At 46.6% G+C, this 142,314-nt stretch overlaps 5 protein-coding genes and 1 long non-coding RNA gene across 7 annotated transcripts in view; 4 read left to right on the forward strand and 2 right to left on the reverse strand.

Annotated features, from left to right (window-relative positions):
- Positions 1-1,651: 1,651 nt before the first annotated feature.
- Positions 1,652-22,199, forward strand: LHX5 (LIM homeobox 5). Of its 2 annotated transcripts, none has more exons than XM_080986402.1 (5): positions 1,652-2,169; positions 5,175-5,398; positions 8,553-8,797; positions 13,858-14,023; positions 20,918-22,199. In XM_080986402.1, the coding sequence occupies exons 1-5, from the start codon at positions 1,997-1,999 to the stop codon at positions 21,274-21,276; spliced, it is 1,167 nt and encodes a 388-aa protein (XP_080842528.1). In that variant the 5' UTR covers positions 1,652-1,996; the 3' UTR covers positions 21,277-22,199. The 2 variants fall into 2 exon arrangements, with proteins under 2 accessions (XP_080842528.1, XP_080842527.1); XM_080986401.1 differs by having other exon boundaries at positions 1,656-2,169; positions 8,520-8,797.
- Positions 22,200-41,330: 19,131 nt separating this feature from the next.
- On the reverse strand, positions 41,331-64,779 carry SDSL (serine dehydratase like). Its single transcript, XM_080986455.1, has 8 exons — positions 64,606-64,779; positions 54,148-54,336; positions 52,995-53,034; positions 51,249-51,388; positions 50,146-50,234; positions 47,010-47,237; positions 44,945-45,069; positions 41,331-43,531 (listed from the first exon to the last, which is right to left on the reverse strand). Exons 2-8 carry the CDS (start codon positions 54,325-54,327, stop codon positions 43,338-43,340), a joined length of 996 nt encoding a protein of 331 aa, XP_080842581.1. The 5' UTR covers positions 54,328-54,336; positions 64,606-64,779; the 3' UTR covers positions 41,331-43,337.
- Positions 64,780-70,043: 5,264 nt separating this feature from the next.
- On the forward strand, positions 70,044-96,862 carry LOC308464808 (uncharacterized protein). The gene is made up of 17 exons (XM_080984397.1): positions 70,044-70,201; positions 72,526-72,857; positions 75,676-75,837; positions 78,891-78,930; positions 80,475-80,611; positions 80,723-80,814; positions 82,132-82,359; positions 83,318-83,442; positions 84,700-85,003; positions 85,930-86,002; positions 91,682-91,843; positions 92,861-92,900; positions 93,530-93,666; positions 93,811-93,902; positions 94,276-94,503; positions 95,127-95,251; positions 96,546-96,862. Exons 3-17 carry the CDS (start codon positions 75,685-75,687, stop codon positions 96,839-96,841), a joined length of 2,232 nt encoding a protein of 743 aa, XP_080840523.1. The 5' UTR covers positions 70,044-70,201; positions 72,526-72,857; positions 75,676-75,684; the 3' UTR covers positions 96,842-96,862.
- Positions 96,863-99,104: 2,242 nt separating this feature from the next.
- On the reverse strand, positions 99,105-123,826 carry PLBD2 (phospholipase B domain containing 2; the record flags this gene model as incomplete). Its single annotated transcript, XM_080986382.1, has 12 exons — positions 99,105-102,819; positions 104,891-105,053; positions 107,145-107,297; positions 109,221-109,292; positions 110,504-110,599; positions 111,752-111,912; positions 113,580-113,674; positions 115,217-115,431; positions 118,915-119,015; positions 120,673-120,831; positions 121,444-121,537; positions 123,612-123,826. The coding sequence occupies 12 exons, from the start codon at positions 123,824-123,826 to the stop codon at positions 102,652-102,654; spliced, it is 1,692 nt and encodes a 563-aa protein (XP_080842508.1). The 3' UTR covers positions 99,105-102,651.
- Positions 123,823-136,837, forward strand: LOC308466011. The gene is made up of 2 exons (XR_013980597.1): positions 123,823-124,053; positions 136,698-136,837. It is a non-coding gene; the product is annotated as an uncharacterized lncRNA (long non-coding RNA).
- SLC8B1 (solute carrier family 8 member B1) overlaps positions 136,133-142,314 on the forward strand; it is a 27,330-nt gene continuing 21,148 nt past the window's right edge. Inside the window, exons 1-3 of the mRNA XM_080986560.1 lie at positions 136,133-137,132; positions 138,983-139,135; positions 141,709-141,761. Of these exons, the coding sequence (XP_080842686.1) occupies positions 136,971-137,132; positions 138,983-139,135; positions 141,709-141,761 (368 nt within the window). The 5' untranslated portion in view covers positions 136,133-136,970. The remainder of the gene's footprint in view (positions 137,133-138,982; positions 139,136-141,708; positions 141,762-142,314) is intronic.

Genomic DNA, 142,314 nt, shown 5'->3' on the forward strand with positions numbered 1-142,314 from the left:
GAGGCTTGTCAAACCCTCCCATTTCTAGAGAGCAAGGAATGGTTTGGGGTGTGGGGGAGGAGAGAGAACCTTGTAAGTTAATCTCTCCTGTCCCCCCTATTGTCCGTGCACCTTGCATGACAAAAAGAAGGGGGGTGCCAAGCCCTCTCTCCAAATTCCTAGGCAACAGGCGCACGAGGCCAACGACCCCCTCCTCCTCCCCACTCCTGGATCATGCACTTCCAAAGTCTTCCTAGATCAGGAATTTTATTTTATTTTTTAAGGGAAGGGAACCTGCCAACTCACTCCCAAACCTTCCTAACTGGGCCATGTGGCGTTTCAATGACCCTTCCTCCCAAGTAAGCAACCCCCCCCCCCAGCCCCACCGATAGGCCTTGAGAGAATCGGGGCTTGGAGAAATCCAATCCACACAGGAGAAATTAAAGGGGAACACGAAAGATATCGCGGTGGATTCACTCTCCCTTTTTCACACTCCCCCAGCCTCCGAGTAGCAACATTAAGCATTCGAGTCTTGGTGAAAATTCTATTCGAACGCTCGTTTCTCGCGAAGATTATTTTATCCCTTTCATTTTCTGCCTCTGCAATTGCTTACTTGGACAATTTTCAAAACCCTGAATTGGAGGGCGGCGGCGTGCGGGGGAAGGGCGGACTAATTGGCAAAGTTTTATTGCTATAATTATTCACATTAGTATTATTCACTGGGAGGGGTAGATTCTAGGATTCCCAGTCCCTTTCCCGAGAAGATAAAGAAGGAGGGGGTCCCAAAAGGTTTTATTTTCCCTATTTATTAATATTACTATTATTAATGAGGGGGAGGGAGAAAGAGAGAAAAAGAAAAATTCAGGGGTTGCATGCCAGTTCTCCTCAGAGTAGACCCACTCGGAAGAATGGGCACAACGAACGCAAGTCCATTCATTTCAGCGGGTCTACTCTGAGCAGAACGTGGTAGGATGGGCATTCCGAGAATTACCGGTCCCTTTTCATTTTACTACCGGGGTGGATTCGTCATCAGTAATATAGTAAATATAATATAATAGTTTTACATACAGAGTCCCGAATAAGTGGCTCGATTTCACACAAACTTTACAGCCCAGATCCTCGCGCGCAACTGTTTCAGACAGGTAACGCCGCCTGCCCGCTCGCAGCCCAGCCCCCTCCCGAAAGGAAACCGCGAGGAAAACTATCTTTGGATGCCTTCCTTGCCCCCCACCTGACACCTTTTTAGAGATTTCTCGAGAGGGGGGCATAAAAGGGCGCCTTTTATTGCTAAAGCTGGCTTGTTTCTTTGGGGTGGGGGTCTCCCCAGGACCGATCTACCGATACACACACACACACGCGTCCTCCAGCCCCCCGTGGGCCCCGATCCGCGAGACCCCCTCCTCCCCAAGGCTCCTGAGGAGGCAAAATACTCACAGAGTACCCCGGCAAGCCAGGTGAAAATCTCGCCCCTCAACAATAGGGCTGCCTTCTTTTTCCCCCTCTGTGCCAAGCGCAAGGCTGGAGCCAATTTAGATATGCTATAAATTAAGAGGTTGCCATAGCCACCGGCTCGCCATTGGCCGCCGCCCACCCGACGTGGCGCCCGACGTCACCAAATCTGAATAAGGATGCGCGAATTACTAAAGCCGGGAGACAAAGCTGGGCGATGGGAACAGCATGAAAGTGGAGCAAAGTCCCGGGCAGCCACCCACACGCCGGCGGAGAGGACCGCGGAAGGGGAGGAAGCGCCGGGCCTGCTGGGCCTCGTCTCTCTCCGCCACCGCTGCCGTCGAGGCTCCCTGCCGGGCCGAGGATGCGTCGCTGCTGACCTGCCCGGACGGCGCCCTGCAGGCGGACCGAGGCGGAGAGAGGAGCTAGCGCGCTGCCCCGACGGCAAGTAGAGAGAGCGAGAGCGCACCGAGAAGCGCGCCGGAGAGGGAGCGCGCGGAGAGGCGAGGTGGGCTGGCAGCGGGGCGCGGCGCGGCGAGATCCCCACCACCCCCATCCGGCCGCGGCTATGATGGTTCACTGTGCCGGCTGCGAGCGGCCGATTTTGGACAGATTCTTGCTCAACGTCCTGGACCGGGCCTGGCACATCAAGTGCGTCCAGTGTTGCGATTGCAAATGCAACCTGACCGAGAAATGTTTCTCCCGGGAAGGCAAGCTCTACTGTAAGAACGACTTTTTCAGGTGAGGGGCGACGTCTCTCCATCTCCTTCCCCCACCCTTAAGCCTCCCCCCTCTCTTTTCTAACCCACCCCCCACCAACACCCCAATAGCCCCTCTTGGATGATGTGGGTTGTAGTCGTAACCCCACTTCCTTAGGGTCTGAGCCCCCACTAAATGGACTGCGACACCTCTGAGTTTAGAATTGCAGCCCCTGAAGTCCTTCCCCCCCCACCCCGGAAAATTGCCCACCATAGTCCATGGCCTTCAGGACTGCGGTTCTACTCTTGACTCTCCAAAAAGTGTTGCTAGCCAATGTGTAAATAGACACTAAGGGCCCTGACTCTGAACAACGCCCCCCACTCACACCCCACACAAAGGCCTGATCCCTCTATGGCCGTTTCCTTGGGGTTAAGCCAGGCATCGCCAAGCGTGCTCCTTAGGCATGCGCCCTTTACCCAGGAGTAAGTTCCATCGAAATGGAGGCTTGCTGCTGAACAAAGGGGCATAGGATCGGGCCATCCTAAATTCGGTTCCTAGGGAAGATAGTCCCATGGGAGGGGGGGGATGGGATTTACTACCGAGTAAGAGGAAGAGGCTTGCATCCTTTGATTTAGAAACTTAGCCCAAAGACAGAAGGGGGGGGGTCCTGCGATTTTTTATTTTGTTATTTTAAAGGTTTTTATATAGCTTGGTATTGGAAAATACTGACAAATGGGGGGGGGGGAGTAGCAAGGTCAAAACCTGCTCTCTCCACCAGCGATGCATTTATCCGAGAGGGCGCGAAATCAGGCTACCCGAATTACCCAGGAAAGACTGAAATAGAAAGGAATACTCCATATCCATTTTGACACAGGCAAGGAAAGCCTCCTTCCTTTAGAGAAAGGGTCGAAAGAAGATTTAGCCTACCATTATGTGCGCGCTTTCCGTAGGAAGAACACCAGCCCATCGAATTCACTAGGGCTTCCTTCCGAGTAAACTCAGGTCTGCTGTTTTGACGTCGAGGCTGCGCACCAAGGTGGGCTTAGGCGCGCCAAAGCCCATGAATTTCCCGGCGGCACGGTACAAATATTTGTCAGCATAACAGAGGCCCAGACGCTGGTCCTGAAGTTCTTGCGTCTGGAAGTCCAAACGCCCCCCTCCCCACCCCAGCAATACCAAATCGACGCAATCCCCTTCCCCTTGATTTTATATTTTCCTTGAAAATATAACCAGCACCCCCCCCCCTCCACCCCCTGTTAGTCTGAGCAACCGAGGTTTAAATATATGCAGTCCGACCCTACTCGGGAGTAAGTCCGATTGATTTCAACGGTCTCCTTCACAATTTACAGCTGTCTACGCAGAAGTTAAAGTCCTATTGATTTCAACCGGGCTTACTCCCAGGTAAGTGGGGCTGCAATTATAGCCTATATAAGCAAAGGATGACAGTTTCGGGGGGTATTTGGGGAGCGGTACCTGTTCGCCACCCCCACCTCCTAATATATACACATTTAGGCGAATCCATTTTTGTGGCTATTCATAGAGGCACATTATTTTTTCATCCAGAGGAAAGGGGTCCAAGTCCCCCCCCCCCAAGTATTATTGAACAATAATATTTTTCAAAGCCCCCTAGATCTTAAAAGCCAGTTGTTTTCAGGTGTTGTCCCCCACCCCGCCAAAAACCTTCGGAGAAGGAGGTGGAAATCTTCGCCTCCTTTGACTGTGGCCCACCCGCATTTCTCACTCCCCCCACCTCCCTTCCTTATTGTCTTCGGTAAAATGAAAATCAACAAATAAACCCTCATTTTGCAAATGCAAATCCATCCCAGCCTTTTGTTTTCGGGCATTAATTGGAGGTAAAGCGCCTATCTGTTTAGGGATGGAAATGGCAGGCGCGGCAAAGTGCGGTGCTGTAGGGCGAGAGAGGGGGAGCCGAAGTGACTTCAGCTCTGCGGGCATAGGGCCCCCCAAGGCAAACGCATATGAATGAATAGAGGCTAAGCTGGCTTTGCACATGTAAACGGGCCTGTAATGGCCATTCTGAATTCTTAGACTTTCCAGCCCCTTCCCTCCCCCACCCCCACTTTTTAAAAACTTTAAACCCCTTGAACGGTTTGTTGTTTTTTTTAAAAAAAAATTAATAGGGTGCAGATGAGGCGACCGCCATACAAACTAACCGCACCACAATGATTTATGGGTTGTAATGTTTTCACTAAATCAACGTCACCGTGGGCCATCCTGGGGAGAAAATGGTGCCAACCGGGGGAGCAGGTGATGACTTGGAGCCTTGTGCGCTCTATACCCCAAATTCGAGGTGTATGCGGGGGCAGACATACTGACACATCGATACAGAGACCTCGATTTTGGTTTTTTGGACCACATTTCAACAGGCGATTCTTACACGTTACACACACGCACGCCTAGCTACCCACACAACTCGCTGCAATAAGGAAAATTAAAAGCTTTTACACAGCTCTCGTTTCCCCTAACGCAGCGCGCTTTGCTTTTTGCGACGGCGAGGGGGTGGTTCCTAATGCCTAGATCTAAAGGACCCCAGTTTGGGTCTTTCTACTGTGGCCCCGATTCAGTCCAACGCACCACACACGCGGGGTGGGGGACGCACCCCAGGCTGCCAACAAACAATCAAAAAAGGACCTAGGGAGAGTGTTGCTACAGGCCTCAGGTAGATCAAGCACCCGGGACTGGATCCGACGGGGGTTCTCCTGCGCAAAGTCGGCCGAGATGGCCCAATTCCTCTGGACTGGAGGCCGGAAAGATTGCGTTGGTCGGATCCTGTTCCTTCCCCGTCGCCAAAACTTCTCCGGGGCTAGGTAATAAAATGACCCTTCTGTTCCCCTCCGTCCGCTCCGTCCCTAAATTATTTGGCAGCGTCTACCGGGAAGGTATAGAAGTTCCCAGCGCGCAAAAATACCATGGAGAGCGGCTCCCCGCTAAGACTCCTTTCCTTCCTTAGTGGGTCCTCATCCTCTCTTTCTCTGACCTCCCCCCTTTTCCTCACCCCACTCTTACGCTATCTCTTTTGTATCCAGGAGGTTTGGGACCAAGTGCGCCGGGTGCGCGCAAGGCATCTCCCCGTCGGACCTGGTGCGCAAAGCCCGGAGCAAAGTCTTTCACCTGAACTGTTTTACTTGCATGGTGTGTAACAAGCAGCTCTCGACGGGCGAGGAGCTTTACATCATCGACGAGAACAAATTCGTCTGCAAGGACGATTACTTGAGCTCGGCCAGCTTGAAAGAAGGCAGTCTCAACTCAGGTGAGCCGACGGAGCCGGCCCTACCCTAGGGCAGGGGGAAGGAGTCGCCTTTGGCAGCCGATATGGAGTGTCAGGAAAGAACAGCCTTTTGTTAGCTATTTGATTCGCGATTTCTCTCTGTGTGTGCGAGCGCGGGCGCGCGCCAGGGAGGAAGAGAAGCGCCTTAGTTCAGTGGTAGAGGATCTGCTTTGTGTGCAGAAGTCCGCGGGATCAGTCCCCGGCATCTCCGTATAGGGCTGGGGGAGATGCCATGTCTTAAAGCCTGGAAAGCTGTGGGTCGGTGCAGAGGCAATACATGGACCAATTTGTGTCTGATTCAGTATCAGACAGCTTCATAGGTTCCTTTGCTTTTTGCCCCAGCTGCCAAAGTAACTCGAACGGCCTGCAGTTGGATAGCGTGCATTTGCTGCTGGATAGGGGCGGTCTCCTATAACAACTGTACTGTTGCTCTTAGTGAGCGGTACTAGGGATTTTGCTGTTCCTGTTGTTATTATTTATTTTTTGCTGATTGATTGCTGATGTGTGGACACCTAGCCACACTCCTTTGGGAAGTAGGACTCATTGAACTGGGTGCGATTGATTTCCCAGTAAAGGCGCAGAGGCTTGCGCTGTAACGCAGGTCCCTGCCCCGAGTTGCTTGCAAACCTACGTTGGACGGAGAACGAGCAAAGGGAGCGGAGATGGATGGGTCAGAAGGGACAGATGAGGACAAGCGCAGCCAGCCCCCAGCCCAGACCTTCAGAATGATTCTGAGGACCTTCGACGTTGCATTTCTATCGCGCCTTTCTTCCGCCTATTGGAAGGTCCTTTTCTATATCCCACCAGGCGCCGCGCAGAAGGATTTCTGCGCGAGGCGGGTCTCTGCCTGGAGGAGCTTACAGTTTAACTTTAGACAAAGGGAAGCGGGGAAAGGAGGGAGACAAAAGAGGGACGAGGAGAGTGAAGGAAGGATTTCGCATGGGGAGGGAACAGAAGAATGAGCCGCGGCGGTGAAGACCGTGGTTCCAGTTCTTTCTGTTTGGGGAATTAACCCGTCGGTGCCGAAATGGATTGCACAGCATTGGGGGGGGGGTGTGCTAGCAACAAGGGAGAGTGAAGGAGAGAAGGAAGACCTTGTATTTGTCTACTCTTAAAGCTTTACCCACAAAAATATCGCTTGGAGGATCTGTCGAATTTGTCCCTTTCCTTCTCCGTCTTTGTTTTGTTTTCGTTTTGTTTTGTTTTTGTAAAAGAGGGGATTTGGAAGTCACCCTGTTTAGGAGTGCCTTCCCGCTTCCATCTGTGGGGGTATATGACCCTGGTTCCCTGCAGCAGCCGTCGAGGGGGAGGCATCTGGCGGTCCAATCCCTCCCCCCCCCCCCCGGAGACACGTTGCATTCGTTTGAATACAATAACTGCTTTTGCTGGATAGGATAGGACCAAAGACCCTCCAATCTCGCGTGTTTTTCTCCAGAGCGTCCAAGCAGGCGCCTCTAGGGAGACCTACGGACCAGTGGGGGTGTCTCCAACGCCTCCCAGAGCCTTTTTGCTTCCTTCCAGCGGTATCAATAAGCGCAAAGCAAATTTCAAAACGGCCTTCCTCTCTGTAGACGGGGCGGGCGTCGATTAATAGGGCCAGCAGGGGGAAGTTATTGGTGAGAGCGGGGCCTCCAAGAGGGGACTGGCTTAGCAAGCCAAACCTCACAGGAACGTAGGAAGCAGCCTTATATTGTCTACCCTGACTGGCAGCGGCTTTCTACCGATCTCAGCTGTATCGGGGGACCCCGGGAATTCAAGCAGCTAGCTCCCTTCTGCATGCAGAGCAAATGTTCTACCAGTGAGCAAGAATAAAATTAGAACTTTTAGAGCGGGGAGACAAGAAAAATCCTCTTGAAAGTAGGTTGAAAGCAAGTGTAGTGTATCGGTTACAGTTTTGGGCCTGGGAAATCAGGGTTCGAATTTTCGCTCGGCCATGAACCTTGCGTTCACTGCCTCTCAGACTAACCTACCTCGCAGAGCTGTTGTGGAGGGAGAACGATGTGTGCCACCTCGCTCCTTGCGGAAAGGTGGGATATAAATGCAAATAGCAGCAGCAGCAAATTAGAAGGCAACGTACTGAAGAGGTTGCTGGCGATGTTACTTTTTTGAAAAACAAGCCTCATTTTATTTCACAACTCCTGCAACTAGGACATGTTTCCCTTTGCTCATAAGTCAACTCCCCTTACCTCCAACAGAGCCGCCTTCCCAGAAACGCGCGTCTCCCATTAAGGTGTGTAGAGAGCACATAGTCTGGGATTCTTCCCCGCCCCAATGGTCCTGCAACACCCCTTCCAAAACCAGACCTGTCCATATCCCTCCCTCCTTCCATTTTTCTTCTTCTTCTTCTTCAGGATCGGGACCCAGGTGCTTTGGGTTGAGTTGGATCTAGGGGAGAAAATGGGGGAAAGGGATCAAGAGGACTGGGGGTGGAGCGCCGCTGGCCTCTGCTTTTCAGACGGCTTTATTTGTTTGTTTGATTCATTAATGAATCAATTAATTGATTGCATTTCCCTCCGCCTTTGGGATCCTCGGTGCTCCTCAGGGCAGCCTGTGTCCTCTTCCTCCTGTTTTTTCTTTTCACCTTCTGCGTGTTTCTTTCGAGGGAGCCCAACCAGAGATAGACAACTGCTTTTCTCTGAAAGCAGTACTTGGTGGCTGCTTCCTTAGTAAGATTGAATTGTCTGTGTCGCCCTCCTTTCCCAAAATGGCGCGCAAAGTTCTCCTCCCTGCTCTCACAGCAACCCTGCAAGGTCGGATAGGCCGAGAGGCAGTGATCTCCCTGTGAGCTTCATGGTTTGAGTGGGGATTTGAACCCTGGTCTCCCAGGTCCATGTCTGACCACTACACCACACTTCCACCTTCCTTTCCAGGCCTGTCTTCTCTACTATCCTAGGTCCAAACAGGATGAAATCTGATGTTGATTTTGCAGGAGGGGAGGGGTCTTTGCATACCTAAGCCCGGTGACTGATGAAGGCTGTCCTTCCAAGTGATCCCTTTGGGAAAGAGATAGACTGATACCCCTTTCCTTCTGTAAATCTGACCCGTGCAGCTGCTAGCCCTCTCTTCCCAAAGAGTGACGCCCACTCTCCCCTTTCCTTGTCAGTGTCCTCTTGTACCGACCGAAGTCTGTCTCCAGACATCCAGGACCCGATGCAGGACGACACAAAGGAGACCGACAACTCCACCTCCTCCGACAAAGAGACCACCAACAACGAGAATGAGGAGCAGAACTCGGGGACCAAGCGGAGGGGACCCCGGACCACCATCAAGGCTAAGCAGCTGGAGACCCTCAAAGCAGCTTTTGCTGCCACCCCGAAGCCCACCAGGCATATCCGGGAGCAGCTGGCCCAAGAAACGGGACTCAACATGAGAGTCATCCAGGTAAGAGGACCCGCGCCCGGTTGTTGAGTCCGAGCTCCGATGGGACTATCACCTTACCTGTTCTGCACTAGACCATAGAGGGGTTTGCTCATCTCTGTGCATTTTGGTGGCCCTTAGGGGATGACTGCTCTTTGGAATGCAGCGTTCTCTATATCCAGCCACGCACTCGTCTACCGAAAGGGGGTGATCTTCTACATGTTGCAGATTGCATCGTAGCTTGTCACAACTGACATCGGCAAAGGGTCTCCTGTGATGTGATGTCATCTGAGCTGCAGATGATGTCACACACTCACTCACTCACTCACATCACCCAGCAACAACCAGGAAAGTTGGAAGGAGCTACAGAAATCTTCAAACTTTTTGTCCTCCTTACCAGAAGGTGGCCATCATTTTACCTTCGTTCTTTATCCTGAAATGTTTTGGGAAACCTTCGTTTACTTAAGTGTGGAATATTAGAATACTTGTTTTTATGTATAGTGGAAATCCGGACGGGTAGTACTAAAGTATAGGGTTTTTGTTTTTGTTTTTGTTTGTTGCAGGTTATGTGACACTTCCCTCTCTCCTTTTGTAGAAAGGGCAAAACTTTCATGCTTCATCAAAAGGACATCGTACACCCCATTATTCCTATTGTCCCACCATGCTAGCTGCCTAGGAAAGCCCAACCTGAGGAACACTTTATGAGGAACTAAACCCTACCAAATTCATGAGATTTACTTCCCAGCAGACCTGGCTGAAAATCAGTTAAGGGAAAATGTATGCTCAAGTCCCTTTAAAATGAATGTGGATACCAGCCTATTCTGCCAACAAAGGTCCGTATAGTTAAAGCCATGGTTTTCCCAATAGTGATGTATGGAAGTGAGAGCTGGACCATAAAGAAGGCTGATCGCCGAAGAATTGATGCTTTTGAATTATGGTGCTGGAGGAGACTCTTGAGAGTCCCATGGACTGCAAGAAGATCAAACCTATCCATTCTTAAGGAAATCAGCCCTGAGTGCTCATTGGAAGGACAGATCCTGAAGCTGAGGCCCCAATACTTTGGCCACCTCATGAGAAGAGAAGACTCCCTGGAAAAGACCCTGATGTTGGGAAAGATGGAGGGCACAAGGAGAAGGGGACGACAGAGGACGAGATGGTTGGACAGTGTTCTCAAAGTTACGAACATGAGTTTGACCAAACAGTGGAAGACAGGAGTGCCTGGCGTGCTCTGGTCCATGGGGTCGCGAAGAGTCGGACACGACTAAACGACTAAACAACAACAACAAACCAGCCTATTCATGTTTACTTTGAAGTAATAAGTGCTACGAATGCTCAGTCAAGCTTCCTCATAAGGATGCATGCCTAGAATTGTAAAGCCCAGCCCTATCCATGTTTGCAGAGAAGCGTTTCCTAGTAATTTCAACGAGATTTACTTTTGGGTAAATGTGCAGAGAACTGCAGCCTTGGTCCTTAAAGTGCACAGACAGTACTTATGCCCGGCAAAGTTAAATCACTTGTTGTTGTTTAGTCCTTCAGTCGTGTCCGACTCTTTGTGACCCCATGGACCAGAGCACGCCAGGCACTCCTGTCTTCCACTGCCTCCCACTGTTTGGTCAAACTCACACTGGTAGCTTCGAGAACACTGTCCAGCCATCTCGTCCTCTGTCGTCCCCTTCTCCTTGTGCCCTCCATCTTTCCCAACATCAGGGTCTTTCCCAGGGAGTTTTCTCTTCTCATGAGGTGGCCAAAGTATTGGAGCCTCAGCTCAGTTAAATCACTAGTCCCCTTGATTTCAACAGGAAAATGAATCCCTCCGTTTGGTGCTCTCCCATTGAAATCATCACATAGACAGGTGCTTTATATACCTAGTTGGGCCTTTGGTGCAACTAGCTCAGTATCCTCACTGACTGGGCAGCAGCTCTCCAGGGTTTCAGGAAGGAGACATTCCCAGCCCAGACCTACCAGGACCTTCTGCCTGAGAAGCAGATGCTCCACCATAGAGCTATGGCCCTTCCCCCAGCAATGTACACTGCCCCCATGAGGTTGGAGGTTAGACTGCAATCCTGGGCACAATAATTATGAAGTTACCAGTAAGTCTTGCTGAAATCAGCAGGACTTCCTCTTGAGTAAACATGCATGGTTTTGAGCTGGTGTTAAGACAGCCATGATGTTGTTGTAAGTTTACTATTTATCTGTTCTGTCCAAGTAAGTCATACTCAGAGCAGACCCACTGAAACTATTGATTGATTGATTGATTGATTGGACTTGGATTAGTCATGCCCCTTTATTTCAATGGGTCTATGCTGAGTATGTCTCAGTTTAACACAACCCTGTTCTGCTGGAAATTGCAAGCAATCTAACGGAGGATTTGATAAGCCATTTTAAACAATGGGAAACATTATATAAATGCAATATTGCAATAATATAGAGGCAAGTGAAAGGATAGCAAATTAATATTACATGTTTTTTTGTTTTGATTTGTATTGTGCACAGAATTTGAAGGAACTCAAAATGGAACAGTGGTACCTGGTAGCATTCCTATGCAGGGCATTTCAGCAATTTTTATCACACTCCTGTATGATTGCCTTATGTTTTAAATTGGGATGGGGTGCAGGCCAAAATAACAATGAGTAGCTCTGGTGAGATTCAGGGACTCTTGCTTGACTTATAAAGCAGCCTCTCTTACAATGACTTGTTTCGACCCCGAGTTGTAAATTAAACATTAATGGAGCCACAGGGTCGTCAGTTGTATCAAGAGTAGACCCACTGAAAATTAATGGACATGGCTAATTTAAGTCTATCATTTTCAATGGATCTAGTCTAACTTAGCTGGATACAGCCCTCAAATCCATCAACTTGGCTCCAGTTATCAATACATTATGATGGCAATATGGATTAATGTCATGAATTTTAGAATATCATCACATAAGGTAGCTTATGAAAAGTGGGTTAAAAAAATTACTGACTAAAAAAATAGTACAATATGATCTCTACCTACTAATAAGTAAATCCTATTGAGTTCAGTGGGGCTTACTCCCAGATAAGTGGACAGAGGACTGGGAAAAAGTCATAAAATCATATAGGCATTAATAAAAAATATAGTCATCAGAATTTAGCCATAGAAATGTAGAGAGAGAGACCTCCAAGGTGGAAAAGATGGGTTGTAACTGTTGATAGTCCTACTCAAAGTAGACCTATGGAAATGTATGTATTCTGTGTAAGGCTTGCACTGGATCCAATCCTTTGATGTTTACCTCAATTCAGAGGCCAAGGCTGAAAATGAATAATCCAAAGACAGCCCCCCCCAGAGGGTTTTTCAAGGATTGTGGATTTGAAACATGGGATCAGTGTTCTTTTGCAACGATGCCATGTAGCACCCATCTGGGTGGTCCGGTAGCATCATGCCACATGGAGTCTACTGAAGCAAACCCTACTATTATTATTAGCAGTAGTTTTATATTTTATTTATATGCTGCCCATCTGGCTGGGTTTCCCCAGCCACTCTGGGCAGCTTACAGATCAGATTCCTCTAGTTCCCCCTGCCTTTTCCTCCTGTCCATGATGAATGAAACAGCCTGTGTAGGACTGAGTACAGTGGTACCTCAGGTTACATACGCTTCAGGTTACATACGCTTCAGGTTACAGACTCTGCTAACCCAGAAATAGTGCTTCAGGTTAAGAACTTTGCTTCAGGATGAGAACAGAAATCGGGCTCCAGCGGCACTGCAGCAGCAGGAGGCCCCATTAGTTAAAGTGGTGCTTCAGGTTAAGAACAGTTTCAGGTTAAGTACGGACCTCCGGAACGAATTAAGTACTTAACCTGAAGTACCACTGTATCTTGCAAGTGTGTGTTCTCTCTCTGGAGCAGTTTAATAGAGAATGACAGTGGAGCTTCCAAGTTCAGAGGCACTATACCTCTTAAGTTCAGCTGCTGAGGCCAAGGAAAAGAGAGAAGGGTGTTGCCTTCATGTTCTGCTTATCTGATTCTCAAAAGCACCTGCAAGGTCTAAATAGATGCAGGTCTAGATCAAAGATGGGGAAATGGTGGCCTTTTAGGTGGGACTCCAACACCCATCAGCCTCAGCCAGTATGACCGATGACTAAGCATTATGGGAATTGCAGTCCAACCTGACCTGGCAGCCCACAGATTCCCCCTCTCCAGTTCGAATGGACCTTTGATCCCATCTAACAGGAATAGTCTTATGGGTAACATAGGACAGAAGGGAATCCCATTCTGGTACTTTAAAGCACCAGGTTTTTTGAGAATACTGGAGCAAAACCAATACAAGCACCACCAAGAAGTATTAAAAATGCAGTGGGAAATCTCTAGGATATTCTAGTACAGGTCAACATGCTTTTTTTAAGGCGGGGAAAGTGATGAAACAGGAGATATTTTGGATTGTTTCCCCACATTCCTAATTGTACCATTTAGTGCACGCTACTCCTAGTAGTTGTTACTCCTAGTAGTTATTACTACAGACATTTTCTATGTAGTAGTAGTAGACTGATGCTTAATTAGGGCACAAAACAGCAGCAGCAGTCATAGCAGCAGAGCCATCATGCAACCTTTCACCCCACAAATTAGCGGGCCTACCCACCCTACTACCAGTCCATGGCAATATAACATCATTTATTAGCACAGTAATACATAGGGACTTTTCAGTATCCTAGAGTCACAGAACTGTAGAGTTACTTGGAAGTGACCCCAAGGGTCATCTAGACCAACCCCCTGCAATGCAGGAATCTCAACTATTTAGTCTTCATGGGCAGATCCTGAACCCCTCTCCTCCAAACCGGGTTTCCTCTTGATGGACCTACAAAGAAAACCCTTACGTTTTTCTGCAAGCAGGGGGAGGGGGTATCTTTTTGTCATTGAATGCCCTCCCCCACTTTCTCTTCCCCTCCCCGCTTCCCCATCTTCTCTTCCCTTTATGTATATTTTGAGTTTGATTGTGTGGTGTGCGTTTTTTTTTTATCCTAATTTCCTGCCTCTCCATCCGTCGGCCTTTCTTTTGGGTGTCTGTTCGGGTTCAGTCCGGCCGGAGGGCGTTACCGTGGCCTCTCTCCTTCTGTGCCCCCCGCAGGTTTGGTTCCAGAACCGACGGTCCAAGGAGCGACGGATGAAACAACTGAGCGCGCTGGGTGCCCGGAGACACGCTTTTTTCAGAAGTCCTCGACGCATGCGCCCTCTGGGAGGCCGCTTGGATGAATCCGAAATGCTAGGCTCCACCCCTTATACTTATTACGGAGGTAAGAAGGTCCCCCCACCCCCGATGGGGGGTGGGCGGAATCGTGGTGGGCGCTTTCCCTTCCTTTCATCCATTGACTTTTTTCTGAGTTTTGTCCCCAAAACATATTAGAATCCCAATCAAACAAGGATCACCATCCTAGAGGCATTTACCTAGGCATCCTTACCTGATGCAGATCCACATTAGTTACATTTAAAGCACATGACTTTTCCCAAAGGACCCTGGGAACTTTTTTCCCCCTCGGGGTACCGGAGACGGTAGGTCTGTGAGTGAGGAACTACAATTCCCATGGTTTCTTGAGTAGAAGTGCTGTGCTTTAAAAGGGGGTTGAATGTTGTGAGCACAGCCAGATTTTACTTCGGAGTAAATGTGCATTTAGGGACTAACTTGAAGTCAATACTCTCGCTGCTGAAATTCCGCCCCTTTTGGACATCCCATCAGCTCCTGAAGACGCGCCTCTCTAGACAAGCTAGCCTTGATCTCCTGGCCACAACCTCCTTGTTTAACCGTATTAATTGTTTCTTCAACCATGCTGTTTTAATGAATTTGTCCTCTTGTATATTGCGCTTATGGATGGTTTGATTAACTGGTTTCATTCATTGTGCGTTTTAACTGGGCGGATATAATTTATATCATTGGGTTTACATTTGTAAACCGCTTAGAAGCCATTTTCTGACAAGGAAGCTGTATATAAATACACATATAAATAATCACTAGAGCCCAATTTTCCCTTTCTGCGTATACTGTAATGTTTTATTGTTGCTATGGCCATTGGCTAATGCGAATAAAGTTTTATCTATCAGTCACTAGAGCAAATAACTTAGGGGCTACTTTGAGTAAAACCTGGACCAATCTTGGCTTTGGAGCCAGCCTCTTTAGAATCTGAACCTCCTGCTTCCTGAGGGAGAAAGAGTAAAATTTTCTTTCTTTCTTTCTTTCTTTCTTTCTTTCTTTCTTTCTTTCTTTCTTTCTCTTTCTTTCTTTCGTAGTTTTTCATCTACTTCCTCTCCCACACAGATTCTTCCTTTTCCACCTCTCCCTGTCTTCCGCTTTTCTTCCCCTTTCCTCCCTTAATCCCGCTCTTTTCCTGCCTTCGCTAAAATCACTGAAAATCCGAGGGTGTTCGGAAACCAGGGCCGCCGGTTGCTTGAATTTGCCCGCCCCCTCCCCCCAAAAACACACCCTTTCCCCTGCTTTTTGCTGTTCTTCTCCTCTTCGTTCCTCTTCCGCCATAGTTGCACCCCCCTTGTTGGTTCCTCCTCCCGTTGGTTCCTCTTCTTACCCTCCCCCTTGTTTCCCCTACCCCCGCCCCCCAGCTGGTTCCTAAGCCTAACCCTTTCCAACGGCTTCCCCGACATTTTTCAGGCCAGCCTCTCCCTCCGCCCCGTCGGTTTTCCTCGACGGGGAGGAGGCGTGGTCCCTGCATGGATCTCCTCCTCCTTCCCGCTGCCCCGCCCGAGAAAGGGGGCTTTGTGCGGGAGGGTCCGGCTGTGCCCGACCCCTTTGACGCCCCGCGCTCCCTCGCCCTGCGCTGCGACGAACAAAGCTCCAGCTGCCTCGCCTTTGTACTCTTTTCAGACGGCATTTGTTCCAATTACGGCCGAACCCCAGGCGCGTATGGAAGGCGGCCGCCGCCTCTGGCCAGGGCCCCGGACATTTGTCTTCCAGGCACCGCGTCCCCGTTTCCCCGCACCCCGTCACCTTCCAGCTCCCTGAAGGCGAAACAATCCCCCCAAAAGGAACCAAAGGCCGGGAGGGAAAATATTTATTTACTTCTTTGAGCAAGGTTCGCCTGGAGGGAACCTAGAAACCCCATTTTCCCGAGGATTCCGAGGTCTGTCTGGTTTCCTGCTCCTTATACCCAGTCTTTGGAGGTAGGGGGTGTTATTTGGCATTCTTCCTCCCCCTAGGGGTCGAGATCCCTTGCCCCCCCATAAAATATTTGAGAGGGCTGGGCCCTCCAAAGTTGACAGGCATTGCCGTTCAGATGGTGTTCAGATGGTGTTTCGTGATCGATTAGGCAGGGCGGGACTTGCCTGGGCCCCCCAATATTTTATTCAATTTGGTACCCGTGGAAGGGCTGTAGCTCCGTTGCAGAGCATCTTTCTGGCATGCAGAAGGCTCCAGGTTCAATCCCAAATGGTACCTCCAAATCCCTTGTCTAAAACCGTGGAGAGTCGCTGCCAGTCAGCGCAGGTAATGCTTGAGTTTAGCTAGTCGGACTCGGCATCAGGCCGTTTTTATGACTGTGTGCTCCTTCTCCCCTTAAGTCGCCAGGGGTAGTTTTCGGGTAGTGACGGGAATGATGCTAGGCTGGTTTGGGAAGTAAACTTACTTGAACACAGCGGGACTTATTTTCCTATAAGCACTGCAGAGGATTTTCTCGTGTGTTTTACGCGTCTCCTTAGCTCTAGTTGTTCCATGCGCGCGGGCGCGGGTGTTGTTAGGAAGAGGTATACACGAGTGTTATTAAACAATTAAGTAAATAATTAATTCAATGTACATTCTATGGAACTATCTTCTGGTGTCAGAAATTAAAAAAAGCATGCAAACTAATAAATAAAGCCACAATTTAAGCATCCGAGAGGAACGGGAACAGCCTGTACGTTGGATATTTAGCATGAGAAGTGAAGTCAAATAAGATATATTAAAATACACTGCTACAACGTGGTGCCCTGTGGGGGTTTCGGGCTGCCTGAAGAGAAACTCCTGTTCGCTGGCGAATTCTAGCTGTTCCCAGAAGTTTCTCCCTTTATTTCTGAGAGTGTATGTGTCAAATTATGTGCAGAAAATGCCCTCTTCTCATGGAAAAAAACGTGTCTGTGTGAGTGTGCGTAATATAAATGTATACTTCCGGGAAAAGGGCCTTTTTTTCTGTGGCAGCTCCTAAGCTGTGGAATGCCCTCCTCAGAGAGGTGCGTCTGGCGCCTTCACTACGCAGCTTTTTGCGGGAATGCTGAAGACCGTGGCCTTTGACACTTTAGTGTGTGCTTCCAGAACCCGCCCTGTTCTTGTGAATCCATGTTTTCAACTGTGTCTTTTATTTTGAATTTTAAATAGTTGCAACTGGCCCCGAGACCTGCCAGTGAAGGGCGAGTGATGAATTATTTTTAAAATTATTATTATGAAAAGCAATAATAATAATTAGAGCGGCAAGATAATGTAAGTAACCTCTTCACCTCTAGAGGATAAGCGTGCGGACTTGGCTCCGGCTGAACACCTTTGTTCTAGGCTTGTGTGGGCCTTCTCCCCCCCCCCTTTTTTTTTTTTTAAGGAATGGGTGTATCTTTAATCGAATTAACATCCTATCCGCCACCGGCGGAGGATGATGGGCGGGGAGGTGGGGTGAGGAAGGTGCAGGCCGGGAGAGAATTGATTAACTCCAGCCGGTTTAAAGCGACTGCTTCTGCCCTTCCTTCCTCCTAGTTTTCCGAAACTAAATTTGCAGCCCAATCCTAAACGCGTTTACTCTGCGTTGAAGTCCCACCGCATTTTAAGAAGTTTTTTTTCCTCCTCCCACCCGGGTTCCTGCTAGTAAAGATTAACTAATTTGAATGTGAAGCTCCAATTTCTGGAGATTTGAGATTTTTGTATTTTTTTAAAAAAAAATTATTACAAGCCCCTCTTTCCCTCCTGCGCGTATTTTCTTCAGGCTGGGAGCGTATGGAAGGGGTGTATAGAATCAGGCGCGCATCTGATAGCAGTCCATAAACAAACGAACGTTAAGGCGGCTCCGGGCTTTGATGTGTCTGCTACTTTCTCCAGGAACGTTCTGTTTGGAACGCTGTGACGTATCGAATAGAATTCGATGGGGGGGGGGGGGCGGACGTCCTTTGAGGATGCTGTTATACCGCTTGAGTGTGTCGTCGGGGGTGTTTGTTTCTGAAGCATAAAATCGGGAGAGGTTTGTGGGGCGTTTTAAACTGTTCCATGACAGTTTAGGCAGGCGGTAGTAGATAGTTGGAGGGTGGAGGCGCCTGTCTGATGCGTCAGGCCAAAAAAATCCAGTTTTTGGCTTCCCACATCCGCGGAACACGCCAGCCAAGCGCTTAGGCAAAAAAAACAAAACAAAAAGAGCTGGCTTTTCACCGTCCTCTTTCTGCCGTATTTATTTCGCGGTATACTGCCTCTGGGGATGGAGGTTTTATTTTTGAGCTCCGGCAGCTCATAGTCGTGGCATCCTCCATTAATTTGTCCCAATTATTAAGACAAAACTCACCAAAATTATTGTTTAGTTTATTATTGAATGCATTTACTTATTTCTTGTTTTTAAACCCCACACTTTATAAAGAATAATCGCCGTAGATTCACACTGTGTTGTTTTCGGTGACCCCAAACCGTCCACCCCCCCCCCCCGCCTCCGTGCGCGCGCACACCGATCCCACCCCACAGTAGCTGATCACAGACCCTCATCCTCATGCGGGAAATGGCACAACCGTCTTGCGCGCCATGGCTGCGATCCTACACCCACTCACTGGGGGGGGGGGGCGCTATTGAATTGAGTGGAACTTTTGAGTTTACCTGTACAGCATCGAGCTATAAGTGGGTTTCTGGCCTAAAGGCCGTGTCCATGCCTAGGTTTCTGTGGTAGAAGTTTATCCTTTGTATAAATGTCTCTGTGTATGTTTCTCTCCCTCCCTCTCTCTCTCTGTGTGTGTGTGTGCGCGCGCGCGCGCGCTCACTGATTTATAATTTGTGCTGTGAGCTGTTTTGGGGGCAGATCAATGTGAAAATGCAGCACCCGAGCAATAAATTTAGTAGCAGTATATTGTTGTTGTTGTACGTTGTTGTTATTACCATGTTATACTAATAATAAAATTATTAGTAGCATACCATTATTATTATTATTATTACAGCATGCTGTTGTTCTTGCTGTTGTTGATAATGCATGCAAATAAAATATCAGTTGTTATTGTACTACTACTACTACTACTACTAATAATAATATATTTCTATGCCACATTTCTACTATTTGCAATAATCGTGGTTGTTAATAAGCTTTGCACTTCTCCTGGGGTTATGTCCTGGCCTGTTTCATTTGGCCCACTGTGGATAATTTCAAGTTTGAATCCTGCCTGGCGTTTGACCATAGCTGTCAACTTTTCCCTTTTCTTGCGAGAAATCCTATTCGGAATAAGGGAATTTCCCTTTTTTTAAAAAAAGGGAAAAGTTGACAGCTATGCGTTTGACCCTTCTCGGGCCTTCCTGAGTGTCCTTCATTCTTTTACGACTGTCCTGGCCTCTGCAGACGTCTTTGTGAGCCTCCTTCTGCTTATTTGGGGGAGGTCAGGGGGTGTGGAGAAGAGAGGGTTTGCTTCTGAGCAAAACAGCCGCCCAACAATGCGCAGGCCTGCAGCTTTTCCTCTCCGAGGTGTTTCTCCGGAAAGGAGTCGAGCTGGATTCAGTGGCGGAGCTGATGCTTGAACTCGGTTGCGCGTAAAGCAAGACTAACATAAACGGCTCTTGCTTCCGGGAGATGTCAATGGCCAACTATGCTTGCGGAAGGGCTTTTGTCCCAGGTCCCATCCCCGATGACATCTCCGGGTTAGTGCTGGGGAATATTCCCTGCCCGGAACCCCGGAGAGGAGCCTCTGCCAGCCATTGCGCGCAGCACCGAGCGGCATGACGCGCAATGGTCTCAACTCCCCAAACTGGCAAGGCAAGGCAGTTCTGTGGGCGCGGCTGCCCACCTGCCCTGGTCGTCCAGGAGAGAAATGGCAGGAAGCCAGCGGTGTCTTCTTCTTCTTCCTAGCCCAGGGCTGGCAAATCCCGTTGGCATCGATATGTTGATGTATTGCTTTTTTGTTTGCTTGCTTATCCATCCCTCCACGGAGATTGCTCTTATCTCCCCACTCCTCAAGTTTATCCTCACAACAACCCTGTGAGGTAGGGTAGGTTGAGAAATAGTGATTTGCCACAGGGATTCATGGCTGAGTGGGGAGTTGAACCCGGACCTCCCCAACCTCGGTCCAGAGCTCTAACCATTGCACCACACCACATCTCCATCCATGGGATTTTTTAAATGGTTAACTGAGGGGAGGAAAGCTCATACCAATAGCAAACGTTTGTTGTTGTTGTTTAGTCGTTTAGTCGTGTCCGACTCTTCGTGACCCCATGGACCAGAGCACGCCAGGCACTCCTGTCTTCCACTGCCTCCCGCAGTTTGGTCAAACTCATGTTAGTAGCTTCGAGAACACTGTCCAACCATCTCGTCCTCTGTCGTCCCCTTCGCCTTGTGCCCTTCATCTTTCCCAACATCAGGGTCTTTTCCAGGGAGTCTTCTCTTCTCATGAGGTGGCCAAAGTATTGGGGCCTCAGCTTCAGGATCTGTCCTTCCAATGAGCACTCGGGGCTGATTTCATTAAGAATGGATAGGTTTGATCTTCTTGCAGTCCATGGGACTCTCAAGAGTCTCCTCCAGCACCATAATTCAAAAGCACCAATTCTTTGGCGATCAGCCTTCTTTATGGTCCAGCTCTCACTTCCATACATCACTAATACAGTGGTACCTCGGTTTACATACGCTTCAGGTTACATACGCTTCAGGTTACAGACTCCGCTAACCCAGAAATAGTGCTTCAGGTTAAGAACTTTGCTTCAGGATGAGAACAGAAATCGTGCTCCTACGGCGCGGCAGCAGCAGGAGGCCCCATTAGCTAAAGTAGTGCTTCAGGTTAAGAACAGTTTCAGGTTAAGAACGGACCTCCGGAACGAATTAAGTACTTAACCCGAGGTACCACTGTAACAAACTTAGTTGGTCTCTAAAGTGCTACTGGGAGGAATTTTTTGATTTTGAGGGGAGGAAGGTTTTTCTCCTTGTAGGATCTCGCCAGCCCGGTTTTAGATTCCCGTCTCACCTGCTCTCGCCCTCTCCTCTCTCCCCTCCCCTGCTCAGATTACCAAGGCGACTACTACGGCCCTGGGGGCAACTACGACTTCTTCCCGCACGGCCCCCCCTCGCAGGCGCAGTCCCCCGCCGATTCCAGCTACATCCCGACCTCGGGGGCCGGATCCACGCCACTCGGACCCCTGGAACCCCCTCTTCCCGGGCACCACGCTTCCGAGAACCAAAGGTATACGGATATGATCTCTCACCCCGACACGCCCAGCCCGGAGCCCGGGCTGCCCGGCTCGTTGCACCCCATCCCGGGCGAGGTCTTCAGCGGGGGTCCCAGCCCTCCTTTCTCCATGTCCAGCTACAGCGGGCCCCTCTCGCACCCCAACCAGGAGCTGAACGAGACGGCCGTGTGGTAGAGCCACCCCCTGGCGGAGGGCGCGCGCCTGACCTCACCGGACCGAAAGAAGAGTAGCCCCTTTTTTTGTCCAGCTCCGTCCGCTCCGTCGGGGCGAAAACTCCGTTTACCAAAAGCGCCACCACCGTGATGCCAAATCGCGCCTCGCCAGACCTCCTCTCCCCCCCACGCCCCTCGGGGGCCGCTCAAGGACCGCGCGCGGCCCGCTGTCTGGCCCCGGGTGGGCTCACAGTGGGGACGTTGGACACGGCTGGCGGGACCCCCAACAAACCAACCCACCCACCCACCCCGGTTGCAGCGCCCAGAGGTGGTTCGCCGTCTTTGTTCGAGGAACCTCTGGCAGCGAATCTCTGGAACTCGCCCATTCGTTGGACCAAAGCTGGACTCGCCTGTTTCACAGACTGGAGGATGTGAGAAAGAGGTTGGGGAGCAAAACGACCAACCCCTGTCCCCGCCCCGTCCAGGATTGCGTCTTGGGTTGTTGTTTTTTTTGGGTTGTTTTGGGTTTCTGTTTTTCCTAAATCCGAAAAAAAAGAGAGAACCAGTTTATTTTAATTAAAAGGTTTATTTTGTGCGTGTTCGATAGTGGCAGGAGAAGGGACTTTGGGAAAAGATCTCCGGATAGGAGGAATGTTTCATTGGTGACACGTCGCCCCCTCGTGGTAAGTGCTGGAACGACTTGCAGGACTTATTTAAATATGTTGAGAGGGATTTGGGGGAGGGTGGTTTTTTTTGTTGTTTTCTTAATTATTATTATTATTATTAATATTATTATATTATAATTATAATTATTTTGGCGGAAATATAACCACAACTACCAATAAAAGTTTTTTAAAAACCCAATTTTGGAATGTCGCTAGCAAACGCCAATCCAGTCTAAACCTTCCTCGGAGGCAACACACCTGTTTAAGAATGTATTATAGTTTTTTGCTCCTAGTTTCTTTATTTTGTATAAAGAAGAAACAAATAAAGTATGTTTTTGTGTTTATTGGTTATTTATTGTACCTTAGTCATCTGAAGTGTCAATTTGCAATTGAGGTAACAGCGTAAGTAGTACTGGAAAAGATTCTCATTCTACTGCTAATTATTTTATCATTTAATGCAGTTAAGAACAACAATAATAATTACAATTATTATTAATTGGAATAATTCTCATTATTGTTATTCAGTGCAAAAATGATTACGGTTAATTGCAATTAATTGGTGCTGCATTTCTCAGAGTAATCATGAAAAGATGAGGATCTGCCTCAAAGAGTAGGAGAGAAATGCCTTGTTTTTAACACATACACAGCAGCTTGGGAGTAAACCCCAGAGATCTAAAAGTTAAAGGGACTTACTTCTGAAGAAATGTTCACAGGAGTACGGTGCCTGATTACAAAGTACCATATTTTTTCGTCTATAAGACGCCCTCATGTTTAAGACGCCCCCTATTTTTGGGGACTCAGATTTAAGAAAATGGGGGGGGGGGGAGAGAGAGAGATGTATCTGTGTTTAAGACGCCCAGTAATTTTTGACATTATTTTTTAGGGGGGAAAAACTAGTCTTATACACAGAAAAATATGGTAGCTCTATCTAATCAAAAGGTCAGCAGTTCAAATCCCCACGAGAGGGTGAGCTTCTGTTGCTCTGTCCTAGCTCCTGCCAACCTAACAGTTTGAAAGCACGCCAGTGCAAGTAGAGAAATAGGTACTGCTGTGGCGGGAAGGTAAATGGCATTTCTGTGTGCTCTGGAACTCGTCACGGTGTCACATTGCACCAGAAGCAGTTTAGTCATACTGGCCACATGACCCAGAAAGCTGTCTGTGGACAAGCGCTGGCTCGCTTGGCCTGAAGTGGGATTAGTGCCGCAACCCATAGTCACCTTTGACTGGACTTAACCATCCAGGGGTCCTTGACCTTTACCTTCTAAGGGTGGATCTATGCACAGGAAAATAACCACTATAAATACGTCAGAAATTAGATCCTTATAACAAAAGAAAAAAAAACTATGGAAAACCGCGTAGAAAAATTTTCTGCTCTCTGGCTCCATCTGGTGTTGCATATTCATAACACATTCAAATCGGTGTTCCTGTACTAATGTAGCTGAGTCCCCGTGGTTTACCTCAATAAAGATTTCTTCCTCAAGGAAGAACGTCTGCTGTTGTGGAGTAGACAGGGAGACACCAGCAGGCTTGGGAAGAACACTGCAGTTTGCAAAAGCACAAAACGTATTTTTAAACAGACACACCCCGGGGAACAATTACCCCCAAACAGTCTGTTGCCTGACTGTCGGAGGGCGCAAGTTGGAAAACTAGGTGCATGGGAGTAATACAATGGAGTGTTCTGGGAAAGGGCAAAGATGGCCAGCTGGAACAGCAAACAGGAGCACTTGGTGCTGCAACATTCTGTTGCTGGATCCACTTCTTTATTTAAAATATAAATGATCCTGCCACATCAGGCCAGTGGCCCATCTTGTCCAGCATCCTGTTCTCCCAGTGACCAACCAGATGCCTGTTGGAAACCTCCAAGCAGGACCTGAGCACAAGAGGCCTCTCCCCTCCTGCGGTTCCAAACAACTGGTATTCAAGGTCCAGTTGTGACTGACTCTGGGGTTGCGGCGCTCATCTCGCTTTATTGGCCGAGGGAGCCGGCATACAGCTTCCGGGTCATGTGGCCAGCATGACTAAGCCACTTCTGGCAAACCAGAGCAGCACACGGAAACGCTGTTTACCTTCCCGTCGGAGTGGTACCTACTTATCTACTTGCACTTTGACGTGCTTTCGAACTGCTAGGTTGGCAGGAGCACGGACCGAGCAACAGGAGCTCACCCCGTCGTGGGGATTCGAACCGCTGACCTTCTGATCGGCAAGTCCTAGACTCTAAGGTTTAACCCACAGCGCCACCTGTGTCCCTTTTAGCACATGGTAGCAACTTTCAAATATTTAAAAACATCCCAGACAACATAGGCCAAAGGTGTATCTCATTCAGGGATGGAGAATCTGTGACTGGACTCCAACTCCCATCAGGCCCAGCCAGTGTGGGTTATGTTTGGGGGTGATGGGAGCTGTAGCTCGGCTACATTCGGAAGACCACGGCTTCCTCACCTCTGCTAGAAGAAATCCCAAAAGGTGTAGATTTTCTCTTTCCTGAATGACAAGATGACCTTGCTGAGATTTCTTCCTTGACCTCTCTTGCATCCAGTCATCCTAGGTTTTAAAAAAGCAAAACCAAACAGGAACAGGGGCATAGATCGCTGGTCCAAAAATTAGAAGTGGCCTCATTGCACAGGTTGTAGCTAAAGGCAGGCCTTGCGTCTGCAAAGGTTGATGGTGGCTGCCTGACATGTGGGGACTACAATAAAATATTGCAGCATGGAATACTCCCGTCTAAGGTCCCAGTTGAGTCAGCCATGACTTCCTATCCATTATCTTCCTCCCTGGTTTTCTGCCCCCCCAAAAAAAACCACACACACACACACACACACACACACACACACACACCAGTATTCCCTAAGTAGCAAGCATGTTCTGCTCCCATTGAGCTGATTTGAGAGTTTATTTTCCCCAGTTGGGGGGGGGGGGAGATATACTTCTGCAAAATTTGAAATCCCCCCTATACTCTCTTGATAACCTTCAACCTGTGTGTGGGTTTTAGTTACATAATGTGCATTTACATACTGTCCAACATTTCTCCCATGAAAATAGGGATATCTGTTTTAGCTACACAAGCAGTGGTGCACACAGCCCTGAAGAACAGTGATGAAAGGAATGGTGATAGATAAGATGCCAGGAAATGTGTTGTGCTGTCTTGAAGATCTGGGGCCGATTTACCGTGGCAGATGCTTTCATGGACCAGAGTCCATCTCGTCAGATCCTTGGTGTGTCCTCAGTCGGCTCAGATACACATGAGAAAGGGGGCAGTGTGTGTGTGTGTGTGTGTGTGTGTGTGTGTGTGTGTAAATTGGAAGGCCATTAAGGCTTCAGACCCAAGAGGTATACAGTCTGCAATGTTTCTATGCAAAAACACACAGGTATCCCAGATAAGTGCAATGGAAATAAATGACCTTCCTACTTTGGGTGTGTTAATTTAACCTTTTCAAGTGTGTGAGCGAAAGCCCTGCTCCTGAAGGAGTCCTAAACAGACAGCTTCAACCTTGCCAACAAATACTAGTTCGGTCGTTTCACGCCGGAGTCCCCCTTAACAGACAAGCTCCACATTTGTGAGGCTTTTGCTGTAAGGTACTTGTCTTAGCAAGAGGATAACAGCTGATCAGTGGCTACTGGCCATCATGGCTATGCTTCTGAATACCAGTTGCCAGAAACTGCAGGAGCAGAGGGGGTTCCTTTCTTCTTGGGTCCTGCTTGCTGGTTTCCCATGGGCATCTAGCAGGCTCTTCTGATATTCTTATGGTAGTCCCACTTTCTAGGAAGTGTCTCAGTCTCAGGAATGTACTCAAATGTAAGTCTCAACAGCTCATCCATATTTGAGAGTTAAAGGTAAAGGTAAAGGGACCCCTGACCGTTAGGTCCAGTCGTGGACGACTCTGGGGTTGTGACTCTCATCTCGCTTTATAGGCCGAGGGAGCCGACGTTTGTCCGCAGACAGTTTTTCTGGGTCATGTGGCCAGCATGACTAAGCCGCTTCTGGCAAAACCAGAGCAGCGCATGGAAATGCCGTTTACCTTCCCGCCGGAGCGGTACCTATTTATCTACTTGCACTTTGATGTGCTTTTGAACTGCTAGGTTGGCAGGAGCTGGGACCGAGCAACAGGAGCTCACCCTGTTGCAGGGATTCAAACTTCCAACCTGATTGGCAAGCCCTAGGCTCTGTGGTTTTGACCACAGCGCCACCCGTGTCCCTACAGCGCCACCTGTAGGGTGTTAATCCACTCCCCCACCCTTCAAATTAGGCCAGAGTCACTCACACGCATCCACATTTGATTCTGTATCTGAGAGCAACTTCGGTCCAATAGGCATTCCCCTATTGTTATTTGTCCCATATCTGTTGAGTCTGTCATGCCCATTAAGTACCGTCAGGGCATGTATGCATGTATGCAAATAATAACATGGTTAAAAATGAAACACCCTCCCTCCCATCATGAAGTGTGCAAAAGCACAAGTCGGGCAATTGTTAATTTGATTGTGCAGTCTTCTGGCTTTTGCACAAATCCACAGGATCAAATGTATCTTGTGTTTTTTATACTGTGGTTTTATGGTGTGGAGCACCCTGAGAGCACCCTGTATACAAATTAAATAAATTATAATAGTTGGTGCTTTTTTCTGGGTACACAGTATTGGCACCTGCCCAACCCTAAATGTTCAGAGTGTGGCACTTACTGCAACAACTTCATGATTGCAGTAACTTCATGGCATCTTTTTCTCCCTAAAAAAGCACTAATAATAATAATAATAATAATTTATTAAATTTGTATACTGCCCTATACCTGTAGCTCTCAGGGCAGCTTGAAGGATTCACCACCCAGCACAACTCATTACTTTCCCCCTCAAATACCAGCAAAAAAAAATTGTTAATGGGCAAAATGAGAAACATCCTGTACATTTTCTCTGTTTGTGTCATTTACACATCTTGCAGAATTCAGTTTTCTTGGAGCAGAATTTGAACTTCCAGGATGCAGAATGTTAAGAGACTTTTTAAAAGGCATCATGTATACTTAATAAAAAAATAACATTATTATTATTATTATTTTATTTTAAGAAGGCACTATGCATATACACCGCGGCGCTTATACCGTGAACCGTTACTGTGTCTTACAGCAGTGAGTTGCAAAGATGTGTGCGCTGGGGTGCAAATATGTGTCCTCTTTGTTCATTTCAGATGCAGTGTATTCTGTTCTTTGGCCAACCTTCAGTTTTTAATCTTACACAGCAATCAGCAAGTTACCAGCTCAGTGGTGATAATAGATGTTGTGACTGTCACTTCTCTTCCCCAGAAAGAGGATGGAGGAAAAGGAGGGCGGGAGAAAGAGAGACCAGCAATGGCAAAACCTAGGAGGACAAGTCGAGACTTGTATAACAGCTTGAAAAAAATGAAAGAGAAATGCAAGATGGTTGTTTTTAATTATGCTTTCCAAGGCTGACACAGGGCCTTTGAAACAAGAGGCCTGGTTAGCTCAGACATCCTTATGTAAGGGTGGAGGCTGGTCCACTGAAGCAAATATCTCCAGTTTTGCTCCCATCCTGTTTCCTGACGAGTTCTCTGTCTTGGCAAGACCAGGGCTAAGAAGGAGGAAGCTGGCACTCAATGCCAATCCACTAGGGAGAAAGTACATAGGAAGGCAGGCAGGTGGGGCTTGGCAGAGGCCAGAACATAGCTAATTCCACATCCTCCTTTCAGAGAGGCCAACCAGATACGGTGAATAGAATCATAGAATTCTAGGGACCCCAAGAGTCATCTAGTCCAGCCCCTGAAACACAGGAATTATAGCATTTCCACTTTGTGATCCCTAGCAACTGGTATTCAGAGACAAGCTTTTATTTTATTTATTTCATAAAAATTTATATAATGTTCTACTGTTAAAAAAAAGGAAGAAAAAGGAAGAAAAAACCCTCAAGACTAAAACAATGAAATTATAATTTTTAATGAAAACAAAACCCCAGTTAAAAACAGTTATTTAAAATTTTCAAAAGTAATTAAAATCAACAATAAGCTTAAAACTGGATAAAAACACATGCCAACGTTCTGTGTGTCTGGATAGCTTCCCTAAACAAACAAATGTTTTTGGCAAGTGAAGGTACTTGCATGGCGTCAATAGGCAGGGAGTTCCAAAGGATCAGTGCTGCCACACGGGGGGAAATCAATTTCTTACAAACCTGAAAGGGGGTATTACATGGCACCTGCAGCTGTGCCTGCTCTGCAGATCGAAGCAACTGAGAAGACATATACGGGGTTAGGTGATCTTGCAGGTAAACTGGTCCCGAGCTGTTAAGAGCTTTGTACAGTCATAGTAGCAAACTGGCTGCCTCTGTTGTCTCTGGTTCTTCCTGGAGTTAATATAGAGGCGTCATGACTAGCGGCAACCGGTAGCCTTATCTTCCATGACTTTGCCTGATCCCCATCAGAAGACCAAAGGCACCTAGTCAAGCATCCTGTTTTCACAGCGGCCAAGCAGACACCTCTTCTAGGAAACCCACAAGCATCACCTGCGTGTAATAGAACTCTCACCACTTATGATTCCCTCAGACAGGTAAGATAAGCTGGTGTCCATCACCATGTCTTCTTGCAGCACTGCATCTATAGTTAAACTATGTGCCTTCCTGTCAACACCCGGTTGGCTGCTGTGAGAGCAGGGTGCTGGGTGAGATGCTTGGTTCTCATCTAGGATGAGTGGAAGGTCCATAGCTCAGTGGCAGAACATCTGCTTTGAATGCACACGGAAACGCCGTTTACTTCCTGTCAGAGCGGTACCTATTTATCTACTTGCACTTTGAAGTGCTTTCAAACTGCTAGGAAAGGGCTCATGGGGAAGCATACAACAAAGGCACAAATTTTGGAAACCTCTGTCTTAGGTCTCAGCAGGGGTTGTGGCCCCACTAGGGTTGAGCCAATGTGTTTTTCTGGTTGAGGTGGAGCTCACAGTTGGCTCGCAGAAAATGGCTTTAAAGGAACATCGCTATTTCAGATCAGTAGGTAAAGGAAACAGAACCCATATCATTGTGCTGCCTGACTTCTCTTCGCATGAGGCCAGAGATATGACCTCTGCAAAACAACAACAACAACAACAACCCTGAAGTGGAGCCTGAGATGAATATTTGCTGTAAGGTATGGTAGATATCAGGGGACGCGGGTGGCACTGTGGGTTAAACCACAGAGCCTAGGACTTGCCGATCAGAAGGTTGGCAGTTCGAATCCCCGTGACGGGGTGAGCTCCCGTTGCTCGGTCCCTGCTCCTGCCAACCTAGCAGTTTGAAAGCATGTCAAAGTGCAAGTAGATAAATAGGTACCGCTCTGACAGGAAGTAAACGGCGTTTCCGTGTGCTGCTCTGGTTCGCCAGAAGCGGCTTAGTCATACTGGCCACATGACCCGGAAGCTGTATGCCGGCTCCCTCAGCCAGTAAAGCGAGATGAGCGCCGCAACCCCAGAGTCGGTCACGACTGGACCTAATGGTCAGGGGTCCCTTTACCTTTACGGTACATATCTATTAAGGAAATGGGGGATCTCAGCCCCAGGAGCTGGATCGGGCCCTTGAAACTCTCACCTGGCCACACCTTCTCTCGCCAGGCCACACCCCTTCACCAGTCCTGCTTCACAACCTCATTGAGTGCTATTTTTTGCCTGACTGGCCCAAGCCCACAGACAGTGAGATTCATGGCTGAGTGGAGGGATGTGAACCCTGGTCTCTCCCAGGCCTTAAATCAGTGCTCTAACCACTACACCACACCGCCTCTCCTGTTTTTAAATGTTAGAAGCTGCCTTGAATCCCAACTTGGGAGAAAGGCAGGATTTTAAATATATATCTCAAATAAATGACTACATAAATCCCCAGCTAGGTGTGGCAAGGAGAAATCCGGAATCAGAAACTGACGCAGGGGAGGAGAGAGGCCAAGAGGCAGAGTTAAGTCAGGCTGTTAAAGAAGTCAGGGTGTCTCCCCCTCCTGTTGCAACAAGCTCCTCTCTCCCCTGGTCTCCTAGGACTAGGGGAGGTATGAAGTGAGAGGAGCAAAGACAGGCATGCCGGCATAGTCTCAGATTGCTTGGGAAGGATCTGGGAGAGGAACAGATGTAGGCAGCTATGGGAAGGTGGGGACCTTCAGCCTCCGCAACTGCCTCATGGGGCAAGACCTCCCGAGAGAGTTGCTGGGCTCGATAGGCCTGGCACAACTGAGAGACCTTGTTTCTTCTAATAAAGAGTTAACTTCACTTCCTCTGTGTGATTTATTGCTGGCTTGCTCCTGACACTAGGGCTGAGAAAGATGATTTCCTTTAAATTCTGGACAGCTGCTGTCAGTCAGTGTAGGCAATACTGAGATATCAAGGCTCTGGCACTGTGTAATGCAGTTTCCTTTATTCCTGTGGCAGGGAAGCTTCTAGGAATGATGTGCTGATGTTCCTCCTTTTTTCCAGAGAGAAAAACAAGACCTAGGGTGGACAGCAGCCCCCAACTCATATTGAAAATGCATGACCATTCCAGAGCGCTAACCCCTCAGTTCCCTCTCTTGCAGTAAAAAGAAATAAACAGACCAAATTGCTTTTCCCTATGTGGATTATCGGACAACCAGTCTCCTGACTGGAATGTTAACTTCCCAACCCACTCTGTGGCATTGTAAACCACTGGGTTTATGAAAACCTGGCTGCTGTTTTGAATATTAACTCTGTCCCTATGAAAAACTGCTTTTTACTGGGCCTAAGCCATCAGTCTAGCTCAGTCAGCGCTGTCCAGTTTGAATGGAAGACAGCATGGTGTAGTGGCTAGAGCAGCCTTCTGCAACAGCTGTGATGGGCTGAACTGAGTTGTAGTCCAAAATATCTGGAGGACACTAGGCTATGAAAGGCTGGGTTCCAGCAGGAGTCACCAACCTTGATTCTGCTACTCCACCCCAAGAAAGTGAGAACAGGCCAATACACAAGCTCCACTTTTCTATGCGGTGTCTGTGTAAAAGTCAGATCCAGTAGAATTAATCAGGGTCTTGGAAAGCACATAGAGCTGAAAGAGGAAGTGGGAAAGAGCGGCACTCTTTCAACTTCCTTCTTCAGCTCAATGGACCTTTCAAGGGAAAAAAGGTTAACTACCCTGACCACCTCGCCACCAAATGGGCAGTGAGCAGGGAGGAGGACTGAAGGCTGTGTGGGCACCAAGGGAAGACCTCAAGTGCGCCTTGAGATTCACAAGTGCTGTGCTGGGAAACACCCTGAGATAGAATCATAGAATTGTAGAGTTGGAAGGGATCCTGAGGATCATTTAATCCAACTCCTTGCAATGCAGGAATATGCAGCCGTCCTATACAAGAATCGAACATGTATGAAGGACAGTATACAAATTTCATTAATAATAGTAATAATGACAATGCTGGCAAACCCTGGGTTGTGGTGTTGGTCGAAAACTGAGGAAACCAAGACTTGTTTATTGGGAAGCCACAGGTTCTGAAGACGTGTAGGCTAAACATATAGTTACCCTTGAGTAGTTCCATTTCAGGTTACAGGCAGAGAACTGAGGGTCTGCAGCACCTTCTTCCCTGTGCGATGGTTTAGTGGTATGGGGTCAGTGGGGGGTGTCAAATACCTGCTGCTATTTCTGCAGCAGGGTCCCTTTCTCCAGCATCTTAGAGCCGCCCAATAAGCAAAGAAGAGGGGGTTTTTAGCCACTGAGAAGAAATCTTCCCACCCTTTGTGCTGACTGGTGCCAATCAGGTTGAAAGGAGGTGAGTCAGCCATTGAGGATCGGCTCCTAGGGCCACTCTGGAGAAGGTACACTGGAAGAACACTGAGTCGTTCTGTATGCTCCAAAGCTAAGCATTTAGGAACACTGAAAAGCACAAGGTGCTTCGGTTTCAAGAGAATGGTGTGCAAGTTCTGTTTCGTACAATGGAACGTCATGGAAAACACAATTTAAGTCCCTCCAATATAAGATATTGGAGCACTCTGTATCATTTGCCCATGTACGCCTTCTCGGTAGTGGCGCCTGCCCTGTGGAATGCTCTCCCATCAGATGTCAAGGAAATAAACAACTATCTGACTTAGAAGACACCTGAAGGCAGCCCTGTTTAGGGAAGTTTTTAATGTTTAATCTTTTATCGCTATTATTATTATTATTATTATTATTCTGTTGGGAGCTGCCCAGAGTGGCTGGGGAAACCCAGTCAATGGGAGGGGTATAAATAAATTATTATTAATATTAATATTATTCCACACGTAGAAAATAGAAGATCTAGCTGAAAGGCAACACATCAATATCTGCACTGAACATTGCAATGCATCCCTTATTATTATTATATAATTATTATTGTATCATCTTAGAATATTGTAATATATTAGAAGCAGATGTTTGCTGTGACTATCATGAAGGCTGCACTTCTGAAATTGCTGCTACACCACTACCCCCACATCAAAAACTACCCTGCCGTTTGAAAGCTAGCAATTCAGGGGTTAAAATTCCTGTGCCTAGCTGTCCTCCTGACACCCTAGTTTTCCATATACAATGAGTTTTTGACACAGGGGTGGAGGGAGGAAATCAAACCTGGAATCTCGTCCCCATCCTCCTCCTGCATTCTGAAATGGTACAGTCCCAAAAGACTTTGTCACATGCATTCACCCGATCACGAAGATCTGTGCTCAGCCTGAGCTTTCCCCCCTTGGCAACTCTTTCCCTTTTCTAAGTCTGGTGTTGCTTTATTCTTTCGAAGGTGAAGGGGTGGCGGAAGGCGGAAAGTAATCAGTTTTGAGACTTAAGATAAAAAATGGTCCAGACTATGTTCGGCTGACTGCCTTATAATTAATGGAGTTCGAGTAATAGGGTTCAGCAGCCCCCAACACTTCTTGGGAGTGCCTTTTTCTTTTTTAGGAACTGGGGGTGGAATTGCCCAGAGTTTTGATTTATGAGATTCCATCTTCCTGAAAACATCTCCTGGGGTGGTTTGGCCACTGCAATTCATCAAGAACCAAAGAAAAAGAAAAGGAAAAACCCAAAGAGGCAGGCGGAAAATGTCCCTGGATGGGACTTTGCCGTTCTCCCAAGATCACCCATAGAAAGGCTATTGTCAGCACATGGAGACTGCCACCTGTGCCTTTGGCTTTCTTGGGAGGGGATTGGCTGGCCCATCGATCCTTTCTTGGTTCACAATACGGGATGCTAACTTCTTCCCCACTGGAGCAGGCCCGTAGCTTTTAAGGGTGCTCCTGGGTCCTAGCTCAGAGCAGATCCTTCTCCTTTCAGGCTGAGGCTGAGGCAATATCTCCTGCATGTTCCTTGCAGCCACGTTCATCGTCTCGGATTGACCACTGCAATGCACTTCAAGTAGGGCTGCCCTTGGAGACTGCTTGGAAGCTGCCGCCAGTATGGAATGAAGGAAGAACATACAGGGCAAGGTTATATTTCACCACAAAAGGAGTGACTTGCGCTGGTTGGCAGTTTGCTTCCAGGCCCAATTCAAGGTGGTGGTTTTAGTCTTTAAAGTGGGGAGGGGGGTTCATTTGTGGGTAATTTGACAAGGGCCACCCATTGGTGGTTGGCCCAAAATGGGCAGGGAACCCTCTTTACCTCTCTCTGATACTCGTTCTCCCTCCTTGCCATTTGCATGACATTAAGACAAAGGCCTGCATGCGCCCATAGGTTGACCACACCTGCTTTATAACCTCAGAGACCACCTCTAACTTTATTTAGCATCTTCCCCCTGGTTTGGCACATCTAATTATCAATTAGTGTTTATTATTGCCTTTATATCTCACCTCTCCTCCAAGGACACGGCCTTCACCTGCTAGCGTTGCCATATTTCAAAAAGTGAACATCAGGACACGAAAGTTGTTGAGCATTCTTTTCTTTTTTTTTCTTTTTGGGGGGGCCAAAGTTGTTGAGATGTGTTTTTTGGGGGGGTAAAGTTGTTGAGGGACACGGGTGGCGCTGTGGGTTAAACCACAGAGCCTAGGACTTGCCGATCAGAAGGTCAGCGGTTCGAATCCCCGCGACGGGGTGAGCTCCCGTTGCTTGGTCCCTGCTCCTGCCAACCTAGCAGTTCGAAAGCACGTCAAAGTGCAAGTAGATAAATAGGTACCGCTCTGGCGGGAAGGTAAACAGTGTTTCCGTGCGCTGCTCTGGTTCGCCAGAAGTGGCTTAGTCATGCTGGCCACATGACCCAGAAGCTGTACGCTGGCTCCCTCGGCCATTAAAGCGAGTTGAGCGCCGCAACCCCAGAGTCGGCCACGGCTGGACCTAATGGTCAGGGGTCCCTTTACCTTTTAAAGTTGTTGAGCTTTTCTAGTTTTGCCCAAAGTTGTTGAGATTTCTTTGCAAACCCCCCCCCCCCAATTTTTTGCCATTTTTTATATATTTTAGGAATATCGGGGAAAAGCAACACGGCCAACATGGCTTGCCATACACCTGGATTTTCCAGGACATTTTTTCCCCATTTCTGACCAGACACTACTTCCAGGGTAGGTCAGGCTGACAAGCCATGACACACAGTGAACTCCATGGCCAAGTGGTGATTTGAACCCTGGTCTCCCTGGTCCTAGTTCAACATGGTAACCATAACAGCACCACTGATACTCACACTATCTGCAGACCACACCTTTCCCCTAGCCACGCCCCCTCTCCCCAGGCCACTCCTCATTCAGCCAGTCCCTGACATCCAAGACAAAAATACTGTGCAAATATAACATTTACATTTGTTGCTCCACCTACTTTTGCCTCTGGCCTCACCCACTGCTGGCATGTGGTCCATGGAAGGTTGTCCCAGAAGGAATGTGACTCTTGGGCTGAAGAAGGTTCCTTACCTGTGGTTTGGTTTTTTTTTATTGTGAATAATAATAAGAATAAGAATAATAATAAGAATAATAATTTATTTGTACCCTGCCCATCTGGCTGGGTTTCCCCAGCCACTCTGGGTGGCTTCCACAGAGACCAAAAATACACTAAAATGTCACACATTAAAAACTTCCCTGAATAGGGCTGCCTTGAGATGTCTTCTGAATGTCAGGTACTTGTTTATCGCTTTGACATCTGATGGGAGGGCGTTCCACAGGGCGGGCGCCACTACTGAGAAGGCCCTCTGCCTGGTTCCCTGTAGCTTTGCTTCTCGCAATGAGGGAACCGCCAGAAGGCCCTCGGCGCTGGACCTCAGCGTCCGGGCAGAACGATGGGGGTGGAGACACTCCTTCAGGTATACTGGGCCGAGGCCGTTTAGGGCTTTAAATTGTGCTTGGAAACGTACTGGGAGCCAATGTAGGTCTTTCAAGACTGGTGTTATGTGGTCTTGGCGGCTGCCCCCAGTCACCAGTCTAGCTGCCGCATTCTGGATTAGTTGTAGTTTCCGGGTCACCTTCAAAGGTAGCCCCACGTAGAGTGCATTGCAGTAGTTCAGTAGTGCAGTAGTCTTGAGCACTAGAAGGCGGACTACAATACTGTGTTTCAAACCCAATGTTTACAATTAGCTGCCAGCCCATCACCACACAGCTCTAAACAGGGAGTATAGGCCTGGCAAAAGGAAGATTTCTTGCTTTCCATTGCTCTTCTAAGCAGGCGTGTGGATTTGGAGTGCTTCCCTTACGACCCAGCGCCGAACGCAACAGCCGGCGGCGGCGGAGGACGGGCCGTAATTAAAAGTAATTATGACAATAATGCATGAAGACAGTAGCAAAGAAACAAGCCCGAGAAGGCGCGCTTGCTAATTAAAGCGCAGAGTTGCAGTCAAAACAATCTGACTGTGGATAAATATTGATGGGGATAAACAATAATAATATTCGCACCAGTGCATGAGCCAGGGGCTGGCAGAACCGCTGGGACAGCGCATCAATTTAAATAAATAGAAATAAATGTAAATAGAAATTTCATTAAGTAAATAGGAAGGCGGGCTCATTTGGAAAGCACTGCATGGACCACCTCCGCTACTGTTGTCTCCTGAGTTTTCTTCAACTCAGTTCCCTCAACCCACCCATCCAAATTCTCCCTGGCAGAGAATTTGGTCCTTTTGCCCCTTGATCTTTGACATCACCAAGAGCCATCCTTTTTATCTGCATCTGGTAGCAGATCCATTGTTGCTGTTTACATAATATTCACCTAGGGCTGTGTACCGGCACTCTGGCTGAATCCCAGATCCCGAACTGAAATGGGCCAATTTGGTTTGACTTGGAGCAGGTTGAAGCAGACCTAAATTGCCGTGGGTTGGCTCGGAGCTACCTGGGGGCAATATGGGGCTGGCAAAACAGTGGGCAGAAGAGAGCAGGGGAGAAGGAGATGCAGGCAGGAAGCCTGTGTGAGTCTCCTGTTTCTCTCCACCTCCCACCCACAGGTTTTATTAGAATTTTAAACCTTAATTAAAGACTGTGCAAGGCTCCCGATTCAGTTTGGGGCTCTGATTTAGGTCAGGGTTACCCTGGATCATCCTGGATCAGAGGGCGGTGGATCAGGGCTTGAACTGGATTGGGGGAGCAGTAGGCAAAACGAAACAACAAAATTCAAACTTCCCTGAATTTTGAAATCCAGTTCTCTAACAAAGTACAGTGGTACCTCGGGTTAAGTACTTAATTCATTCCAGAGGTCCGTTCTTAACCTGAAACTGTTCTTAACCTGAAGACCACTTTAGTTAATGGGGCCTCCTGTTGCTGCCGTGCCGCCAGAGCACGATTTCTGTTCTCATCCCAAAGCAAAGTTCTTAACCCAAGGTACTATTTCTGGGTTAGCGGAGTCTGTAACCTGAAGCGTCTGTAACCTGAAGGGTATGTAACCCGAGGTACCACTGTAATGTGTACAAAATTGCATACACTGTAACTAGGGCAATGGTTCTCTCTCTCTTTTTTCTATCTCTCTGGCTCTCACTTTCAGAACAAAAGTTTGCTTGCGCCACACCAATTTTTTATTTTTTATTATAAGCAATATATTGGAAAACCAAAAGAAACAACAACTAGCAGCGCTGGCTTTATAACACAGAACACAACTACCGTATTTTTCGCTCTATAACACGTACCCGACCATAACACGTGCGTAGTTTTTAGAGGAGGAAAATCCGTAGGCATGCCACCCGTAGGCACTCTCTCCATAACACGCACAGACATTTCCCCTTACTTTCTAGGAGGAAAAAAGTGAGTGTTATGGTGCAAAAAATACAGTACTTTATAATATACTCATGGGACTTCCGGAATGTATACAACAACAAAGAACAGGAATCGTTCCCAAAATGTAATTATAAGCAAACACATGTACCTTAAGTATCTATAAAAACTCAATGGGAGGCGTGAATTTGCTTTTCCCAGATAATCTCATTTATATTAGGTCTAACTGGAGACAGACACACTCTCATCTCCTCATTAACACAAGAAGCCTTTCTCTTTTCTGCTCTTTCATATTTGTCAGAGCTTAAAATCCCTTTTGACAACAATATGTCATGGAAAACTGCAGGAGAATAGCCAACGCTCTTGAAGAGAGGCATGGATACTGTTTCTGGTTGTGTGTGTGTGTGTGTGTGTGTGTGTACACACACACACACACACACACACACACACACACACACACACCATATTTTTTCGTGTATAACACGCCCCCGTGTATAAGACACCTCCTATTTTGGGGGATTCAGATTTAAGAAAATGGGGGGAGATTGCCCAGAGTTGTTGAGCTTTTTTGGGGGGGGGGGGTTGCCGAAAAATGCTCACACACATGACCAGTGCTGTCACTCGCACATGTCCCAAAACCAGCCTGTCATCTGTCCCCTCGCCGGCAGAAGCCACCAATCACCCGGCCACCTGACGCAGCGACAGCCAATCAACACCAGCCCTTGCCGCCGCAAACAATAACACGGCCAATAGCCACTGACAATCTCCGGCTTGCAGCAGCAACCAATCCCACGTCCTCCCTATGTCCTATCCATGTATAAGACGACCCCCAATTTTTAACTTAATTTTTAAAATAAAAAATCCTCGTCTAATACACGGCAAAGTATGGTGTGTGTGTGTGTGTACTATAGTATACTGCACTGAAATGTTTATATGTTTCTTTCACTGTCCTTGAATCTTCCAGCTACACTTGCTCTCCTCTCCTGCCACACCAGTGTAGCGCATCACTCCTTTGAGAACAAAGTGTGCACATGGATGCAAATATTAGGGAAAACAGACATTTTAGCTATTGCTGAAGACGCACCCCTTTGACACGTGAAATGTATATTTTTGGTCCCATCTTATTTCTGTCATTGTAAGTTGCTTTAAACACACACATATAAACGCACATTGCTCTTCACCCTTACAGACCCTCCAAGTGTCCCTATTTTCCAGGGACGTCCCTGGTTTACAGAAGCCGTCCCGATTTCTGATTTGATCCTGGAATGTCCCACTTTTCCTTAGGATGTCCCTATTTTCATTGGAGAAATGTTGGAGGGTATGGAGTTATCCAACCCCCAGGCCGTCTGAAGGCAATCCTGTATAGGGACAGGTTTTTTTAATGTTTAATGTATTCTTATGTTTTAATGTACAGTGGTACCTTGGGTTATGAACTTAATTCATTCTGGAGGTCTGTTCTTAACCCAAAACCGTTCTTAAGCAGAGGCGCGTTTTTGCTAATGGGGCCTCCCGCTGCTGCCACACGGCCGGCGCACAATTTCCGTTCTCATCCTGAGGCAAAGTTTGCAACCCAGAGCAACTACTTCCAGGTTAGTGGAGTTTGTAACCCGAAGCGCTTGTAACCCGAGGTACCACTGTATGTTGGAAGCTGCCCAGAGCGGCTGGGGCAACCCAGTCAGAGGGGTGGGGTATAAACAGTAAATTATCATTATGGAATGGGACGTCCCTATTTTCATTAGAGAAATGCTGAACTCAGCACTTGAGAGGGTCTGTAAGGGAAGGACGGGGTCTTTCAGATATTAGGGACCTGAGTGGTTTGGGGCTTTAAACACTAACAATGTGAGCACCTTGAACTAGGGCTGCATCTAGACACATCAAAGAAGCGTGTTGCAAACTTTGTATGAGAAATCAGGTTGGCAAAAACGGAACTCCACAGCGCCATCTGGTGTCACAGTGTTATAATGCATATACAATGCATATAAAGTGTTTTTTCTTTGCCAATGTAGCTGAAGCCTGGGGCTGGGAACAAACTGGCAGCTGTGTTTTAATCATTTTGTAATTATTGTTGTAATTACTGGGACCTTGGGGTGAAGAGTGAGTTGTTGCTGTTGCGGCTGTTATCCTTGTTGTCATTATTTTAGGGGGCCTTGCAAAAAAAAAGTGCATATTTGGCAACATTACACATACAAACACAACTATCAGGAGAAATTTGCACTAAAAACTTGATGTATTTCCACGAGGCCTTTTTAAAAAAATAAAAATAAAATAAATAAATTTGCAACCTAAGGTGCAAATGCGGAGAACTGAATTTAAGGCTGGGGGAAATAAGAGGCGGAGAGAAATCGAAACGGACTGATTGACCCCTGGATGCGGCACGTTCTTTCTCCCTTGTTGCGCGCAAACACACACACACGCACTTTGTGTGCTTTTCCCTGCTAGCCTGTGTGAAAATGACATCTGCCTGGCCAAGCGTGGCGCAACGAGGAACAACACCCGCCCGCCACCCCACGGGCTCTCCACCGAATGCGACAGGACGCAGCTGCTGCGCGGAGATCAGTTTCACACCCCTACACAATGGAGGGCTTGCAAACAGGTGAGAGTGAGCAAGCTGTGATTCATCCAGGGGAGGCAAAGATCCAGAAGGCAAGGAGGGGCGGGGGAAGAGGAGCCGACCGAGCTTTCCTTGGAACAATGGGGAGCCCTGATGCTTCAACCCGAGAGGCTCTTCAGGGTTTCCTAATAAGAGGCACCTTATAGGCTCAGCAAAATTGTGCAGGTGTTAAACCACAGAGCCTAGGACTTGCTGATCAGAAGGTCGGCGGTTCAAATCCCCGCAACGGGGTGAGCTCCCGTTGCTCGGTCCCTGCTCCTGCCAACCTAGCAGTTCGAAAGCACATCTAAGCGCAAGTAGATAAATAGGTACCGCTCCGGCGGGAAGGTAAAAGGCGTTTCCGTGCGCTGCTCTGGTTCTCCAGAAGCGGCTTAGTCATGCTGGCCACATGACCCGGAAGCTGTACGCCGGCTCCCTCAGCCAATAAAGCGAGATGAGCGCCGCAACCCCAGAGTCGGTCACGACTGGACCTAATGGTCAGGGGTCCCTTTACCTTTACCTTTAGGGGTGAATTCCTCCCATGAAAGACAGCAAGGGAAAGAATTAATCAACACAGAAACAGAGGGAGATGGCTTTTCCTGAGTTGCTCCATCTGGCTCAGTGCTGTCTACACTGACTGGCAGAGTCAGTTTCAGGCAAGGAGTCTCAGTTCTACCTGGAGAAGCCGGGAATGGGAATTTCTGCATGCAAAGTAGAGAAGCTCCAACACTAAGCTTCCTTTGGAAGCTGCCTTATACTGAGCCAGGCCACTGATTCATCTAGCTCAGTATTGTCTACTCTGACCGGCAGGAGCTCTCCAGGTTTTTCAGACAGGAGATGCTGCGGATTGAATTTGGGAATTTCTGCATGCAAAGCGGATGCTCTGCCAATGTGCTGCAGCCCGTCCCTTAAGGGAAGCCATTGAAATAGGAAGCTAGCATAGAATCACAGAACTGTAGAGTTGGAAGGGACCCTGCGCATCGTCTAGTCCAACCCTTGCAACACAGGACTATGTAGCTGCCCCATACGAGGATCAAACATGTAACCTTGGCATTTTCAAGCAGAAAGCTAGCGCAGCTGCCTGGATGAAAATCCCCCTCTCTCTAATGTGTTGCAGCAGAGAAAGTAGTGCTAAGGGATGGCCTTAAGATGTTTTGCTGCCTGAGGCACACAATACAGAAATTCACTGGACCGGAAGCTGACTCGGACTCCAGCACTGGCAATGGGAGATCATCATCCACCTCTATGCCTGAGGGCAGCAGGTTAACTTAGGGGGTGCAAGGCACACACAATGGAAGAGAATGGGCAAGGGGTTGAGGAGGAACGGACGACTGCAGTCCCCTGCCCACCAGGATATGCTGCCTGAGGCTACTGCCTCACTTTGCCTAATAGTTGAGCCGGCCCTGATAAGGATAGTGGTAGTAGCAGTTTGGGTTATTGGGTTGTTATTTTTATTTTGATTATATATTTTGTGCTTTCATATTTTGATTTTGTTCTGTGAACTGTTCTGAGACCTCCAGGTATAGGGTGGTATATAAATTCTAACAACAACAGCAGCAGCAACAACAACAACAATTTGCAGGGAGCTTTGGCAAGGGGGGGCACAGACTAATCTCCCCACCCTGCCAGACTCATGCAGTCTGAAGCGATCCAGAACCCCAGTGCTTCATTTTGCTGCATGTGGAAAGTGGACCTATACCCTGTTCAAACCATGCAAAAAGAAATTTTTACACCCCTGCCCCCCAAAAAAGGTCACATGCAGGACAGATTAGAAGTAGCTGGCTTTTATTTGCAGCAATGGTTTCTACAACATCTGGTCACCTTCTTCATCCTCACCCCAACCCTGCGAGGTAAGTCACTGGAATCATATACTTATGAAATAATTGTCAAGATGGAAGGGAGCCCTGCGGTGAGCTGGTCCACACACACACCAGCGCAATGCAGGGTCTGTGATGCAAAAAGCCACAACAGCAACTCTAACAGATTGCTTCCCAGCCTCTTGAGCATGGATAGGCAAACTAAGGCCAGGGGGACGGATCTGGCCCAATCACCTTCTAAATCCAGCCCGCAGACGGTCCAGGAATCAGCATGTTTTTACATGAGCAGAATGTGTCCTTTTATTTCAAATGCATCTCTGGGTTATTTGTGGAGCCTGCCTGGTGTTTTTACATGAGTAGAATGTGTGTTTTTATTTAAAATGCATGTCTGGGTTATTTGTGAGGCATAGGAATCTGTCCCCCCCCCCAAATATAGTCTGGCCCCCAATAAGGTCTGAGGGACAGTGGACCGGCCCCCTGCTGAAAAAGTTTGCTGACCCCTGCTCTTGAGGCAGGCTGTTATCCTGCTGCACAGTTCCTACTGTTAAAGAAGCCCTCCCCCAACGTTTAGCCAATATCTGCCATTTTGAGTCATTCGTGGGTGTCCTTGGGAAGATTTATGGTGGGGTAAGTAGTGGGGGACTTACAAAACTGAAAGAGGGGAGCTGACTGATTTCTCACCTACACAGAGAATTGAAAAGAATGGTGCTTGTACATTTTGCCTCTCAGGAGCCTGCACTAAAGGTAAAGGTAAAAGGTAAAGGACCCCAGGACAGTTAAGTCCACTCAAAGGCGACTATGGGGTTGCAGCCATAGCTGTCAACTTTCAGATTTGAAAATAAGGGATCAGCAGCCTTGAAAATAAGGGATCAGCAGCCCCACCTTTCCTGGGGACAGTCTACGGGATATCTAACAATCCGGGATAACAGCGGGAAGCAGCGAAAAACGGCGCTGGAATAAGGGAATTTCCCACCAAAAAAAGGGAAGGTTGACATCTATGGTTGCGGCACTCATCTCGCTTCAGGCCAAGGCAGCCGGCTTTTGTCCACAGACAGTTTTCCAGGTCATGCGGCCAGCATGACTAAACTGCTACTGGCACACGGAGGACTGTGACGAGTGCCAGAGCGCACGGAAACGCCGTTTATCTTCCCGCCACAGAGGTACCTATTTATCTACTTGCACTTTGATGTGCTTTCGAACTGCTAGGTTGGCAGGAGCTGAGACAGAGCAATGGGAGCTCACCCCATCGCAGGGATTCAAACCACCGACCTTCCTATCAGCAAGCCCAAGAGGCTTGTCTGCACTATACATATAATGGCAGGACCATACTGCTTTAAACAGTCAGGGCTTCCCCACCCCTAAAGGATAATGGGAACTGTAGTTTGTTAAGGATGCCAAGAATTGTGAGAAGACTTCTATTGCTTTGTGTGGTTGTACAAACAAATCCTGCTTCACAGGGAACTCTAGGGATTGTAGCTCTGGGAGAGGGAAGACCACCACCCAATATACTTGGCATGGGTGGAAAATGCATTTGGTTGGACAGTGTTCTCAAAGCTACCAGCATGAGTTTGACCAAGCTGCAGGAGGCAGTGGAAGACAGGAGTGCCTGGCGTGCTCTGGTCCAGGGGGTCACGAAAAGTTGGACACGACTAAACAACTAAACAACAACAATGCCTTTTGCCTGCCTGCCTGCCTGGATGTAGGACAGAGTGTGTGTGTGTGTGTGTGTGTGTGTGTGTGTAGAAAATAGCTCCCTGTGCAAAGGGAAAGTTTGCATCCCTTGCTCTCCCCGATTTTGACTCTGCCACCACCACTGCCACGTGGCCCCTGGGAGGCTACCCAGAAGGAAAGGTGGCCCTCAGGCTGGAAAAGCTTCCCTACCCCTGCTCTAAGCGCACTAAAAAAATATCCTGGCCAGCAATATGTTCATCTGCCAGCATGTCAAGACCTGCCCTCCTTCACTCCATCCCCAGCTTGTTCTTCAAGGCCCGGAGCTCCTTGGTGTGGATGGCACTCCCACCGCAGACAATAACGACAATGGAGTCCAGTTGCCGGCTCAGCCGCCCCTCTTCCTGAAGCTGCTGGAGGTAGCCTGAGTACAGGAACGCCAGGGTGGCAGCACAGGCAGGCTCCACCAACATGCGCTCGTCATCTGGAAAGGGGTGAGAAATAAGGGAGCAAGTGAAAATGATGTATCGTTGGTATTTAACTCCCAGTAAATCAGCAAAAAATGGATAAAACAAGGTCAAATGTATGCTGGTAGAGTAAGGAAAAAGAAGGCACCTTTCAGCATACGTGTGGAAATGTAAGAATTTTTGGAAATGATATACAGTGGTACCTCGGGATGTGAACGGGATCCGTTCCAGAGCCCCGTTCGAATCGCGAATGGAACACAAGACAGCGCGTCACATTTCGCCGCTTCCGCACATGCGCGTAACGTCATTTTGAGTGTCTGCACATGCGTGAGTGGCCAAACCTAAAAGTAACACGCTCTGTTACTTCCGGGTTGCCGCGGAGCGCAACTTGAACGCACTCAACCCGAAGCACATTCAACTTGAGGTATGACTGTATAATGGGTTGGGAAAAATGTTTAAAATAACCTTTTCTATAAAAAAAAAACCCCTGAAGGAATACTAGGTGCCAAAATCCCACGGGAGTAGAAAAGACTATTTATGTATGTGACCACAGCTGCGTGGATGTTATTGGCCCAGAGATGGAAAGAAGATAAACTCCCTTCCAGAGAAGAATAGCAGATGAAGTTAATGGAGTATGCTGAAATGGCTAAAATGACCGGAAGAATCAGAAACCAGGAAGACCAAAATTTTAATAAGGAATGGGAAAAATTTTTCTTAAAAACCATCATAAACTGTTAAAATCGTTAGTAGGATTGGAATGACACTTGTAGTTTAATGGTGAATTTTGGACACAATGGAGAGGTAAAAAATTTGGATTATCATAAAAGATGCAGGAGGAAATGATTAACAATAGGACTCACAAAGGGGAGGAAGGAAGTCCAGAAGATTCCTTGGAATCTTGTTTCTGTGTTGTATGTGACTGTAAAATTTTAATCTGAAAAACCAAATAAATAGCAGAAGCAGCTCCTGACCAGCTGTCCTGATCCCAAATCCCAGAAGGATCTGTTAGTTGGTTTTATTTATTGTTCTATCCACTAATTCTATTCTGAATAATGCCTTTTCGTAGGGAAAAGTTGGGGGCACTGGGGATGAGTTTATGAAAGCAAAGGGACAGTGGCCCGAAAAGGTTTGGGAACCTATGAATTATCTCTATGATCTCTACTGACAGATTGTCTGATGCGGTATAAAACGAGAGCTCCTACAAGCCACTAGAGGGAGCTGTCTGCCTACCAGTTGCCTGCCTTCACCACAGCTCTATGCTTCCAGTGTTTCAGGGTTAGCATTGCATTAAATGTGGAGCGTGCAAGTGTGGTCAGTGATTTAAAAATAAAATAAAGTTAATATGAATTGTCTGGGGTGGCAACTTTCATCAGAACCACGGGGGGGGGGGGGGGGAGGAATCACTGTCTGCAACACCCTTGAAAACTCACCCAGGAACTGCTCGATGGCTTTCACCGCTTCCACATCATCTAGCACATGAGAGATGATGCAACACTCGCGGGCACAATCCAGAGCCCTCTGTGCCACTGTCTTGGCCCCCAGGCACATGGCCACACTGCAGAATGGACAGTAAAGAGCAAGGTAAGTTTGCACCCTTGCCCAGGGAAGGCGGGAGGGTAGGAGTCATGAGTTAGTCGGGGGGGGGGGGAGAGACTCTATGAATGAAAGTGGGCATGCAATATGTACTTTCCCTTGTTTATTTGTTTGTACGTATTGTATCACAAAGAAACTTTAATAAAAACTACCCAGACCCTGAGATCATCTTCTGAAGCCCATCCTCATGTGCCGCCTCCATGAGAGGTCCAGAGTGTGGCAACACGAGAATGGGGCCTTTTCTGCAGTGGCTACCCCTTTGTGGAATGCTCTCCCCAGGGAAGTCTGCCTGGCACCTTCATTATACAACTTTAGGTGCCTTCCAGGCAAAAATGTTCCCCTTTGGTTGATTAGCATCCAATGTCCTTTAAAAATGTGTTAGTGAGGGGTTATTGGGTTGTTTTTGATTCTGTTTTGATTATGTGTTTTTTGTTTTTATATTGTGATTTTACGTTGTAACCATCCTGAGACCTACAGGTATGAGTGGTATACAAATCATTGCCATCACCACCATCATCATCATCAACTGTGATGTGATAGACCAGCTCCACTGGGACTCCGATCCCCTCAGCTGCCAGCTGAGGGCAGGCATTCCATCAGGCTGCCTCAGTGGGAGAGGTGGGAAGTGGGGCTCATCCTATCAGCTTCACTAAAAGACCAGCTGCATCGGGTACCTCCTGCCCCTGAACTGCACCAGCTGCTCATTATAACAGGGGTCAGCAAACTTTTTCAGCAGGGGGCCGGTCCACTGTCCCTCAGACCATGTGGTGGGCCAGATTATATTTTGAAAAAATAATAATGAATGAATTCCTATGCCCCACAAATAACCCAGAGATGCATTTTAAATAAAAGCACACCAGGCAGGCCCCACAAATAACCCAGAGATGCACTTTAAATAAAAGGACACATTCTACTCATGTAAAAACACGCTGATTCCTGGACCATCCATGGGCTATATTGAGAAGGCGATTGGGCCGGATCCGTCCCCCGGGCCTTACTTTGCCTACGCATGCATTATAACAACTGCTCAAGAATTGTTGCCCAAGTTTGATTCCAGCCCCCTCTCCACACACCCTGCTCCTTTCCCCTTGTGTGACGTGGGTTGTTGTTGTTTTAATTGTAAGCTTGTGGGCAGAGAGAGCTGTCTCATTTTAACTGATTGTCATACAGCTCAGTTGGTAGAGCACAAGACTCTTAAACTCAGGATCATGGATTCGAGCCCCACATTGGGCAAAAGATTCCTGCATTGCAGGGGGTTGGACTAGATGACCCATGTGGTCCCTTCCAACTTTACAGCTCTGTGATTCTACATTCTGGGAGACTTTTTGGCTGAAAAGTTGGGTATGGAGGCTAGAAACAAACAAACAACCCTTTTCCAGGATGGAACTCTAGACAGTATTAACAAGGGTTTCCAGGAGGTCTCCACTGAGGCACTGAAGAGACCCAGGTCCTTATTGGAACCAGCTCTACATTTTGTACCACAGCTAGAAAAATAGGAGGAGGAAGATTAGCTTAGATAGCTCAGTTGGTTAGAGCATGGTGCTGAGAATGCAAAGGTTTCAGGTTCGATCCCTGTACAGGACAGCTGCATATTCCTGCATTGCAGGGGGCTAGACTAGATGATCCTCAGGGACCCTTCCAACTCTCTGATTCTATGAAGTGAGGCAGGGAAGTCCCTTTAATGGCAAACTCAGGTGGGGAGTGCTAACAGGTGAACCCAAATCAGGGACCCCGGGGGACAAGAAGGAAGCACCAGCATGCTCAGGATAACCCTGAAGTTTTCAGGTTCCAAACTCTATTTTTTTTAAGGGAGGAGAAGAAAGAAGGAGAACATTTCGTCTCAACACCGACACTCTTTCCTTCAAGCTGGGGTTGCTGCCATCTCCAATGCACACAACTCACCTGGTTATGTCAGGCAGAGTGACGAGCCGTCCTGCTTTGAGGGCTGCGTTGTAGCTGTCAGCACCTCTTGTCTCCACGGCGATGACGGGCACATCCTGCCAGCCCACCTCTTGCAGACCAGACACCACCCCACACAGCAGCCCACCTCCGCCCACGGCGAGCACAATAGCTCCTGGCTTGGAATCCAGGGAGTCCCTCAGCTCCTTGATAATAGTGCTATGGCCCTTCCTGTGTGGAGAAGAGACATATTTGAGAGACTGGCATTTGTGGGAAGGATGCTCTGAGCCACGGATGGCCCAAGACATTTTGCTGCTGGAGGCAAGCAGAAGAGGGCGCCGTGCAGGCAGAAGCTGACTAGACTGGTAGCTAAATCTTACTTGGCGATGGGACAGCCTAAGAACATAAGAGGAGCCTACTGGATGAGGCCAATGACCCATCTTGTCCAGCATCCTGTTCTCAGAGTGGCCAACTAGATGTCCCTCGTACCTACGGGACCGCCTCTCCTGGTATGCCCCACAGAGAGCCTCAAGGTCCATAAATAGCAACACCCTAGTGGTCCCGGGCCCTAAGGAAGTTAGATTGGCTTCAACCAGAGCCAGGGCCATTCAACTCTGGCTCCGGCCTGGTGGAACGCTCTGCCTCATGAGACCAGGGCCCTGCAGGATCTGATTTCTTTCCGCAGGGCCTGTAAGACAGAGTTGCTCCGCCTGGCCTTTGGCTTGGAGCCAGTTTTATTCCCTCCCTCTCTTTCTTTTTTCCTTTCCTTCCCCTCCTGCGATGAGGCTACATTTTAATATTTTAATGTCTCAATATTTTAATGTTGTATTTTAATTTTGTTTTTAAGTTGTAATCATTCAACTTGTTTTTATTATTGCTTGTAAGCCGCTCTGAGCCCGGCCTTGGCTGGGGAGGGCGGGGTATAAATAAAAAGTATTATTATTATTATTATTATTATTATTATTATTATTATTATTAGAATCTCACAAGACAGGTTTGAGCACAAGAATACTCTCCTCTCCTGTGGTTTCAAGCAACTGATATTCAGAAGCATTACTTTCTCTGACAGTAGAGACAAAGCATACCACCATCACTAACACCCATTTATAGCCTTCTCCATTAACTGGTCCAATCCTCTTTTAAAGCCATCCAAGTTGGTGGCCATCACTACTTCTGAGTGAGCCAGCTCCATAGCTTAACTATGCTCTACATAAAGAAGTACTGTCCTGAATCTTTCAACATCCAGTTTAATTGGATGTCCAGGAGTTCTAGTGTTATGAGTCAGGCAGAAAAATTCTCTATCCACTTCCTATCTTCTAACATGTTGTATCTTACTTGCCTTTCCTTCAAACTAAAAAGTCCTAAAGGCTTCATGGGGAACTTGCCGCATCTCTGAGGACAGAAACGTATTTAAGGGAGTGCAGTGGAATCCACATGGCACACACAGTTCCATCCTCTGACACCTTGTCACTGCTCCCTGTCCCCCAGTATCTACCGCCCGAGGCAGGTTATAAAAATCTTCCTGGTGTTCCAGGACAGTGCTGAGACAACTTGTATCTTGTACCTCAGCTTAAGGATCGCTATCCATGGTCCTGAAACTCACCCCTAGGTCCCTCTCCAAGGTGCTGATCACAACAAAATATAGCATTTAGGGGAAATAAAGAATGAATGAGCTCAAACAGCAAGGACATAAAGCACGACCCTTTCTACCCGTTTGTTCCTCATTTGTTTTGGAACCAATAGAAATTGGACCAACTGGGTCCCAGCAGTAGGTGGAAAGGGCACAACTCTATGTCCCCAACAAGGACTCTTGAGTAAGATGGGTGTGGAGAGCCCCATCTACTTGACAGAGAGCCCAGTACACAACAACCCCTTATGGATTCTAAGGTGGAAATTCTGCAAAACACATTATCGGTGAGGTCAGTTTCAGGTACACAAGAGTGCATCCTAAATACAAAACGGGTAAGAACCAGTTTAGGAGGAACCTATCTGACAGAGTGCAAATCAAGTCCAAATAAGGGACAAGGAGGGCTCTTCACACAAAGCAAAAAACTTGGGTTGCGCAAGTGTTTTTAAGGACTATGGTTGGATGAAGAGATTAGGACAGGGGTCAGCAAACTTTTTCAGCAGTGGGCCCTGTCCCTCAGACCTTGTGGGGGGCCGGACTATATTTTGATAAAAAATATGAATGAATTCCTATGCCCCACAAATAACCCAGAGAGGCATTTTAAATAAAAGGACACATTCTACTCATGTAAAAACACGCTGATTCCCGGACCGTCCGCAGGCCGGATTTAGAAGGTGATTGGGCTGGATCCGGCCCCTGGGCCTTAGTTTGCCTACCCATGGATTATGAGGTGCCAGGGTGGCAGAAGGGGATTGGCTAGAGAATAAACAGCCAATATGATGTATTTATTCCTAAGTAGAGTGTGTGCTAATGGGACTGCTCTCACAGACTCCTTTGGACTCTGTCCAGAAATGTGTTACAGTGGTTCCTTGGTTCTCAAACACCTTGGAACTCAACAACTTGAAACCCAAAAACTGGAAACCCGGAAGTATGTGTTCTGGTTTGCGAACCGTTTTCGGAAGCCAAGCATGCTCCTTTTTGAGTGATATGCTTCTGATTTGAGTGCCACACTTCCATTTTGAGTGCCACATTTCTGTTTTGAGTGCCACACTTCCATTTTGAGTGTTACACTGAGGTCTGTTTTTGCTATTTATTTTGCATTTTTGTTTTTGTGGCTCTTTTTGTTTTGTTTTTGTGACTGTGTGGAACCCAGTTGAGCTACTGATTGATTGATTGATTGATTGATTGTGTGACTGCAGTACATTGTTTATTGCTTTCATTTTATGGATCAATGGTCTCATTAGATAGTAAAATTCACATTTAATTGCTGTTTTAGGGGTTGTTTTTAAAACTCTGGAACGGATTAATCCATTTTGCATTACTTTCTACAGGAAAGCGTGCTTGGTTTTGGAAAGCTTTGGTTTTGGAACGGACTTCCGGAACAGATTATGTTTGAGAAGCAAGGGACCACTGTACTGAATAAAGTCTGACAAATTAGGAATCTGGCGTGAGCCTCTGTATTGGGCCCACAAAGGGGATTTTGTCCCAAAATGTACTTCCCAAGGACCTTACCACACCAATGGGTGGTCAAAAGGGTGGATCTTGACCCAGCCGTCAGCTTCAGCAAGCCTCTTGGCTCTTTCTTCAGTATCGTCCCACACCTGCCGGAACAAGAAACAGGAAGACCTCCACTGAAATGAGAGGAGACCTTGACTTGGCCACAGTGATCCATGCAACAGTCACCTCCAAGATTGACTACTGTAATTCGCTCTACACGGGACTGCCCTTGAAGCTGTCCCAGAAACTCCAGTGGGTGCAGAATGCTGCAGCAAGGCTCCTCACGGGGTCTCTGCCATGGGAGCATATTCACCCAGTGCTTTTCCAACTGCACTGGCTCCCGGTGGAGTACAGGGTCAGATTTAAGGTGCTGGTTTTGACATTTAAAGCCCTTCACGGCCTAGGACCCTCGTACCTACAGGACCGCCTCTCCCGGTATGCCCCACGGAGAGCCTCAAGGTCCATAAATAGCAACACCCTAGTGGTTCCGTGCCCTAAGGAAGTTAGATTAGCTTCAACCAGAGCCAGGGCCTTTTCAACTCTGGCTCCGGCCTGGTGGAATGCTCTGCCTCATGAGACCAGGGTCTTGCAAGATCTGATTTCTTTCCGCAGAGCCTGTTAGACAGAGTTGTTCTGCCTGGCCTTTGGCTTGGAGCCAATTTGATTCCCTCCCCCTCTTTCTTTTTTCTTTTCCTTTCTCCTCCTGCGATGAGGCTACATTTTAATATTTCAATATTTTAATGTTGTATTTTAATTTTGTTTTTAAATTGTATTCATTCAACTTGTTTTTATTATTGCTTGTTAGCCGCCCTGAGCCCAGCCTTGGCTGGGGAGGGCGGGGTATAAATAAGAATTATTATTATTATTATTATTATTATTATTATTATTATTATTATCCAATTCAGCACCAGCTCTGGGGATGAGGGGACCCATGGCAATTGTCCTGGAGGGCTTCTTCCTTCACTGGGCCCCCCTGCCACCCAGGTTAGGCATCAGGGATGGGCCCTCCCAGTGTGCTTGGGCACTGGCAACTGCCCAAGTGTGCCCGGCGGTGGCACCAGGTCTGCTCCAGCCTTACCCGTGATTCAGAAGCATTCGGCACATGTTCCTCCACTCACCTTCCCAAAGATCTCCACCTCTGCACCAAACTTCTTTAGTTTATTCACCGTCGACAGTGGAGTACTTCCATGGACGATGATGGTGGCAGGTATGCCAAGTTTTTGAGAAGCATATGCTGCAGCAAGTCCAGCGTTGCCACCTGCGAGGAATGAGTGGCAGCAGGGAAGAGGAAAACATTTCCACCAGAGTTGAAGTACAGTTTTGGTGCAACACAGGGCACCTTCAATATTGGCCACAGGAGAGCGGCCTATGTTGTACCTGAGGACCCCAGACCAGCTTAGGGGGCATGTGGCACACGCACTGCTGCCCACTCCTCACCCCTCATTATGCCAAGGGAGGATATGACCCCATTTTACACTAAGATACCTCTTTTCTTTTTTTTGGACAAAGTAATAATCATAAATAAATAAGAATAAAAATGTGCACCCCGCCACCGAGACCATGCCATTGTAACTATCCAACCTCACAAAATTTCAACACAACTTGCAATGGTTTGACCCTTTCCATTTTAACAGTACAAATTCTACAAACACCTTCCATCTCTCCTCAAAATCATTTCTCCTGCATATTCCCCATCTTACCTTAATGGCACATGTTAATTTATCATTAATAGCTATACCCCACACCTCTTTATACCATTCTTCTGTTTTATATTCTGCTTGCCCCTTCGAGTTCCTAGCTATCATAATTCGTGCAGCTGTCAATAAATTTGTGAATAAGTCCTTCATAGCCTGAGAACCTTCCACCCCATCGTAAATTGATAATAATGCTACCTCTGGACTTTCGGTCCAGCTTTAACCCAGTGATTTCTGCTATAAGATATCTCTTTGAATAGTGATGGCTTCCTTCAAAGAATTATGGGAACTGTAGTTTTTAAAGAATTGATATGAGACCCCTATTCCTCGCACAGAGCTGCAATTCCCAGAGTTCTCTGGGAAGAGGGATTGGCTGTTAAACCACTTTGGGAATTGTAGCTCTGGGTGGGGAATATGGGCCTCCTAACAACTCTCAGCACACTTAACAAACTACAGTTCCCAGGATTCTTTGGGGGAAGCCATGACTGCTTAATGTGAGGTGATACTGCCTTAAATGTATAGTGCAGATGGGTCAGGGCAATTGGGAGGAATAGCCAGGGGGCTGCCACCATCACCATCACCACCACATCTGCATCTGCCACCTGAGTTTGGAGTCATCTCGTTTTGCCTAATGGCAGGGCAGGCCCTCTGAATACACCGTATAAACTGAATCAAGGTCAAGAGGAGTAACTAAGTCACACACAGTGCGTTGTTTTGGGCTTTCCTGACAATTACAAGAGAAACATTGGAAGTTGAAAGAAGGACCGTGGACTATGCAGAATTAGATAAATTAACAGGAAGAATTCGAAACCGGCAGGACCAGAGATTCACAGAAGACTGGTGTAAATTTACGGACTATTTGAAAAGTAACTGTGATGATCAGATTACGTTTGTAGGTTTGCAAGAAGTTTTGTGAGGTGAATTATTTGAATTATTGCAACAATGGATAAAGAGAATTGTTAGTTAAGATAATTAAAGGCAATATGAATTTAAGAAATGATAAGAATGGTGGATCATCAGAGGTGCTGATGGAAGTCCAAAAAGATTGTATAAGATGTGAAGTTTTGTTGTATTATGATAATTAATATGTTAAAATTAATAAAAATTATTATTAAAAAAAGGAAGTTGAAAGAAGGACCAAAAGGCACATGGATATGGATATTTACTTACCTGATGAACAAACCAGGTGTTGGCAGCCCTTTTTAGCAACCTGAAATGAACAGGAGAGGGAGTTCAGTCTGAGAGAGGGAAAGGTGTGAGAATTCATTGATCTGGAGGAGAATTCCATATGGAAACTTGGAGAGCATTATTAGAAGCACAGGAAGCTCTCTATTTAGATGAAATGACAGCAGCGATTCCTGCACTGCAGAGGGTTGGACTAGATGACCCTTGGGTCCCTTACAGCTCCACAGTTTCTATGATTCTAGGGCTGAGCCCAGTTTCTCCTCCTGGGTGACTTAAACAACCTTCCTCTGGTTTCTTTTTCCCCCTTTCCCCCTTTTTTTTCTTCCCCTGGTTTCTGAATGTTGCCATTTCTGAGCCAAAAATGTGTCCTTTTATTTTATTTTGGCATGTTCTATTTGTGTCATGCAGATAGGACATTGTGTTACTGTGATAATATACATCAGGTTGGAAGATAAGCTTGCAAATGAGCACAGTGTGCTGCGTGTTACTAAGCCCTGTAACAGTGTTGCCTGAGCAGATATGGGTCAGAGTTTGTTATCCTGGGCCATTGCAGGGTTGGATCCCCATATTTGTGACTCTCTTACGTAGTTTATTATTTATTTCTGCACTTATTTAGTACCTTTTTATCCCAAATTTCCTCCAAGGAGTCCATGTGGTTCTCTACCTGCCAGCACACACTCTCCCCTTTTATCCTGTTTAGGGAAGCTTTTAATGTTTGATGCATTATTTTATTTTAATATTTTGTTGGAAGCCACCCAGAGTGGCTGGGGAAGCCCAGCCAGATGGGCGGGGTATAAATTTATTATTATTATTATTATTATTATTATTATTATTATCATTATCATTATCATTATCATTATCATTATCATTATCATTATCATCATCATCATCATCATCATCATCACAACAACCCGGGAAGGATAGGTTAGGCTGAGTTGTTCACCCAGTGAGCTTCATGGCTGAGTGAAAATTTGAACCCTGGTCTCCCAGCTTGTAGCCAAAAACTCTAACCACTACACCACATTGCCTTGTTGGTTGATTTTTTAAAAGATCAGCTGTTTTGTGTTGGGGAGCTGCCCATAATCAAAGGTGCTGTTCTTCTGCAAAGGAACTTCCAGGGTACTTGGCAGACACTCACCTGTTGGCAAAAGTAGCCAATGCCCCGGATTTTGAAGGAACCCGCGGGTTGGACATTCTCCATCTTCATATAGACTTTGGTGCCCGCAGCTTCGGAAAGGGCGATGCTCTCCAGGACAGGCGTCACAACGTGGAATGGTTTTCCATCCCTGCCACCAAAATGGTCCCCTGTTGCTGTCATGGAGATTGCCTAAAACACAGAAGTGGAGAGATGGAGGTTAGCTGGAATGCTTGGTGATGGAAATAAAAGACCTAGTGCATTGGCTCCCGGTACGTTTCCGAGCACAATTCAAAATGTTGGTGCTGACCTTTAAAGCCCTAAACGGCCTCGGCCCAGTATATCTGAAGGAGCATCTCCACCCCCATTGTTCAGCCTGGACACTGAGGTCCAGCTCCAAGGGCCTTCTGGCGGTTCCTTCACTGCGAGAAGCGAAGTTACAGGGAACCAGCCAGAGGGCCTTCATGGTGGTGGCACCCGCCCTGTGGAACGCCCATCAGATGTCAAGGAAATAAACAACTATCCGACTTTTAGAAGACATCTGAAGGCAGCCCTGTTTAGGGAAGTTTTTAATGCTTTATGTTTTATCATGTTTTTAATTTTACCGTGTTTTTAATAGTCTGTTCGGAGCCGCCCAGAGTAGCTGGGGAAACCCAGCCAGATGGGCAGAGTATACCGTATTTTTCGCTCTATAGGATGCACCCAACCATAGGACGCACCTAGTTTTAGAGGGGAGAACAAGGGGGGGAAATTCTCTCCCTCTCTGCGCAGCGCCCCTTCAGCGAAGCGGCAGGAGAAACGAAGCCCCTTCCCTTTCTCCTCCCGCTTTGCTGAAGGGGCGCTGCACAGAGAGGGAAAGCTGCGCAGCGCCTCGCCAGCGAAGCGAAGCCAGGAGAGCAAGAGGGATCGGTGCGCACTGACCCCTCTTGCTCTCCTGGCTTCAGCAAAAGCAACGCGAAGCCTCTGGAGCACGGCAGGAGCGCTTCCACTGTGCTTTGGAGGCTTTGTGTTGCTTTCGCTGAAACCATGGAGCCTGCATTTGCTCCATAAGATGCACACACATTTCCCCTTAAATTTTGGAGGGGGAAAAGTGCGTCTTATAGAGCGAAAAATACGGTAAATAATAAATTGTTGTTGTTGTTTGCCAAGCACAGTTGACTGCGTGACGATCTCCACCAAGGGAGAGCATACCACACCATTGGTGAATTGGACTCCTTGTTGAAACTGCTCTGGCCTTCAAACATAAGATCAAAGGAAGATCCCTCCTGGATCAGGCCAGTGCCCACCTAGTCCAGCATTCTGTTCTCACAGTGGCCACCCAGATGCCTCTTGGGAAGCCTGCAAGCAAGACCTGAGCACAAGAGCCCTCTGTCCTTCTGTGGCTTCTGACAACTGATATTCAGAAGTGTTACTGCCTGCAGCTGTGGAGGCAGAGCAAAACCATAGCAGCCGGGCTAAGAACTGTGAACAGATCTGCAAGCTCTTATCAAGGTCTGGTCTTTACACACTGAGAGAGTCACAGCTGTGTCAGCCTGTGCAACGAACAACCCAAGAAGAAATCCTGGGAAGTCAATGGCCTGGTTCAGTATAAGACACCTTCTGATTGTCCTAGCCAGAATTCCAATGCACTCCTTCCCAATACTGATTTATTTGTTTTAAAAACTGAATTTAAATTAATTAAAACAACCAAACAATGCCTGTTATTTGCAAATTCAAAAGATCTAGATTACTAAAGGCAGGAAAGTAACCAAGGTCACATCTATGCAATACATTTAAAGCACTCTTTAACAGTCATGGTTCCCCACCACCACCCAAGAATTCTGGGAACTGTAGCTTGTTACGGGTGCTGACCCCGCAGACCTTACAGTTCCCAAGACCTGCAACAAACTACAGTTCCCAGGATTCTCTGTGACTGTTAAAGTAGCCTAATAGTGCTTTAAATATATGGCATAGATCATGTGTCCTTAGATAGCAATGAAAGTAGCGGTGGCAATAAATCTTTCCCAAAAGACTTCTGGGACTCCAGAGGTATTAAATTGCCACTTTGTCTAACGCTAAATGTTATAAAAGGCTCCCAGGTTGCCATAAGGTTCTCATATCCTGCACCTCCTCCAAGCACTTTGCTGCAAAAGCTTCTCAGCTGCTGCAATGAACAGCTTTTGCCCAACAGCCTTCCATTGTCAACGAAGATGAAAGACCATGATGGGAAAGTTCCCAGGTTCAATCCTGAGCATCTCCAGGAGAGACCCCCTTCCTGAAACCTTGAAGAACCACTGCCAGTCCGTGCAGACAATACTGAGCTATCTGGACCAATGGTCAGGATCTGCACAGGACAGCTTCCCGTGTTCCGGCGCTCTGCAAGCACACCATCTGATGCAAATTTGGAAGGGGCCACCAATTTGGACAGCTTTAAAAGAGGATGCTGGTGGCACTGTGGTCTAAACCACAGAGCCTAAGGCTTGCCGATCAGAAGGTCGCCGGTTCGAATCCCCACGACGGGGTGAGCTCCCGTTGTTCGCTCCCTGCTCCTGCCCACCTAGCAGTTTGAAAGCACATCAAGTGCAAGTAGATAAATACAGTGGTACTTCAGGTTAAGAACTTAATTTGTTCCTGAGGTCTGTTCTTAACCTGAAACTGTTCTTAACCTGAGGTACCACTTTAGCTAATGGGGCCTCCCACTGCCACTGCGCCACTCCCACGTGATTTCTATTCTCATCCTGAAGCAAAGTTCTTAACCCGAGGTACTATTTCTGGGTTAGTGGACTCTGTAACCTGAAGTGTCTGTAACCCGAGGTATCACTGAAGCGTCTGTAACCCGAGGTAGGTACCACCCCAGCGGAAAGGTCAACGGCGTTTCCGTGCGCTGCTCTGGTTCGCCAGAACCGGCTTAGTCATGCTGGCCACATGACCCGGAAGCTGTACGCTGGCTCCCTCAGCCAATAAAGCGAGATGAGTGCCGCAACTCCAGAGTCGTCCGCAAAGGACCTAACGGTCAGGGGTCCCTTTACCTTTACCTTAAAAGAGGATTAAACAAATGCATGGAGGACAAGGCTATTGACGGCTACTAGTCAAAGTGGCTCTGTTCTGCCTCCATGGTCAGAGGCAGCAATGCTTCTGTTTTGTTTTGTTTTTAATAATATTTATTGGAGTTTACAATAAAAATAAATGTAACAGGCAATATAACAAATATCTTAACATACTTTCACATTTTTTTTTTGGACTTCCTCACATCTCCCGCTCCCACTTTCATCATTATAACTTTTTACCAGCAAATTGTTATCTTATTTGTATTCTTATATCCCTTCTATATATTCATAATCTTATATTTCTCAAAAAGAGTTATATTTTCTCAATCTCACTTATTTTCTTAAATCCTCTAAGTTAGTGGTGCTCAAATATTTATGATCTAGCATCCTGCTTAGCATTCACTCAAGTTGCAATGTTTTTGTAAATAGTTCTTAAATTTCTTCCAATCCTCCTCCATCTTCTCTTCTCCCAGGTCGCGAATTCTGCCAGTCATCTCAGCTAGTTCCATGTAGTCTATCAGTTGCATCTGCCATTCTTCCAGTGTGGGTAGATCTTGAGCTTTCCAGTGCTTTGCAAGTAGTATCCTTGCTGCTGTTGTTGCATACATAAAAAATGTCCGGTCCTTCTTTACCACCCCTTGGCCGACAATACCCAAAAGAAAGGCCTCTGGTTTCTTTGTGAAGGTATACTTAAATACGTTTTTCAGTTCATTATAAATCATTTCCCAGAACGCCTTCACTTTAGGGCAGGTCCACCAGAGGTGGAAGAATGTTCCTTCACTCTCTTTACATTTCCAACACTTATTATCAGACAGGTGTAAATTTTTGCAAGTTTGACTGGGGTCATATACCATCTATATATCATTTTCATTACATTTTCTTTCAAAGCATTGCATGCAGTAAAGTTCAATCCAGTACTCCACAACCTTTCCCAGTCCTCAAACATAATATTATACCCAATGTCCTGTGCCCACCTTATCATAGCCGATTTAACCATTTCATCTTGTGTATTCCATTTTAACAGCAAGTTATACATCCTTGAAAGTACCTTAGTCTTTGGTTCTAACAATTCTGTTTCTAGTTTCGATTTCTCCACCTGGAACCCTAGTTTCTTGTCATTTTTAAAAACTTCTTTAATCTGAGCGTAATGTAACCAGTCTCGCACTTTATCCTTCATTTTCTCCAAACTCTGCAATTTCCAATTGTCTCCATCTTTTTCTAATATTTCCCAATATTTAGGCCATTTAGCCTCCATATTGGGTCTTTTTCGGGCCTTAGCTTCCAAAGGTGAAAGCCACCTTGGAGTTTTATTTTCCAGCAAGTCTTTATATTTTGTCCAGACATTAAACAGTGATTTTCTGACAATATGGTTCTTAAAGGCCTTATTTGCTTTAACCTTGTCATACCATAAGTATGCATGCCATCCAAAAGCATTGTTAAACCCTTCCAAATCCAACACGTCAGTGTCTTCAAGAAGTAGCCAGTCTTTTAGCCAGCAGAACGCTGCGGCCTCGTAATACAACTTTAAATCTGGCAGGGCAAAGCCCCCTCTTTCTTTCGAATCGGTTAAAATCTTAAACTTAATTCTGGGCTTTTTGCCCTGCCAGACAAATTTAGAAATGTCTCTCTGCCACTTCTGAAAGCACTCCGTTCTGTCCAATACCTGAAGTGTTTGGAACAAAAACAACATCTTTGGCAATACATTCATCTTGATAGCAGCAATTCGGCCTAGCAAAGAAAGTTTCAATTTTGACCAACTGTCTAAGTCTCTCTTAATTTCTGCCCAGCATTTTTCGTAATTATCCTTAAATAGACTTAGATTTTTTGCTGTTATGTTTACCCCTAGGTATTTTACTTTTTTAACCACATTAAGTTCTGTCTCTTTCTGAAACCGTTCTGACTCTGTATCTGTCAAGTTTTTCCCCAAAACTTTAGTTTTCTGTTTATTTAATTTAAATCCAGCCACCCGACCAAAGTCATTAATCAGTTGTAATACTCTTTTCGTACTAGACTCTGGCTCCTGCAGGGTCAAAACCAGGTCATCTGCAAAAGCTTTTAGTTTATACTGTTTCTGTCCGACCTGGATTCCTTCCACCAACCGGTCCCCTCTGATCATATTCAATAGCACTTCCAGAACCGAAATAAATAACAAAGGGGAGATAGGGCAGCCTTGTTGTGTTCCTTTTTCAATTTTAAACTCCTCTGTAACCACATTATTAACTATCAGTTTAGCTTTCTGCTCTGAATATATCGCCTCAATCCCATTCTCAAAACCCCGTCCCACTCCCATTTCTTTTAAGTTTCCCATCATAAATTTCCAGGAGATGTTGTCAAAGGCCTTCTCCGCGTCTATAAAAATTAAAACTGCTTTTGTGTTTATATCTGTTTGCAAAAGTTCCAAAATGTCAATAATATTCCTTGTATTAGCAAACAAATGTCTACCTGGGAGAAAGCCTGCCTGGTCCTTATGGATTACTTCATTTAAAACTTTTTTAAGTCTACTTGCCAAAATGTCTGCAAATATTTTGTAATCCACATTTAAAAGAGAGATGGGACGATAGTTCTTAAGTTGTGTCTTTTCAGCTTCCGTCTTTGGTATTAATGTGATAAACGCTTCCTTCCACGACTCCGGTGCCCTCTTCCCCTCCATAATTTCATTGCTGACCTCCATCAAAGGTTGTATCAAGTAATCTTTTAATGTCTTGTAGTACTTGGAGGTCAGCCCATCTGGTCCTGGAGATTTGCCCAATTGCATGTTCTGAATGGCTTGTTCAATCTCTTGTCGTGTTATTTTACAGTTCAGGACTGTCCTATTTTCTTGTGACAATTTTGATAATCCATTTTTTGCCAAAAATTGTTTAATCTCAGCCTCGTCTTGCGGCCCTTGGGTGTATAATTTTTTAAAGTATCTCTGGAAACACTTTCTAATGTCCACAGGATTCTGGATGTTTTTTCCTTCAATCTCTAAATTTGTAACCGTATTTAATCTTTGTCTTCTCTTCAACTGCCAAGCTAGCAGTTTTCCACATTTGTTCGCCGACTCAAACGTTTTTTGTTTCATTAATTTAACCTTCCACTCTATTTCCTGATTTATCAATTTAGAATATTGTGTTTGATAAAGTTTAATTTCTCTCAGAGTTGGCTGTGACTTCGGATTTAATCTTAACTTCTTCTCTAATTCTTTTATTTTGTCCAGAATCTTGTCTTTTTTCTCATTTTGTGTCCTTTTCTTTACAGCATTCTGTTGTATCAAGAATCCCCTCATTACAGCTTTACTTGCGTCCCAGACGATTCTTTTTTCCACCGTAGCATTCATATTTATCTCAAAATAGTCCTTCAAAGCTTTTTGGGCCTTCTTGGTAATTTCCTGGTCTCTAAACAAATTGTCATTCATCTTCCATCTAAAAGAGCCGGTTGGTAGTAGTGTCATATCCATCTTTACTGCATTATGGTCGGAACAGGTCTTTGGGCAGATTTCCACTTTTCTGGCCTTAGGTGCCAGGCCTCTAGATATCCATATTTGGTCGATTCTTGTCCAGGTCAGTTGAGCTTCAGAAAAGAATGTTCCCTCTCTTCCTAGTGGGTTCTTTGTCCTCCAGATGTCAATCAAATCCATATTGTCTGTCATTTCAAAAAAAGTTTTAGGTAGTCTGCCGTCTTTTGTGACATTTTGACTTTGTGACTTGTCCATGTTAGTTGATACGACCCCATTCATGTCTCCCATCATTATGATGTTGTTATAGTCCAGATAATCCAGCATAGTCTCATGCAACTTCTTGTAAAATTCCGATTTCCCTTCGTTAGGTGCATAAATTCCTAATATCAAAAGTTTCTTTCCTTGGTGTTGTATCTCAATTGCCAAAATTCTTCCATGTTCATCTTTAAATAAGAATTTGGGTGACAGGCTCTCTTTCGCATATATCACCACGCCTCTCTTCTTCACTCTGTCCGAAGATATAAATTCCTGGCCCAGTCTTTTATTTATTAACACTTTTCTGTGGAGCCTTGTCACATGTGTTTCCTGTAAGCAAATAATGTCCAATTGTTCTTTTTTTAATATATGAAATATTTTCTTCCTTTTTTCCGGAATGTTACAGCCATTTATATTCCAGCTCAACAGTTGCAGAGACATCCTGAATAGATCTGATTATTTTTCAAGGGGTGGTGTCTTATTCACAGGATCTTCAGGTTCCACAAGTGCCGGTACTGCCGGTGCTCCAGGCCCAGAGGGTAATTCAATTCCTTTTTGGAGGTCCTCTCCGTATGTAGACAGAAATTTGTCTCTCTCTTCCGGTGTTCTAATTTTGACCTTCTTCCCTCTAAAGGTAAAGGATATTCCTTGGGGAAATTCCCACCTAAAAGCAATTGCGTTGCTCCTTAGTAATTTAGCAAGTTCAGAATAGGCGGCTCTAAGGTCCAATAGTTGTCTCGGGATATCTTTGTAGATTTCAATTCTTCTGTCCAAAATGTCCAGTGACTTTCCGTAGTGTAGGCCCAAAATCTTGTCCCTTTCCTCCTTTGATCTCAATGTTATCAGGCAGTCTCTGGGCCTCTCCTTTTTTATAAATCTTCCAAGCCTGAAAGCTGACACAATTTTAAAATCCTTTTCCTCTAAATTCCAAAACTTGGAGAATTCTTTAGTTAAAAACTCAGCTAAGTTACCTTCTTCTGCTTCTTGTAGCGACCTAATCCTTAGATTATTCTCACGATTTCGCAGTTCTATCATAGAAAGATAAATCTGATGTTCCCCTACTTGTTTGGTGAGTGGTCTTACCTCTTGTTCTAAGTTTTCTAATTTTTGTCTAGTATCCTCAGCCAATTTCCGATTTTCTGCTGTGGCCTCCGTCAGCTGTCCAATTGCCTGTGTATTCTGTGTCACTTGTCCAGTTAATTTATTTAGGCATTCTGTATTTTGATCAATCTTAGCTGTTTGCTCATCTGCTTTCTTATCCAAAGCTTCCAATTTTTCATAAATTTTCTCTAAAATAGAAGCAGATGATCCTGAGGCCATATCTTCCAATTGTAACTGCTCTATTTCTCCCTCTTTTGCCTGTGGCAGAGCGGCTTCTTCTACTTCTGAAGGCAGAGTAGGTACAGATGATCTACGTATCTGCGAGGCTGAGGTTAGGGTTGTCAAAGTTGTTTGTCTAGCTCTTCCTCTTCTTCTTGTGCCACTCATTCCAACGTTATCTATCAGTCAAGGTCACACTGAGTTATTCCCATGGGAATAGAGAGGCCCAGAGAGAGCAAGCAGCCGGGAAATAGAAAGTAAATGTAAAGTCACTGTTTTAAATCTCCAATCCTCTAGAGGGAGCTTAAAATGTCTTTCAGAGTCTGATTTAATGTCCAAGAACCTTCAAATACAAGTATTTAGCAGAGTTGATATTAATAGTCACTTTGTTTCAAACAGTGCTTACTGGTCTCCAAAAGATGTTTCAAATTAGCAGATCCAAATACCCTCAGATTGTTGCAAGTTGTGATACACAGTAGCCAAGTCTGCAAAACTGACAGCTCAGTCTCTCAAAGAGCTCAGGCAGCTCCGGACCCTGGGTTTCACCTTTCAATTGTAATCCAATAAAGGAAGGATAAGTCAAATGCAAATTAGTAATTCCAAGTCATAAACTTAAAGTCTTTACTTTATATAGCAGGTTCAGTGGGTGCTCAGATCAATAAGGTTAAAAGTTCTTTTTTCAGCCTCCACTCCTCCAGCTCTTTGCTTTTTAAAGTTCAATGGCAGCGGAAGACGGACTTCCTGTTTCCACGTCTCTCCGCTTTCAGCCAAGTTCAATCTTTTAGTTTCAGCTTTTAGTCTCAAATTTAGAGTATTTTAGTCTTTACTCACGAATAGGTTGTTGTTTTCATCCGGATCCAAAATTTGCAGGAAAAGGGATCAGCGCTCACCGGCAGCAGCAGCGCGGCTTCGCTCCGCAGATTGCGAAACGGCTCACAGCGCCGCAACCCCCCTCCACGTTCCGGAGCCCCTTACGGGGTTCCTTTAACGCTAAGAGGGTTGCTTCTGGCGCCCACCGAGCCTCAGGACCACAGGCTCTTACTGCCTGTGGGTTTCCGACTTGGGTCTCCGCTTCGCCGTAGCGGACGACCCTTTTCTGCGGAGCCTCCTCCTCGCTAGTGGAAGAGGACCGCCATTGCCGTTCGCGCCGCCCCCGGAAGTTCCAGAGGCAGCAATGCTTCTGAATGCCAGTTGCTGGAAGCCACAGGAGGGAAGAGTGCTCTTGTACTCAGGTGCTGCTTACAGGTTTCCCACAGGCGTCTGTTTGGCCACTGTGAGAACAGGATGCTGGACTAGATGAGCCATTGGCCTGATCCAGCAGGCCCTTCTTACATTCTCAAGTAAATGCTATAATTTAATAATACAGTGGTACCTCAGGTTAAGAACTTAATTTGTTCCGGAGGTCCGTTCTTAACCCGAAACTGTTCTTAACCTGAGGTACTACTTTAGTTAATGGGGCCTCCACTGCCACCGTGCGATTTCTGTTCTCATCCTGAAACAAAGTTCTTAACCTGAAGCACTATTTCAGGGTTAGTGGAGTCTGTAACCTGAAGCGTCTGTAACCTGAAGCGTCTGTAACCCGAGGTACCACTGTACATCATGCCATAGTGGGGAAGACTTGTGACCAGATAGATGCCCCATGTGTCTGAGTGATGAGTCTGTTGGCCTGGTGGGGCTAACTATTGATGGAAGACATCAAGCTGGTCTACCCTGGCTGATCTCCCTCCTAAGGGTTCTCTACTTTTAAACCAGCCTTGGACCACAGTCCTTCTAACAAAAGACTCTTGCAAGTAGAGGACAGGCCTCTAAAAAGCCAGACACGCCACCACCTAATGTTAGACTCATACTGCGTACAAGCCATACGTTTCAAGCACATTACTTGCCCCTCCAAAGCATCCTGGGAACCGTAGCTCGCCCCAAACAGAGCTACAATTTCCCCCAAGGCCCCAAGAAACTATAGCTCCCAAGATTCTTGGGGGAAGTCATGTACTTTAAAATTTACGGTTCATACGCAGCCTGGCATCCTCACCTGGCATCCTGGACATAGCTGTCAACTTTCCCCTTTTTTAAAGGGAAATTCCCTTATTCCAAATAGGATTCCTCGCAAGAAAAGGGAAAAGTTGACAGCTATGATCCTGGACCTTGGGGAACATAATTCCTTCCACAGCATTTAGTATCTGCCTGGCACTCCCTTTTCAAGCCAAACAACATTTCCCTGCAAATCTTTTGTTTTCCCACTAAGGAAATGAGTTCTCCACTTCTCTAAAATCAGCTGTTTTAAAATTCTGGCCACATAAGTGCACAAATAACAGGAAGCACAGGCTATTCTTCCCTCACCCACTGCCCACCTAGGAAATTCAGCCCATGAGGATCCCCTGTCCCCACATCCATCCCAAGTGGCCACGTCCACCACTGAAGAGGTACCTCACAATCTGGACTCCCCAGGAAACAATGAGCTTCTCTCCCCCGTTCCAGAGGAGTTTCTCTCTCGCAGAAAGTTCCTGCCACCCTCAGCTGTGCGAGCAAAGTTTATTTGGAGGAGGGAACCGGTAAGAGGGCCAAGGGGCAGTGCTCAAGGAACCTTAGCAACCGGCTCTCGTCAGTCCTGAGTTGCAAAGTTGCAGAGTTGCAAAGTTGCTCCTCAGAAGGCTGGGAATGATGACTGTTAGGATCGAGAGGGTGGGGGGAGAGCTTTATTGACACCCCCAGCTTTCTTCAAAAGAGGGCAACATTGAACATCGCCATCTCTTGCTTGGCCTTCAAGAATTTGCACTTATTTCATTTCATTTATCACACTTGCCACTGTGAGTCTTGATCCCAGCCCCTTTGTAAAGCACTTTGAGCCTTGGAATCTGAGCAGATCTGGGGCTAGTGAGAGCCTTTTTAATATTTAACATACATACACACCTACAATGGCTCAGTCCATCCACAGAAACTGCAAGTCATCCATTTGAAGTCACAGGAATCATTAATAAGAATATTTTCTGAGGTGGGGGAGTGCTGTTTAGTTAATAAGAACATGCAGTGATACATGATATCAGTGATTTTGTGTGTGTGTGTGTGTGTGTGTGTGTGTGTGTGTATACACATGAGATATCAGTGATATAGTGATATTAGGGACATGGGTGGCACTGTGGTCTAAATCACTGAGCTTCTTGGGCATGCCAGTCAGAAGGTTGGTGGTTTGAATCCCTGCGATGGGGTGAGCTCCCGTTGCTCTGTCCCAGCTCCTGCCAACCTAACAGTTCATAAGCATGCCAGTGCAACTAGATAAATAGGTACCACTGTGGCGGGAAAGTAAACAGCGTTTTCGTGCGCTCTGGCTTCCGCCATGGCATTCTGTTGCACCAGAAGTGGTTTAGTCAGATGGGCAGGGTAGAAATAAAATATTATTATTATTATTATTATTATTATTATTATTATTATTATTACTATTTAGTCCTGCTGGCCACATGACCCAGAAAGCTGTCTGTGGACAAATGCCAGCTCCCTCAGCCTGAAGCGAGATGAGCGCCGCAACCCCATAGTCGCCTTTGATTGGACTTAACAGTCCAGGGGTCCTTTACCTTTTACCTTTACCTGCTGTGATACAAGTGTTAGTTGCACCCTGCTTGGACTACTGTGATGTGCTCTGGGTGAGGCTACTTTTGAAAAATGGGACTTCCAAGTGCCGTGTAGGGCTTGCAGATGCTTTAAAATGCTCAAGGTGCCTTCAGAGGCTTTGAAGTTCCTGAGGTTTCAGTTTTATTGCCCATCAGTTGATAGAGCCAGCTCCTGCTAGTGCACAGCCAGGAGTGCACTTTAAGGCTCCTGCCTCTCTCCTGGCCCCACGCCTGACATCACCTATGACAAGCAGGTGGGCATGATCTGGGCCAGAGGATCCCCATCCCTGCTCTGAACAAATGCATCCATCTAGCAAATGTGCATGAAGAGAAGAAAGTGAGCTATCAGCCTGAGCCTGAGACATTTGGCAAGGGTTTTACACACACACACACACACACACACACACACACACACACGGGTCAGCCAAGTGGCAGGCTGTTGTGTAATGTCACGTTCCGCTCTGATTGCCCATGTGATGCACTCTCTTAGGCAATCCATCCAAAAGCAATTATGCGGCTTTTGGACTTGTCCGTGTTGCCGTCTCATTAAGCCTTTTCAAAGGGAAAGAACCGGGAGAAATCTTTCCCGGAATCACAGGCACAGGGCTCGATCATTTGCATTCTGTTTCTGGACTTAGTACAGTAGCAATATTGATTATGCGTCTCCCTCCCTCTCTCTCTCTCTCTCTCTCTCTCTCTCTCTCTCTCTCTCTGCTTGTCTCCCGGGTCTTAGATGAGGCAGCTATGGAGTGGAGGGAAGCAAGCTCAAAGAGGTCAGCTCAGTCATGAGAAGGGGCTCAGAAAAGGGGAGCCCAAACGATCAGGGGGTGCAAAGACCCTCCACATGAGGAAAGGTAGCAGCATTTGGGACTTTCTACCTAACTTTTAGAAGACATCTGAAGGCAGCCCTGTTTAGGGAAGCTTTTAATGTTTAATAGGTTGTTGTATTTAATGTTCTGTTGGAAGCTGCCCAGAGTGGCTGGGGAAACCCAGCCAGATGGGTGGGGTATAAATAATAAATTATTATTATTATTATTATTATTATTATTATTATTATTATTTAGAGAAAAGGCGGGGAAGAGGTGGCACGATGTTGTTGTTGTTTAGTCGTTTAGTCGTGTCCGACTCTTCATGACCCCATGGAGCAGAGCACGCCAGGCACTCCTGTCTTCCACTGCCTCCTGCAGTTTGGTCAAACTCATGCTGGTAGCTTTGAGAACACTGTCCAACCATCTCGTCCTCTCTCGTCCCCTTCTCCTTGTGCCCTCCATCTTTCCCAACATCAGGGTCTTTTCCAGGCAGTCTTCTCTTCTCATGAGGTGGCCAAAATATTGGAGCCTCAGCTTCACGATCTGTCCTTCCAGTGAGTACTCAGGGCTGATTTCCTTCAGAATGGATACGTTTGGTCTTCTTGCAGTCCACGGGACTCTCAAGAGTCTCCTCCAGCACCAGAATTCAATTCTTTGGCGATCAGCTTTCTTTATGGTCCAGCTCTCACTTCCATACATCACTACTGGGAAAACCATAGCTTTAACTATACGGACCTTTGTTGGCAAGGTGATGTCTCTGCTTTTTAAGATGCTGTCTAGGTCTGTCATTGCTTTTCTCCCAAGAAGCAGGTGTCTTTTAATTTTGTGGCTGCTGTCACCATCTGCAGTGATCATGTGGCACGATAGTAGTGCTTAAAATGAGGCATGGTGCAGAGAAATTGGATAGAGGAAGGTTGTTATCCCACAGGACTAGAACTTGTGGGTGTCCAATGAAGTCGAACGTTGGAAGAATCAGGACAGATAAAAGACAGGCCTCCGGCACATAGTTAGACTATGAAACACTTTCCCACAGGAGGCAGGAATGGCCACTAATGTGAGTGGCTTTAAAAGAGGATTGGACAAATCCATGGAGGAGGGGGCTATTGAGGGCTACAAGCTATGATGGCTGTGCTCTGCCTCCATGGTCAGAGGCAGCAATGCTTCTGAATAACAGTCGCTGGAAACCTCAAGAGGAGGGGAGAGAGCTCTTGGGCTCAGGCACTGCTCCGGCAAGTTTCCCACAGGCATTTGGTTGGTCACTGTGAGAACAGGATGCTGGACTAGATGGGCCACTGGCCTAATCAAGCAGGGTCTTAATATGTTCAAAAGAGGACCTCAAGGGCCAACAAGCCCCAGCCTTCTAATGACAAATAGGGACAACACAAAGGACGCTCATAATTACTTTTGGCCGCTTTTTGGCCATTGCAGGGAACTCTCTTGCATTCTGAGGACAATGTGGAGGGAATGACCCTGCTTCTAAGGGCAATGAAGTCTTTGCTCCAGTGTTGCCAAGTGGAAGAAAGGGTGCCCATTGGCATCAGCGGTCCATCCTCTTTCTTGCGCCAGGCCCTGTTGGGACTCCTCCCACCGTGTGGCATCATGTGCCCCAGGTGCGTGATGCCACACTCACACTCCAGGCCCCCTCAGTGTTGGGCAGAACCCGGTGCTCCTGCTGGTGCTGGAGGTGTGGCCTCAGGAGAATCCCGAGAGCCACATTTCACTCTTGGGTCTGAGGTTCCCCACCGCTGACATGGGGGGGGGGACCCCCAATGTCAAGTATAAAATTTGGATGCACTCATAGTCCTGGGCCTCACTGCTGGATGAAGAACTCAAACTCAGATCTCTGTTTCTACCAGATTCTTTAATGCATAGATCTGAGCAACACAAGGTGAATTGCACCAGTAGCTGAGATGTTGATTCAACATGCTACACACACAAACCTCTTCTTTTTGAAGAGAGGGGCAGGCACAAGCTTCCGTGCTGCGAATGGCAGGCATTTCTGCTCTGGGCAGGAAAATGTGCACTTCTCTGGGAGTGAGCTAGGCCTGTGAGGTTTGTGGGACTGGCCTCAGGGTGGTCAGCAGTGGCCCTTTAGGAGGAACCTGTCTAGAAGTGTCCACCATCTCTGAACCTTCCCCAGGTTCCAGCCTGTGACTCTCCCAACCGCTGGCCACCTCTTCCAACTCTGACATTTCCTAAGGCCTCAATTCCACCCCCTCATCTTGCAGGGACCCTCCTGCAAGGTGTCTAATGCCAGCTTCCTGATCTCTTCCTCCTCCTCACCCCCCACACCTCAGAATCTGCCCACCCCCTCCATGTCATCTCCACAGAACTCGTAATACCCATTATCCTGAGATGCTCAATTGTGTCCAGTGTTTGTGGGGGCAGGAAACCTTCATTGTATCAGTGCTCTTTGTTCCCTTGTGCTTGACCTGGAAGCTGCTGTCGGTACAGAATGCTGCAGTGTGATTGCTGATAAGAGACCCTCTCAGAGTAGAACATTTGTGCTCAGAGGTTACCAATTTGCTCCCTGGCCAAGTTCAAGGTGTTACCTTCTGCATGCATAATGCCCTAGGTTTAATCCCCAGCAACATCTCCCAGTAGGGTTCAGTAGGGTTGGGAATGTTCCCTGTCTGAATCCACTGAAAGCAGCTGCCAATCAGAATAATAATAATAATAATAATAATAATAATAATAATAATAGAAGAAGAGTTTGGATTTGATATCCCGCTTTATCACTACCCGAAGGCTAACATTCTCCTTTCCCTTCCTCCTCCACAACAAACACTCTGTGAGGTGAATGGGGCTGAGAGACTTCAAAGTGTGACTAGCTCAAGGTCACCCAGCAGCTGCATGTGGAGGAGCAGAGACGCAAACCCGGTTCACCAGATTATGAGTCTACTGCTCTTAACCACTACACCACACTGTAATTTATTACTTCTACCCCACCCATCTGGCTAGACCTTCCCAGCCACTCTGGGCGGCTTCCAACAGGATATTAAAAACACAATAAAACATCAAACATTAAAAAGTTCCCTAAACAGGGATGCCTGCAGATGTCATCTCAAAGTCTTATAGATGTTTATTTTATTGACATCTGATGGGACGGTGTTCCACAGGGAGGGCGCCACTACTGGGAAGGCCCTCTGCCTGGTTCGCTGTAACCTCACTTCTCGCAGTTAGGGAACCACCAGAAGGCCCTCAGAGCTGGACCTCAGTGTCCGAGTTAGATGATTGGGGTGGAGACAATACTGAGCAAAATGGACCAATGGTCTGATTCAGAATAGGAGAGCTTCCAATATTCCTATGAAAACTGGCTTAGAGGGGTCAAGGGGCTCCCTGGGTTGCTGATCTGGCTCCCCTGTGTGTGCCTGGCTCTGTTGTCTTGGTATCAGTGGATGTCACAATCCCTGGAGTTTGACCTTTCACCTCCAGCCAACCAGAAGTCAGGGGATTCTGGAATCTCCTTTGCAGTAACAGACACCTGAATCCCAGAGACACTGGGAGTCTCTAGGGGCTCCTGCCTTATTCTCCTAGATGCACTAAGAACAACCTGTGGGTGATCGTACAGTCCGTTTAGACCTCCAAGGGGACACTGCCCCGTCTCAGGTAATTCAAGTTTACAGCCTTTGCTGATCAACCTAAAGAAAGCCTCCTGGACTTTAGAAATGAATGTCCTAAATTTGGGACAACCACCACTACCGAACACGACAAGCACCCCCAAGTTTACAGCCTTGCCAACACCCAGCAGCTGGCTGTTCCATGGTTCCATGAGGGCTGTGCATAGATGTGATTCCACTGGATTATGGAAACCCTATGAAAATCCAGTGTTTTCTGAGAATCTGTGCTTTTCGTTTTAGTTTTAAGGTTTCAGATCTCAAGGAGATGCACAATCATAGACTTGCAGAATTGGAAGGAGAGACCACAAGGGTCATCTAGTCCAACAACCCTCAATGCAGGAATATTTTGCTCAACGTGGGACTCGAACCCACAACACTGAGAGCTCTTTGACAGTGGGGCGGGCGACCTCAGAAGGTGGTGGAACCTCTTTCACTGGAAGCTTTTAAGCAGATGTTGTATGGCCATCTCTCGGGGATTCTTTTGCCGTGATTGGGGGTTGGACTAGATGCCTCTGGAGTCCCTTCCAACTCTACAGTTATTTGATCCGATGTCTGACTAATTAAGCACCATGGTTAGCTGAACTAGAGAAGTTGTTCCGTGGCCATAGAACAAATGGGTGGGCCTTCTTTCCCTCATCTCCAGCACCTAGTTGCTTGGTGGAAGTGTGAGAGAGTGGAATTGGAAGCAGGCTGGAAGCTGGAGACAAAGACCTGCTCGCTCTGTGCTGGATCCAAACTTGTAATGAACATAGACACAAGATCTGTTGGGGTATTAATGTTGTGAGCCACCTGCCCCACCCCACCCCCCACAACATCTTATGCTCAGGTTGTATATAAGTGAAATTAGAACCATATTTCCTAAATATACCTCGGTCTCTGCTGACCTTCATTCTAAGCAAACGTAACTCTGAGCATGAGCTGGAATCTCTCACTGCTTGGAGATCTCACTGCTTGGAGATATCTCATAACAGCCAAGTGTTGTTTCATAGGGGAAGCACCAAAACCAAGGAAAACAGGTGACCCAGCCAGTCAGTGGATGGAGCATGAACAGAAGAAGAGGCTTTTGGGGAGAGGGGGTCATGCTATACCCTGTGAACGAAGAGACCATTCTCCCTGGGGACTGGAACAGAAACCACACTTGGTTTATGGATGGGGATGGGGAGTCACAGAGAAAAGGCTGCAGCTCAGTGGGGAAGCATCTTCATTACATGCAGGGGGGTCCCAGGTTCAATCCTCAGCATCTTCTGTCTAAAACCGTGGGGAGCTCCTGCTGGTCAGAGTAGACAATACTGAACTAGGTGGATCAGTGGCTTGGCTCCGTATAAGGCAGCTTCCAAAGGAAGGGCCATAGCTTAGTGGTGGAGCAACTGCTTTGCATGTAGAAGCTCCCATCCCCGGCATCTCCAGGTAGAACTGAGACTCCCTGCCTGAAGCCTCTGCCAGTCAGTGTAGACAGCACTGAGCCGGATGGACCAACTCAGGAAAAGCCATCTGCCTGTGTTTCTGTGTTCGTGAATTCTCTCTCTTGCTCCCTTTCATAGTTCACTCTCCCTGCAGAAGCTGCAGTCCTTCATTCTGCTGATCCTACAAAATGCCCCTTCTTAGGAGACTGGAACGTCCCCCTCCCCCGAATCCTGGGAATTGTAGTTGACCCCCTCATAGAGCTACCATCGCCAGCAGCCTTTACAAACTACAGTGGTACCTCGGGTTACAGACGCTTCAGGTTACAGACTCCGCTAACCCAGAAATAGTACCTCGGATTAAGAACTTTGCTTCAGGATGAGAACAGAAATCGTGCTCCAGCGGCACGGCAGCAGCAGGAGGCCCCATTAGCTAAAGAGTGGTGCTTCAGGTTAAGAACAGTTTCAGGTTAAGAACGGACCTCCGGAACGAATTAAGTACTTAACCTGAAGTACCACTGTTCAGTGCCCAGGATTCTTTGGGTGTGAGGGAATTTGCTTGCAACGCCTGGTGTGTACACAGCTATCTGCTGGGGTCAATGTGTTTCCCTGCGCCTCACTCCTAACGCTGCCTCATCGTCATTCCAGACCCAGCCTGCCAACCTGGTTTGAACCAGTTCTGGACCATTTGAGTGAAGGGGCCCTTTGTCTGAAGCAGCCACCCCAGACTGTCCCCCCAGCCCCTCCTTCCTCCACCAGCTAGCCTTGTCTGTCTCTCATTTGCTCCTCTTCTTTTGGTATTGGAGTGACTGAAATAGGCTTTCCCCCTTTTGCAACAAATCACACACACCCCTTCCCCGTTTCCCCTCTGGCTGACATCCTTTTAAGCATTGATTCTGCTCCTTTCCCTTAGGTCAGATCTCTGGTTGGAGGAGAGGAAGGGAGATGACCTCAGAGGCGAGGGCAGTGGTTATGGGGAGTGCACCACGCCTCCCATAAGTGGCCAGCACCAAGCCAAGACCACCGGCTTATAAAGTGGGGCCAAGAGAAACCAACATTCCCCCAATGAGACTAGAGTCGTGAAGATAAGCACAGCACCCAGGCAGCCCACCCCCAGGAGAAGGAGGAGAGCCCCCCTCTGAGTCCACCAGCGGCTTCCTCCAAAACACCATCGCAAGCACCCAGCTCTGCCGTCCGACCACTTTGCAAGCCAAGCTCCAAAGCCTCTTCTAAGACCCTCGACAAGTAAGTGCGTCTCATTGTCTGCCTGGAGGTCTGCTAGACAATGTGCATCATGATGTAATGCACACCTTTAGCCTTCAGATAAGCAAGGTATAGGCCATTTGCACTGCAAATTTGGATCCTTGGGAGAGTTGGATAATTGAGGTTCAGGTAAAGATGGAAAATTTGCTTGCAGGGAGAGTCTGTTTGTTTATACACTGCCCTATACTCAGAGATCTTAGCAGTGCTGTAGACAGGAATGTTAAAGCACTGCCTTGGGTTGATTTGGAGCACAATGGGGCGCTAGGGAAAGATGGTTATCCAGTGGAGAGTCAGTGTGGCATAGTGGTTCGAGTGTCTGACTAGGATCTTGGAGACCAGGGTTCAAATCCCGACTTGGCCATGAAGCTCACTGGGTGATCTGGGGCCAGTCCCTGCCTCTCAGCCAAATCTACCTCACAGGGTTGTTGTGGGGAAGGGATGAGGAAAGGGAGCACCATGTACACTGCATCCCTTGAGTTCCTTGGAGAAAAAAATTGGGGTATAAATGCAATAAATTAAAAAAGGTTCCATGTAGGGATGGGAGGGGGACAAATTCAATTCATCCAAAGGCAAACGTATCTAATTCATTCTTTTTGAAACAATATGCCAGCCGAAAGGCAGCCACCCATGGAAATTCGTCACTTCTCTGAATATTGTGATGCGTCTCCAAATGCACATGCTAAAGTGTGACTATTATTAATGCACGTATTAGAGGAACAATATGCAAAATGCATTAGATTAGGGGAGATTTCTCTGCTGAAAAAGATATATGCACATGAAGTAAAATGGTATACAAATATTTAGATGAGGAGAAAATTAGCACTAAAATGCTGATGAATTTAAAAAGGACTTTTAAAAAAAATGCAAAGTGTGGAGAGCTGAACTGATTACTGGAAAAATGAGAAACCAGGAGGAACAGATTTGCCCGTCCCTAGTTCCAGGTTCAGTCTCTTATCATCTCTGGTTAAAAGGGTCAAGTGATGGGAAAGACCACCTGATGCTGCCAGTCAGAGTGGACACTACTGAGTCAAGAGGAGCAAATCCTCTGACCTGATATAAGGCAACACCCTCTGCCCAGGGCTGTCTTCTCAAGCTTAGAATAACTTCCCAGGATTTCAACCAGACATGTTTCTCAGCCTGGCTATGTAGGTCCGTTTCTGAACTACAGGAGGCAGCTGGGAACTTCCAACGATGACTTCAAGCTATGAGAACGGAAGTACCCCTGGGCCGTGTGCTGAAGTTGCCTTGAATTCTTCTCCGTCATGGTCGGGATCCTGTGGCCAAATTGCAACCCGGAAAACCGACACACACAGAGCACCCAGAGAGCTGCATGTGTCTGTAGCCTTTCAAATGTGAAAGACAAACAAAATCCACTGTCTGGCAGGGAGGGAAGGAAGGGGCTGATCACAGCTCCCCACTCTCCCCAAGCCTGAACAGCTGTGAAGGGTACAATGTCAGCTTTCTTTAAAGAGGTATGCATGTGTGCAAACCCAGCTGTTAAGACAGGAAGCTTCAGGCACATCACCCATTAATATAGTATATGGGTAGGAGGTGATATGTATCCCCACTACCACTACCCTAAATGAGCTTGGCAGGGACCCCAGAAGGAGAGATGGGCACTGCCAAGGTGAAAGTAAGCAGAACGGGTAGGGAGAAGGGTGCGAAAAAGCAATTCACTAGCAGCAGGCTGAGAGTTCAGCTGTCGTCTGCAGGGTTGTACACACTTTCTTTAAATTAAAAGTAAAACCCTATGAAAATTTTGGATGGATTCTGAGATGTATCTAAATTATGCAAATTGATGATATGCACAATGTCCCTTTTGCCATAATCTTCCTCATTCCTGCCCTTAAAAAAAAAGATTTTATTAAAGATTTTTCATAAGGTGATAAAATAAAGCAGCAGCATTACTGTACTCAGATGTTCAAACATATAGCCACAAGGCCCAGGAACCTGCTTGTTCTCTTTTTTAAAAAAAACAATGAAACTTCAGTTTCTAAATTCGCAGCACTAAGAGCCAATCACAAAGAGGGGGCAAGGAGTTAAGCAGTGAAGCTTCATTGCAGTTGCAGGACAGCTTACACCATGGGTAGGCAAACTAAGGCCTGTGGGACGGATCAGGCCCAATTGCCTTCTGGATCTGGCCCACGGAGGGTCCAGGAATTGCCGCGTGGATCGTCAGTGCGTGTGTGTTCTTTCCCTCTCCCTCACACGGCGGTGCCGGCGGCGCCTCCTCCCTCCCTCCTCCTGGCTTCTCCCCGCCCTGCCTAGAGGAGGAAGGGAGCTGAGCTTTGTTGGTGCCAGCAGCAACAGTGCTCGAGGGCCACCATTTTAAGAGCCCCTTCGCATGCCGCTCATCGTCCCCCCGCCGCCGCCAACCCCTGCTGCTTGCAAGACACAGGTAAGCAGCCACCAGGGCTCGTGGTGCTCTTGTATCATTTTTTCCCCCTCCAAAATATAGTCCGGGCCCCCGCAAGGTCTGAGGGACAGTGGACTGGCTCCCTGCTGAAAAGGTTTGCTGACCCCTGGAGCCTTACCCCATCAGCAAGCTTGACTTGCCTGCACTTTCGAGAAAAAATTCTAGCATAAGGACTAGAAACTTGATTGATTTAAATAGAATGAGACTTGAGATTCTAAGATCACAGCACTCACAACCTTGGCCATTTGTGACTGTTATCAATGGACTTCAACTACATAGCCATGAAAAAAGTGTCAAAATGAAGTCTGGAGGAAGTAAAACAGTATTTTTTTCCTTATTCTTCCACTGTGCTTATTCTGTACCTAATCCCCATTCTACCCTCAGCTTTCCACAATGGCCTCCTCCAAGCCCTTCCACGTGGTCACTCCGCTGCGGGTCAGCCCCCACCTCTCCAAATTGGCTGGTACCAAGGTCTACCTGAAGCTCGAAAACTCCCAACCCACCGGCTCCTTTAAGATACGAGGCATAGGGAACTACTGCAAAGCGGTAAGGAAAGGAGAAGGCTATATGGGGAAGGCTCATAGCTCAGTGGCAGAGCAGCTGCCTTGAGTGCAGAAGGTCCCAGGTTCAATCCCCAGCCTATCTAGGTGGGGCTGGCGGCAACCCCTGCCTAAAACCCTAGAGAGCTGCTGCCAGTCAGTGCAGAGAAAACACTGTAGACAGTGTAGACAACAAGCCAGTTGTCTGACTTACTAGATGGTCCATTCCCACATAAGACGAAAAAGAATGGCAAAAGTTATCACTGATTTTCTCTATTGCCCTAGGATTGGCTGTAGCTCAGGTTAAGGCAGCTTTCTGTGTTCCTATGATGGGAACCCTTCTGGTGGGAAGTGGTATTGCACATAACAGATATTGTTTAATCAGCTTAGGGAACTCACCGCCACAAGCTTGAAGCCTCCTCCTCAGTCTGGCTGGTGCTGTCTTTTTATTTATTTATTTAATTTATTTCTAATTTTTCATTTAGAGCAAATAAACATTTCGGCAATAATTTAACATTTCAAACCCCAACTTCCCTCCCCCTCTTCCTGCAGTTCCATAAATTTATTTTCATCTTTACCTGCACATCCCAATTATCTTAAGTTATTCTTTTCTTCATCTATTTTCATATATGCTTTAGAAACTGCGAGGGGTTTTTTTACGGTAATCCTTCTAATGTCTTAATCTGTTTACAATTTGTTTGTAAAAAATTTGATAAACCATTTCTATTCCTTAATAAAAAGTTTGTGGTCTTGATTTCTTATTCTTCTTGTAAGTTTTGCCATTTCTGCATAGTCCATTCATTTCTATAGCCATTCTTCTCTCGCCAGGACTTCTTTCCATTTTTGGGCAAATACTGTTCTTGCAGCTGTTGTTGCATACATAAATAATTTTCTATATTATTTAGGTAACTCTGATCCCATAATCCCTAAAAGAAAAGATTCTGGGTTGTTGTTTTTTACAAATGTTACCTTAAACATCTTTTTCATTTCATTATATATCATTTCCCAGTAAGTTTTAACCTTACTGCATGACCACCACATATGAGAAAAGGTACCTTCTTTCACCTTACATTTCTAACATTCAATTTTGATTTATACATTTTTGCCAATCTGCTAGGTGTTAAGTACCATCTGTATAACATTTTCATATAATTTTCTCTTAAAGCATAACATGCTGTAAATTTTATATCTGTAAATTTTATATCTATATTCCACAATCGCTCCATTTCTATGTTATGACCAATATCTACTGCCCAATGTATCATTTAAGATTTCACTTGTTCATCTTTTGTCTCCCATTCCAATAACATCTTATGCATTTGAGACATCGCTTTAACATTACAGTCTCTTTCTCTAACTGAGATACTTGTCCCCCAAATGCTCATTTCATATTTTTTTGAAGACTTCATTCAAATGATGATATTGTATCCATGTTGTTACCATTCCTTACTTTCTTTTAATTTGAATTCTCCACCTTCCTCTCTTAACGAATTTCTATAAATTACCCAATTTTCCACCATCTCCTTCTTCACCACTACGGCTTCCAGTGGCGAAAGCCAAAGTGGTGTTTTTGACTCAAATACATTTTTATATTTGTCCCATACTCTACACAAATTTTTCCTAATTATATGATTTGTAAATCCTTTATATACTTTCACCTTTTCATACCACAAATACATGTGCCAGCCAAAATATATTATCATGACCTCCCAAGTCTAAAATATGTGGATTCTTCAGTGACAACCATTCCTTCAACCAGCACAGACAGGAAGCTTCATAATATGATCTCATACCTGGCAGGGAAAAACCTCCTCTCTCTTTCACATCTATCAGTATTTTATATTTTATTCTCGGTTTTTTCCCCTGGCAAGATATATTTAGAAATATATATTTTGACATTTATTGTAACAATCTGTCTTGCTGATCACCAGTATTGATTAAAACAAAAACAACATCCTTGGTAATACATTCATTTTTATGGTTGACACTCTTTTATGGTTGACAATGAAAGTTTCGTTCTACCCCATATTTGAAAATTTCTTTTCATATCCTCCCAGTTTTAAAATAATTATCTTTGTACAAATTTATATTTTTTGCTCTTAACCATACACCTAGGTATTTAATCCCCGCCCCAATCCTTAGGCCAGATAAATCTTGTATTGTGTTCTTTCTCTCATCATTCATAGTTTTTACCAGGAGTTCGATTTTATCTTTGTTAATTTTAAGATCTGCTACTTCTCTATATTGTTAATCTCTTCTAGTGCTTTTGGAATTATCTCTATTGGTTCTTCTACAGATATCACCGCATCCTCTGCAAATGTTTTTAATTTATATTGTCTTTGTCCCACCCTTATTCCTTTAATTTCTTGGTTACCTCTTATTCCTTGCGCCAAAACTTCTAAAACTAATATAAACGATAAAGGTGGCAGTGGGCAGCCTTGTCTAGTTCCTTTGTTTATTTTGCAGTTCCCCATTAACACATTATTTACTATCAATTTTGCTGACTGCTCTATATATATTGCCTTACCTCCTTTTATAAAAATGTCTCCATAGCTCATATATTCCAACATAAAGTCCCAGGAGACATTATCAAATGCTTTCTCTGCATCTAAAAACATTAAGGCTGCTTGCTTTTCATTTCATTTCTAAACATTCAAAACATCAATTATATTCAAGCAGCTGCCATCTTTGTTTGGGGGAAAGGCTCCTTCTGGGAAGAATCAAATTGGGCACTAAACATGCATGATTCACCCTCCATCAACTGCCTGACTTAAATGGGGGCTTTAAAAGCTGAGATCTTCACGAAGAACTAACAGATTTATAGCATGCTTGGGGGGAACTTAGGGACCTTGTCAGTGTTGGAAGCAGGATGTTGGACTAGATGGGCCTTTGCTCTGATCTAGCAGAGTCCTTTGGGCATTCTGTAAAGGTTCATTATGAGGTCAGGAGGGCAGAATCTGGTCCAGACCTGCCTGGAAAGAACCGTGGGTGGTGGGGTTGTTTTTGCTGTGGGGTTAAGATGACTTCTGTTCACACATTCATCTTCTTTTGCTTTCACAGATGGCTGAAAAAGGCAGCAAGGAGTTTGTCTCCGCCTCAGGTAATGTAGTTTTCTGTAGACAATGTCAGGGTTCTGCAAGCTAGCTCCAAGTTGGAGAATGGCTAGACGAGACGAGGAATGGAGGACAACTGCAATTGAGTTTGCATATAAAGGGGAATCTCCAAAATTCACTTTCACTTTCCAAAATAATACGAGAACAAAACCAGAGCCGCCCTCTGGCATTTGCACTTTTCTGAATTTTGCTACGCAGTTCTTAAGGAATGGGCATAAAAATGCATGTCTGTGTGTGAGAGAGTGAAAACAACATAGGCAAAAATGCATTAGGCAAAAGTGCTTTGCAAAAAAAAATATGAAGCCACAATGGCTGTACTCTAGCTCCACAGTTAGAGGCAGTAATGTGCCTGAATTCCAGTTACTGGAAACCTCAGGTGGGAAGAGGGCTCAATTGCCTGTGCCCTGCTTGTGGGTTTCCCTTTGAGGCATCTAATTGGCCACTGTGAGAACACGATGCTGGACTGGAAGGGCTACTAGCCTGATTCAGCAGGCTCGTCTTATGTGTACATTAGGGGGGGAAATCACACTAAAAGGCTGGTGAATTTTTGCAAGGATTTCAAAAAATGTTTCCACAAGCCAACATGGAAATGCAAAGAACTGAACCCAAGTTTGGAAAAATGAGAGAAACCGAAAGGGACCAATTCGCCCAACCCTACTGTGCCTATACAGATGCCAACAACAGCCTTGGGGACCAAACTACTGGCAGTCTAAATGCAAAAGTGGTGCAGGGAATTATTGGGTTGTTCTTATTTTTATTATGTATTTTGTGTTTTTAGATTATGATTTTATATTGTGAACTGCCCTGAGACCTCTGGGTATAGGGCAGTATAAAAAATTAATTAACAACAACAACAGTATGGTGGCTTAGAGGCTGAGCTGCAAATCAGAAAGTCCCCAGTTCGGATTTCACTTCTCCCACAAACTCGATGACCTTAGGCAGGACACCCTAGATTATATCCAGAAGTAGTCATACTCCATGGGACGTGGGTGGCGCTATGGGTTAAACGACTGAGCCTAGGACTGACTGATCAGAAGGTCGGTGGTTCGAATCCCCGCAACGGGGTGAGCTCCTGTTGCTCGGTCCCTGCTCCTGCCAACCTAGCAGTTCGAAAGCACGTCAAAGTGCAAGTAGATAAATAGGTACCGCTCCGGCGGGAAGGTAAACGGCGTTTCCGTGCGCTGCTCTGGTTCACCAGAAGCAGCTTAGTCATGCTGGCCACATGACCCGGAAGCTGTACGCCAGCTCCCTCGGCCAATAAAGTGAGATGAGCGCTGCAACCCCAGGACAGTCACGACTGGACCTAATGGTCAGGGGTCCCTTTACCTTTAGTTATACTCCAAGGAAACCCATTGAACTTAATGGACATGACCGACTTCATATTATTATAAATGCAGTTGCTCTGGGTCTCTATATTTCTGGTTTTTTTGCTCAAACACACATAAGGTGTTGTACGCCTTGGGTGGCTGAGGAATGGGGACAACCCTCATGAGGTCTAGCATCATGTGGTGTCAAATGGGCTTTCTTCCAGCGGGGAATGCCGGCCTCGCAACTGCCTACTGCGCCAAACTGTTGGAGATCCCGGCTACCATCTACGTGCCCCAATCCACGCCAGCTTTCACTGTGGAGCGCATGAAAGACGAGGGAGCCACGGTGTGCTTTGGGCAGGTATGTCTGGGAGGTTATCACAGGAGAAAAAAATGTTGGAAGCCTTAAGCAAACCCAACACCAAATATTTCTTAGAATCCTAGTCTAATAACATGACTTCCTTTCCTCTAGACGCTGGACGAATGCAAGAACACAGCCCAGGAGATGGTAAAGAAAAACTCTGATTGGACCTTTGTGCCTCCCTTTGGTGACCCTCTCATCAGGTATGTGATATATGAGTGAGAGCTAGTGGACATCTGTTTTGGAAGATTCGGGATGGATGAAAAAAAAGACTTGTTCACACTGTGCTTAAATTATGGAACACCCTCCCTCAGGAAGCAGCAATGGCTGCCAGCATAGATGTCTTAAAAAGGGGATTAGACTTACATATACAGTGGTACCTCAGTTTTCAAATACCTCCATAGTCGAACGTTTCAGAACTCAAAAGCTGAAAACCCAGAAGCAAATGCCTTGGTTTTTGAATGCACCTCGGAAGTCAAACAAGAAACATGGCTTGCATTTTGAGTTTTCCGTATTGAGGCTTCTGCTTTCAGTTTTTGGTTTTTGAACGTTTCGGAACTTGAACGGACTTCCAGAATGGATTACGTTCTAGAACCAAGGTACCACTGGACACTATATAGTTTTGTTACCTTAATTCAATTTTACTGTCATTTCGTTGTTATTGTTTTCCTCTGCTTTCTTTTGTGTTTATTTTTTTTAAAAAAGACCTAATTTTCTTCTCTTTTTCATTCGAATTCACTTCAGAACTATCAATAAAATATCAATATGAAACAGTAGAAAATAAAAAAGGGATCAGGCAAATCCACAGAGGAGGAGCCTATCAGTGGCTACTATGCACTCTTCTTCTACGGCCAGAGGCATTAATGCAGGAAACCACAGGAGGGAAGAGTTGCTGTTGAGCTCATGTCCCGCTTGTGGGTTTTTCACAGGCATTTGGTTGGCGCTGTGAGAACAAGATGCTGGACTAAATGGGCCATTGGCTTGATCCAGCAAGCTCTTCTCATCTTATATTCTTTACCCTGACCTTTGACACTTGATATGTACTGTATTGGCCTGAATATAAGCTGCACCTTTAAAATTGGAGGCGGGGGAAGGAAAAATACCTGAATATAAGCCACTCCCTTCCTCCTGCTCCTGGCTGCATACCGTAAGGTCGCAAATATAAACCACACTTTTTGGGGTTGGAATTTGGGGGGAAAGTGAGGCTTATATTCAGACCAATACGGTATATTTTCAGGACCCACCTTAGATTTTTGTTGTTGTAATTCAAAGATTTAAACATTGTTTTTAATGTGCTTTATATTGTTGTAACCTGCCCAGAGACCTTAGGGTGAAGGGCAGGTAATAAACTAAAATAATAATAATCTTTTAAATAAGAGACACACATCTTTTGTAAATAAGAGGAATATTAAGAAGGGGGTGAGAGGAGATAGCGCCCTCTCAGCGCCCTCACCCCCCAACTCTCTCTTTCCCACCCCTGACATTTGGTTTTGATATTCTGGGTCCCCTCTGCTTTGCAGTGAAGGGCACAAGACCATGGTCGCAGAGATGAAGGAGCAGATGGAGTCCAAACCTGGAGTGATAGTTCTCTCTGTCGGAGGGGGCGGCATGCTCTGTGGGGTGATCCAGGGCCTCCGCGAGGCGGGCTGGGACGACGTACCCATCATCGCCATGGAGACCTGGGGAGCTCACAGCTTCCATGCTGCCTTGAAACAGGGGGAGCTGGTGACACTTCCCAAAATTACCAGGTGAGCACATGGCACATTTGGTGGCACTGTGGGTTAAACCACAGAGCCTAGGGCTTGCCGATCAGAAGGTTGGCGGTTCGAATCCCCACAGCTGGGTGAGCTCCCTTTGCTAGGTCCCTGCTCCTGCCAACCTAGCAGTGCAAGTAGATAAATAGGTAACACTCTGGCAGGAAGGTAAATGGCATTTCCATGCGCTGCTCTGGTTCGCCAGAAGTGGCTTAGTCATGCTGGCCACATGACCTGGAAGCTGTATGCCGGCTCCCTCGGCCATTAAAGCGAGATGAGCATCACAACCCCAGAGTTGTCCGTGACTGGACCTAAAGGTCAGGGGTCCCTTTACCTTTTAGGAGGGTAAAAGACTACCCCTTACCTCAGGGCAGGAGCCACTACTGGTAGTGTGACAGCTGATGTGGGCTGGTGCCCATTGGGTCTGGTAGGGCGGAAGACAGGGAGCCCAACAGTAGGGGGCGCCAGAGCCAATGACAGGCAGAGCCAACCTTCTCCTAGTTTTGTCCCCATCCTCTTCCCTGTGGAGTTCTATAAGCAGCAACGCTGAGACGGAGGAGGAGGCTGATACTCCCTGGGTTGGTTAAAGCAAGCAAGCGAGGGCTGACTGAGGCCAGAGCAAATGACCAATGTAATACTGGGAGCTAGTGCAGTGGCTAGAGTGTCAGACTTGGACCTGGGGCAGCAGAGTTCAAATCCCCACTTGACCTGGAAGCACACTGGGTGAGGCCAGTCGCTGGCTGTCAGCCTAACATGCCTCACAGGATTGTTTGGGGGATTCAGTGATAATAGGTGATGATGATGATGATGGTGATGATGATGATGATGATGATGATGATGATAGATAAATAAAAATAATATAGCCTCATTGTCATTACACATTGTTCACCTGAGCCAAATCCAACCAACAAAATCCAGCCCACTGATCTTCCTTTTCCTGTTCTGGGTCCAGCATTGCTACCACGCTTGGGGCAGCTACTGTGGCAGAGGAAGCTTTGAAGCTGGCTCAGGAACACTGCGTCATATCACAGGTCGTTACTGACCCGGAGGCAGTGGCAGGCATTCCAAGGTTTTTGGGTATGTATTCGCAGGACATTCATCCTGTATTAATGCACAGCGAACTTGTTCTCCAAGTCTGGATAGTCAGTGCAGTTGAGTCTGTGATCTATATGAATTGTCTGCTGAATTTGTCTGTTCTGCCTTATACAACAGTGTTTTTGATATGATGGCATTTGTTGACATGTTTGCTAAGGTTTAATGCTGCTGCAAGATTAACCCGGGTGTTGGGAGAAGCGGAATGCAAATAATTAAATTGAATCAAATCCATATGTATCCGGAATTATCCATTCACAAGTGGGGAGGCACCAGCAGGTTTAGACGAATCCCTAGGTTCTCAGAAATACAACATTCTTTAATGTGCGGGGCAGGGGGAGATTAGGAGTAACTCCAAAAAACTGCCCACTTAGGACTGAACATGCTCAGTGGGCCTGGAATGTTGGTGGGGTACCTCACAGAACTACAATTCCCAGAATTCCCTTGAAAGAAAGGTTGTTTGTTAAACCACTCTAGGAACTGGGAGGGGAAAAGGGCCTCCTAACAACCTTCATCACCCTCAACCAACTACAGCTCCCAGGATTCTTTGGGGGAATCAGAGAATTGTAGAGTTGGAAGGGATTGCGAGGATCATCTAGTCCCACCCCAATCAATGCAGGAATCAAGCATGGGGTTCAAACCCATGACCCTGAGATTAAGAGTCTCATACTCTATCAATGGAGCTATCCCAAGTCATGACTGTTTAAATGGAACATAGAAATCTAAGAAGAGGCTGCTGGATCAGGCCAAAGGCCCATCTAGTCCAGCATCCTGTTCTCACAGTGGCCAACCAGATGCTCCAATGGGAAACCAGCAAGCTGATCCCAAGCCCAAGAGCAGTCTCCTCTTCTGTGGCTCCCAGCAACTGGTATTCAGAAGCATTGCTTCCTCTGACCGAGGAGGCAGAGAATAGTCATTGTGGCAAGTAGTCATTGATTTGTTCAGTCCTCTTATTTGTCCAATCCTCTTTTGAGGATCAAGTGGTATATTGCACTTCAAACACATGGTGTGAATTATTTCTACTACTGATTATTTGTGCCCTAATGGTGAGAAGGAGAAATAGCTCAGTTGCTTAGAGCATGGTGCTGATAATGCCAAGGTTGCAGGTTCGATTCCCGTAAGGGACAGCTGCATATTCTTGCATTACAGGGGGTTGGACCAGAAGATCCTCAGGGTCCCTTCCAGCTCTAGGATGCTATGATTCAACATCCAGGGAACTTAAATGACCCTTTTTGCCTGCAGACGCGGAGAAGATCCTGGTGGAGCCAGCGTGCGGGGCGACCTTGGCAGTCATCTACAGCGGGCTGATCAAAACGCTGCAAAAGGAGTGCAAACTCCCCCGCAATCTGGAGTCCATGGTCATCATTGTGTGCGGTGGCAACAACATCACCCTGGAGGAACTGGATCGCCTCAAGGATGACCTGTGCATGAACCATAGAATGAAAGAATATGTGGAGTGCAAGGTTGCCCTGGCAAAATGGAACCATGCAAGCAACTCGGGGACATTCACAGCTTCGCTCCAAAAATCCTTGGGGGCATGTGGTCATTAAAACTCACGGCTGCTTCACCCACCCTCCTCTCCCTGAGCTTTGTGTCACCCCCAGGTGGGAGCAGAGGAGTGGGCGGATGGGAAAACTGGGTTGTGTAGGCCCTGGTGCCTCAGGATTTGGTTGGATCACACGCAAATATCTGAGAGTGCTAGATCCCAGGGCTGGTGGGATTGCCAGGGGAAGGTGGGAGGGCTTTGGGTTTCTGTGCAGCTGCCCATTCTGGCCAGTCACTGAACTTTGAGGCCGTGTATGTTTGCTTTTACACTCAAGCGGCAGACAATTTTTATGAAATAAATGTGGTAAAATAAATAAACGATCTGGAGTGCCCCAGACCCAAGGGATAGCTCAGTTGGTAGAGCATGACTCTTAACCTCAGGGACCATCAGTTTGTGACCCACACTGGGCAAAAAGATTCCTGCATTACAGTGGGTTGGAGTTGATGATCCTCGTGGTCCCTTCCAACTCTATGATTCTATGATCGATGATCTAGGTTGGCAAAAGGGCCATAGCTCAGGGGTATATCTGCTCTGCATGCAGAAGGTCCCAAGTTTAATCCCTAGTGCCATCTCCCAGTAGGATTGGGAATGTTCCCTGCTTGAATCCCTGGAGAGCTGCTGCCAATCAGTGTAGACAATACTGAGCAAAATGGACCAATGGTCTGATTCAGTATAGGACAGCTTCCAATATTCCTATGAAAGCTGGTTTAGAGGGGTCAAGGGACTCCCTAGGTTGCTTATCAGGCTCCCCTGTGTGTGCCTGGCTCTGTTGCCTTGGTATCAGTGGATGTCACAATCCCTGGAGTTTGACCTTTCCCCTCCAGCCAACCAGAAGCAAGGGGATTCTGGAATCTACTTTGCAGTAACAGACACCTGAAGCCCAGAGACACTGGGAGTCTCTAGGGGCTCCTGCCTTATTCTCCTAGATGCACTAAGAACAGCCTCTGGGTGATTGTACTGTCGGTTCAGACCTCCAAGGGAACACTGCCCCCCTCCCAGGTAATTCAAACTTCAACCTAAAGAAAGCCTCTTGGACTTTAGCAACGAGTTTCCTAAACTTGGGACCACCCCCACCGAATACCACAAAGGAGAAGCCCCACCAATTCATTAAGTGACCCAAGCCTTGGAAACAGTCAGCTGGCTGTTTGATGATTTCTCCAGGACTGTGCATAGATTATGGAAACTCTATGAAAATCCGGCTTTCTGAGAATCTGTGCTGTTTGTTTTAAGTTCCCAGACCTCAAGGAGGTGCAAAATATGCATATGTCTGGCTGACACCTGCTGAAATTCCAGCAGCTAGAACGTCTTGGGCTTAGTGTACTATGCTCAATGAGCTGATTCACTGGGAAAGGGAGGAGGGATACAATACAAGATTTTGTTTCAGATCCCACCTTGTGTTTGTACACTGTTCCCTGGCCCCACCTCCCAGCATGGGACTTAAGAATGTAAGAAAAGTCCTGCTGGATCAGGCTTGTGGCCCATCTAGTCCAGCATCCTGTTCTCACACTAGCCAGCCAGATGTCCACAAGAAACCTATTGGCGTATGGCATGTGCCAAATGTGTACAGCTCCCCAAGCGTGTAGGTTCGTGGCAGTGCAGTTTTGCACCAGAAGAAATTTAGTTAGACTCCCAACTCTTCAGTCAGCTCAGTCCTTTACTGACAGGTCCAAAGCATTAAGGCAGTTTCACTATATACAGGCTTCCATTAGATCCCTTGTAGAAGGTGCAGGCTTCAAATGCAAAGCAAGTACAACTCACAGCATACAAACAGCACAGAGTCCAGCATCAATCTGGCAGAGCTTCCTTGCAGCGAAGCAGAGAGGCAATGTGCAGCCCCCTCTTAATATATCCAAAAATGACCACACCCTTGGCCAGTTGCCAGGTCACAGTGACCTACTTGGCTGGTTGCCAGGTCGCAGTCACCTTCAAACACTAATCACAAGACCTGCAGGTACAAGATAAGGGAGGCACATGCACCAGATTTTCCTTAACAGCAATTAAAGGAACCTCAACACCCCTTCTTAATTCTAAGAAAAAACATGCATCAGAGCATGTGTGAAGTGTTTATACAGTATGCTTCACTAATCCCAACTTTTCAACTATTTCTTTGTGTCTTTTGAAGCTATTGGGTTTTCTCATTACATCAGCAATGTTCTGGCTTGACTCACAATATACAAGTTTCGTTAATCCTTGTTCTACATTGTCCCTAACATGTCTATATTTGATACCTACATGTTTTGTCCTAGACTTGAATTGTTAAGGTCCTGCCATGGAAATGCAGGCCCGATTGTCCTCCATAAACTGTCACAGGTAGCTTGGATTCTACATTCATATCAGTAAGAACCTGCATGAAATAGGGACGCTCGTTGCTCAATTCAGACAGAGCAGCATATTCTGCTTCGGATTTAGACACAGAAACCAACCCCCGTTTCCAGGATTTCCAAACCACCAAAGACCATCCAAATTCTACTACTATTCCAGTAGTAGACCTTCTTGTCTGTACATCATTTCCAAAGTCTGAGTCACAGTAACACGTTAGCTCCTCTGTCCCAGAGGATGACTGTTTTAAACAGTAGTCCTGTGTTGCTTTTAAATAGCGCACTCTGCTGTGGTTGGCTTTGAAACTAACCTGCTAAGAACACCCACAGTGTTGCTTACATCTGGTCTGGACCTATTGTGAACTGTACAACAAACTGCCAATGGCAGAGTGGCATAGCTCCTTGTGTTCAAGCTCCACATTACTCTCTGTTTTTTGAAAGTATGTCACCATAGGAGTTTGAACGCCTTTACAATTCTTCATACCAAAACATTCAAACAGTTGTATAATTTTCTTTTTCTGGCTTAGTAGAAAAACTCCCATCACTTACTCTGTACTTCAACTCCCAGGTAACTCTTTATAGTAGCTCCTTTGAAATGGAACTCTTGCCCCAGCTGCTGGGCAAACTCCTGAATTTATTTGTTTGTTTGTACCAAATGAGGAAAACAACTTTTATAAGAGGCTTGAAGAAATCCTATTTGAATATATGAGTGAAAAGATCATTTTTATGGGAGATATGGACGGTGTAGCTTCCCTGGAATGGGATAGGACTATAAGAAAGAAGATGTGATACAAAAGAAGGGAAGCTACCCAAGCCTTTTTTTCAGATGACAGAAAATTTCAGTTTAGTTGATATATGGAGAGAAAAACACCCACTGGATACACAATTTACATTTTATTCACCCACAAATAATTTGGTGAGCTGAATGGACTCTGTATGGACCTTTAGAGATTTGTACATTAAGGTAAAGAAGGTAGCAATAAAAAGGAAAGAAAAGGAATTGATAAATTCCCGTAGAAAAGAGATAGTTAAACAGGATATTAAATTATTGCAAGCACAGTTTTTAATGATAATAAATCAAGAAATAGAGTGGTCAATTAAAGATTTAAAACATAAACAATTTGAGCAAGCTAATAAAACCAGGGAAAGTATTAGCATGGCAAATTAAAAAAGGCAAGAGAAAGCCTACATAAATACAATTAACATAGGAGGTAGAATTGTGGAAAGAAATAAGAGATCAATTCATGAGGTTTTAAAAAATATATATAAGCCACCTCTTTTAACCCTGCATTTAAATATGCTGTCACAATATGCTGCAAGGGTTAAAAGCATTCTCATACTTAATCTAAACCCCTTCTCTGCATGAATCCTTTTGCAACAAAGCCTTGCTTTAAACTTTACTTCACCAGATGCTAGGGTTTTTCTTTTATGGACCCAAAGGTACCCCTCAGATTTCTCCCCTTCAGGCAAATCAACAAGTGAGAAAAACTTGTGATCAGCTAGAGATTGCATTTCTTGTTCCACTGCAGCAAACCACAGCTCCTTCTGTTGTGGCGGCAGCTGCAGGATTTCCTCAAAAGTCTGAGGTTCATAATTTACGTTGCAAAACTTAACCTGCCCCACAGAGTATTCTTCTTCAGAATATCTTAAGAGGTGGGACTTCCTGGGTAGCCCCTTCTGATCATCTTAGTCAGGGGTCAGCAAACTTTTTCAGCAGGGGGCCGGTCCACTGTCCCTCAGACCTTGTGGTGGGCCAGACTATATTTTGGAAAAAAATATATGAACGAATTCCTATGCCCCACAAATAACCCAGAGACGCATTTTAAATAAAAGCACATATTCTACTCATGTAAAAACACCAGACAGGCCCCACAAATAACCCAGAGATGCATTTTAAATAAAAGGACACATTCTGCTCATGTAAAAACATGCAGATTCCCGGACTGTCCGTGGGCCGGATTTAGAAGGTGATTGGGCCGGATCCAGCGCCCGGGCCTTAGTTTGCCTACCCATTGTCTTAGTTATGTAACTGCCTGTCCCTCTGTTCCTCCCCTTCAGCTTTGGCAGAAAGAGTCTCCTGTTTCACAGGTCTTTGCAGTTGGTTGCTGTGGCAACGGCTGGGCCTGTGGTTCTGGGACTGGCTCAATGAGAGGCAAAACTACTTCAGAATTCGCATGGATTCTGGACCAGTTATTTCGCTCTGAGAACACAGCACTGCAGCTCAGGACCACTTTTCCATTGCCAAGAGAAAACCCGGAACTTTTACAGTCCGGCTGATAACCCACAAAAATCAGTTTCACTCTTTCTCTGTGCCTTGGGGATATTAACCCAGGCATAGCTGCCAAAAGTTCTCAAATGGGAGATGCTAGGCTTTCTACCATGGAGGAGATAGGAGTATTATTTACCACAGCCTATTTTGAATATAGCATGCTGCCAGCATGGCCTCCCCACCCCCACCCCCCTGAATTTTACAGGCATCATGAAGCAACAAATCTTTCATTGTCTGCAAAGTCCTACCTTCACAAACTACAGTTCCCAGGATTCTTTGGGTGTGAGGGAATTTGCTTTCAACGCCAGGTGTGTACACAGCTATCTGCTGGGGTCAATGTGTTTCCCTGCCCCTCACTCCCAGGGCCAGATTTAGGTTTGATGAGGTCCTAAACTACTAAAGGCAATGGGGCCCTTTATATGTCCAGCTGTCCTTTGTCAACAACAAATTGCCGCTGTTTTTTGTGTTGAATATATGCTGTATGGTAATTTATGGACCTAATAGGTATCTAAAGCCATTTGCACATGTTGCCATGCAACCGGTCCATGCAGAATGTAGGCACCCTATATATAGAAATGAGCAAACCAGTGACATTTTAGGGAGCAGCATAGCAGGCAGGGCCCATGACTTACATCATAGGAGCCTATACAACATGCAACACTGTTGCTGTATGTAGGTTTTATTTTATTTGTTTTTTATCTTATATTTTGGAAATACACATCCAGCTTTTTTTCCTTTAAAATTTTTTGAGGCCCCCAAGAGAGTGGGGCCCTAAGCTATAGCTTGTTTAGCTTATATGTAAATTTGACACTGCTCACTCCTAACACTGCCTCATCGTCATTCCAGACCCAGCCTGCCAACCTGGTTTGAGCCTGCTTTGGACCATTTGAGTGAAGGGGCCCTTTGTCTGAAGAAGCCACCCCAGACTGTCCCCCCAGCCCCTCCTTCCTCCACCAGCTAGCCTTGACTGTCCCTCGTTTGCTCCATCAGAGCGACTGAAATATGTCCCCCCCCCCCACACACTATTCCCCATTTCCCCTCTGGTTGACATCCTTTTAAGCATTGATTCTGCTCCTTTCCCTTAGGTCGGATCTCTGGTTGGAGGAGAGGAAGGGAGATGACCTCAGAGGCGAGGGCAGTGGTTATGGGGAGTGCACCACGCCTCCCATAAGTGGCCAGCACCAAGCCAAGACCACCGGCTTATAAAGTGGGGCCAAGAGAAACCAACGTTCCCCCAATGAGACCAGAGTCGTGAAGATAAGCACAGCACCCAGGCAGCCCACCCCCAGGAGAAGGAGGAGAGCCCCCCTCTGAGTCCACCAGCAGCTTCCTCCAAAACACCATCACAAGCACCCGGCTCTGCCGTCCAACCACTTTGCAAGCCAAGCTCCAAAGCCTCTTCTAAGACCCTCGACAAGTAAGTGCGTCTCATCGTCTGGCTGGAGGTCTGCTAGACAATGTGCATCATGATGTAATGCACACCTTTCGCCGTCAGATAAGCAAGGTATAGGCCGCTTGCACTGCAAATTTGGATCCCTGGGAGAGTTGGATAATTGAGGTTCAGGTAAAGACAGAAAATTCGCTTGCAGGGAGAGTCTGGTTTTTAATGCAATAAAATAAAGAAACTTTATTAACGTTAATAAAGGATTACTGTACTCACATTTTCAAACATATGTTTTTAGCCATGAGGCCCAGGAACCTGCTTGTTTTCTTTTTTAAAAAAAATAATGAAACTTCAGTTTCTAAATTTACACACTAGCAGCCAATTACAAAGAGGGACAAGGAATTAAGCAGTGAAGCCTTATTGCTGTCGCAGGACAGCTTACTGCATCAGCAACCATGACTGCCTGCACTTTTGAGAATGTATATGTAGCATGAGGACTAGAAACCTGATTGATTTAAATAGAATGAGACTTGAGATTCTAAGATCTCAGCACTCGCAGCCTTGGCTGTTTGTGATTGTATCAATGGACTTCAACTACATAGCCATGAAAAAAGAGTCAAAACAAAGTTTTGAGGAAGCAAAACAGTCTTTCCCCCCTTATTCTTCCACTGTGCTTATTCTGTACCTAATCCCCATTCTACCCTCAGCTTTCCACAATGGCCTCCTCCAAGCCCTTCCATGTGGTCACTCCGCTGCGGATCAGCCCCCACCTCTCCAAATTGGCTGGTACCAAGGTCTACCTGAAGCTCGAAAATACCCAACCCACTTGCTCCTTTAAGATACGAGGCATAGGGAACTTCTGCAAATCGGTAAGAACGGAGAAAGCTATATGGGGAAGGCTCATAGCTCAGTGGCAGAGCAGCTGCCTTGAGTGCAGAAGGTCCCAGGTTCAATCCCCAGCCTGTCCAGGTGGGGCTGGCGGCAACCCCTGCCTAAAACCCCAGAGAGCTGCTGCCAGTCAGTGTAGGGAACACTGAGCCTCTTGTCGGCTCACTATAAGGTACATTCCCATTTAAGACAAGAAAGAATGGTGAAGGTTGCTGCTGGTTTTCTCTACTGCCCTAGGATAGGCTGTAGCTCAGGTTAAGGCAGCTTGCGGTGTTCATATGATGGGACCTTTCTGGTGGGAAGTGATATTGCACATAATGGATATTGTTTAATCAGTTTAGGGAACGAGCTTGAAGCAAGCTGCTCCTCAGTCTGGCAGGTGCCATCTTTGTTTGGGGGAAAGGCTCCTTCTGGGAAGAACTGAATCAGGCAGTGAGCAGGCACGAAGTATTCAACAGAAGTATAGTGTCCAGATCAAGGGAAGCAATAGTACCACTCTAGTCTGTCTTGGTCAGACCACACCTGGAATACTGTGTCCAGTTCTGGGCGCCACAATTTAAGAAGGATGTTGACAAGCTGAAATGTGTGCAGAGGAGGGTGACTAGGATGATCAAAGGTCTAGGAGCCTTATGAGGAATGGTTGAAGGAGCTATGTATGTTTAGCCTAGAAAAGAGGAGATATGATAATCATCTTCAAATAACTAAAAGGGCTGTCACATGGAAGATGGAGCAAGATTGCTCTCTCCTGCTCTGGAAGGTAGGGCTCAAACCTCAACAGCTTCAAGTTACATGAAAGCAGATTCCAACCAAACATATGAAAAAAACTTCCTTACAGTAAGAGCTATTCTTTGGGCATTCTGCAAAGGTTTCGTTATGAGGTCAAGAGGACAGAATCTGGTCCAGACCTGCCTGGAAAGAACCATGGGTGGTGGGGGTTTTTTTTGCTGTGGGGTTAAGATGACTTCTGTTCACACATTCCTATTCTTCTGCTTTCACAGTGGGCCGAAAAACGCTGCCAGCAGTTTGTCTGTGCCTCAGGTAATGTGGTTTTCTGTGGACACTGTCAGGGTTCCAGGGGTGGGGAGGATCCTGCTTGTGGAAGTTTCCCTTTGGGGCATCTGGTTGGCCACTGTGAGAACAGGATGCTGGGCTGGAAGGACTACTAGCCTGATTCAGCAGGCTTGTCTCATGTTCTTATGTGTACATTGGGGGGGGGGTGAATTACACCAAAATGCTGGTGATTTTTGCTAGGATTTGGAAAAATGTTTCCACAAGCCAACATGGAAATAGAGACAGCTGAATTTAAGTTTGGAAAAATGAGAGAAATTGAAGTAGTGCAGGGAATCATTGGGTTTTTTCTTATTTTTATTATGTATTTTGTATTTTTAGATTGTGATTTTATATTGTGAACTGCCCTGAGACATGTGGGCATAGGGCAATATACAAATTTAATTAACAGCAAGAACAACAGTATGGTGGCTTAGAGGCTGAGCTGCAAATCAGAAAGTCCCCAGTTCAGATTTCACCTCTCCCACAAACTAGATGACTTTAGGCAGGACACCCTAGATTATATCCAGAAGTCTTGTATGCCTTGGGTTTGGCCTGGGAGGGAAGGCAACCATCATAAGTTCTAGCATCATAGTGGTGTCAAATGGGCTTTCTTCCAGCGGGAAATGCCGGTCTTGCCGCTGCCTACTCTGCAAAACAGTTGGGGATCCCGGCTATCATCTTTGTGCCCCAATCCACACCAGCTATAACTATGGAGCGCATGGAAGATGAGGGAGCCACGGTATGCATGCAACAGGTAAGTTTGGAAGGAAGATCAGCCTTAACCCTTTCCCTGGCTTATCACAGAAGAACAAAAGTTGGAAGCCTTTAAAAATCACCACCATCATCAAATAAATATTTCTTAGAATCCTTGCCTAATAACAAACTTCCTTTCCTCTAGACACTGGAGGAATGCCAAAACATAGCCAAGGAAATGGCAAAGGGAAGCTCTAACTCGACCTACGTGCCTCCGTTTGATGACCCTCTCATCTGGTATGTGATGTAATTTCTCCTTCGGTGGAGAAATTCAGTTCAGTTCGAAACAGTACCAGATTAGCCATTTTGAAGCAATACCTGAACTGAAGTGCGGCCATTTTGGCCACCTGGTGGCCATTTTATTTTCCCCCACAATGCCCCGGAATTTCAGCTGGGGCCTGGTATGCAGGAAGCAGGGAATATGTCAGGGATTTCCTGCCAAAATGGACTTCTGCAAAGGAAAAAACCAGACCAGATTTCTCCCCCTCCCCACAAATAAAAATGATGAGAAGTTTTGAATGCGCTCTTCTCTCAGTGCCCCCACCCCCAACTCTCTCTTTCCCACCCCTGACATTTGGTTTTGATGTTCTGGGTCCCCTCTGCTTTGCAGGGAAGGGCACAAGACCATGGTCACAGAGATGAAGGAGCAGATGGAGTCCACACCTGGAGCAATAATTCTCTCTGTTGGAGGGGGCGGCATGCTCTGTGGGGTGATCCAGGGCCTCCGCGAGGTGGGCTGGGACAAGGTACCCATCATCGCCATGGAGACCCGCGGAGCCCACAGTCTGAATGCTTCCTTGGAAGAAAAGAAGCTGGTGACACTGCCTGAAATTACCAGGTGAGCTCACGGCACATTTGGTGGGGGACTAGGAGGGTAAAAGACTACCGCTTACCTCAGGGCAGAAGCCACTACTGGTAGTGTGACAGCTGATGTGGGCTGGTACCCATTGGGTCTGGTAGGGCGGAAGACAGGGAGCCCAACAGTAGGGGGCGCCAGAGCCAATGACAGGCAGAGCTAACCTTCTCCTAGTTTTGTCCCCATCCTCCTCCTTGTGGAGTGCTATAAGCAGCAACACTGAGACGAAGGAGGAGGTGGCAGATAGCCAGGCAAGTGAGGGCTGATGGAGGGCAGAAGAAACAAACAATACAATACAATACAATACTGGGAGACAGTGCAGTGGTTATAGTGTCAGACAGCAGGATTCAAATCCCCACTTGATCATGAAGCTCAGTGGCTGAGACCAGTCACTGGCTGCCAGCCTAACCTACCTCACAGGGTTGTTATGGGGATTCAAGGAGGAAAGGGAAAACCACATGCACCACCTTGAGGGGAAGAATAGAGGGGTATAAATGCAACAGATAAATAAAATGGCCTCATTGTCATTACACATTGTTCGCCTGAGCCAAATCCAACAAGCAAAATCCAGCCCACTGATCTTCCTTTTCCTGTTCTGGGTCCAGCATTGCTACCACGCTTGGGGCAGCTACTGTGGCAGAGGAAGCTTTGAAGCTGGCGCAAGAGCACCCCGTCATATCACAGGTTGTCGACGACTCTGACGCAGTGGCAGCCGTCGGGAAGTTTCTGGGTATGTATTCGCAAGACAGCCATCCTGTATTAATGCACTAATTGTGAACTCGTTCTCCATGTCTGGATAGTCAGTGCAATTATATGGTGAACTAGAGTTCCCATCTTCTCTGACCATCGGCCATACTGGCTGGGGCTGATGGGTGCTGGAGTCAAATAAACTCTACAAGGCGCCACACTGGCTCTTGCTGCTCCAAGTGCTATTATGACTTTGTGCAGAACTGTATTGCAGGGGATTGCACGAGATGAGCCTTTGTGTCCCTTCCAACTGTACAATACCAGTAGTCATTGATTTGTCCAATCCTCTTATTTGTTCAATCCTCTTTTGAGGATCAAGTGGTATATTGCACTTCAAATGCATGGCATGAATTACTTCTACTACTGATTACGTGGGTGGCACTGTAGTCTAAACCTAGGGCTTGCCGATCGGAAGTTGGGCGGTTCGAATCCCCGCATGGGTGAGTTCCCATTGCTCGGTCCCTGCTCCTGCCAACCTAGCAGTTTGAAAATGCAAGTAGATAATTAGGTACTGCTCCGGTAGGAAGGCAAATGGCGTTTCCGTGCGCTGCTCGGGTTTCGCCAAAAGTGGCTTAGTCATGCTGGCCACATGACCTGGAAAAACTGTCTGGGGACAAAATGTCTCCCTTGGCCAGTAAAGCAAGATGAGCGCCACAACCCCAGAATCGTTCACGACTGGACTTAACTGTCAGGGGTCCTTTACCTTTTCTTTCTTTTTTTTCTACTGATTAAAAGGTAAAGGGACCCCTGGCCATTAGGTCCAGTCGTAGCCGACTCTGGGGTTGCGGCGCTCATCTCGCTTTATTGGCCGAGGGAGCCAGCGTACAGCTTCCGGGTCATGTGGCCAGCATGACTAAGCCGCTTCTGGCAAACCAGAGCCGCGCACGGAAACGCCATTTACCTTCCCGCCGGAGCGGTACCTATTTATCTACTTGCACTTTGACGTGCTTTCAAACTGCTTGGTTGGCAGGAGCAGGGACCGAGCAACGGGAGCTCACCCCGTCGCAGGGATTCGAACTGCCGACCTTCTGATCAACAAGTCCTAGGCTCTGTGGTTTAAACCACAGATTACTCATGCCTTAATGGCAAGGAGAAACAGCACAGTTGGTTAGAGCATGGTGGTGATAACGCCAATGTTGCAGGTTTGATCCCTGTATTGGATAGCTGCATATTCCTGCATTACAAAGGATTGGACCGTATGATCCTCAGGGTCCCTTCCAGCTCTAGGATGCTATGATTCAACTTCTAGAAAACTTAAACGACCCTTTTGCCTGCAGACGAGGAGAGGATGCTGGTGGAGCCGGCGTGCGGGGCGTCCTTGGCAGCCGTCTACTGCGAGCTGACCAAAACGCTGCAAAAGGATGGTAAACTCCCAAACGAGCTGGAATCCATAGTCATCATTGTGTGCGGTGGCAACAACATCACCATGGAGGAACTGGATTGCTTGAAGGAGCAGCTGTCCTCGGATAACGGTGATCTCGTGGAGTGCGAGCTTGCCATGGCAACATGGAACAATCCATGCAACATTTTCGCGGCTTCGCTCCAAAAATCCATGGGGGCGTGTGCTCATTAAAACTCACGGCTGCCTCACCCACCCTGCTCTCCCAGAGCTCTGTGTCACCCCCCAGGTGGGAGCAGAGGAGTTGGGTGGACAGGAAAACTGGGTTGCAATATACCTTGGTGCCTCAGGATTTGGTTGGATCGCCAGCAGATACCCGAGAGTACTAGATCCCAGGAGGGATCGCTAGATTTGCAGGAGGTGGTTTGGGTTTCTGTGCAGCTGCCCCTCATGGCAAGTCGCTGAACTGCACATTTTGGCCTCTACATGGGCGGTATGGGATGCCCAGGCTGTGTGTGGGCTGGCTCCTGAATGGGAAAGAGTGCCATGGAATCATAGAACTGTAGAGTTGGAAGACCAGGTAATCTAGTCAAACCACCTGCGGTGCAGGAATCTTTTGCCCGATGTGGGGCTCCAAGCCACAACCCTGAGATTAAGAGTCTCATGATCTGTCAATTGAGCTAAGGGCATAGAAAAGAGGGCTTCCTGTGCAATGCAGTTTTGAGAAGTGCTGTCTTCCTCAGCTCTAAGTTTATTGCAGCATCTTTTGCTCCTGAATTCCACCACCTGGTTTGACCTTCAGCCCTGACCTCTGGCTTATTCCTGCCTCCCAGTTTGACCTTTGTCCTTGATGCTACCTCCTAGCTTCTTTCCACAATGACTTCTGGCTTCCTCCTGTCTTGCCCTCATGTACCTTTCAACCCTAACTTCTGGCTTGCCTTTCAGCTTGCTCTACAGTCTTTCTAGAAAGCCAATTCAGGTGGCTTCTAGACAGGCAACAATGTTCAGCTGTGGGGATCTTTTACATCTTTTTCTTTCAACGATTTATATCTTACAGGATTTATTATTTGAACTGTTATTCTCTGGGAGTGCTGTTCTAGAACAGCTGATGTAGTTTTAACCAGTAAACCACCTTGGAGAACTTCTTATCCAGTAAGGTGGCATATAATTTTTTTAAAAAATAGTAATAACAATAAGCTTATGTGGGTGTTTTTTAAAATGGTAAACAGCTGCTTCAAAGAGGGTGATGAATTTCAGTAGAAAGGGATTAGCCCTCTTGTCCCTTACCATAGACCTGACAAATATCACCCCCCCCCCGACCCCGCAGCAACAGATTATCTCCATAAAGAAGGCATGTCCAAAGTCCGTTTCGGGGGCTTAATCTGGCCTACCAGTCAATTTAATCCGGCCCCTGTGGTGGTTCATTTCCTGAGGTAAAATCCTTTAAAAAAGCTCAACAACTTCAATCCTTAGGTTAACAACTTTGGTCGGCCCTTCACTTCATCAAATCTGGCCCTCTTTGAAAAAAGTTTGGACAGCAATAATCCAGAGATTGGGAGGGTGCGCATGGCTCTTGCTGACCTGGAATTCTTCGCAGCACCACTTCAGCCTTTCCAACTTCAAAACACTCTCCTAGGAAACCAGGACTGAAGTCAGTTCCCCAGTCAGTGTCAGGCTGCCGAGGAACCAACCCCCGCGGCTGGTTGTCACGAATGGACAAGGAAAAGTTGTTACCAACTGCTTTTTATTCAATATTCACAGAGGCTTGGGAATGCAGCCTCTTGGAATAATGGTGTTGCCCTGAGTGAGTCTCCACCCCCTCCCTTTCTCCTCTTCATGTGTCATCACTATGCTTGCTGAAAAGTGCCCTCTGCCTCTGAGCCGTCTGCTCTCCTACTTTTAATGTCCGCCGGGTTCAGGGAGAGGTGAGGTCTGGAGTGTTTTCTAAAGACACTTGAGTCCATCAGCTGTCCCCCCCCCTCTGGTGCTGCTTCTTCCTACTCTCCTATTATTTCCCAGCTTTCCCTCTCATCTGCCTCCGAGCTGTGATCTCCCTCAAACCAGTTGTGATTCTAAATTGTCGTCTTCTTCTCTGGAAGGGTCAGGCTGGGGAGGCGGTCTCCACCCTTCCTCCCTGACAGTCAGGGTTGTATTGATGGGACAATGAAACAATACTACGAGATCCCAGCTCATGGAAACAAAAAGCTCTGATCCCGAGAATCTTAAAATTGCACAGCCAACTTCCTCTAGATTGGTGCACCTGTTTCTGCCAGCATAACCTGAGATGACACTGGCCTGAAGGTGTGTGAGTGATGGAAACAGGTAAAATGTGTGAGCAAAAGAGGGAAGCAAGGGTGTGTGGGAGAGAGAAGTGTGTGTGCATGTGTGTGTGTGATAGAGGGGATGTGACTGTATACACCTAAGTGGTGATTTCAAACAATTCCCGCCTTGTTTCCTCTGGGAAAATATCAAAGACCTTGAAGCAGAACATGGGATGTCAAGTTAGTGTTGATATTTATTAAAACCAAAAATAAATCATAACAATAACTTTTGATCATACAAGGCAAGACCGAATTCCCTTCATATAGCTGACCAATACACTCATATACCCTGATCCACAGGGACAGAGTTTATGCTACCAACAGACGGATTCATATCCTTTTTGGCTCAAGTATAAGGGGAAAAGGAGGAAAGACGTCCCTTGCAACTCCTAAGCATTGAAGGCAAATTGCTGTTTTGGGTTTTCCTTTGCATTTTTCATGCTTTTAATTAGAATATAAAGCCCACATTGGCTCAAGGAGGGGGTGGGCAAGCTTTGTTTAAATAGACACCCCTCCCCCCCCCTTTCTAAACCACCAACTGGAGACTAGTGCAAAAGACAGAGACTGGGAAAAAATAAATTTGAGCCCTGGAAGTTTTTTGAGAGCATCCACACAGAACTGAGCTTACAGTCCTTCCACACAAAAACTCCTGGTTGCTCCAAGCTTTCTTCAACTGAGCAATATATTTAAGGGAAGGAAGGAGTTGTTTGGTTGTTGCTATGGTTAAGCAACTGGAGAGGTGGAAATCCCTCAGTAGTTCCAGATCCACTTTCTTCTGCTCATCCTTGAGCTGGAACAAGTAAGCTCTACGTCAGCACTTTCTGCTCCCATGTTGCACTGTGCGCTGAAAAGCCTGCCCCCCCCCCCCGATGCCCGTGCATAGAAAATACCAACTCTATGCTTTATACATAGGGAGGTCTCTGTACCCATAGACTGCATTCACACAACGGGGGATTCTATTTTTCTGACATTCCCCTAAATGTTAATTCCTGCATTATTGTTCAGCTTCCACATGACATCAAAACCACTTCCGGAGTGGTTTATACCATTTCCCCAACATTCCCATAACTGACAATTTCCATGTTATACCTTGAGCTTTCACATGACCTAGAAGCCACTTCCTAGAATATATAGCACAAGTTTTCTTCCAGGGGAGAAAAATAAATCCATCTGCAGATTAACATGAAAACGAGCTCCAAACTTGTGCTATATTTCACTACAATTCTGGAAGCTCAAATAGAATGCGGAAATTAACAGGGAAGTGTCCGGAAAACGGAACCAAAACTGCAGTGTGAATGCAGCCAGTTGGAAACAGCCAAGAGGCAGATTATTTATCAGACTTAGAATGCCTGTTAATCGCCTACAGATATTTGGGTTGCAGGGGGAATTTGTGGCTACTTGATGATGATAGGAAAGGCACTTTGCGCATGCTTGGCAGAATTTGCTTCAGTTCTGCAACAAGGTTGAGGCACATGTGCCTCTCTGGAAGTTGCTGGACTCCCAGCTCTTATCAGCGCCAGCCAGCATGGACAATGGCCAGGGTTAATAGGGAGCTGCAAATCAACAAGATCTTGGAGGATCCCTGCTCTGCAATGAAGCCCAAGGATTTGATAGAGGAAGCAGCAAAACAAACAATTAGAAAACAATTCCTGTCATGTCAAGCGGTTCCTTTTAAGGCAGGCAGCCAAGTACCTCGCTTTCACACATGCACATAAACGCAGGACAGAAATAGCAATATGAAGAAGGGCAGGATCACATCATTTCAACGGCCTATGCAGCCAAGATCTACAGCAAGAAGCAAGCAGCTCTTTCCGTACAAAGGGCTGTATTCCCTCCTGGGCAATCTTCCGGGGGCCAGATGCCAGCGTTGGGCAGGGACAGAGGCAAGAGTGATCAGGGCACAGAGTGTAGATTTTGCCCCTGGACAGTGGGCTGGTTTCTACATGCACTCAGATATACCCCTCTGTATCCAGGCAAACAAAAAAGGGGTATTATCAGACACTAAGGGCACATTCTGGCCAGGCAAAAACACAAAAGGAGGGCTGGCGAGGGGTGTGTCCTGGGGACAGCTTAGGGGACATTAGGAGAGGTCCAGGGGCTACATTCAGGGCCCCCGTGGTGGCTTGAGGTTCTCCACCCTGACTTTCAACCATGTGTATGTATACACAACGATCAGAGAGAAATGGCAATATGAAAATTGGGAAGTCGTTCAGCATGGGAGAGAGATGCTTAACCCAGGAAGAGCATCCATATAAATAGGTAACAGACTATATAAATAGGAAATGGCTTAGATTTTGCCCAGGTCTTCCCAGAACGATCCTGGAAATCTGAGCCTCTTGTGCGTGTGCCAGGGATCACAGGCTTTGTACTGAATCACACCATTGGTCCATCTAGCTCATACGGTCTATGCTGACTGGAAGAAACTATTCATGGGTTTAGATGGAGGCTTTTCCTAGTCCTGCTTGGGAGATGCCAGGAAGTGAACCTGAGGCCTTCTGCACACAAAGCACATGCTTCATCCGTGTCCCCCTTCCTGTTGTGGGAACACAGGAAATGGCATTACACTGAGTCACTCCATTGCTCCATCTAGCTCAGTATTGTCTGCACTGATTGGAAGCGGCTCCCTAGGGCTTCAGCCTGTTTACTGCCAGCCCTACCTGGAGAGACCATTGGGGATTGAAGCTGGACCCTTCTACATGCTATACCACTAAGCTACAACTCTTCCCTGTTATGTCCATCTCTGCATGGGAGATTTCGGCGTTCTCTGGGGAAGCCATGCCGGTTGGAGTTAAGTGTGCAGATTTCAGGCACCTACACCTTTGGTATACGACCCGCAAAGGAAGGAAAATCCCCAGGAGTCAGGGCTGCGCATCTTCCCTCTATAAAGCTCTTGAGAGCTCAAGACTCACATTTGAGCGTAATAACATCAGCAGCTGTGACCTCAAGATTCCCTCCCTATTATCTTAGCCACACACTCAAGTCCTGGACTGCGGTGTATCTTGTGCTAAAACGAGATAAATATTCTGTAGCACGGAGAACAGAATCTTGCAACCAGCGCTGGTTATGATACAAGCTGTTTCACCTTAATCCGCGCAGCTGATGCTGTAATTTTGAGTAATTTTTGAAAGTTCTTATAGAAATCGCAAGGAATTATGCACGGCGTAATTAATAGAGGAGTAGGAGATGGGAGAATGCCCCCCTTTTACTTTTTGAGAAACCCCCTTATCTCTTGTTTTTTGGCTGTTCTAGGGGGAAGTGTGATTTGGCTAAAACTGGGGGGGGGGGGAGTACAGTTCAGCAGGTGAGGCTTGTGGATTTCACACACCCCTCCCGCTTCTCCCCCCACCCCCAATAATTCACTTTACTCCTGACCACCAGCAATCTTAATTCAGCCACCATCTGGCTTAATGTGCTGGAAGCAGGCATTTGGCTGGACTCTTTCAAGGCTTATTGTTGCGTCCATAAGGACTAGAAACTTTGAAAAGCAAACAAGCAAACTAACAGAAAGTTGGGATTTGCAGGCAGCCAAATCCAGCGCTCCCCCCCTCCCGGTGTCTCCGTGGAATCGAATAACCCCGATTGTATCCATCATTATCAAGCACCTTTGCCCTTTTGAGAATAAAAAGCGGCACGCTCACCCACAAAGCCCCACAGCACCAGCTGGGGTCTTGTCGAGCATGATAGGAAAAGTTTGAGACACACACACACAGAGCCCGTGAGGCATCAGCCCCAGCGGACCTGGATGGGCGAGAATTTCCAGAGGTCAGGATGGCCCATATGTATCAGATTGCGATAGGGAGAGGTGGTCCATTGGAAAGGAGGTAGGTTGTCCCAGGTTGGCCCGCTGGTGGCAATGAAACTGTAGTTCTTGGCCATCTCAAAGGAAGTGACCTGGCAAAAGGAAGAAGGTGAGGTAGAGTCACAGACACTATGACCTGTGCTAGCGTTTTCCAAAATTGCTGCTTCTGACCACTTGAAAACCAAATCTGACAGGATGGTTCCTCAGATGAAGGAGAAGGATTCTGTCTACGTTTTGATACAATCCGACGCCATCTTGAATCAAAATGACGGACCTGAACCTTTCAGAACTCTACTGATTTTAACCAAAGTGTACATGATGGCTCCTGAAATCAAGGAGCAGCTCTTCGTTTATGATTGGGTATAATTGGATGCCATTTTGAATCAAGATGGTGGCCCGAACCTTTCAAAACTCCCCTGATTTCAACTGCATATGTGAAAACTACCCTGGGTTTTTTGTTGTTGTTTTTCCTTGGAATTCCGAAGCAACCCTGGGCATTAGACTGCTAGTAAATTATATTTTACATGTGTTTCTACAATTATAGCCTTGTGTGCTGAGGGCTAACAGACAGAAAATGACAGAAAATCAGGATTCATGGTTTATTCTTATTGTGAACATGAGCAGACATTATTTTTTCCGTGCTGTTACATTTGCAATGGAAATATCTATCAAAGAATAGCTGTTTAAAACTGGCTCCCCTGCAATTACCTTGGGGTGCCCCCAAACCATTTGGCCCTAACTATGACACTTTAACCTCAGTTGTCTTAGCAACTGAGCCTTCAGTGGGGACTGTTGACATTCTTTTCCCATCTGTGTCCCTGGAACATCTCAGGGAGATGCTCGGCTTCACCCTGGTGTTAACTCAAAACACAGACATAGCAAAACATCCCGAAAGACCACTTGTGCCAATTTCCGGGTCAGATAGGGAAGGAATGCAGCGTAGGAGTCATAAAAATGCAGGCACACAAAATCAAGCCCAATATATTTTATCCGAGGGCCCTTCTGGCAGTTCCCACATTTTGCAAAGTGAAGTTATAGGGAACCAGGCAGAGGGCCTTCTCAGTAGTGGCGCCCGCCCTGTGGAATGCCCTCCCATCAGATGTCAAGGAAATAAACAGCTATCTGACATTTAGAAAACATGTGAAGGCAGCCCTGTATTGGGAAGTTTTTAATGTTTGATGTTTTATTATGTTTTTATATGTGTTGGAAGCCACCCAGGATACATGCCCAGGGTATAAATAATAAAAATATTGTTTGTTTGTTTATCAATCAATCAATCAATCAATCAATAAATATCATCATCATCATCAAGGTTAAATTACCAGCTGGTATGCAGGCTGTGACCCTACCTGCCTGCGGACTGTCTCACCAGAGTGGTGCATGCTCGGGTTATCTCCTGCTTGGACTACTGCAATGCGCTCTACGTGGGGCTACCTTTGAAGGTGACCCGGAAACTGCAACTAATCCAGAATGCGGCAGCTAGACTGGTGACTGGGAGTGGCCGCCAAGACCATATAACACCGGTCCTGAAAGACCTACACTGGCTCCCAGTACGTTTCCGAGCACAATTCAAAGTGTTGATCCTGACCTTTAAAGCCCTAAATGGCCTCGGCCCAGTATACCTGAAGGAGCGTCTCCACCCCCATCGTTCTGCCTGGACACTGAAGTCCAGCTCTGAGGGCCTTCTGGCGGTTCCCTCACTGTGAGAAGTGAGGTTACAGGGAACCAGGCAGAGGGCCTTCTCGGCAGTGGCGCCCGCCCTGTGGATGTCAAGGAAATAAACAACTATCTGACTTTTAGAAAACATCCAAAGGCAGCCCTGTTTAGGGAAGGTTTTTAATGTTTGATGTTTTATCGTATTTTTAATATTCTGTTGTGGGCCGCCCAGAGTGGCTGGGGAAACCCAGCCAGATGGGTGGGGTATAAATAATACAGTACTTTATTATTATTATTATTATTATTATTATTATTATTATTATTAATTATTGTTTGACAATAATTCAATCAATATCACCATCATCAAGGTTAAGTGTAATTAATATTGGAACATGATTAAAATAAAAAATTTCTATGTCAACTGTGAGAAGAGGATGCTTGACTAGATGGGACTATCGGCCTGATCCAACAGGCTCTTTTAATATTATGATATTCGTAACCCCATACCTTCATATCAGTGCCTCCGTGTGGCCTCTGACGCAGGGCCCCAAAGGGGTAGGTGCCATTAGCAGGGTTCAGATCTGAGCGGGCGGCAATTGCGTTTTCGCCATTCTGTGGTGGATCACAGCCTTGGCACCGGGACAGTGGGTCCTTTGGGAAGTTGTTGTACCTGCACGGAGAGCACAGGGAGGATGTGAATGGGGACAGGGCAGTCAGGGCTTCAAGCGATGGCATAGTGGGAGATGCAGAAATGCAAGGGCTCACTGTGATGGTCCTCTTAGCTACTCACCCAAAACGTTGGCCACTATGTTGGTCCATATACACACATAGAGCTCCAAAGGAGATGGAGCAGGTGGAATTATACCAAATTCATTAGGATCAGCCTATGGCCTGGATGGTTTTGGAAGATACTTAACTTGCAAAACACAGTGCAAAACACAAAAGGTTTTCGTCCCACTGAAACGCAACCTTTTGCTTTTAATTGGAAACTCAAGCCATCTTGTAAAGAAGGGTGACCATCTATATACCACTAGCATGAAGCGGGAACCCTGTGCAAGAAAAGGAAAGAAGTACCCAGCCTCTGCTTGACTGTATTGCTTGTTCTCATCATCTCCTTCAGTTGACAGAGCAAGGAGTCATCATCAATTATCCTGGCGTTCCAGCAAAAAAATGAGAGGACTGCTCCTGCTCTGAACATTTCCTGGAGCTGCATTCTTCCACATTCTTGCTCTGCCACTGGTTGATCTTCTGGGTGAAAACCCCCATCTTTGTGGGCGGAAAAACTTGTGTGGACTGGGAAGAGCAAACTAAGGAGCTGCTACAGCAGAGACCCGGTGTGAATCCGTATATGGACTAGTATAATATTGGAAGAGCATTATCTTTTTGGCATCTGAGCCAAAGGAAGTAGGGGTTGGTGGATTGGTCAATTTCCATTCTGTGTCAGTTTCACACGCACTCCATCACAGGCCCCTCCGCTCCCATTTTCCCCAATTTAAAAAGACAGAAAAATGCATGCGAAATTTGAATTTGACTATATGAACTTTGCCCCAAAGGCAAAGGGCTGTAGCTCAGTGACAGAACACCTGCTTTGCATGCAAAAGGTCCTGAGTTCAATCCCTGGTATTGCTGGCTATAGCTGGGAATGTCCTTTGTCCAAAACCCTGGAGAGCCTGGTCTGCTGGTCAGTGCAGTGAATACTGAGCTAGATAGAGCAATGGTCTGACTCATACAGTGGTACCTCGGGTTAAGAACTTTGCTTCAGGATGAGAACAGAAATCGTGCTCCGGCAGCGCAGCAGCAGCAGGAGGCCCCATTAGCTAAAGTGGTGCTTCAGGTTAAGAACAGTTTCAGGTTAAGTACGGACCTCCGGAACGAATTAAGTACTTAACCCGAGGTACAACTGTATAAGGCAGTTTCCTGTGGCTTCTAAAGCATTCATTTTGAATGCATTTTAAATACACATTCCTGCATGTTTTCAATGCCTTTCGCCTCTTCTAGAATATACATGTTTGTCTGCTTTTTCCTGATAAAGGCACTTAAAAAAACAACAACCTGAAACTGAACTGCAGTAACCCGGGGCGGGGCTTTTAGTGTGGCTGCCCCTGTTCTGTGGAATAGTATTCCTGTCACAATACTACCCCACAATCTGCACTTTCGGGAAATAGTTGGTTTCTTCTTCTTCTTCCGACAGGCTTTCCCAGCTGGATAAATGGGCCTTTACCATGAAGGTTCACTTGCTATGGCTTTAGTCTTGTTTTAAATGTATCTGTTATTTTCATGTGTTTTTGTTTTCAATTACTTTATATGAAAATTGTGTTGAGATGGTGGTATAGAAAGCGATTAATAAATTTAAGTGTAACAGCAACAGCAATAATAACAACAGCAATAACAGTAACAATGGCAATGATATAATAATAATAATAATAATAATAATAATAATAATAATAGAAGGATTTGGGCAATCCAACCAATGGTTGTGACGTTATCTGCAAATAAGCCTGGGACTGACAAATTAAATGGATTCACTTTACAGTGAAAAGATCTTCTCCATCCCAACATGGGACAGTGTTTCACACGAGCCGGTGAACACCCAATCCAATTTCTAAGTCAACGTTTTCTCCGATTCATGCCTTGCTCCAAAAAACGTGCTGTCCAGCTTGCAACCCAACCCCATTTCAACAGCAAGGAGACAGCCGTGTAGTATCCATTATTTGTTCATGCAACTCCCAGCCTGCAGGGGGCAGCACGGCTGGCGTCTTACCTCATGAGCTGGATCATCGAGCCCATGTCCCGGACCAGCGTCTGGTTGCGCCGGAAAATCTGGGCTCGGGGGTTCTTCTCATAGGTGAACCAGTCGCCATATTTCTGAACCAGCTGAGGAATGCCGCTGGTGTTGAAGATTTCTTTAAAATACCTGGGTGTGGGGAAAAAGCCATTGAGCAATGTTGGGGGGCTAGAGGGGAGTCTATTCTTTATTTGTTGCATTTACAGCCTGACTTTCCTCCAGGGAGTTCAAGGTGGCACACATAGTTCTCCTCCCCATTTAATCCTCACAACAACCCTGTGAGGTAGGTTAGGCTAAGAGAGAAAGCAACTGGCCCCAGGTCACCCAGTGAGCTTCACGGCCGAGTGGGGACCTGAATTCAGGTTTCTCCAAGTCCTAGTTTGGCACTATAACACATTGGCTGGTGTGGGACTAGATCATGGCTCAATCCAGAGGTTGTCACTTAGCTCCTGAAGGAAGGTTTCTCAGCGGCAGGACAAATTGTAAGGCAAAGCTTTCAGCCAGCATATACCGTATTTTTCGCTCTATAAGACGCACCAGACCACAAGACGCACCTAGTTTTTGGAGGAGGAAAACAAGAAAAAAAAATATTCTAAATCTCAGAAGCCAGAACAGCTAGAGGGATCACTGCGTAGTGAAAGCAGCAATCCCTCTTACTGTTCTGGCTTCTGGGATAGCTGCGCAGCCTGCATTCACTCCATAAGACGCACACACATTTCCCCTTACTTTTTAGGAGGGAAAAAGTGAGTCATAGAGCAAAAAATATGGTAACCCCTTGCTCGTGGGATTTGTACTGGCTGTCAATCAGATACCGGGCCAAGTTAAAGGGGCTGGCACGAATGTAAGAGCCCCCATACAGCTTAGGACCAGGTTACCTGAGAGACTGCCTTATCCCTTACACACCCAGTAGATTGCTGTGGTCTGTGGGAGTCTCTGTTGCAATTTCAAAAGATCTCAGAAGTCCACTCTGCAGTAACTTAAAACGGCTCAGGACCTCAATACCTCAAGGACTGCCTCTTTCCATATGAACCTACGTGGACCCTGAGATCATCTTCTGAGGCCCTCCTTTGTGTGCCTCCTCCTCAAGAAGGGTGGCAACACGAGAAGGGGCCTTTTCTGCAGTGGCTCCCCGTCTGTGGAATGCTCTCCCCAAGTAAGTTCGCCTGGCACCTTCATTATACATCCTTAGGCAAAAACTTTCCTTTTTCACCAGGCCTTTGGCTGATTGACATCCAATGCCCTTTTAAAATGTGTTGTGGAAGGGGGGATTTATTGGGTTGTTTTGTTTTTATTATGTATTCTGTGTTTCTTATACTGTGATTTTTGTTGTGAACCGCCCTGAGATCTACAGGTATTTAATAAATTAATAATAATAATAATAATAATAACAACAATATAAATAAACAAATCAGAGGAGTAGGGCTTTTAGCATAGCTGCCCCTGCCTTGTGGAATAAGCCAGGCACCTACTAACTGCACTGTCTTGAAACAACTGAAGACGTTTTTTTCCAACAGGCTTTCTCAGCTTGCTGGATGTGTCTTTTCCATGAGTGCCTGCTTATTAGGGTTTTAGTCTTGTTTTAAAGGCATTTGTCGTTTTCGACACAGATGCCTTTTGCCTCCCAAGGGAGGAAGACAGAGATCAGAAAGTGGAAGGAGCCAGGATAGCGAGAGGCAAAGAGAAACATGGTTTTGCATGTATATATGGTTGTCTTTTATGCACTGTAGCGTGCAGTTGTTTTTACCAATTGTAGTTTAGCAATTATTTCTTGCTAAGAGTTAATTTCTGCTTAATTATGATCTGCTGATATTTTGAGAGTTAATTTTATTGTGTGCTATTATATTCTAACAGATTATTGAATATTACTTCATTTGATAGAAGTCGATCCATTTTAAAGTTATGTTTCATTATGACTTTTTGTATTGGATCGGATTATGACAAGGTGTGCATTCTTTGTTGTATATTTTGCTGCTATAAACCGTGTCGTGTGTAGCAACAGAGAAAGGCAGCATACTAATTAAAAGTGAAATGAAAATGAAATGAAATCCTTACGGCACATTGTAGCTCGCCCAGTAGCCTTCTTGGTAGAGCAGTTCGGTCTTGTCGTCAAAAACCACCATCCCCCTGGAGAGACCGAAATATTGTTATTTAGAGGTCAGGGGGAAAGTCAGGCACTCAAGTCTCAGTGCTGGGAATATCCTGCAAAGCTCTCATCTCCTCCCAGATGCCGTGGGAAGCTGCCTTATACCAAATCAAATCACTGGTCCATCCAGTCCAGTATTGCCTGCAATGACAGGCAGCGGCCCTCCAGGATTTCAGGCAGAGGGTCTGGCCTATTTGGAGACAAGCCTGGGGATTGACCTAAGGCTGCCTGAATGCAAAGCAAGTGCTAGAACCATTGAGCTACTGCCGAATTAAATAGTTGAATTAAATAGTAAACTGTCTAATAATAGTGAATCAAACAACTGCCCTATCTAGTTCAGTATTGTCTGCCCTGAGGGACGCGGGTGGTCTAAACCACTGAGCCTCTTGGGCCTGCTGATCAGAAGGTCGGCGGTTCGAATCCCTGCAACAGGGTGAGCTCCCGTCTCTCTGTCCCAGCTCCTGCCAACCTAGCAGTTCGAAAGCACGCCAGTGCAAGTAGATAAATAGGTACTGCTCCGGCGGGAAGGTAAACAGCATTTCCATGTGCTCTGGTTTCCATCAAGGTGTCCCGTTGTGGCAGAAGCGGTTTAGTAATGCTGGCCACATGACCCAGAAAGCTGTCTGTGGACAAACGCCGGCTCCCTCCAGCAAGTTGAGCGCCTCAACCCCATAGTCGCCTCTGACTGGACTTAACCGTCCAGGGGTCCTTTACCTTTACCTGTCTGCCCTGACTGGCAACAGCTCTCCAGGGCTTCAGCCAGGGTTTTTCCCCCTAGCCATACCTGGAATTCAACTAGGGGGCAAAGCAGATGTTCACCCACTGAGCTATACTAAGTCAGACCACTGATTCATCTAGTTCAGTATTGTCTATTGAAAGGCAAGGTTTCAGGCAGCAGGTCTGGAGGTCCTGGGAATTGAAACCTTCTGCATTCAAAGCAGAGACTCTGCCACTGAGCTATGGTTTTTCTCCTCCGCTTTGTGACGAAGTGTGGGCTATAAAACCAAAGCAAGACTAATAATAATAATATTATAGTTTCATGGTTCACAGCTACTTGCACTAATCCTAGCTCAGTAAGCCAGGATGCTGGGCTCAGTGTTACATGTGAACCTGGCCGCTATGAAGCAGGTAGAGATGAGGGCGAAGCTGGGCATCCCTGCTTGTCCAACGATGTACAGTTTGGAGCACTTACGGGATCTGCTCCAGCACCGTGAGGACGCCCTTCTGGAGGCCGGCCTTCCCTGGGACGAAAGATTTGTAATCCACGATCATCCATTGGTTATTGTACCTGTGCAAAGAAGCAGAACAGGTGAGTGCCAACATGCACAGTGCTTTTTGAATTAAGAGTGGTGTGAAAGTTGCCTAGAAAGTTGCCTGAATCAAACTGCTCCTTCTCAGCCTAATCCACACCTTCTATCTGCAAACAGGGATAACAGCACTAGTCCACCTTGCAGGATTGTTGTAAAGATTTTAAAGATGAAACACGTATGAGCAAGATTTGTCCATCTTACTTCATTTCCCGTAGTCTAACTGGATCTCGGACAGCAACAAGCTACGCCCACCAGCTTCTTCTCTCCTTTTCTTATAATTTTTAAATTAATTTTCATTTACCATCCAATAGCCTCATTACAACAATTCCAAATTATAATACAATTACTAATACCCATCATTCAAATACCGAATTATATAATTTAGATGCCCCCCCCCACACGCTAGAATTGATGGTTTCATGTTTTTATTTATTCTGCATTCCAAAATCTTATTATTTTCAATTACATTCTGGTCAAAATAATGATCCCTTACGCAACAACTGCAATATTAATACAGTGGTACCTCTGGATGCGAACGGGATCCATTGCGCAGCCCCATTCGCATCCTGAGCAGAATGCAACCCACGTCTGTGTGTGCGTGGGTCACGATTCACCGCTTCTCCACATGCACGTGATGTCATTTTTAGCATCTGCACATGCGTGAGTGGCGAAACCCGGAAGTAACACGTTCCATTACTTCCAGGTAGCTGCGGAGCGTAACATGGAAACGCTCAACCTGAAGCGACTTTTACCCGAGGTATGACTGTAACTTCTATTCATGTTGACACATTAAATGATTTCTATAAATACAAGTGAGGTACTCAGACTATATCCTTGTTCTTCCTGTGTGTGGCAATTATTCTGTCTGTGGTGTTTCTTCCTGTAAATGTTATGTCTATCTTTCCCCCAGTTGTTGCTGTTCTCCATCACACCTTGGGCGGAGCTGATATCCCATTGTTGTTTCAGAAATATCTCCATTGCTCCGTCCCATGCTTCGTTGTTTCGCAACTTTAACAACGCCAGTTTCTACCTGATCCCGTAAAACTGGAGACGCCATTGGGGCTTGAACCCGGGACCTTCTGCATGCAGGACCTGTGCTCTATCTATGGAGCTACGGCTCCTCCACTCACGTGCCGCTGTTGAACTTCTGGAAAATGGCCGCCCACTCCATCCCACTTGTTGCCAGCCGGTTGGCCACGATGTTGCGCAGCCATTCTAAGACGCTCTCCTCGGGCTGGATGAACGTCCACAGGCTGCTGTTGCTGTTCCCAATGGTGGTTTCCAGAGATACCTGCAGAGGGAAAAGGCCCTGAGCAAGCCTTGCATCTGGGAACCTCAAGATGTCTGATGGGGGGTTCCCAGATGCAAAATTCAATGGGAGGACACCTGCTTTGCATGTAGAAGGTGCCAGGTTCAACCCTTACGCCAGCCTTTCTCAACCTCTCAGCCTCCCCAGATGTTGTTGGACTACAACTCCCATCAACCCTGACCACAGGTCCTGCGAGCTGGGAATTATGGGAGTTGTAGGCCAATAACAACTTGGGACCCAAGACTGAGAAAGGCTGCCCTATGGCATCTCCAAATAAGGCCGAGATAAGACCCTGTCCGAAACCCTGGAGAGCCACTGCCAGTCAATGTGCTGACAATACTGAGCCAAATGGACCGATGGGTCAGACCCCATACAATACACTTTCCTGAGTTCCTATGAGATTATCTGAAGGACTTCAGTGATTTCCAAAAGCACAGAAATAAAGCAATTTGCTTGATGTTTTCCCAAACAGGAGAAATGTTCAAAGGCCATCAAGGCAGCCTCTGTGTCCTTCAACAGGGCCAATGATAGCTCAGTTGGTTAAAGCGTGGTGCTGATAATGCCAGGGTTGCAGGTTCGATCCCCGTATGGGACAGCTGCATATTCCTGCACTGCAGGGGGTTGGACGAAATGTTCCTCAGGGTCCCTTCCAATTCTGCAATTCTATGACTGTCTCAGTAGCACCAATTTGATTCTCGACCTGGGATCTGGAAGTGGGGATTGGGTCCCTGGTTCAATCTCTAGCATTGAAGAAGAAGAGGAGTTTGGATTTGATATCCCACTTTATCACTACCCGAAGGAGTCTCAAAGCAGCTAACATTCTCCTTTTCCTTCCTCCCCCGCAACAAACACTCTGTGAGGTGAGTGGGGCTGAGAGACTTCAAAGAAGTGTGACTGGCCCAAGGTCACCCAGCAGCTGCATGTGGAGGAGCGGGGAAGCGAACACAGTTCCCCAGATTACGAGTCTATCGCTCTTAACCACTACACCACACTGGCTATCTTTGGGCTGGAAAAGACTCCTTGTCTGAAATCCTGGAAAGCTGCTGCCAGTCTGTGTAGACAATACTGAGCTAGATAGACCAAAGGCCTGAATCAATAGATATTTTATATTCCTATTGAAGCGTGTTTGGCCTGAGTGCAGGACCTAATAATAGTAATAACAATAATAATATTTATTTGTACCCCACCCTTCCCAGTTCAAAAACCGGGCTCAGGGCGGCTAACAACAAATTTAAAACACTTAATTGTAAAAGCAGCATAAAATACAGTATAAAAACATGAATAACAATAAAATTCAAAGTTCAGAAATCAGTTTAGGAGAAATCCATTAGATAATCACCAGGGCTAGCTGGCTGAATTGGTTCTACTTGGGCCAGCGAGGAGGCCAGGGGAGAATTAGCTGTGGAGTCTCAGAGCGGGTAATCTTCATAAAAGGAGAGAGGGAGGGAAGAGAAGGGAAATAAAAGATCAGGCTGAATTCAAATTAAAGGCCAGGCGGAATAGCTCTGTCTTACAGGCCCGACGGAAGGAGGTTAAATCCTGAAGGGCCCTAGTCTCATGGAACAGAGCATTCCACCAGGTCGGAGTGCTGGACCTACTATAACAACTCTTTATCTAGGACGGCAGTGGAAGAGACAGGGGCCACTCACCAAGCCGCTACTCAAGATGTAGAAGTCATCGCCAGAGAAGATGGCGCCCGGGTAGGAGGAGAAAGACTGGACGTACCCGGGGATCAAGCTGTCACCTGGGGAGCCCAATTGCAAGCAGTCGTCAGCACTTCCATGGCAACAGACACCGCCCCCCTCCCCACTACAGTAAAGACCTTCGATTCTTATAAGAATGAAAAAAAATCATTATAAATTAGTTTGGAGATGGTATTGTAAGAATTCTAAGGTCCCAAATATAAACTAAACATTCATAAATGTACATGGCAAACACATACATAAGTACATAAATCACGTGTCTGAAATAGTACAGGATAGCAATCCTGAAGCCATTTTGACTTCCCCAGTGACCTCAAATATTCCCCCTGCAGTACAGGAGGCAAATGGGGAAAACCTCCCAGTTGTCTCTTTGCTCACAAATCCTGTCTTAAGGGTGTATTTGTGTATGAACAGGGTGAGCCTGTGGCCTGGATTCAGGAACTGAGTATTTACCATCACAAAAAAATGGCCAGGCTGCCCAGGTAGAGCAATCAGTGGCCATTATCAGGTATCCTGACAAACAGGATTTTTGTTGGAGACCGCCTCCTTCTGTGATGTATGTATGATGGTTTGGGGGCTGGTCTAGAGCTACAGGGTGGGCAATTTCAAGGCTATATAACGGCTTGCACACCACTCTTCGGGGTTCCTCTCCTCCCTCCCTGCGTGGGGTGAGTGGGGGACCCTGTTGCAACAGTTTAATAAAGATCAGGTTTATTAGCTGCTTTGATTCTCAATATTCTCTGGTTGGCCTCTTGTTATTTTCTCCTACCAATAGAGAACCTACTTAAGGACTCTATATGGGCTCATGGATACCCCATAAGGGAAAAAGAACAGTTTTTTCTTATAACAGTATTTAACACCAGTCGGATTAAATCAAATAAACAAGGAAAATTTGGTGTTATGTTGGAGGGGATGCCAGGAAACTGGGAATGATGTTCACATGTGGTAGGGGTGTAAATATGTACAATTTTTCTGGCAAAGGGTGTTAAAGGAGATAACAGAAATCACTGGGTTAAAGCTGGACCGAAAGTCCAGAGGTAGCATTATTATCAATTTACGATGGGGTGGAAGGTTCACAGGCTATGAAGGACTTGCTTACAAATTTATTGACAGCTGCATGAATTATGATAGCTAGGAAGTGATAGGGGCAAGCAGAATATAAAATGGAAGAATGATATAAAGAGGTGTGGGATATAGCTATTAAATGATAAATTAACATGTGCCATCAAGGTAAGACGGGGAATATGCAGGAGAAATGATTTTGAGGAGATATGGAGGGTGTTTGTAGAATTTGTACTGTTAAAACGGAAAAGGGTCAAACCATCACAAGACGTGTTGAATTTTTGGGAGGCTGTATAGTTACAATGGAACGGTCTCGGTGGTGGGGTGCCCATTTTTATTCTTATTTATTTATGATTATTACTTTGCCAAAATAAAGAAAAAAAGAAAAGACCTTTGAAAAGCCTGCTGGATCATCTCTGAAGATTGGCCATGCTGACTGGGGCTTATGAGCACTGTAGTCCAACAACATCTGGAGGTCAAAGGTCCCTTGCTCCACCCCACATCCTTTTCCTGCTACTCACTGCGGGCTGAAGTCCGGAACGGCAAAGTATACTTCTTGAGGATGCGTAGCATGGACTGGTATGTATTCCAGGTGTCGTGGGAGACAAGGAGGTCCTGGTTGCCAGGCAACAGCTTGATGAATGCCGAGCAGGACCCAGAGCCAAGGACCCGGTGGCTTCCAGATTTGTTGAAGGCCGATTCCAGGTCTTCCAAATCGCCCCCCAACTGGAACAAACTAGCAGAGGCAATTCACATGATGATGATTTTAGTTGTTATTTATTTCACAAAATTTATATGCTGCTTGATTGTAAAAGAAAAAAAAAGAATAACCCCAATGTGTTTTACAAGAATTTTAAAAATCATTTTTTTTAAGTATTCAAGATAATTAAAATCAACGACAAGCTAAAAACCAGACTAAATCACATGTCAGCGTACCACACGTCTGCACAGGATGAATTAAACAGGTCCCGAAAATGAACGTGCCTGCCTTATGTCAATACGCAAGGAGTTCCAAAGTATGATGTTGATTATATATTCAATTTCTTACCTGCCCTTTACCATAAGACCTGATGGCAGGTTAAATCCTCTTTTAAAGCCATCTAAGTTGGTTGCCACCACTGCCTCTTCCAGGAGGGATTATTATTAAGGTGGGGCATCCCACACTCAAACCGTGTACGGTATTTTTTGCTCTATAAGACTCACTTTTTCCCTCCTAAAAAGTAAGGGGAAATGTGTGTGCGTCTTATGCAGGCTGCACAGCTATCACAGAAGCCAGAACAGCAAGAGGGATTGCTGCTTTCACTGTGCAGCGATCCCTCTTGCTGTTCTGGCTTCTGAGATTCAGAATATTTTTTCTTCTTGTTTTCCTCCTCCAAAAACTAGGTGCGTCTTGTGGTCTGGTGCGTCTTATAGAGCGAAAAATACGGTATTTTAAAGCTTAGGCAGGGATCTTGGATAGGGGAATTCGTTGCTCAACTTTGCTTGTCTCCTGGGAGCTTTACCTGACCTCCACCTCACTCTGCCTCCCAGGAGTTAAAAAAACTTTTGCTACACAGCTGCCCAACCCCACTCTGACCCGGCTGTTGATGCAGACTCGAAATTCCTGGAAACCTTTGCATTTGTCGGGGAAGTTAGAGGAGTTCCTCTCGGGCTCTGTGGCGTCTGCAGCAAGCTTGCCTGCTTATCTTAGGAGAGATAAGCTATGAGCCCAACACACAACCCTCAGCCCAAGAGACTGCAGCTCACAAAACTCATCTGGCTCACACCAGGGAGGCAATACTTTTCTACCTCCACTGCCAGAGCCAGTAAATGTCCCTGAATGCTGGTTGCTGGGAACCACAAGCAAGGAGATGTTGGTGTGTTCATGTCCTGCTTTTGGGCTTTCCCATTGGGGCATCCGTAAAAAACAGGGTGCTGGAGCAGATGGTCCTTTTGGCCTGATGCAGCAAGGGTTTTCTTATATTCTTTTAAGATTAAAGTACAGTATTGGGAGGGGAACAACAGCGCATCAGCCAAGGCACGAAACTCCTGTGTGCTGCAGAGGATCTTGGGAAAAGGGGCTGAAGAGACCTGGATTCTGGAATAGATGGGCCTTTGTTCTCATCCAGCAGGGTACCGTATTTTTCGCTCTATAGGACGCACTTTTTCCCCCTCCAAAAATTAAGGGAAAATGTGTGTGCGTCCTATGGAGCGAATGCAGGCTCCTTCACTTCAGCGATAGCAACGCAAAGCCTCCAAAGCGCAGAGGGAGCGCTCCCTCTGCACTCCGGAGGCTTCGCATTGCTTTCGCTGGAGCCTGGAGAGCGAGAGGGGCCTGTGCGCACAGACCCCTCTCGCTCTCCAGGCTTCAGGGATAGCCGCCTGAAGCCTCCGGAGCGCAGCGGGAGCTCCCGCTGCGCTCCGGAGGCTTCGGATTCCTTTTGCTAAAGAGCAAGACTCTCCTGGCTTCAGCAGAGAGGGAGAGCTGCGCAGCACCCCTTCAGCGAAGCGGGGGGAGAAATGGAAGGGGCTCCGTTTCTCCTGCCGCTTTGCTGAAGGGGCACTGAGCAGAGAGGGGGAGATTTTTTTTGTTTGTTCTCCCCCTCTAAAACAAGGTGCGTCCTATGGTCGGGTGCGTCCTATAGAGCGAAAAATGCGGTAGTTCTTTTTTGGGAAATAGGCAGCTTCAGCCAGCATGGCCAATGGCCAGGGATGATGGGAGTTGTACTCCAACAACATCCAAATACAATGGTACCTTGATTTACAAATTTAATCCGTTCCGGAAGTCCGTTCTTAAACCAAGGCGTGCTTTCTCATAGCAGCGGGACTCAATTTACCAATGGAACACACACAACAGGAAGCGGAACATGTTCTACTTCCAAGGCAAAGTTCACAAACCAAAACACCTACTTCCGGGTTTGCAGCGCTCTTAATCCAAGCTGTTCATAAACTAAGCTGTTCTTAAACCTGTACCACTGTACTGGGAATTGTTAAGTAGGGAGGGATGCAGTTGCACAAATCCTGCTTGCAGGCTTCCCAATGGGGCATCTGGTTGGCCACAGTGAGAACAGGAAGCTAGGTCAGATGGTCATGTTGTGTGGATGCCTGATTATTGTCTTCCAAAGCAACTACTCTATTCTGAACTTAAAAATGGAAAGCGTAATGCTGGTGGTCAACAAAAGAGGTTTAAAGACTGTCTCAAGGCAAATCTAAAAAAATGTAGTATCAACACTGACAACTGGGAAGCTCTGGCCTGCGAGCGCTCCAGTTGGAGAACAGCCTTTATCAAAGGCGTCATGGGCTTTGAAGATGCTCGAACTCAGGATGAAAGGGAGGAATGAGCTAAGAGGAAGGCACACTTGGCAAACCCTCACCATTATTAACTCCCATCCAGAAACCTATGTCTCCACAGTGGAAGGACATGTGGATTCAGAATTGGCCTCCACAGTCACTTACGGACTCACTGTTAAAACCGTGTTCATGGAAGACAATCTTACTCGGCTACGAGTGATCACCAAAGAAGAAGGAAGAGGTCAGATGGGCTACTGACCTATTTTCCTATGTCTTTTTACCTATGCCTGTAGTATTATTATTATTATTATTATTATTTATTACAATTAATTTACCAACCCCTTTCTCAACCCTTGTCTCAAGGAGATTTACATGTCAGATAATTAGAAACAGTTAAAAACCTCAAAAGCAGCAAATACATTTAAAAACAAGACTTAAACCCTAGCAACTTATGGTAAAGACCCAAACAGTTCCATTCCTTACACTCTAGCTGCTTCTTAATGAGGGATAGCAGCTTAAAATTCATCGTAGCCAATGAAACAAAAAAGAAACACGTCGCGCATTACACAGGAACAAACTCAAATATTCCTCAGCTGCAGTCTCCAGGAAAATCAACTTGTCAAAAAAATTAGGCTTCCCAACTGGTTGTTGTTTTTTAAAAAGCGAAAACTTTTTTTCTCAAAATGGAGTGTAGCCGATGGCTGTAGGACTTTATGTGTGTACTTGTGTCTGTGGTGTGGGTGTGTTGCGTGCAGTTGTCATGAGCGCATGTGTGCACACTAGTGATATGTCCACGGTGCCCAGGACAGTTTAAATATGGGCCCAAAAAGGTTGATGACCCCAGGCTTAAACATCATGTGTCGCTGTCAGTCCTGTGCAGAATCTGGGCACCCGTGAAATGTCCCCACTCCTTCATTTTCTCACATGTGCAAAAGAACCACAGACTTACAGAAAGCCAAAGGGTGCGATGGAGAACTTGCCGATCGGGAAGGCCACCCGGCCGTTATAGCCATCCTCAAGGCCCTTCAGCTGCAGCAGGGCGAGGCGTACCTGGGCATTTTGATGGAGAACACACAGGAATCACTCACAGAGTCAAAAGTTAAAAGCAGCCCAGAAACAATCCGAGACGTAGTTTGGTCCTCGGATCGGGGCGGGGGGGGGGGGGGAGCTAACAGCACTTATGCTGCCATATGGAAGGCAATGAACCCGCCAGCTTGCAGACTGAATATTAATTCATTCAAACAATTGCACAAGACGAAACAGACCAAAATTAGCAACCATTAATGTTCATGTTATAAGGGGTTATATCCCAGTGTCTTGGGACTTGAAGGAGGGACCCTGCAGCTGGATACTATGTGCTTTTTAGTGGCTAAGCGACTGCTTTTTCTGGCACTGGAAGGACCAGACGACTCCTCACATAGCTGGTAGAACCTTTTCTTCTCTTGAAGCATACAAAAAAGGGACTTTTGCTCAGGTGTGCAAAGAGCACAATCATTCTGAGTTCTGGGGTTATTTGTGTGGTATGCATGTCATATGAGCTCCACTAGAGCCTTCCCAATGTCACAATTAAAATGCGCGCCTTGTACCCCCCAGATATCAAAGAGAAAAATAACTACCAAACTTTTAGAAAACATCTAAAGGCAGCCCTGTTTAGGGAAGCTTTTAATGTTTAATAGGCTATTGTATTTTAGTGTTTTGTTGGAAGCCGCCCAGAGTGGCTGGGGAAACCCAGCCAGATGGGCGGGGTATAAATAAATTGTTGTTGTTGTTGTTGTTGTTATTATCATTATTATCATCATTATCTTTAAACCTAGTTTTAGTGGATTGGCAACCCTAAAAAGAAGCACTAGGGCCAACTTGCACATTTGGCAACCTAGTAAGTTACTGTTTGTTAAGAAGCATTTGTGCTTATGATATACAGTAGTCACATACAATGCTTGTAAAAACACAGCACCACATCTCTTTATTCTATTATATCCTTGTAAAAGTTTAAGTTGCATTTTTAAATCCGGTTTGTGGTTTAAAAGTTCACTGCACAGTTCCACCCACAAAGTGGGCCTTGAAACCACCACTCAACCCCCTCTCCTCTTTCTGATTCGCGGTTTTCATCACACAGTGGCTGCTTCTGCAAAATGGTATCACAAACCGACACGCTTTTGCTGGCATGTTTTCGTTTCCCTTTATTGTGGTTTAACCAGGGAATGATGGGAATTGTAGCCCAGTGAGGGGAACGGTGTGTGTGTGTGTGTGTGTGTGTGTGTGTGGATCTCCTAACAACTAAAGGTTGTTTTCTGCTGCTCCAGAGAAGCAGACACGGAGCAATGGATCCAAACTACAAGAAAGAAGATTCCACCTAAACATTAGGAAGAACTTCCTGACAGTAAGAGCTGTTTGACAGTGGAATTTGCTGCCAAGGAGTGTGGTGGAGTCTCCTTCTTTGGAGGTCTTTAAGCAGAGGCTTGACAACCATATGTCAGGAGTGCTCTGATGGTGTTTCCTGCTTGGCAGGGGGTTGGACTCGATGGCCCTTGTGGTCTCTTCCAACTCTATGATTCTATGATTCTATGATTCTAACTCTCAGCACTCTATAACAAACTACAGTTCCCAGGATGCTTTGGGGGAAGCCATGCCTGTTTATAAAGTGGAATGATACCGATATAAAGGTATGATGCGGGTGGCACCCCAGCCTCAGAACAGAATGCCGCACCTGGTACCAGTATTCAGAATCGTCCGCTGCCTCCATCAGCTGCATCATCCAGGCGAGGTTGGCTTCGATGTATTTCTTCAGCTTCTGGCAGTAGTTGGTCTGGTACTTGAACGGCCCACAGTAGCCCACCATCGTGTTCATCCAGTGCATGTAGATGAGCTGCAAAGGCACAAACATTTAAGGCGGCTGAGCTAGATCCGGAGCGAAAGGCGGCTGTAGCTCAGCGGTAGGGCATCTGTTTTGCATGCAGAAGGTCCCCGGTTCAATCCCAATGGCATCCCCAGGTAGGACAGGAATTGTCTGAAACCCCGGAGAGCTGCTGCCAATCAGTGCAGACAATACTGAACTGGATAGACGAGTGGTATGACTTAGAGTAAGCTTCCTATGTTTAATTCACCCTCATGGCCAGGATTGGGACCTATAACTTAAGTTAGGTATGTTAATTTCAATATCCTCCTGAGTAAAACCTTCCATATTCGGTGGGAGTTTGGAAGCCCTTCCTGAATCTTTCAAGTTCATTCAGAACAGGCAGGGGGTAGCTCCTTGCTGCTGCAGGTAACATGTAACAATGGCTTCCGGGTCCGGCACTCTGCCCGTGTTCAGAGACCACCGCATCTGTATTCACCCTCCATAAGTGCCATCATGGAAGGTGAATTTCTAGGTTAATGCTTGCCTCAAATGGTTTTGTCCTGAGAGAGCTGAAGTGATGGGATAAGGGTCTTCGATAAAGCTGGAAAACGTGGAGGGTGGAGGCCATAGGCCAACACTTACCTGCTGAGACACAGCTGCTTCCGCCAGCCCTGCCGCGTAGGCCTGGAGGCTGTCATTATACTTCTCATTGGTGGTTAGTTCCAGGGAGGCCCATCTATAAGTGAGACAGAAATAGAGAGAATAAAAAGTATTGAGAAGACCAGAGAAGGAATCCATCTGTCAAGTTTCCCCTCCTTCCACTACAGCACCCTTCTGCTTGAGTCCTTAAATGAGCTCCCCTGTCACACTTCAAATCAGCTTCTAGTCCAGGCTTCCTCAACCTCAGCCCTCCAGATGTTTTGAGACTACAATTCCCATCATGCCTGACCACTGGTCCTGCTAGCTAGGGATCATGGGAGTTGTAGGCCAAAAACATCTGGAGGGCCGAGGTTGAGGAAGCCTGCTCTAGTCCTCAGTATGAAGGCTTCCTACCAACTCCATGACCCGGGGTCATCAGCTGTCAAGCTTGCTGAGTGTAGAAAAGTCAAATGCAAACTCAAGACCCACCACGTGAACTTTAGTGTGAAAGAACTTCAGGCCTGGGGGAGCCAAATCCTGCCCTCCAGGAATCTCTAACTGGCCCTTCGGACTGTCCCCAGGTCATACCTTCTTCACAAACACACCTTCTCTCCTCCCTCCCCAGGCTGCCTCATCGCTCCCCAAATTTGCTTCACAACCTCCTGGAGTGTTTTTTTTGCCCGCCTGGCATGTGTCCTTGAAATCTGATCATGCCTCTTGCTTGCCTGAATAGAGAGGGGTGTGTGAGTGTGCTGTGCCCGCTTTGGCCTCCAGCACATGGGTTACAGACGCTTCAGGTTGCCTTTTTTTGGGTTACAGACGCACCAAAACCCGGAAGTTCCGGAACAGGTACTTCCGGGTTTCGGCGGTAGCGCATGCGCAGAAGTTCTAAATCGCGCTTTGCGCATAAGCACAGAATCACAACCTGCACGTGCGCAGACGCGGCAGGTTGCGAACATGCCTCCCGCACAGATCACGTTCGAAACCTGAACGTCCACTGTACTGAAATTTAACCAGATGGTTTGGCACTGAATCCATCTTCCCAGGGAACTCTGGGAATTGGTAGTTCTGCGAGGGGAAGGGAGGGAGATGGTGTGTGTGTGTCCTAACAACTCTGAGACCTTAGCAAACAACCGTTTTAAAAAATAGCCAGGGATCTGGTAGAACAGTTCCAACTACATATTAAACGGTTTGGTCTTTTTTAAGGGGAAATAGGATTTAAGGGTGAGATGAATTAAGAAAAATGAAATGTGGATCTAGCTAATGGAGTCAGTTGTGTTGATAACAGGTTATTTTAAAAAATGAACACTGTAAAGGAAAAATTAGTCCATTGTTATATATTATAGGAGACTGAAGAGTATGTTGAATAGAAGATTCTTAATCCCATTGTAACACAACTGGCCCTGTATTGAATTGGTGTGGGTGTTTATAGGAACAGTATGTTGTGTCGAATTCGAGGTAATCAATGTGTGCCAGCATACCCAATAAGAGTTTCTCAGTAGTCCTACTGGGGTCAGCAGACCGCACTCCTCCCTGCTGCGTCGTGCTTTTGAATAAATGCTGCACATAACTTACTTAAGGCTCTGGACTTCATGTTAAGTCCCTTCTGAGTCTTGTGACTGTTTACTTTGAAATGTCGCAATCCGACCCTTTCGCGTTAGTGGCGCCTTCCTGCTCCTTTTACCAAACGCGGCCCTGGATTCCTGCCCCCGAGGGCACCGCTTTTTGCAGCGCAGTGTGGCACGCACGAACTTAAACCCCACTGCCTTCATTTTGCACCTGCTCCGGGTCTGCGCGCTTTTGCAACGCGGCCCCTTTGCGCGTTTACTCGGAAGTAACCCCCTCCAACAAAACAAAAACACCCGGTGTTCATTTGAGCTTGCACCCGGTAGAAACGTGCACGAGAATCGGACGCTTGCAATGCGCGTTTACTAGGAAGCAAACCCTGCTGCCTTCCTTCCTCTGGGTTTGCCCATCACAACACGCGCGCCTTGCAAGGCAGTGCTAGCAGCCTGTTTACTCGCAAGTAAGCACACCTACGCCCAACAGGGCGTGGTCCCAACCAAAAAGAAAACCTAGCTAGGACCGCAGCCTTGCCGCAGGAACTAATTTGACCCACTGCAGTGGGCGGACACCCGTCTGCCTGCCTGCCTGCCTGCCCGCCTACCTACCCGGTCTCCCGGATGCCCTCGGTCAGGTTAGCCCAGGCGACGGCCGCGGGGACCCAGCCAGTCACGGTCTCCAGCTGTCCGGAGACGGGATCCAGCACCACGGAGCAGCTGCGGGTCGGTTCCGAGCCGGCGGCGGGGAAGAAGGGAGGCGGCCGGGCGGCCTGCTGCGCGATATCGGGCAGGATCAGAGTCAGCAAGAGCGCAAGTCGCGCCATGGCCGGATCGAGGGACGTCCCCACCGGCCCAGGACGAAGGCGCGTCCAAGTCCCACGTGAACCGCTGATGCAGCCGGAGGAGGAGGAGCGCCGAGGAGAGACGGCCCCTCGCCGCGACCGGCGGGCTGTCCCCGCGACGGCCCCAGGGGGGAGCCCCAGGCCCGCGATGGCGAAGGATCGGAGCGAGCGTCCCTTCGCCCGGCCGCCTGCCTGCCTCCCGTCCCAAGGTGAGTTGAGTAGAAACTTCGGCACTTATTGAGCTTAAGGTTGTCGCCGCTGAACCTGGGCATCAAGCCCGCGCAGGAAGCCGCCTTCGTTCTGAGTCAGCTTGGTATTGCCCGCACGGACCGGCAGCGGTTAGTCAAGGTTCCACACCCGGGCGTTTTCCCTAGAGCTTCCTGGAGACTGAACCCGGAGCCCTCTTCGTGCAAAGCAGGTGCTCTAACCAGGGCCGGATTTAGGTTTGATGAAGCCCTAAGCTACTGAAGGCAATGGGGCCCTTTATATGTCCAGCTCTCCTTTGTCAACAACAAATTGTCGCTGTTTTTTGTGTTGAATATTTGCTATATGGTCATTTATGGACCTAATAGGTATCTAAAGCCATTTGCACATAATAAAAATGTACATCATAGGAGCCTACACAACACAAAACACTGTTGCTGTATGTAGGTTTTATTTTATTTGTTTTTTATCTTATATTTTGGAAATGTACATCCAGTGTTTTTTTACTTTAAATTTTTGGGGGGCCCCAAGGGAGTGGGACCATAAAGAAGGCTGATCACCGAAGAATTGATGCTTTTGAATTATGGTGCTGGAGGAGACTCTTGAGAGTCCCATGGACTGCAAGAAGATCAAACCTATCCATTCTGAAGGAAATCAGCCCTGAGTGCTCCCTGGAAGGACAGATCCTGAAGCTGAGGCTCCAATACTTTGGCCACCCCATGAGAAGAGAAGACTCCCTGGAAAAAACCCTGATGTTGGGAAAGATGGAGGGCCCAAGGAGAAGGGGACGACAGAGGATGAGATGGCTGGATAGTGTTCTCCAAGCTACCAGCATGAGTTTGACCAAACTGCGGGAGGCAGTGGAAGACAGGAGTGCCTGGTGTGCTCTGGTCCATGGGGTCACGAAGAGTCGGACATGACTAAACGACTAAACAACAACAACAAAAGAGAGTGGGGCCCTAAGCTATAGCTGGTTTAGCTTATACGTAAATCCGGCACTGGCTCTAACCACTGCACTACTGTGCTTCCCTTGTCATCATAGGACGCTTCCTTATACTGAGCCGGACCATTGGCCCATCTAGTTCAGGGTTTCCCAAACTTGGGTCACCAGCTAATTTTTTTGGACTACAGTTCCCATCATCCCTGAACACTGGTCCTACTAGCTAGGGATGGTGGGAGTTGTAGTCCAAAATACAGCTGGCGACCAAGTTTGGGAAACCCTGATCTAGTTCCTTATTGTCTTTTTTTTTTTAAAAGCAATTTATTAGGTTTTACAATAAAAATAAACATAATAAGCAATATAACATTGATCTTAACATATTTTCACATTTTCTTTGGACTTCCTCACATCTCCCGCTCCCACTTTCATCGTTGTAACATTTGGTCAGCAATTTATCATCTTATTTAAATTCTTATATCCCTTCTATATTTCATAATCTTATAATTCTCAGAAGGAGCTAAATTTCACAGTCTTACTTATTTTCTTAAAAACTAGTTCCTTATTGTCGACTCTACACTGACCGGCAGCGTCTCCAGGATTTCAGACAGGCAGAGTAGATACTCTAACCACTGAGCTGCAGCCTTCCCCCAAATTCACTGAGACTAGATGGCTTTTTGAGAACCCTTCTGTAAAGAGAGGGCTCTGAATTTAGGTGATTAAGCCCCTGCCTGGGAACAAACATTCTTGCCTTGTGCCTAACATATTTTTTCCATCTCAGTTCATTTCTCCTGGATTATTTTGAGAGAATTCAGACTTTGGGGATTAGGACTGTCTGAGGGGAATCTACTGGACTCTCTGACCCAAGTTGGCTGATGACCATTGGAACTGATGAAGCAGAAGGGTGGGAGGCGCAGCAGTAGGGAGTGCCAGAGCCAGGGACAAGGGGAGCCAGCCTGTTTCTGACCCCATCGTCCTCCCTGCTGAGTTCAACAAGGCCAATAAGTGAGATTTAGGACACATTCACACCATCCACTTAAGAGCTCCCTAGGAAGAGGGATTGCTTGTTAAACCACTCTGGAAATGGTAGCTCTGGGAGGGGGAAAAGGTTCTCTGACAAACTACAACTTCCAGAATTCTTTGGGGGAAGCCCTAACTTCTCTGTTGTTGTTTAGTCGTGTCCGACTCTTCGTGACCCCATGGACCAGAGCACGCCAGGCACTCCTGTTTTCCACTGCCTCCTGCAGTTTGGTCAAACGCATGTTCGTAGCTTCAAGAACATTAGCCAACCATCTGGTCCTCTGTCGTCCCCTTCTCCTTGTGCCCTCCATCTTTCCCAACATCAGGGTTTTTTCCAGGGAGTCTTCTCTTCTCATGAGGTGGCCAAAGTATTGGAGCCTCAGCTTCAGGATCTGTCCTTCCAGGGAGCACTCAGGGCTGATTTCCTTCAGAATGGATAGGTTTGATCTTCTTGCAGTCCATGGGACTCTCAAGAGTCTCCTCCAGCACCATAATTCAAAAGCATCAATTCTTCGGCGATCAGCCTTCTTTCTAACTACTCATAGTGCTTTAAATCTCTGGTGTGAAGTGGGGCTGGCAGAGGGTAAGCTGGGCTTGCGTTGAGGCAGTGTGATGGCTGGCTTGGAGCTGTCATTTAAATTTCCCATAATGCCTTGGAGAACCCCTACACCAGAGGCATTGTGGGAAATTTAAATGGTGTCTTTAAGCAGCATGGAACAGTACAGTGGTACCTTGGTTCTCGTACATAATCTGTTCTGCAAGTCCGTAGGACTTCAAAAACATTTGAAAACCAAGGTGCGGCTTCCGATTGGCACAGGCGCCCCGGAAACAATAGCCGACAGCCACATCGGATGTTCAGGAACAGCGGCACACTTACTGTATTTTTCGCTCTATAAGATGCACCAGACCACAAGATGCACCTAGTTTTTGGAGGAGGAAAACAAGCAAAAAAATATTCTGAACCTCAGAAGCCAGAACAGCAAGAGAGATCGCTGCACAGTGAAAGCAGCAATCCCTCTTACTGTTCTGGCTTCTGGGATAGCTGTGCAGCCTGCATTCGCTCCATAAAACGCACACACATTCCCCCTTACTTTTTAGGAGGGAAAAAGTGAGTCATAGAGCAAAAAATACGGTACTTCCGGGTATTTGCCGTTCGGGAGCCGAAATGATCGAGTACCAAGGCGTTCAAGAACCAAGGTTCCACTGTAGGTCCCATTTACAAGCAAGTTTTGATTATTATTTTTATGTTTATCAATCCGGAGGAAGGGAAAGAACAGCTGTCTGTGGGTACAGTGTGCTTGATTGACTTCTTCGAACTTTTTATTGTTTAACAAAGCAACTGAAATATTCATGAATAAGAGCCTGTCATTTTGGGGGAGTGATGCTTTTTATATAGACAGCAAATCTTTATATGGTAATCATAGGAAAACTATGTTTATGTGTGCGTGCGTATTCCATTTGGAATTGATACGCTAGAATAAAATTGGATGTCTTCCGAAAAGCTAGGATATTATGGTATCCAAAGTTGCGCCAAGTCGCTCATGCCATTGGCTCAAGGATTTCTGCTCCCACAACAGAACTTTTCCTGCTCTATGGAACTCGCTCCCATAGGAGGCAGTGATGGCTACCAACCTAGATGGCTTTAAGAGAGGACTGGGCAAATTCATGGCTGTCTACTAGCCATGATGGCTATGATCTGCCTCCACAGTTGGCTTCTGAATACCAGTTGCTGGAAACTGCAGGAGGGGAAAGTGATCTTGCCCATAGCTCCTGCTTGCAGGCTTCCCATTTGGGCATCCGGATGGCCACCATGAGAACAAGATGCTGGACTAGATGAGCCAATGGCCCTGATCCAGCAGGCTCTGATGTTCTTATGTGAAGGGGGAGGTTCCGCTGCACAAGTGTAAATCCTTGCAGTAACAAGAGAGAGAGATAAAACTTTATTCGCATAGCCAATGGCCATAGCAACAGTAAAACATTACAGTATATGCAGAAAAGGAAATTTGATATAAAAGCACAATTTAAAGTCCTGAATCAGCAGTCAGTTAGTCGCCCTTATTCTGATTGCCCCTGCTATGAACCTAGCAACCTTTGCTGTTATCTGCTCATTTTGATCTGATAGAAGAAAGGAGATTGTGGCAGTGGTTGAGCGCCCTGGGATGGTTAGTACAAGTGGGGTGATGATCTCATTCCTCAGGTCTTTGTAGAGAGTACAGGGCAGGAGGACATGTGCCACTGTTTCGGTGCTACCATCTCCACAGGGGCAAAGACGTTTCTCAGGTGGGATCTTTTGGAATCGACCCTCAAGTACCGCAGATGGCAAAACATCCAGTCTTGCAAGTATCAAAGCACATCCGTATTTTGGGATAATGAGTTTGTGCAGATATGGGGCCACAGAATCAAAATGGAGAGGTGGAAACTGAACATACCAAGGGCAGAATTTCCTTATAGTGGCCAGGTTGTTCTGATGCTCGATATCTTTTAGACGTTGACCAATTAGACTGTTTGCTTTAGTGGGGCCCATAGTGAGTAGGTGTTGTGGGGATAGGCCACAAGAGTGAAGTTTTTGATAGACGGTTTTAAGCCAGGCACTTTTATGGGAGTCTTGAAGTACTAGGGATAGTAAACCGGGGGGATTTGAGTTTAGGCAGAGCCAGAAGTTAAGAGTTCTTTGCCAAGTCTGTACTTCTACTGAAGTGAGACTTGCCTCCAGTCTCAATGATGCGTTTGGGATGCATGGCGGTACAGAAAAAATCTTTCAGTAACAAGGATTTGGATGCCACCCAATGACTTCAGATTCCCACCCACCCCCATCTACGTTAACTATAAGAGAGAGAGAAATACTTAGCAGTTTTGACTCCAAAGTTCATTCTTTCAGGAAAAGAGTGACTTTTGTTCAGGGGAGGACGGATTTGCCGTTGCAGAAAGAAACTCTGTGGCCCACCCACGTGGCCCCAAGCGAACAGTACAGCTTCCAAAGGAGACCTGCACTCGGAGACCCCGGTCTTGCCAAAGTACACAGGACTCTTGAGTTTTGAAGGGGCCTTGGCTATTTCAGCAAAAAAATTAAAAAGTCTGCAGCTTTCCTGAGCTGTGATAGGCCACGGCGATGGGAACGTGGGTGGCTGAGTTCATTGGGTCTCATGTGATCCTGGTGGGGCAATTTCACAAGATGCCGTGTTGATCTTTTAAGCTCTTAAGGCTGTTATGTCACCAGCCCCAGGTAACAGGGCCCCTGCTCTCCCAGGAGTTTTTGGCCTATCAGGTGGAATGCAGCGTGGGAGAGACTGGTAGGATATAGCTGAAGGATAATACAGAGCAGGGCTTCCCCCGACGTCTGAGTTCATCCACCACTTTGATGGACTTATAAAGTTGACATTGAACCCCCCCCATCTTAATTCTTAAGAATGTGAAGTAAAATTAAGAAATAAACAACATTTATTAATCATCAATCACCATTACTAGGAATGGTAAAACATAAAAAAGGGAAATAAACAAGTGAAAATGGTTCCAAATTATTATTTTTTGTACTATGTCTTGTAAATTATTATTATTATTATTATTATTATTATTATTATTACCCCACCCTTTTCCCTGATGGGACTTAAGGCAGATTACAGATAAAAGCCATAATTAAAAAACATTGATAGAAATACAACTATATACAGTGGAACCTCTGGCTACAGACGTAATCCGTGACGGAGGAACGTCGGCAACCCGCAGCGTTCGTAACCTGCAGTGCTACATCTGTGCACGCACGTGATGCGATTTGGTGCTGTGCATGCGCAAGCGGCGAAACCTGGAAGTAACCCTTTCCGGTACTTCCGGGTTTCCCTTGGTCCACAACCTGAAAATACGTAACCCGAAGCATTTGTAACCCGAGGTACCACTGTGGTACAGTGGTACCTTGGTTGTCAAACTTAATCCATTCCACGGTTCGAAAATCAAGGCACGGCTTCCGATTGGCTGCAGGAGCTTCCTGGCACTCAATCGGAAGTCGCAGAAGCCATGTCGGATGTTCGGCTTCCAAAAAACGTTCACAAACTGGAACACTCACTTCCGGGTTTACAGCGTTCGGGAGCCAGTCGGGTCCGACTACCAAGGCGTTCAACAACCAAGGTACAACTGTACACATGGTATTTAAAATCTATTAAAACTATACCAGTAATGACAATAAAAACAGCACGGCACCAGTTCCCAAAAGTGTATTGGAACAAATTTTCACCTGTTGAACGAAAGGCAACAAAGAGGGAGCCGATATAATTTCCTAAGAGAGAGAGTTCCAAATTCTGGGAGCAACCGAGAAGGCCTTTCTTAGTCCCCTTTCAACCCCTGTACAGTGACTCCATGGGGGCCAATATTGACCACTTTGGGAAACTGTGATATTAAAGCCATTTCTTTTACATCCACGATTTAACAGCTCCATTCCTTTATCTTCAGGGCCAGGGAGAGACTGTGTTCCGTGGGAACAGGGGTGCTTGGCCAATATAAACCGGATTAAGCTCAAGGCCTATCTAGTCCAGCCTCCTGTTCTCACAATGGTCCGCCAGATGCTCTTAAAATTGTGCAAGTTGCTTGAAATTTCTTATGTTGGCAAGGGACTAATGAATCGAAAGAACAACAAAAAAAGTTATTATAATTAAGATATTATAATAATTATACTAGTATTACTAAATATTATAATATTTATAATTGCAATAATCCCTCAGAGTCAATACAGCTAGTTAAGTTTTAACCAGCCCCGTTTAACTCGGAGAAAATTACATCTTAGTAAACACGAGATAGGGGCTGCCCAAGCGCTGCAACAAGACTGCTGGGATAGTCGATAGAGCATGAGGCTCTCAATTTCAGGGGCCTGAGTTCGAGTCTTCGAGCTCCACGTTGGCCTGCTTTGCAGCGGACTGCGCTAGGCGTCCCTCGTGGTCCGGATTTTTGGACGCAACAGAAATACGGCTGTTCGCCTTTAAGGGGGAAAGGCAAGTTGTCTCTTTAAGCCGCTGGCGAGGGAAGGAGGGCTGAGCTGGCAAGGGAGGGCGGAGTTGCGGCTTGTTTGGCCGGCTAAAGGCAGGGGATCGGCGGTGCTTCTGCTGCTGCCGGAGCTGGTGGGCTGTCTGCTTCTGCTGGTGAGTTGCCGCGGAGGCCGGTGGCTTGAAGCGCACAGGTGCGGCGGGTAAGGGCTTTTGCAAGGGAGCAGCGCCTTGCGCGCCCGGCTGCAAAGGGCGATCGCCCGGGAGCGGGGGATCTTGCTAACCGAGCCTCGCAGCTTCTGGCGTGGAGACGGAGGGCGCGATCCCGCGCGGCGCTTCCTCGCCTCTTCGCTCCGCTTTTGCGCGCTCAGGTCGGAGGCGCCCCGCGCGTCGTGCCAAGGCGAGCGGAGCGGGAGGGAAAAGAAGACGGCGGGCAAAGGACGCCGCCTGGCTGCTACTTGGCAAGAGCCGGAGAAATGGATGCCAATCCGAATCGGGGCAGGATTTGTTTACTTGCTGAGGCTGCGTGTTGGCCTTCCGGGACCGTGGAGATGGGCGCGGGTGGGCACTGAGAAGAAAACGGTGGGTGGGAAATTGCGCGCGCGCGCATGGCACTTGGCTTTGTTTGCAGGATCAGACCAACGGCCTCATCCCGTTAGGCTTTCTCTAGAGTAGAGGCTACTGGGTCGTTTGCTACTAGCTCTGCCTGTTTGGGGGAAGGGGAACAAAACAGGAGGGGAATGCCCCCTTTGTGCCTGGGATCTGACACTCGGAAGAGGTAAACTGCTTTTGCCCATGGAGGTTCTATTGTGGCCAGATCGCTTTATTTATTTTCGTTTTGTAGCTCACCTTTCCTCTCTCCTCCCCAAAGGTACAGTTGGAATTTAGCTGGTATTTCAGGCCAGAGTGTTTGATATTTTGGTGGTGGGGAGAAAGTTCACAACCTAGGCAGTGGATGGGAACTACTGCTGCCAGGAGACAAAAACTATAGGGAATATTGCTTTGTACCGAGTTAGATCCACCCTGCTCAATATTGTCTGCACTGACTGGCAGTGGTGGATGCTCTTACTATTGACCATTTTACCTCTCCCCACCCCAACTTGGCATCTCCCAGGTGTTTTGGGCCATAACTCCCTATTGCTGCCTGGGGCTGGTGAGTCCATATACCAAGTCTTTTGGAAGACACCAAATTTGGGGAAGACTGAACTAGCCTATTATTAGAAGGGTTCAGGTGACCCCCCCCCCCACTGCATGTTAAAAGCGGGTGCAAATGGTGGCAGCGAAGCAACATTAAGTCATTAAAAGCCTAATGGACCTTGCCAAGTCCTGTGATTGTGAATTACGTAAAAGAATTATGGGGTGTGTTTAGAGATAATGCATTTCCTTTGTGTCGGGAAACCTACATTACTGCAGACTCAGGCTGCTGACCCATCAATGAATGGACGTATTTTTCCAGCCAGTGGTATGAAGGGCGGTGATGCAAGCTGCGCAAGCTGCATAGGATTGTTTTTTGGCTTTCATGTCTCTGAGTTCTGTCTAACTTGAAGGGGGTTTGGTGGGTGTGAAGGTACATCGTCCTTCTAGTCGTAGAGGCAATTATAGATCATTTCCATTCTTTTATTTTGCAAAATAAAATATATACCGGTACCACTTGATTGCAATAAAGCCCTGGAGCAGTTTGCAAAAAGAATGAAAATATTGGTTAAAAAAGAGAGAGAGAGTTTAAAATGTCTCTTTTGAACACTCAAAAAATAATTAAAGCAACAATCAGCCAAAAACCAGCTTAAAATGCATTCTACATGTTAAGTACAGTGGTACCTCTGGTTACGTACTTAATTCGTTCCGGAGGTCCATTCTTAACCTGAAACTGTTCTTAACCTGAAGCACCACTTTAGCTAATGGGGCCTCCTGCTGCCGCCACACGATTTCTATTCTCATCCTGAAGCAAAGTTCTTAACCCGAGGTAATATTTCTGGGTTAGCGGAGTCTGTAACTTGAAGCGTATGTAACCTGAAGCGTATGTAACCTGAGGTACCACTGTATAGGTATGCCTGAATAAAAAAAGGTTTTAGTAGGCACCAAAAAAAATACAGTGAAGGTGCCAGCCTGGTGTCAACAGGCAGGGAGTTCCAAAGATCAATTTCTTGTATCTTTCCTCTTACCTGGTGTTTTCTCTTCTGCCTCTAGTAATTTAGGTGCTGTAGCCCACTAGTCCTCAGCCTTTTTAGGCCCAGGACCCACCATTAACCCAAACATGCATTTGAGGGGACCCAATTCTGATTTTTTGTTATTTAAATATACCTGAAGGAGCGTTTCCACCCCCATCTTTCAGCCCGGACACTGAAGTCCAGTTCCGAGGGTCTTCTGGAGGTTCCATCACTGTGAGGTTACAGGGAACCAGGCAGAGGGCCTTCTCGATAGTGGTGCCCGCCCTGTGGAACGCCCTCCCATCAGATGTCAAGGAAATAAACAACTATCTGACTTTTAGAAGACATCTGAAGGCAGCCCTGTTGATGGAAGTTTTAATGTTTTATTTTTTATGGTGTTTTTGATATTCTGTTGGAAGCTGCCCAAAGTGGCTGGGGAGGCCCAGCCAGATAGGCAGGGTATACGTAATTTATTATTATTATTATTATTATTATTAAAAAATAGCAACTGCAATGCCTGCAGAATGATGGAAGGGAGGGCTAACCCTTTCTTCCCATATCATGGTCCTGTCAGGAGCTGCTCCCCTCTGATGCAGTTTGCTCTGAGTATTTGGCCCCAATGGAAGATTCCCTGCCAGAACTCATTTCCTCGGGGGAGACTTTCATCAGGACTGCAGTATGGGAGGAAGTGGTTAAACCCACCACCACTTCCTGAAAGGGGTCATGTGATTCCAATTCTCTCCCCTCTCACAATCACACCTACACTGTCAAAATCAAACTTTGCACATGTGCATTTTAACCCATTACTTACTCCAGTCCTTGTTAACTGCTGCATTGAAAACTTAACATATAGGGTAACGGTCCTGGCTGAGTGGTAGAGCATCCTTGCATGCAGAACGTGCTGGGTTCAATCTCCAGGTATGGCTAGGGAAAGACTCCTTGTCTCGAATCCTAGAGAGCCACTGCCAGTCAGTGTAGACAGTACTGAGCTAGATGCACCCACTAAGGACGCGGGTGGCACTGTGGTCTAAACCACTGAGCTTCTTGGGCTTGCTGAACGGAAGGTCAGTGGTTCGAATCCCCGCGATGGGGTGAGCTCCCGTTGCTCTGTCCCAGCTCCTGCCAACCTAGCAGTTCGAAAGCACACCAGTGCAAGTAGATAAATCGGTACCTCTGCGACGAGAAGGTAAACAGCATTTCCATGTGCTCTGGCACTCATTACGGTTTCCCGTTGCGCCAGAAGCGGTTTAGTCATGCCGGCCACATGACCCGGAAAGCTGTCTTGGACAAACGCTGGCTCCCTCGGCCTGAAAGCGAAATGAGCACCACAACCCCAAAGGCGATTTTGACTGGACATAACTGTCCAGGGGTCCTTTATCTTTTACCTTTACCCATCCTGGATGGACTCAGTAGTCTGACTTTGTATGTAAGGCAGCTTCCAGCCAAATGCGGCCCTCATAAGCCTCTCTAGCAGGCCCCTGGGCACCTTTCCCCAGTCCACATACTTTTCTCCTTGCTTGAACACAGAGGGAAAATCCATATGAACTAGGGCAATCCCAACAGGTGGTGATAGGGGACCAGTGGCATTGCAGGGGTTTGGACCAGATGATCCTTAGGGTCCCTTCCGACTCTCTATATATCTATGATTAGATGAACTACCCCTGTTTTTATGAAAGCATTAGGAAGTTCTTTTGCATTTCCTTAATTCCTCAACAGGGGGAAAAATAACCAGCATTTCTACTGAAGTTTCAGCCATCTGCACATTTTATCTAAAAATATAATTGACCAGCTGGAGAAAAAGCAGATGTGATTCATCAACTCAAGAAATTGTTATAAAACCCAAGGTGTACCGGAACACTGGAATCCTCTCCCCGGCTGTAAACAGAGGTCTGGGCAGAAGACGGTGTTTTAAAAATAGTGTTAGGAGCAGAAGGGCTGATGCGCTGAACTCCTTCTTCTGGGGAAAGGTTTTCAGGTTTTCAAATCCCCTCCCTTTGTTATCTTGGAACAGGCCAGCCTGGGTAAACAAAGTGGCTGATAAGAATTCTCTCTCTCTCTCTCTCTCTTTTTTAAAAAAGAAATCCTCCAGAATTTCTAGGATCATTTGACTTTGTGACCTCTGTCACTCTCCTTCCACACCACCTGGTTTCATGCTAATTTGTACCTTGCTAGCTAGGTGGTGGTGAAAGGAATTCCCCGAGAAAAGATGCTTTTTAGTGTCAACAGAGTTTGATTGCATCTGGGTGAAATGTTACAGCTAAACCTGTCTCACTGCATAGCGATGAGCTGGGTGGACCAATGATCTGATTCGGGACAATTCAACCTCCTGTGTTCCTTTTTAAATCAGCCCTTTTTATGAGGAACGATGAGGACTGGAATCTTTTTTTTAGGGGAAGGGATAGGTTTTTCCACATTACCTGGCCCTCAGAACTGTCTGCAGGCCACGCCCCTCTCTCTCCTCAAGCCACACCCCTTTTAACCTCGCCCTCTTAGAGAAGCCAGCCTTCTGTGTTGGTTTACATCTGTTGCCCCTCCCACTTTTGCCTCTGGCCCCGCCCACCGCATGCATGTGGCCCCTGGCAGGTCACCCAGAAGAGAATGCGGGCCTTGGGCAGAACATTTTTTTAACCCTTCCTACTCCAGAGGGTGTCTCCTGATCCACCGGAGAAGAAGCTTTGTGCTAAAATAGCCTGTAAGCACCAGTTGGAACCGTGGAATGGTATTCACAGTGATGGAACAGAAAGGGCAATTATTACTTGTAAGGAGTCCTTCCTTTGATGTTGTAGCACCTGCACTTTGGAACTCCCTGCCGATTGACATTAGGCAGACACCATCACCGTACTGTACACCTGCTGAAAGCTTTCCTGTTTCAGCAGGGCCTATCCAGACACCTGCTTTGGTTACATCTGTTTGTAAATTTGTTTTAGATGTTTTACTGTGTCCTTTAACAGCTTTCAGATGCATTTTTTATTTTTTTAAATAGCGTAGGTGTTTGCCATCCTGGCTCCTTTTGAAATGCACATTTACTAAAATAAATGAAGCAGATGAGTTATTTATGCCTTGCTTTTCAGCAGAGGATTAGACCAGAAAGCAGCTTATAATTAAAATCCATATAAAGATATAATTAGGGGAATGGCAGTGTGTATAGTGAGGGGCAGTTCCTTTTAGCCTCTGTTGACACCCTCCAAATTCCAGCCTCTTTGCTCCAGGGGGAGAAAGGTGCAGGAACAAGTGGAACTGGCCAGCTGGTGACCCTCAGAAACAGCCCTTCTGCATAGTCTTCCTTCTGTAACTCCTATGATTTCTCTTTCTTCCTCTCCTTTTTCTCCCCAATTTTTAATTCGTTCATTTTTTGAAATGTTCATATGTGTTCCACCCTGGTGGTTGAGAAGGAGCTTGAATCTCTTTTTTAAAAAAAACAAAAACAAAAACCCGACTCACTGTAATGTAAAAAAAGGGGTTTAGCTTTTCACCTTCTCTGATGAAATCGATTCTCCCATTAGTAGTTGCGAAAATCTTTTTGGTGGTTTGATCTGCTGGTTTTAAAGCGGTTTTTTTGCCCTTTTGCTTCTCCCCAGGTCCCAGTTCTCTCCACAAAGGGAAACCGCTGCAAGAGAATTCTCCAGCCTGAACGGAGAGGGGGCTACTTCTCCATTTCCATTAACGGCTCCAGTTTGTGAAATTTCCTGCTGGTTGGAGCAGGGGGGCTTCTCTTACTCCCCTCCCCTCTCTCCGTACCCCCGGCTCCCGGACAGGTGATGCCGTAAAGCGTGGACAAAGTGTGGACGTCTTCGCTTTGTAAGGTGGCTGGGCTCTTCGGTTCTGGACGGAGAAAATTTTGGCCAGCTGCCATGTGGACTTTCTGGGTCTTTGGAGTGGCCTGCATGGCAGCCGAGGGGGCCAGCGCAGTAGGATATCCCAATAGCTCAGAGGACCCCAAGATCTCATCTTCTCTTCACTTGGACACCAGTGGGCAGCTCAACAGGATCCTGAGCTCAGGACGAGCTGTGGACGTGAGTAGCCGAAGGGGCAGAAAGAAGCCACCAAAATTGCTGTTTGGTTGACTATTTGCATTTATTAATTGCTTGCCCCCACAGGGAGTCTCCAAGCAAAAGGATCAGAGTTTCCTGGGAAGAGGCATTGATTGTTAAACCACTCTGGGAATTGTAGTTCTGGGAGGGGGAATAGCCTCTTAACAACTCTCAGCGTGACTTTCCACAGTTCTTTGGGGAAGCCACAGCTTTAAAGCACTGGTATTACCGTGGTGTAAAGGGAAGATGTGAATGTGACTTGGTTTCTTCAGCAAGCCTCCCAGAATTTTCCAGATCCCAAGGAGATTGCCTTCCTTGCCATTGTGTTATGACTGGAATGGGGCTTTGCCCTTGCCTAGCAAGGACACCTAGTTGAGCTCAAGCCTGCTCAGCCAGTGAAAATGCTTCTGAAGGGAGCCAAGAATGCCTGTTTGTGGCAGAGCCGGTTATTTCACTCTGCAGCGGGAGGGCCTGCCCCACAGATCTCCCTCCACCCTTATCTTGCAGCTGCTTTCAAGCCCAGATCCGAATTAGTCCTGACCCCTGGCCTCTCTCTACTCGGAGCCAAGCTGGGGGGTAGTTCTGCATGTGTATTATAGTAACCATTTTCAGGGATGGTATGAGAAGGAATTCATTGAAGAAGACCTCTGTGGTCCTCTTTCATCCCAGGGCTGAACTACTGCATTGCACTTTTATGTGGGCGTCCCTTGAAGACTGTTTGGAAGCTTCAGCTGGTGTAGAATGCAGCAGCCTGCCTCATAATGGGGCTGGGCAGCCAGGAACACAGCATGCCAGCGTTCTGGGGTCTGTCAGCTGCTCCTCCTGTGCTCTCCTGGGAACAATCCGAGGTGGTGGTTTAGCTTTTTTGCAATACTGCGGGACCCAAATGCTAACTTGGTTTCCTAACTGTTGGTGCTCGCTGTTAACACCTTTCCCTCTGTTCCTAGTTCCTGTTGTAGTTTCATCTGGCGTTCTTTTACAGCTCTGGCACTGAGTGGAGGGTTGGGCTGGATGGCCTCTAAGATCCCAAATGATCTAAAATTATCAAATCACCTGTGAAACGTGCAAAAAGCTTGGGGAAGAGAGGTTGGCACTTCCGTCATTTTCTTCCTCGAGAGCCTCTCCCAAGCAGGGCAAAAGGATCCCTTGATTTCTTATATAAAGGAGATTCAGATCCCCTTTGTCTTAGGCCCTCCTATGGGCCTTTTTATTTTATTCGTTATTATTTTTTGATTTATTGATATCTCACCTTTTTCTCCAAGGAGCCCAAGATGGCGTACATAGTTCTCCCCTTCCTCACTTAATCCCAACAACAACAACAACAACCACCACCCTATGCAGTAGATTTGACTTGAGAACACAGCAGGAGCGTAGGAAGCTGCCATAAACCGAGTCAGACCATTGCTCCATCTACAGAAACTGGTAGCAGCTTCAGACAGGGTTCTCTCCCAGCCATACCTGGAGATGAGAGATTTAAACATGGGACTTTCTGCCTGCAAGACAGATGCCCTAACCAAGATAAAAGCAGACTTAACTTTTATTTATCTGTACATTTACGTTTCCCGTTTTCCTCCAGCACACTCAAGGCAGCATGCATCCATCTCCCCTGTTATATCCTCACAGCAACCCTGTGAGGTAGGCTTGAGAGGCAGAGACGGGTCGCCGAGGTAGCTTCACTGCCAAGTGGGGACTGGAAACCTGGTCTCCCAGGTCCAAAATCTGACTGTCCAACCACTGTTGGCCCTCCGTGAATAAATGATTGGCAGCGACTGGACCCCCACGGTGGGATTTCTGGTCTCTTAATTTTATTTCTTTTATTTTTGTCCCTCCAGTGCAGAGAGGTGGGGAAGGAAAACATCTCCAGACGCTGCTTCTTCATCCGGAACAACCCAGACTGCCAGATGGATGGCGGGTTTCTTAACTACCTCAATGGAGCTTTCTGCGTTTTCCCTGCTGCTCTCCAACCTCTTGCAGTGACCCTCTATGTAAGGACCAAAGTGGAGGAATCCGGGTGGGTGGGAAGGGATTTTAGGAGCCCCCTTAGTTGCGTTGCTGGTTGACAGCAGAGCCTGGGAGATGTCATAAGGGCCTCCTGACTCCTCTGAATACCAGTTGCCGCAGGAGGGGAGAGTGATCTTGTGCTCAATTCAAAAGTGTTGGTCCTGACCTTTAAAGCCCTAAACGGCCTCGGTCCTGTATACCTGAAGGAGCGTCTCCACCCCTATTGTTCACCCCGACACTGAGGTCCAGTTCCGAAGGCCTTCTGGCGGTTCCCTCACTGTGAGAACTGAGGTTGCAGGGAACCAGGCAGAGGGCCTTCTCAGTGGTGGCGCCCGCCCTGTGGAACGTCCTCCCGTCAGGTGTCAAGGAAATACAGTGGTACCTTGTTTCTCAGACTTAATCCGTTCCAGAAGTCCCTTCCAAAACCAAAGTATTCCAAAACCAAGGCACGCTTTCCCATAGAAAGTAATGGGAAATGGATTAATCCGTTCCAGACTTTCTAAAAAAACTGCTAAAACAGCAATTTAACATGAATTTTACTATCTAACAAGACCATTGATCCATAAAATGAAAGCAATAAACAATGTACTGCAGTCACACAATCAATCAATCAGTAGCTGAACTGGGTTTCACACAGTCACACACAAAATGAGCCGCAAAAACAAAACACAAAATGAATAGCAAAACCAGACAGACCTCAGCGTAACACTCAAAATGGAAGTGGGGCACTCAAAACGAAGCACATTCGGCTTCCAAAAAATGTTCGCAAACTGGAACACTTATTTCCAGGTTTGAAGTGTTTGGGTTCCAAGTTGTTTGAGTACCAAGGCATTTGAGAACCAAGGTACCACTGTAAGCAACTATCTGACTTTTAGAAGACATCTGAAGGCAGCCCTGTTTAGGGAAGTTTTTAATGTTTCAATCTATTTTTAATAATCTGTTGGGAGCCGCCCAGAGTGGCTGGGGAAACCAGCCAGATGGGCGGGGTATAAATAATAAATTATTGTTATTATTAATTATTCCGGCTTTTGGTCTGATCCAGCAGGCATTGTATTAGCTGTATCTTGCACATGGTGCCGACAGGTTGCATGTGGCGCTGGGGGATTTTGAGCAAGAACAAGCAAACGTGAGCTGGTTCAACTTGGCTGTGCAACAGACGCCAGCTACTTAGGGGGAAGGAATGGCAGCCACATGTAGTGGAGCTGCGGGAAGACAGATTGATCAAGCGCAAGGAACCGGCTCCTTTTAAGAAAGAGGATCTGCCTTTTTTTTTCTGGGAAGAGGGACCAGGAAGGGATGACGCTGCAGCTAAGGGTGTTTGCTGGGTCAGGGCAAGGGCAGCTTTAGGAATGAGGAAGGTGGAGCAGGAGAACTTGCATTTTGGTATCTTTTCAGAGAATCTCCTCTTGTGAGTTTAGCCCAAGGCAAATTGCCTGATTTGCATTTGCTTTTGCAGGATCTGTACTGAGTTCTCCTCAGGCATCTTTGAATAAGGAAGTGAAAAGGCTGCCCACCTGCGCACCCCAGAAGGTGCATATGTGGCTCCCCTCCATTAGGATAGAGCATGAGACTCTTAATCTCAGGCTCGGGGGTTCAAGCCCCACGTTGCTCAAAAAATATATATCCTGTGTTGCAGGGGGTTGGATGAAACAATCCTTGGGGTCCTTTGTAACTCTACAAATCTATGATTCTATCTAATCAAGAATGGGAACTGTTATTGACCAGGATTCCTATCCCCATGGTGGGGATACATAGGCGCCCCTTTGGGCTAGTAATTGATCAGTTGTATGACAATTGGACAAGCCTGCCAAGATATGTAGAATGCATGCATGTTTTGACCTGTTTTCAGTTTTATCATTTTATTAAATAGTTGTTTTATTTTTTTGTAAACCACTTTAAGGGGTCTCCCCCCATTAAGTGGAGAGTGTGTGTATGTGTTGTGTGTGTATGTATGTATATATATTAAATAAATAAAAATCTGGAGGAGCATGCTGAGCACATTGGTCAACAGCTTAGCAGACAGAGTTAGCCTGCATATTCTTGGCATCTGCATGTTCAATACCAAATGTCTGAAGAAGGATCAGAAGTTGAGTTTATTTGTGATGACCACAGCTTGGAACACCTGCTTTGCATGCAGAAGGTCCCAGATTTTAATTCCTGGCATCTCTAGGTAGGACTGGGGGAGAGCCACATCTAATCAGTGCAGATAATCCTGAGCTAGATGGCCTGATGGTCTGACTCTGTATAAAACAGCTTCCTGCACTCCCAGAAGTTGACCCAGGGCTGTAGGTTCTGCAACAAGTTAAATTAGTATTCTGCAATTAAATATAAGATAAAGGGAAAGGACTGACACCTGTTCTGAGAATTTAGGGTACAGCTGAGTTCTAAGAGTGTTTAAGTTCAGTAAGTGCAGATTGATTGATTTATTGAGACTTTGGATTATCAGAACTATGTACAGTTTTTTGAAAAACATTTTGTTCAAGCCACAGAATGTTTTGGAGTCCTTCCCTTTCCCTCCCTTTTTCACGACCGGAATTGTCTCTGGGTTTCCCCGCAGGCTCTGTGGCTGGTTTATCTCTTTGTCATCCTTGGGGTCACAGCCGAGAAATTGTAAGTAACAACAACGCCAGGCGTCTCTCACTTCCTCTTCCGCCGCAAGTTTTTAAAAGGTGGCTTCCTGGCCTTCAAATGGGGGGAAGGGCCATAACAGGATATAAGCTTGTTTGGAAATGGGATGCTGTCATTCAGAAATGGTTCTCTCTACTTCCTCTCCAGTTTGTCATTCATTCATATTTTATTATTATTAAGTGCATGCTGCTAAAAAATAGTCGCAAGGCTCATCTGCACCGTGCATTTAAAAGCACTCTTCTGCCACGTTAACAAGCATGGCTCCCCCTGCAAAAAAAATAATAAACCTGGGAACTGTAGTTTGCTGCTCATGTAGACTGGGCCTGACTCTGCCCTCCTGAACAACAATTCCCCTTGTCACAGGAGCATGACTCAGTGGCAAAAGTCCATTCCCCTTGGCACCTCCAGGTTGTGTTGGGAGGGACCTCAGTCTGAAATCCTGCAGTGTAGACAATACTGAACCAATCATGGGACTCTGGAAAAAAACCAGCTTCCTATATTCTTCATATGGGGAAGAGCAATGCATCAAACTTTT

Source organism: Podarcis pityusensis (assembly GCF_964106645.2).
Source record: "Podarcis pityusensis genome assembly, chromosome: 16".
Classification (NCBI taxonomy): Eukaryota; Metazoa; Chordata; class Lepidosauria; order Squamata; family Lacertidae; genus Podarcis; species Podarcis pityusensis.

Excerpts from the sequence above, each read along its gene's own strand:
- LOC308464808 (XM_080984397.1), top strand. The coding sequence starts at position 75,685 with ATGGCCTCCTCCAAGCCCTTCCACGTGGTCACTCCGCTGCGGGTCAGC. Across the intron at positions 80,815-82,131 it reads TTTGGTGACCCTCTCATCAG|TGAAGGGCACAAGACCATGG; the intron begins GTATGTGATATA and ends TCTGCTTTGCAG. Across the intron at positions 85,004-85,929 it reads TCCTTGGGGGCATGTGGTCA|ATGCACTAAGAACAGCCTCT; the intron begins TTAAAACTCACG and ends TTATTCTCCTAG.
- SDSL (XM_080986455.1), bottom strand. The coding sequence starts at position 54,327 with ATGACAGCAACAGGGGACCATTTTGGTGGCAGGGATGGAAAACCATTC. Across the intron at positions 50,235-51,248 it reads AGGTGGAGATCTTTGGGAAG|GTGTGGGACGATACTGAAGA; the intron begins GTGAGTGGAGGA and ends TTGTTCCGGCAG. Across the intron at positions 43,532-44,944 it reads AGCCATCGAGCAGTTCCTGG|ATGACGAGCGCATGTTGGTG; the intron begins GTGAGTTTTCAA and ends ACCCCTTTCCAG.
- LHX5 (XM_080986401.1), top strand. The coding sequence starts at position 1,997 with ATGATGGTTCACTGTGCCGGCTGCGAGCGGCCGATTTTGGACAGATTC. Across the intron at positions 5,399-8,519 it reads AGAAGGCAGTCTCAACTCAG|TGTCCTCTTGTACCGACCGA; the intron begins GTGAGCCGACGG and ends TTTCCTTGTCAG. Across the intron at positions 14,024-20,917 it reads CCCTTATACTTATTACGGAG|ATTACCAAGGCGACTACTAC; the intron begins GTAAGAAGGTCC and ends TCCCCTGCTCAG.